Genomic DNA, 144,179 nt, shown 5'->3' on the forward strand with positions numbered 1-144,179 from the left:
TTACTGAATCTCTTCGCACAGTTTTCGTTCTTCCGGTGAATAAGTTCCTGATAATTTGAAATTATTTTTAAAAATAGCTATTAATTCCGAGGGTGGTGGGTAATCTCCCAGCTTGCCTAGAACGATTGGAGTGTGCTGAATGCGCAATTCTACAGGTTCTTTCAACACACGAAAATAGTACTGTTCCACATACTGTAAAATACGACTAAAATGTATCAAAATAGTATAATCATGTCCGGCCACTAGAAACATCCCACTTGTGATAGTGAATTTATATGTATCTCCAGGATTTATGGTGATTGGCCAAACATCCCGGTTAATCGGCATCAACTGTTTTGTGGTATGATATAAATAAACGCATTCTACATGTAAAGCCATGTGATATGTGTTTCGAATAGTGAATGGCGTAACTGGATTTAATGCATCGTAATGATGTGAAATATCTAGTTTTTGTCCAGTTTTAAAGCAATCTTCGTTCATCTCGATTCTAAAATTCACTCCATGTACCGAATCAAAATGTTTTGAATAATCTTCGGCACATCGAAAGCTCTTACGGCACACAAAACAATCACTTGACGATGGTTCGAAATTGTGTTTCATTAACCGTTCGAAGGTTGTCACATGACTGATCGAAGCTAGTGAGCAATTTGCTTCAATCAAATCACGAATATCCTGTAAAGCTTTTTCGTTATGACATACAACTCCCTGTGGAGTAACCTCGTTTTTCTTATTTGTTGTCAATAGCACTGGAAACGATATATTAGAATTCACCATTTTAAACTTTTTAATAAAATTTACCGTCTTGTTCGTGCTTCTCCATTAGCTCCCTTAGTCGTTCCATGTTAAACTTGAATTGACTATTTTGCCCTTCGACGTGCTTTTCAGGTTGTCGGTTTCGCGTAATTAAATCGTGATTCATAAGCACCCATCCCAGTTCGTCCATTTTTATACGTGTAATTCGGCGCAACTTAATTTCTTCAAACAATTTCTCCCGTAATTTGCGTTTGATAATACCACCATCTTTTATTAAATTATGTCGATATATACGAACCACAAAAGACTCGATCTCATGTTTTTGTCCTGCCACGATAAGTTTAATTCTTAATTGAGTTCATTTATTTTTTTCGATGCAACTTACGATTAAACCGTTGCTGCATGAAATTATTCCTAGAGGATTCCATTTTGCGATAGATAGTGATACTAGAGCCGAAATATAAATATATTGAGGATCGCACTTCAATAACGGGGTGTGAAATAAAATTCAATAGAAGCTTATTATCACTGACTATCCGTAATCTTAGCATACTTACCCAAAACAATTTGTACAATTTTACTACAATCTTAAAACAAAAAATAAAATAAAATAAAATAAACTACTCAAAACTGTTGGCAACCAGAGAAGCCAGGTAAAAATTTCGAAAATTTTAAATTCTCGGGTAATTTTTCAAAAGGACGTATAAGCAATATCTTCAGACCAGGGTTGCCACATTTAAATCTGCATTTCTCAGAAGAAAAATCTGTAAATCTGTATCGGGAGCTCAAAAACCTGTATTGAAAATCTGTATATGAATCTGTATAATGAGTGATGAGAAATGAAAGCACAACGGAATGAAAAAGTCTTTAGAACCCAAATTTAAAGAAACCAAAACTTTTCTTAGTCTGAATTTTATGATGTTGTAGTTGAACGCTGGAAGTTGTTTTTGCGTTTGAGTCTCTCGAAATAATGATTTGACGAATAACTTTTAAAATCCAATCAGAAAGTGAGAACTCAATCTGATTATTTTCACTTTCGTTCATTAGGTATAATGCAATTTGCAATCTTTCTTCTTTATTACCTTACGTTATGGCCGAGATCATCATCTTTCCACCTTATCAGAAGCAATTTTTGAAAGTATAAGCAATTACGCTGCACTAGTTGTAAATAAAAGTAAACATAAACAAATCTTTATTAGCAGATAGAACATCTGTGTTTACTGTCCTTAACATACTCTTTTTTATAAGTTCTATTCTCTATTTAGAATTAACACACAATCCGGATAATATTTTCATTTTGAAAAAACAATCAATACCGTTATTTAAAAGATTTTAACTTGATCATTATTCAATTTTTAATCCACGCTATCGAAAATCTGTACAAAACTGTATTTTTTTAGAAAAATCTGTAATCTGCATATACAGAATCTTGGTCACAAATTTATCTGAAAAATCTGTAAAATGCAGATTAATCTGTATATGTGGCAACCCTGCTTCAGACCATAGAAAATTTCAAATCAGCTGTTTTTCAAAGAACGGCGAATCTAACATTGACAGCAAATGGAGAAAATCATCGATGAATGTTTCGACTTTGGTTTCAAATCGTGTTTAGAAATTATCGTATATTCTCTGATCAATTTATGATTAGTCGATGAATTGTTAGTTTATCTTCAAAAGGCACGCAAATGTTACCACTTTCCTTCTATATCCACTGAATAAATCAACATAAAAAGAGTTTCGCCCTTTTTCGATTTGTTTACTTTTATACTTGCTGTGTGAATTATAAAGATACGCCCTTGCGCATTTTTCATGAAATTGGCTGGTTTTCGCTACTAAGACAAATCTGTGAGTAGTTTTATTGTCTCTTTTACTATTTCCAGTAATAAAAGGTTCGGTAACCATCTAAAATAAAGAAAATAAATAGTTTCGCCCTTCCTTACTAGCAATTGAAGTATCGCCCTGTTTGTTGGCATGGAACACGGAGGGCGAAACTTGCGATGGAATGACAGTTTCGCCTTTTATAGTTCTTTGTATTACTAAGATTGGGATTTTTGTAGAATACGAGTTTTTAGACAAAATTGTAGGATTTTGAAGCATTTATTGGTAGGAGAGAGAACCTCGATTTGTTTACTTTTGTAAGATACGTCCTTCTTTGAAAAACAGCTGAAATAACTTCAGACAGGGTTGCAAAAGCTTGTATTATAATATTATTAGCGGCCCATACACGATCATTAAAAGTGTCATTACTAAAAAGTAATGGCACTTTTAATGATCGTGTAAGGTCTACGAGTTCAGTAATGACACGAGTAATGATGGAATTCCGGATTTTCCATCATTACCAACATTATTTCTTCTTCTTATTTTTTTGTGGAAGTGCTGAACATCTTTAGAACTATACGCGAAAAAATGACAAAGTGTAGATTTAAATTGTTAATATTTCATTAACCTTAACGTTTCAATGGCAAATCAAATTTATTTTCAGCTAAACAAAAATAAAAATATTGCTATTGCTATTGCTGGAGTAGTTACAAATTCTCATCATTAATAATGAACGTGTAATGCTAAAAAGTAATTATGTACAGTAATGCAGTAATGACGAGCGTTTGAGCAGAAGTGTCATTACTTAGTAATGACACTTTTAATGATCGTGTAAGGGCCGCTATTGTCCATACAAGGAGTATTGACAATACATTTGATCGTGTAATGGAAACTTCATTGGATTGACGAAAATATCGTCAAAAAAATCAAAACTGCTCATCAATCCAACAATACTTTCTCTCCAGAGAGAAACTGTTAAATATGTGCAATAATCTCTTCTCTCTATATTTTAATATTCATTTGCAATATTTGAAGCTCCAAACGCTTGATTTTCTCGAAAAATGCGGACTCAAGTTACCAAGTCAATTGGATTGACGGTATTGACAATACTTTGGATTGACAATAATATTGTCACGTGTAAGGATTGCTTATGATCGAAATCTGCAGATTTACAGACAAATCTGCAGATCTGGCATCTCTGCTACAGACAGGGTTGTAAAAGTCTGTAAATTTCGGTTGATTTTTCATTAGGGTGTATGAGCAAGTGACAGTCTCTCTTTGTTTACTTTCTCTTCTATTAATCACCAAGCGGTTTCCACGTTTATCACTCAACTCTTTGCATAAAATCATACCCGAAACTTTCGACTATCAAACAGAGTGATGAAATAAAAAAAATCGTTTTAATCACATCACAATAATGGAAAGAGAGAGTGATTAAAGAGAAACTGTCACTTGCTTATACGCTCTAATAAAAAATCAACCGAGAAATCTGAAAAAAATCTGCAGTCAGCAAGTATGTCTTACTGGCAGCAATTTTTCTATAAAATATATCTCGCGTTTTTGTCGTGAATACGACTTACTTTACTATGGGGCGCCTTTTCAAAATTAGCCATATGGAAGAATGGGCAGAACTTAATCGTGAATATCTCGACTTGTATTAATGGTAGCAACATAATTCTTTCACCATTTCATCAAAAATATGATCAGGAATTCAGGATAATATTTTGAACAGTGTGCGATAACCACAAACAACTCAAAAATTAAGTTTTCTTGAAATTTGAAAACAACGCGGAAAACTCTTTACTTTCGCTTGGGTTTTTCGCGCAAGGACGACGATTTTGAGGCAGTCAGGCACATATCTTCAACTTAATGCGTATAAAAGGGGAACCGTGGTCGAAAATCGATCATTTCTTTTCGTGCGTTCGATGGAAGCAGACGTCGTGGGAGTGGAATCACAGACTAACAGACATGACAGTATGAGTAAATTCTTATAAAAAATAATTTTTCGTGATGCACTAGTTCCACCTATATTGTACTGCGCGAACTATTTACTATCTGTACACCCCTTGTGTTATGTAAAAGTTTTTTTACTAGTTGGTTTCCCCTCGTTTGTCAACACCGATCAGCTGCTTGCAGGGATGCCTGATTTCATCAAAATATTTGAAAATGAATCGTCACAATAAATTATTGGATTACGTTGATAATATATTTAACTTTTTCGCGATGTTGGAAGGTAACCATTTATTTGACTCAACGTTGTTCATCTAGACTATTTTTTATTGTGTCGGTAGTTTTCACCAGAAATTAAGTGGCGGCAGACCAGAAGCAAGTAAATATTGTAACAAAACGGGTTCGATTTTGTATTGCGTTGGAGGATGAGAAATAGGCACAATTATGTATATAGTTTTGGCCATATGTATTAAATCTGTATCCTGCATGAAATTCGCATGGACGTATACAAATCAATACATTACAGGTAATTCTGTATGAATGGCAACTCTGTTGGTAAATGAAAAAAATAAACACAGTCTAGATGACAGACAGGATGTTTTTGATAGGGTAACGAGGCGCCATCATGACACATGTGAGTACTGTCCCAAATAAAGGAATATTCGAAAAGACCGTTAAAATGATTGAAGAATCTAATTTGAGTGTCCTGTCTGTTAGTCTGTGGTGGAATCATCAACCAGCAGCGACGGAGAATGCACCTTCTGCGTGGTCGCAGGTCGCATCTCTCATTCGCTTGCTGGCCATCGAGGCGAGAGGACCTTAACCAGCAGCAGCAGCGGGAGTTAACTAGCGGCGACGGAGAATGCACCTTCTGCGTGGTTAAAAACCTCAAACGCTCAGGTCGCATCTCTCATTCGCTTGCTGGCCATCAAGGCGAGTACCAGCAGCGACTGAAACTGGATTCTGAGTCTGTTATTGGATCTAAATTTAGGTCTTGAACTCAGGGTCCAGTTCTCTATGCCAGACTTCTATTCGGTTCTTCTTAAAACCATAATAATACTCCTAAAGAATTATGCGGAATTTACTTTACTGTACCTCTACACAACCCATTTTTGTCGTGAATACGACTTACTTTACTATGGGGTGCCTTTTCAAAATTTACCCTCTGAGAGAGTGATAAGTTTCTGATCGTGAATATCTATTGTTGTATCTAATGAATCAACATAATACTTGCGACATGCCGACATGGAAATATGATCACAATTTTAAGATAAAATTTTCAGTTTTGTGACATAGTCTCAAATAATTCAAAATTAAACTTTTCTGAAATGTTTGGTATAAACGAGTATCAAAGAGGATAATTCATAAGGCGCGTTTGCCTTTCTCGTATTTTTAAAGCTCATAGCTCAGTGATCTGTGAAAGGATTTATATAATCTAACTACCAATAGAATCGAAATTTTTCAATTTAAACGTGTATAGCAAAAGCATTGAAGTATTTCAATAGTACACTATTGAAAAACCTGTCTCATTTGCTCCATGTCAACACCAGCCAATCAGAACGCGTTCTAAGGAAGAGAACAAAATATCTGCTGCTGTACAACAAATCGTCCGGGAAAAATGTTCCGAAAAGTGGTGAATATCGCAGTGAGTTCCTCAATTTGGTCCTTGTGAATGCTAGAAACGAATCCCTACAGCATATTGATAGTTTCTTTCAATAAATTATGCAAATCCGAAATGAAATAATCGACAATAAAATTCTGTATGCGGCTATTTTTATAGCCGTTCGGACCGCCCATTAGTGAAAAAGCTACAAACGAAATCACATAAAAGGAAATCTCTTAACAAAAATTCAATCAGTTTGGATTCAATCGCCACTGCGAGCAGAAGTGTTTTGTGTCGTCTGCACGCTTTCGACAAGAGCGATTACGTCACAGCTGCCAGTCATTAGCATTGGGAAAAAACAACGGTGGAGAGCATTGCACAATATCAGCCGTTCTAATGGCTCTAAAAGTTTTCTAAAGAACTATTAGGATTTGTTGTTCGAAAATCGTAGGGAAATATCCTCAGTTTACTGCAAGTCAAGAACAGTTTGCTTAGATTTGTTCACTTTTCGCTGTGTGAAATTCACAGTAATCGAGATCAAGTGAAGCCTTTTTTTGCAAAAAATGATTTAGAGTTTAATGTCGTAGAGAATTACGCAATTTGACTCTTCTGAATGCTGGAAACGAATCCCTACAGCATATTGATAGTTTCTTTCAATAAATTATGCAAATCCGAAATGAAATAATCGACAATAAAATTCTGTATGCGGCTATTTTTATAGCCGTTAGGACCGCCCATTAGTGAAAAAGCTACAAACGGAATCACATAAAAGGAAATCTCTTAACAAAAATTCAATCAGTTTGGATTCCATCGCCCCTGCGAGCAGATGTGTTTTGTGTCGTCTGCACAGCTAGTTTCGCTTTCGACAAGAGCGATTACGTCACAGCTGTCAGTCATTAGCATTGGGAAAAAACAACGGTGGAGAGCATTGTACAATATCAGCCGTTCTAATGGCTCTAAAAGTTTTCTAAAGAACTATTAGGATTTGTTGTTCGAAAATCGTAGGGAAATATCCTCAGTTTACGGCAAATCAAGAACAGTTTGCTTAGATTTGTGCACTTTTCGCTGTGTGAAACTCACAGTAATCGAGATCAAGTGAAGCCTTCTTTGTTTTTGCGAAAAATGTTCCAGAGTTTAATGTCGTAGAGAATTACGCAATTTGACCTTTCTGAATGCTAGAAACGAGTCCCTCCAGCATATTGATAGTTTCTTTCAATAAATTATGCAAATCCGAAATGAAATAATCGACATTAAAATTCTATATGCGGCTATTTTTATAGCCGTTAGGACCGCCCATTAGTGAGAAAGCTACAAAAGAAATCACATAAAAGGAAATCTCTTAACAAAAATTCAATCAGTTTGGATTCTATCTCTAAAAGTTTTCTAAAGAACTATTAGGATTTGTTGTTCGAAAATCGTAGGGAAATATCCTCAGTTTACGGCAAATCAAGAACAGTTTGCTTAGATTTGTGCACTTTTCGCTGTGTGAAATTCACAGTAATCGAGATCAAGTGAAGCCTTTTTTGCAAAAAATGTTTTAGAGTTTAATGTCGTAGAGAATTACGCAATTTGACTCTTCTGAATGCTGGAAACGAATCCCTACAGTATATTGATAGTTTCTTTCAATAAATTATGCAAATCCGAAATGAAATAATCGACAATAAAATTCTGTATGCGGCTATTTTTATAGCCGTTAGGACCGCCCATTAGTGAAAAAGCTACAAACGAAATCACATAAAAGGAAATCTCTTAACAAAAATTCAATCAGTTTGGATTCTATCGCCCCTGCGAGCAGATGTGTTTTGTGTCGTCTGCACAGCTAGTTTCGCTTTCGACAAGAGCGATTACGTCACAGCTGCCAGTCATTAGCATTGGGAAAAAAACAACGGTGGAGAGCATTGCACAATATCAGCTGTTCTAATGGCTCTAAAAGTTTTCTAATGAACTATTAGGATTTGTTGTTTGCAAATGGTAGGGAAATATCCTCAGTTTACTGCAAATCAAGAACAGTTTGCTTAGATTTGTGCACTTTTCGCTGTGTGAAATTCACAGTAATCGAGATCAAGTGAAGCGTTCTTTGTTTTTGCGAAAAATGTGAAAAAGGGGAATGCGTACATACTTCATACAATTGATATTCGGAAGTGTTAAGGAACACGTCAGTTGTTTTCGTATTCACGACATCCAGTTATGTCTCTGACATTACCCACCCGCCTTTTTATTTTCGATGACGGCCAATAAGCCATCTGTCAACTCACAATTTGTGAAAAAAATTGCAGGCGAGCTATGAAAAATAGAGTATTAAATTCAACACCAGACGAAAGAGAAAACTTTTCTGTACCGTTTACTATTATGACTTACTCTCAGCGAGTGCCGAGTCATTCGAAATTACTCCTCAAAGTGAATGTTGATGGATGGCTTATTGGCCGTTATATAAAAAACGCGTAATATGATACACAAAACTGACTTGGCGAGCAAAAAACAATCATTTTGATCAGATGCTTGTTTTAAAGAAAACGTTTAGTTGAAGCAGTTTAATAAAATTTTTCTAAAACACAACACAACAATTTGAGAAAAATATTAACAAACAGAAGTATCCAAAGATTTGGTGTTATTCTCAAGTACAACCAACATAATCAATATTCTCTTCCATATGACACTTCGTGTTTTCAGACTTTGTCTTTGTATCATCCAGTGATTGTTAAATGTACTCATCGTGCCATTTGAGCCAATTTGTTCTGAGAGTGCCTATAACCAGTGTTGGTGATTGCCGAAAATTTGACAGAATCTGCTATATTGCTATCTATATTGTATACAACATTTTCAATCCGGTAGAAGATGCTATAAGAACTCGAGTCTCTCAATACATGAACCGCGAGAGAATTTTTCTACATTTCTTCGCTCCACTTCATACTCTGAGTATTTCACGGCCCATGAAAAAATATACAGTCTGATAATGATCGTTGCTGTGTGGAATTTCCCAAGAGAGGATCGCAAGTTAACAATCATCGCAGAAAATCGAATCGATGGTTCATCTTGATGTTTCTCATACTAGGTTGCAATATTTCAAAACCCTTGTGTGGAGCATTCACATACATTTTCATAGACACAACTTATACAAAGGTTATATGCACATAGTTAGAATAAGCGGCAATAGTGAAATGATTCTATCGCAATTATCAACTGCCTGTATAGAATCGGATCGCGAAACGAGAATAAGCGACCGTTTGTTGCTTCAGAGAGGATCTCCACAGCAGCGTGCTAACCTTTGATTCTCAGAAATGTCATCGAGAGAAATTCACTCTCGCACTGGTGTCTATTCTATGTTAAATGTGCCATGCCGGGTGTTTGTTGTTGCGATGTTTTCCATTTCTCTTTGATGGCACTGATTGAATCGTGTGAAGAGTGAAGATTGAACGTTCTTTGATACGATAAAAGCCATCCTTGCCTATAACCAGAGTGACGACATCTCATCCGTAATTTTGGCAGGTCGTTTGCTCGTTTGGAACTGGGAGCTGTCATTCCAAACGAACAGCTGTCGCCACTCTGATTATAGTCACTCTATATCAAACTACATTGTTACCGACGATACTGACAACACTTTTTCTACCACCCTTCAGTAATATTAATTTTAACAACTTGTTCTTGCTTATGTCAATTTCAACCAATCACGAGCTGTTCCGAAACTGGCTCTCGAAGTGGATTAACAATTGTCAGGTCCTGTCCTAGTGCCCGATGAAAAATGAACATTCCATTATTCAAATAATAATACTTGTCATATTAACAAAAATATCGTCGTATTTCGTGTAGTATTGAGTTATCCGAGGGGAAACACATCTGAATAATCATAGCTATCAATGCAAAATTGCATAAAAATTCATATATACGATCGAAACACCTTCTATACAAATTATCAGGATCGAATACTTGTTCATGCATTGTTTATACTCTACTATTCACGATCTATACTTCAACACATTTACGAATGCTAAATAAATCTAAATTGAGGTCATTATCAAACTGCATAATTTCAAAAACACTCCCCATTAATTCCAACAATTCAATGCACCGAAGTCTAATCAAATACAAATTATAATACGGAATACTTCGACAAATTTTCAAGGACACATTTTGCATCGTGCGATACACTGTCATGATACACTGTCAGAGTGACAATGTACTTTAACGAGTTTTCTATAAAACTAGCAACATTGAAGGGTAAGAACAAGCTCACCATAGTTACTGTTTATAATAGTGAAAAATAAATAAACAAACAGTTTTTATCTGATAATCAAGATCACAAGCGAAATGTAAGTTAAACAATAATCTAGAATGATTGAGCCACCATGAATATACTACTAGCTTTATTGATATTTGTAGATTCGTAGGTGTTTGTGTTCATTTTTCATCTTTTGTGCTAGTGCCGGTGATATTTAGACTGATTGTTGCAGTTTAATACAGCAACGATAAACATAAACAAACAAGTTTATTTTGCACCGTAGCAACTAGCATAAAGCGTTGCCAGAAACGATCTCCTTCCACATTTTCAAACTATCGCAATGAAAGGGAGTAATTTGCTAGGCTTACTTGTTCAGGCTGTGAACCAAACATTGGCGGTTCGTTTGTATGGGACTTAGGGGTATTATTATTTGTATTTGGTCTAATCCCGGGCCTAATGGAGATCCTGGTAAAATATGCTTTGAGCTCAGTATAGATTGACAGAACACATAGTACACATCGCGATGCTTGCTATGTTTGAAATACGGTACAATAAGTGTCTATCAATCTATTTATACGCGACAATACGTATCATATTTATACAGAGTACAATATCAAAAAAATATTTCGTTCAATCACGTGCGATACTTCTGTAAAGTGTTGTTACAGGGTCCGGCACTCGAAGTGTAACCAACTTCAGACCGATCGCGCAGCTGACGCACGGGCATTAGCTCTCTAGAAATTTGCTAAATGACAGTTCGGAGTTATATTGTTTACAAGCGCAAGAAAGCATTTTGCCAAAAGTGAACGCGAAAATAAAATCTTGACTTGAGAGAGCGAAGGAGTTGCTTCGTTTGGCCGAAAGCGGTCAATTTCCGAACATTGTATATTTTCTGACGAGAAAATTTTTCCAATTGAGCAATTCGTAAACTCTCAAAACGATAGGGTTTACTTGACCGACCGTTCATACGAGAATTTGAGTCATCGATTGGCCACCAGGAGGCAGCACCCGTAACAGATAATGGTTTGGGCCGCTGTAACCGCAGATGGGCGCTCTCCAATCGTTTTCATCGAGCCTAGTGTCAAGGTAAATGCGACATATTATCGGGAAAGTATTCTGGAGGTTGCTTTGAAGCCGTGGGCAGACAAACATTTCGGTGGCAGACCATGGACGTTTCAGCAGGACTCGGCACCGTCTCACAAAGCTCGAGTGAACCAAAAATGGCTGAAAAACAACGTTCCGAACTTCATCACGTCCACACAATGGCTCTCGAATTCATCAGATGCGAATCCAATGGATTATTCTCTTTGGGCCATTTTGGAGAGCAAAGTCCGAACTAAAAGATACACCAGTCTCGAGGCGCTGAAAAAAGTTATTGTCCGCGAGTGGGCCTAAATACCTGCAAGTCACATTCGGCAACTTGCGATTCGTTTTTTGACCGTCTCAAGGCCATAGTCAAGGCAAAAGGTGGTCATATCGAGCAAAAGTGAATTGATTCTGAATTTTGTATTATTTTTACACATTGTGTACTTTGAATTAAGTAAAAGTAATTTTCCAAACTTAATTTATGGCCTTTTTAATTGGTTACACTTCGAGTGCCGGACCCTGTATAATATCAATAACAGTTTTAACCAAACTCATTCTAACGCTCAATGCGTATGTGTCGTTCCCCTCGCATAAAAGTAAACAAATCGAAAAAGGGCGAAACTCTTTTTATGTTGATTCATTCAGCAGATATAGAAGGAAAGTGGTAAAACTTACATGCCTTTTAACGATCAACCAACAGTTCATCGACTTATCAAAAATTAATATGAGAATATACGATAAATTCAATTGCATCACGAACTAACTTTTTGCCCTCCTCTTCATCCATATCTGGTAGAAACAACTATCGGGACTGTTCGTCCAGTATTTAACCGGTGCAATTCTAAATTTGACGATATCATCTGAGTGGTCATTTCCGTGTCAGTAGCTGTTCCGGCACCACAGCAGTACATGATTTTAGCAAAGTAGTGAATTTTTTCGCAGTTTTTATCCGCCACGATTGGTCTTTCAGAAGCACGAGTTTTAATACTTCGGCGGAACAAATCGTTGGTTCAATAGTTGAGCATTTCTATAAAACATCAAGGTTATAAATTCAAGTCTTGCGTTTCCTCTGACGACACTAACCGCGACAGTTTTCAAAACTGAATCCGGGTGCTTCCAGATGTCGGTAGTCATATCGGTTCTGAGTCAAATTTTCCACGATCTCGAAAAATTAAAAATCTTTGTTTACACAGTCTCTATGGTGAATCATTTTTCAGTCATCAGAGTTGAAAGTTTTATATAAAATTCAATAAGGTAAACCGTCACTCTGACAGTGTATCATTACAGTGTACCGCACGATGCAAAATGTGTCCTTGAAAATTTGTCGAAGCATTCCGTATTATAATTTGTATTTGGTTTTGTTTCATTAGCTGTCAATATTAGATTCGCCCTTCTTTGAAAAACAGCTGAAATTACAACCGCACTCACTCATAGAAAAATCTGGCCATCTTTCCATTTGCCATCGTGATTTGTTACTGTTTCACCACATGGGTCACGTTTGACAGATAATCTTTACTGACGCTGATGGTGCAAAATCATCATTTTTTCAATTGCAGCGATTACACTCTGTGATTTCTTTTGGAGTACGGTAGAACTTTGGTTTATTATTGCGATAGTGCAGTGAAAAATTTATGAAAATATTCCTTTTGGTATCAAGAAAAAACCTACACTGATTATATGTGGTGCAAGCAAATACTGATGTGAAGCCATATTACGTTAGTTTCGTAAAAATCAAACTTTCTATACAGGATTTGTGAAAATGGATGCAAATTAGCAAAGCAATAGTGAGTTGTTTTCATTAATAATATTGGCCTACTTTTGAGTCATTGAGTTAATAATCTGTAACTAGCTGTAAATAAAATTAAATTTTGTATATCAAATAAGTGGAGCTACGAGCATTTGATCAGAAATTTGTCTTTGTTGTCTAGGCCAACGGGTCATTGAACAAGACAGCAAAGAAGAAGATACATTTACTAAACAATCGAAACAACTCATCAACAGAATCTGATTGTTGAGCCAAAATTATTAAAGGTAATATTATAAAGCATTATGACAAATTAGTTTAGAAAACGAAACTATGATGTTATTTGTAGGTCGGTCACTCTAAAAAAAGCAAGAAAATATTTTACCGTTTTATATCTTAGGTATAGAACCAGTAGACAGGATGGAATCTTGTGCTGCCGTGGAAAAGGAAGTGGACAAAGTTATTACAAAATTTTCTGCGATAAATGATCATTCTCAGCGAATCATTAGCGACGTCATTATTTTCATCGAAAAGCTGCGTTCGTCAATTGCAGAAGGTGAGTGGGTGTTTACATAAAAAATTGCGTATCTCCTATTTACGGCGTCTCTGAAAGTTTGAGGTTATTCATCTCAGCATAGTCAAGGGCAAACCATTTCTATTTTTGTTTTCATAATTCAGGTAAGTAACGGAAGAGATGAGGTTTCTAAATATTCACCTTAAAAGTGAAAATTTAGCAGAAATGTCACATTGATATCACTAGAAAATGAGTGAATATTGAAACTCATGTAAATTGTTATTGGCGTCGTTGCAGATAAAATGTTTCGTTCATCGTGTACGTTAAATGAATTTTCACTTCAGCAACATTCATGTTTCGGCCTTTTCGATGATGCAATTGCTAAGAGCATTGTTTTTATTATATTATTATTATTATTAGTTTTTTTACCCTAGTTTTGACCTTAATAGTCAATCGCAGGAGGTGTGTTGTTGAAGTTGAACACGTATAGAATGATTGTCTATAGAAAAATTGACTTGTAATTGAACCGTGTACAAAAACTTTTTATCTTCCCCAGCTCCTTCCGACGAGCAGCTAACACCGGGTCAAATAGAAGTGCTGCATGACGCAATGGCGAAAGCGAAAGATAAATTGCAGCGATTGACCACCGAACACCGGGACCTTCACGGCACCGTCAGCAAGGTGGGCAAAGCCATCGATCGCAACTTCGTTGCTGACTTCACTGCCACTTCGCGCACTGATGTATTCCAGTTGGATCACAATGTTACGCTGCTGAACAAAATTATGGCCCAGCATTTTTATCGACAAGGAATGGATGATGTGGCCGACACGTTGATCAATGAATCCGGTTTGCCGGCCGAGGAAATAACACCAGAGCCGTACGCAGAACTGCACCGGATATGGGAGGCTATTCATAGTCACAATCTAGTTCCGGCTCTTGAGTGGTCTACACGGTTTTCAACTGAATTGGATGCTCGAAACAGCACACTGGAGTTTAAACTGCATAGATTAGCATTCATGCAAATTTTGAATGGTGGAATCAACGCCCAGACAGAAGCTATATGCTATGCTCGCACAAATTTTTCTAAATTCGTCAAGCGTTTTGAAAAGGAAATTCAGATTCTAATGGGAACGCTAATATATCTTCCAGCGGGAATTCAAAATTCTCCGTACAAGTATCTGACTGCACCAGAAATGTGGATTGAAGCTGCCGATGTTTTCATTAAAGATGCCTGTTCTCTGTTGGGAATCAACAAGGATTCTCCACTGTCTGTGGTTTTCAATGCAGGCTGCACGGCGCTACCAGCGTTGCTGAACCTAAAGCAGGTTATGATGTCCCGACAAGTTACTGGTATCTGGAACGGAAGAGATGAACTGCCGGTAATTCGGAAGTACATATTGTGATCCGATATATCCATGAAATTGTTTTTTGTTTTCAGATTGAAATCGATCTTGACCCAGACAATCGTTTTCACTCGATCTTTGCATGTCCTATTCTAAGGCAACAGAGCTCCGAGGATAATCCACCAATGAAACTATTGTGCGGTCACGTCATTTCACGCGATGCTCTAAGTAAACTTAGTAATGGACCAATGTGAGTATTTCAATCATATTGTTTTGTTGAATTTTGGATATTGTTGGAATAATTTGGAATGTTAATATTTACTAACGTGTAATTATCCTTCATTCATGGTTTGAAGTAGGCAGTCGCTAAACAATAGTTATTTGATCTGAACTATTCCATATAAAAAGGCGGGTGGGTCATGCCAGGGATATAACTGGACTGAATACAATCATTTGAATATTCTAATACCTACTCAGGCAACTGCTCCCTTAATCATCTCAGCTCCACCATCCATCTCATTTAAAAAACCATTATTTGGAGTGAGATATGTCATCTTTATTCAATACATTGATTAAAAAGGATAAGATGAAAATAGGTGCAATCGCATCGAACTTTCGCGTCATTATAAGAAAAGTGTGGCATATTTTTTTCTTTTTGCAATAATATTGGAGCGACGCATCCTAAATTTAAACCCTTTTTGACAAAAAATGATCTTAAATGTAGTATTCAAAGTGTTGTCCAACGCTAGGCACTACTATTTCCTCTTTCTGTCTATTTAAGGATACCCTTTTTGAAAAATTGGACCGGTTTGGCCGCAATCCACGCATCGATACATTTTTTGATTTTATCATAATTGCAGATGTGCGGTCAGCCAGGTCATGCTGCATCGACCGCAACAAATAGTAATCGGAAGGAGGAATGTTTGGGATATACGGTGTGTGAGCTTGTTTACTTTCTAAATATGTTTTTACTTACTGTGCCATATGTGGGTGAAACTTTTCATGTTGCAAAATTACTTTGTCGTTCTATCGGTGTAGTATGGTCGTATTTCTTACAATGGTACGCTCAAACGCATTAATTATCATTGGTAGACCGTGATCATTTCACTCGGTTCAGACCCTGTCAGGTTGGAGCGAAATCAAACTTCAATTCAACAACGCCATCGCACGGCATCACATTCAACATATCATGTCAATTGTATGGATGCGCAGTGCTGCTATTTTGGCGCGCATGATTTTGACATTTCTCTCAACTACTATGTACAAGATTCGATGCGGACTCGCCTGAGAGCACCATGTTCGCAAAAAAAAGGATGTTGTTCGGAAAATGCGAGAGCTGGATATCTTGTTAATATGATGTCTTTATTTATTTATTTATTTCGTCAAGCAAATGTAGACTACATATAAATTGTTTACAATGTTCACTTACATACTACGCATTATTTCTACGACAAAGCTGAGATTTGATTTGATTTTTAGACATAGTAAGGTCAAGATGTTCGCAGTATTGATTGTAATGGCGCATTATTCGATTGACTGGACTGAATTTTGCATAATTTGTTCTAGCTTGTTTTTCTAAAAATAATTTCCTGGAACGTAATTGACGGCTAGGTGTATAAAAATTTAATTGCGATAATAATGGAGCTGATTGAATGCCCTCCCTTTGGTTGGTGGGCTTGACGGTATTGCAAACATCATCACATACAATCAATTAGCGTTACAATTTGATAAAGATATGCGTTACAGTTTTTAGTTTCATAATTGAATTAAATGAATAATATATGGAACGACTTGAATAAGATGTTGATTGCATTACGCTCCAACATCCGGGGTTGGAGAGGCCGGTAGGGCTTAACTGAGCTCTTTTTTATGTTTTATTTTCATACTACCGGCCCTTATTACCAGTGTGAAGTGAAAATTAAGTAGAGTAAACGTATCCCAATTGGGTTTCACACGATGACAATAAATGAACGGTAAATCGAATCCATCTTTGACGTTTATTGGTGGTTTGTGTACCATGGAATACTGTGGAATGAAATAGAATATTGTAGAATATAATAAAATAATAATGACCGAACCAATGAGCAAACCACTGATAGCTGTCAAACGATGTTCATCCAGTTTATATTGTGAGGATGTATCGTTTGGGACCTGATGGGTGAGATGATGTGTGAATGAAATGTAAGAGTGAGTGCATGCAAGAACGGTAATAAAGGCCACCGTTTCAGCTCAGGACTAACGATCGACCAATAGAAGAGATAGAAATTGGGTAACGGTACCCCCATTCATCTCAAATCCATTAGTCATTTCATGTACGAAAACCATTAGTTAGAGTGAGATCTGTTATCTCTGTTTGATAGATTAATTTCAAGAATAACATGAAATCTGGAGCATTTTTTTTTGTTCGTTAAAACAGCAGTATTGAATCATTTCTGACCTACTTTTATGTGTCATTGCTTCTTACAGACGAGGCAAAGATTTTGTATTCGATTTTATCTCAATAAATTTATTGAAAGTCGAGTAATCGGTAAAATAACATGGTGACTCTACTAATGAGATGACTATTGGCACACAAATTTTAGTTAGAATCTATTAGAATAGAAATAGTAACTCAATGTTGTGATGCTTGCTTGTGGAATACAAGTAGGTATGTATGCATGTGTGTATGCGTATGTGCCTGTGTGTATGTATGTGTTTTTGTGTGTACAACATACATTATACCGTTCCCTCGGGTGTGTTGTATAAAATTGGTTGTGACACATTTCGATTGCGAGTCAGTGTACCAGATGTTCAAAAGTGCCTGAGCGGATGGTAATATACTGTCAAGAATCAACCGAAGATAACGAAATGTGAACATGCTGTAGCAATACTATTAAACCCAAGTGTTATTATCATTTAAATAAAAACGCATGTCCTCAGTTCTTATCCGTCAAACCATGATGAGCTGCTCTACAAAGATCAATGAAACACTAATTTTTTTTTTTTTTTTGGAAACGGATGACTGGATGAGGAACAAGAAATACGAAAATGCTGAAAGAATTAGAAAGGAATATTGGTAAGAATATAAACACCATTGCATACAACTAACTTTTACATTTAAGGAAGCAACATAACATGCCAGCAAAAGTACGGAGTGAAAAATGACAACAAAAGACACGAATCACAGCTGAATAGAACACTGGAATTAAGGTAAAACAGAATACAAACTATGAACAAAGGTAAGAAAACCAACATGAAGAAATAATAGAAACTGCTGGGTAACAATGTAATTTCCTCATATTGAAAGAGGCGTTTATGTGGCGCGCATGCGCTAATTCGGCCTGATACAAATTAACGGGGAGGGCAATACATTTTGGACAGGGCTGTAAAAAGCTGATTGGAACCCTTTCCCCACCAAAATGTAATATAAGGAAATAAGGATAATAATGGAGCTGATTGAATGCGTTGAGAAATAATGTCGCTGATAAAATAAAGCATTGCAAAGTCGCGGCGTTCTTTAAGTGTATGTATATTGATGAGCATGCAGCGTGCTTCATATGATGGTAGAGGAAGTGCTGTCCAGTTTAATTTACGAAGTGCATATAAAAGAAATTGTTTTTGAATAGATTCGATGCGTTCTTCGTGAATAATATTGTATGGATTCCATACTAGGCTGCAATATTCCAAAATAGGTCTGACATATGTAGTGTATAATAATTTAATTGTGTATGGGTCCTGAAAGTTATGACTGAAGCGTTTAATAAAGCCCAGCATGCTATTAGCTCTATTGATTATGGTATTGTAGTGTTCCACAAAAGTGAGCTTGGAGTCTAAGATTACGCCTAAATCTCTTACAATTTTACATTTTTCTACAAGTTGATTTCCTAGATGTATGTTTATAGGTATAGTTTCATTTTTCCTACTGAAAGTTATTGAGTTACATTTTTTTACATTGAGTTGGAGTAGACTTTTGCAGCACCAAATGTGGAATAGATTGATTTCGTTCTGGAATATTACAGCGTCGTTAATATTTTTAATTTCCATGAAGAGTTTCATGTCGTCTGCATATATAAGCACTTTCAGATTTTTGAGTATGAAGGAAATGTCGTTTATATGTAAAATGAAAAGGAGAGGCCCTAAGTGAGAACCCTGAGGTACGCCAGAAGTTACATTAATTGGTTCAGACAGTATGTTTTGGAAGCGGACTACCTGTACACGATTCGTTAAGTATGATTTGAGCCATTCCAGAAGAGTATGTTTTATGCCATATTTTTGTAGTTTGTGTAGAAGTAATGGTATGTCAATACGGTCGAAGGCTTTGCTAAAGTCAGTGTAAAGAGTTTCTACGTAGTTTCCGGCGTCCATTGCATTCAGAGTGAATGTCATAAATTCTAAGAGATTTGTTGTAGTTGAGCGGCCTTTAAAAAAGCCATGTTGTTTGTTTGTTATTACATTTTTAAGTTGATGAAAAAGTTTTTCATTTACAATTTTTTCAAATAATTTTGGAATGCATGAGATAATGGCTATTCCACGGTAGTTCCGAATGTTAGATTTTGCACCAGATTTAAATATTGGTACAAGAAAGGAAGATTTCCATGCTTTAGGAAAAGTACATTTATTAAGTGATAAGTTAAAAAGTAGTTGTAGTGGTAGTGTAAGTTCTTCAGCAAGATTTTTTAAAAATATTGGTGGTATACTGTCAGGTCCAGGCCCTTTTGAGGCGTCTAAGTTTTTCAGTGCTGTCGAAATGTCATGTTCTGATAGATAGTTTACAGAGATGGAGTTGGAAAATGCAGGTATGAAAGAGAAGTATTCACGGTCACGGTCAGTTTCTGAATAAGATGTATATACTTCTTGGAAAAAATTTGCAAAGTGATTGCAGATTTCTGTAGTATTTTTCCCTACATGTTCGTCGAGGTGCATTTGAGATGGAAAATTGTTGCTTTTTAGCAGGGTTGCTGAAATTCGCCACACGCAACTCATTAACGTTCATCGCCTGCGAACGATTCAAGAACGGAGACAGCAAAGCATGTAATGCCGGACGAGGCAAAAGCTATGGTCAATATGTGACTGCCTGAGCGACTCGCAAGAGAGAAGAGATCTTGCTTTTTCATGCTTGTTGCTATTCCGCCGTGAGCCATTCTCTACCATTTCAAGAGCAGGTATCATCAGGCACGAGTAGCGCTTACATTGAGTAAATTTTTGACTCACTGCGAGTCAAAATGCCAGCAATCATGAATGCAAGTGTACGAAAAAAATCGAAGACAAAAATAAGCGATGCGATGGAAGCAATTTTTTATTTTGCTTAGTTTAATTGTCTCGTAGATATTGCCCTGATAAAAAGTGTGCGTTGAACATCACAAATTAGCTTGGAAAACTTTAAACGTAATATCATTACTTATTATTGGAAGATGGCGAAACGATTGGGTTGGATAAAAAATAAACTGATAAATAAAACTGATAGTCCACTTCAAAACGTCGTTTAAAATCGTATACTAATGTACATATAATGTACTTCCTACTGCAATAAAACTAATGAAACAGTTGATTCAGATTTCACCGAATACTATTCTCACGTTCGTACTCCGTGCTGTTGAAATTTTGCGGCAAGTAATGGCAGATAGATTTTAAAAAAGCTGGAGTTGAATCACCTGAGGGCAATCACTTTTGTAAAGTGAAAATTTTGCAGTTTATATGGCTTATATAAGAAATAAAATAAAAGGAATTATTCTCCACATATAACTGTAGCAACACTTTTGATAGTCTTTCGGGTTGGTTTGATATTTATTTTATTTATGATTTTGAAAATGGACTGAAATATCTACAGTGATATTTTTTAAAATCACATATGATTATGAATGATCAAGTCCAATACGCAATATCAATATGCAATGCAAATAGAGTGACAAAAATATATTCTGAATATTGATTATAGAGGCAAGTCTAATCTTTTAATTCCAGGGATGATTTATTTTCTCATGTTTTTCTTATATTAAACACAATTTAACGCTTCTTCGCATGGATTTGATTTATAGAAGTAATAGGAGTGCAGGGTTTTCCACAACGTTTGAACCTACTGAGACGCCATGTAACTGCTTGCTCTGCAAAAATCAAAGCAATTAAGAAGAATGGCAAACAAAGAAATAGTCATTACTAACTAAATACTCATTCAGCATCTTTTACCATATATCTACGCAAATTATCGATTAGAATAACTGTACTACGATCAGGAAATTAAGACTTTTAAATTGAGAATCACGGTTGTGGTTCCGGCCAACTGCCACAGGATGTCGAAGCATTTTGTAAAACGCAACATAAAATTGGAGGAATAGATGTTCCATTGAAATTTACTTTTGCATTTTTGTATCGCCTTATTAACTTAGTCCTATTTTAATGCATTCATTAAATTTTTGCATTTAATATTATCATTTTTGGAGTTTCACAAAACTATTGCCTCGTAAGTTTTTCTTCCAAAAGCAAACAGCAAAATAATAACGTAATGTGATTTTTTTTTCCATAAATACGTTTATTTCTTAAGGCAGTTTACATAAGTTTTTCTTCGCCGTAGCATCACTTTTACATAATATTCTTATCCTAATTTAATTCTAACATAGTCACAACGTTTTGAATTTATTAAAACATATTCTCTTATAGCTTAAATATCATCTTAAGTAACTCGTCATTAATTATGAAATCTACTCGGAAATATTATTTGAACCAAACGATTACCTTCTATAAATTATAAAATAAGCTGATTTTTTTGACATTTTGTTGATAATTTCATAAACTGTTTCGAGTTTGTTTGTATCATTACATAATTTTTATTCTAATTTAGCTATTGGTTGAACTCATGGACGCAGCTGGGATCAGAGCTAAGTCTTAAAAGGGGCCTTTATTAAATTGAAACTCCAATTTTCTTTATGAAATGATAAATAAGTTTCATGTATGAAAGGTCACGACAAGCAAGAATGTCTCGAACTGGGATATTGGATAGTCTACCTTGGGTACGCAAAGAATTTATTAGTTGAGATCTGACATCACGATACTCCACGCATGTCCAAACGACATGATCAATATCTCGATAACCTTCGCCACAAGCACAATGATTAGTCTCGGAGAGCCCAATTCGAAGGAGATGTGCATCTAACGTGTAGTGATTGGACATGAGTCTGGACATCACACGAATGAAATCCCTACTCACATCCAGTCCCCTGAACCATGACTTTGTCGATATATTCGGAATAATTGAGTGCATCCACCGACCCAGATCATCTCTATCCCAAGAAGCTTGCCAGCTGGCAAGTGTTCTTTGGCGAGACGAGCTATAGAATTCGTTGAAAGCAATCGGTCGCTCATAAATTTCACCCTCAATAGCACCACCTTTGGCTAAAATATCGGCTCTTTCATTGCCAGGAATGGAGCAATGAGCCGGGACCCAGACTATAGTGATTAGATAATTATTGTTCAATATGTCGTTCAGGCACTGTTTTATTTTGCCCAGGAAAAACGGTTCAGTCTTGCCAGTCATGTTTGAGCGAATGGCTACAATTACACTCAGACTATCTGTGAAGAGGAAATAATGGTTTGGAGATAATGTGACGATTACACTCAAACTATAATGAACTGCTGCTAGCTCTGCTATATAAACAGATGCAGGTTCTTGAAGCCTAAATGAGGCCGAAACATTATTGTTGAACATACCAAACCCTGTCGCTTCTTCAATTCGCGATCCGTCCGTGTAAAACATTTTCTCAGAGTCAATATGCCTGAACTTACTTGAAAATATTTTTGGGATTTCCGTCGAGCGTAGATGATCCGGGATTCCACGCACTTCGCGCTGCATGGATGTGTCGAAAAATAAAGTTGAGTCAGGGACATTTAGGAGGCTGACATGGATAGGAATATATCTTGAAGGGTTGATTTCCTGTGACATATGGTTAAAATATACTGTCATGAATTTTGTTTGAGATCGAAGCTTGACTAGTCGTTCGAAATTATTAATTACCATGGAATTCAGCACCTCACATCTTATTAGCAGGCGTGATGAAAGCTCCCAAAATCGATCTTTTAATGGAAGAACTCCCGCCAGAACTTCAAGACTCATTGTATGTGTTGAATGCATGCAGCCTAAGGCAATTCGCAAACAACGGTACTGAATTCGCTCAAGTTTGATAATATGAGAGTTTGCAGCGGAACGAAAACAAACGCATCCATATTCCATCACTGAAAGTATCGTTGTTTGATACAATTTTATTAGATCTTGCGGATGAGCACCCCACCAAGATCCTGTTATTGTTCGAAGAAAATTTACTCTTTGTTGGCATTTCGTTATCAGATACCTAATGTGTCCTCCCCACTTGCATTTGGAATCGAACCACACCCCGAGGTATTTAAAAGTTAAAACCTGTTGGATCATTCTTCCCATCATATGGAGCTGAAGCTGCGCGGGATCGTGCTTTCTTGAAAAGACGACTAACTCTGTTTTCTCCGCAGAGAATTCGATACCAAGATGAACAGCCCAAACGGACAAGTTATCTAAGGTATCTTGCAATGGTTTATGCAGATCAATAGCTTTGGGTCCAGTAACTGAAACCACGCCATCATCTGCCAATTGTCTTAGTGTACATGGGGTTACAAGACAGCTGTCAATGTCATTCACGTAAAAATTATAAAGGAGCGGACTGAGGCATGAGCCTTGCGGTAGACCCATGTAGCTAATTCTGAATGTTGTCAAATCGCCATATGAAAAATGCATGCGTTTCTCTGACAAAAGGTTGTGCAAATAATTATTTATAACCGCTGGGAGTCCATGTTGGTGGAGCTTGTCTGAAAGAACATCAATGGAAACTGAATCAAATGCTCCTTTAATGTCTAAAAATACAGATGCCATTTGTTGCTTTTGAGCGAAGGCAATTTGGATGTCAGACGAAAGTAATGCAAGGCAATCATTCGTCCCTTTATTTCTACGGAAGCCAAACTGAGTATCTGACAACAAACCGTTCGTCTCGACCCAAGTGTCGAGACGTCGTAGAATAATTTTTTCGAACAATTTTCTGATGCAGGACAACATCGCAATGGGTCTATATGAGTTGTGATTGGAAGCTGGTTTCCCCGGCTTTTGAATGGCGATAACTTTCACTTGTCTCCAGTCAGGTGGAACAATATTTTGCTCAAGAAACTTGTTGAACAATTCCAACAAACGTCTTTTTGCGAGGTCGGGCAGATTCTTCACCAAGTTGAATTTAATTCTGTCCAACCCAGGAGCGTTATTGTTACAAGACAAGAGTGCTATAGAAAATTCCATCATTGAAAATGGGTTATTAATAAACCCATTATTTGGAGGAGATTCCCTTATAATACTCTGCGTAGGAACAGAATCTGGGCAAACTTTCCTAGCAAAGTCAAATATCCATCGGTTCGAGTATTCATCACTCTCATTGCCCACGTTACGATTCCTCATTCGTCTGGCCGTGTTCCAAAGAGTGCTCATTGAGGTTTCTCTTGACAAACCTTCGACAAAATGTCTCCAATAGCTACATTTTTTGGCTCGAAGTATGCTCTTGTACTTGGTTTCTAAAGCCATAAGTTTTTCAAAATTCTGAGGAGTTCCTCCTCCCCGTTTTAGAAACGTCTTGCAAGCATTTTGTTTTGCGAGTTTAGCCTCTGAGCACTCTTTGTCCCACCAGGGGTTGGGAGGCCTTCTGTTAGTCGTTGGCCCAGGAAAGCGTTTAGTTTGGGATTGTTCTGCTGCCTCCAGAATCGAACAAATGAGGAAGTCATATTCTTCAAGTGGAGGGAGCTCTTCCATTGAATTCAAAATACTAGAGATACTACTTTGGTATTTAATCCAGTCGATATTTTTTGTCAAATCATATGGAATACTAGCTGAAGTAGCAATGCAATTGCTATTGCTAATTGAGATGATGATTGGTAAATGATCGCTACCGTGTAAATCAGGCAATATTTTCCAGGTGCAATCTAGTCGAATTGATGTTGAGCAAAGAGATAGATCTAATGCACTTGGGCGTGCAGGAGGTCTTGGGATCCGTGTCATGCTACCCATATTTAATACCGTCATGCTAAAATTGTCACAAATGTTTTGTATTAAAGATGATCTGCTATCATTGTAAACGGAACCCCACATCATTCCGTGCGAATTTAAATCCCCCAGAATCAATCGTGGAGCAGGAAGGGCTTCAACCATTTCATTAAGCTGTCGCTGTCCAACTTGTGCTTTTGGAGGAATATAAACCGAAGCTATGCAAATATCTTTGCCTTTAATGTTTATTTGGCAAGCAACAACTTCTATACTAGAAGTTGAAGGGATGTTTAATCTATAAAAGGAATAGCATTTCTTAATTCCCAAAAGCACTCCACCATACGGAGAGTCTCTATCGAGACGTATAATGTTAAAATCATTAAAATTTAAAGCTATGTTTGAAGTAAGCCATGTTTCGCATAAAGCAAATACATAACATTTTTGGCTATGCAATAAAATTTTAAATGAATCAAGTTTTGGCATGATACTTCGACAATTCCACTGCAGGACAGTGATTGTATCATTTGCGGCGGGTGATAAATTATCCATCAAAAGATACAAAACCTGAGACAATTGGCCATTGAGCTGATAACTGCTTCAAAAAATTTCTAGCTATTGGAAGGAATGCCATTATGAGGGTCTTTAAGGGTTCAGATATATTGAATGCTGAGAAAATCCATTCAACAATTTCCGAAAACTTCAGTAATCCTGTTGGTGGCTGTGAAATAGAGCCCACAGGATTATTACCTTTTTCTGTGCTAGATCCTGGATTGGTTTGTGAATTTGACAAACCAGGAGGCACAGTCTTTGGTTTTGACTTTTTTTGTTTAACACGGGGATCTTTTTTTGAAGATGAAATTTTAGGTGCCTTTTTTGGTAATTTGGAAGAAGACTTCTTTCTCTTAACTGACCCTTGGGTAGTGATAAACGAATTACCTTCACTATTTTCGTCAGAGTCCTCTGGTTCCTCTAGATTTGAAAACCCGTTTTCGGTTTCCAAAGGGGGGACATCAATGACCGTTTTAAGCATTTCTGCATATGTGCGCTTAGACCGTGCTTTTAAAGAAAGCTTAATTTTGTCTTTGTGTACTTTAAATGCAGTGCATACTGAAATATCCTCATGAGGACTTTCTCCACAATAAATACATTTTTCAATTTCCTTGTTGCAATCATTATCTTTATGAGGCCCTTCACACTTAATACATTTTGGTTTATTACTACAGTAAGTAGCTGTGTGGCCGAATTTTTTGCAGTTCGTACAATTCATTACATTTGGAACAAAAAGCCGAACAGGGAGGCGAATTTTATCGACATAGACATGGGACGGCAACGCAGACCCGGCAAATGTCACTCGAAACGAGTCTGATGGGCGATAAACTTTCTTTCCCTCTTCATGAACTACTGAGTACAGTTGTTTGCACTCCAGTATTTTCACACCCTCAAGCATAGAGTTCTTGAAACGACCAACACCATGCTTGAGTAAATCATCTACCGAAAGACTCGCTTCGGTAACAACACCGTCAATTTCGACATCTTTGGAGGGTATGTAAACTTTATACTCTTTATTGAAATGTTCCGAAGAGACAATATCATTCGCTTGTTTCAAATTATTTACTACAACACGAATTTTATCATTATTTACTTTTATGATCTCTTTGATTGAAGAGTATCGTGATGTCAAACCTTTATTAATTTGTAAAATGTTTAATGGCTTTGATATACGTCTAAAAAAGACTATCCAAGGCCCAGAAGAGCTCTCCTGATATTTTTTCGTTCGTGGGGGTATAGGATTCATGCTAGGATTTACGTCCATGGATTCATCCATCACATTAAAATTTTTAATCAAACTTTAAAATAAAAAATGAAACCAACACTACACAGTACTCAATCAAAAGGAAAAGAAAAAACTTCTACCTTGAAATTGTTGTCTATCTCCGTTGCACTGCCGTGTAGATCCTCGTTGCTCTAGATGTTCTTGTTGGTTGCTGATTGTTGGATGTGATGCTACTGCTACCTGACATCAAGCACCACTCGATTTCCGATTTACTTTTGTCTTCGCCAGCTGTAACCAGCGCAGGTCACCGGTGTGTTGTATGGCAGTGGAAAGACCGAGTTGTCTTGTCTCCTTCTTCCTTGTGCTCCGCACCGATATGCTTCTGCACCGAAGTGCCTTCGCACCGGTGTGCCTTTGCACTCTCCTGCTTCTATGTGCCTTTGCACTCTCCTTCTTCGATGTGCCTTTGAACTCTCTTGCTCAGCACTTGTGGCTGTGTATTGTGGCCTGGGTAGAGCTTGGGAAACGCCCTTTGTTGTTTCCTTCACCAGCTTGGCCCAGCACTAGGGCTCTCTTATGCAGCACGACTATACTTTTTAACGGCTGCTGCCAACAGGTCTCTACCTGTAGTTCAACCGTTGTCGTATTTAACGCGTGTAAACTAACCAGCGTTGTTAAACTGTACGCTTCTATACACAACCTTCTCGGTTGAACGGCTATTACTGAATGACGTAATGTGATATCAGTTGAGAAATTGATGAGCTGAAATCAAATTAAGATTACAATCTGATATTGCTGTCAAAAATGTATTGAAAATAAAATGTTCTACAATTGACTCCCGAAGTGATCGGTTTAGCTTTTTTTTAAAAAAGAACATCCGCTAGAAGAAATTGTAAATTCAATTTCATAACATTTTACAATATTCATATTACAGAGGAAACGATTTCAATTTGAAAAATAACACAATCCGCGTGATTTATCGATTTGTCAGATAGTGCGATTTAGAATTTTTGTTACTCATATCACACATTCAGTTTTGAAACTACTCATTGTATTATTTACCTTAAAACTGTGTTGAGCAAAAAAATTTTTACGTGAATACTTCAAGGATCACATACAAAGAGTCCAAATGAAATATAATTCTGTTATCACATTATCAGGAGATAGTAGGAGAATATAGGATCTAGAAAAAAACGTGATTAATCCACCTAGCAGTGAGATGATACCTTTTTTTCTATCAATACGCATGTGTTTTTGCATGGATATTCTTAGGTGTTTTAGTTCTCATGACATTATTTTAATTATCGTCGTTTTAAACGGCAAATTGAGATTTTAATCACTCATTACCCTGTAATGCCGAAACTGCAAAACATATCGAATTTCAATCTTAGCGTGTGACAATCGATTGAACATTCCATGAGATGTCGAAGTAAGTTCCACTTTAGAGTTTTTCGTCATTATTTATGGTACTTCCAGAGCCGGTATTCAGGAATTAGCATAGCCCAAAATGATTCGAATGGCCATAAATTATTACACCAAACAATTTACATGAAATTTATTAACTCATCATCTGTAATTCCAGAATCGGATAAAATTCACCAATTTTGTATGGGACCTTAAGTCCTGTAATATTTGTTTTTGAAGTTCGATTTGGTCTTTTTTGAGAATCGATTCGATACTGGAACCGGAATTCTAAAATCGGTGTAGCCGAAATCAGTTAAATTCACCAGTGTGCATCTTTGAGAAATTGTAGTGCGAATTAAAATCTGGGGGTACATTCCGGATCGAAAACTGAATACCGCTTAAACTGAAATAAATTTATTTTGTTATCGACTATCCAAATCAGCAAACCCGATCAACCTGATTTTTTATGTGAAATGGACATTTTTATACTAATCACCCTGCATTTTCTAAACCAGAAGTCGGATCTGACTAAAAAGTAAGAGGTTTTATAGGATTTTAAGACCTCTCAGAAGTCGGATCCAAACGTAATTCAGGAACCTTGTTTGGGAGTATACGACTTTTCATATGAATCTGAGTTTGTAGAAAACGGTTTAACCATCTCCGAGAAAATTGAGTGAAATTATTTGTCACACACGCATTTGCTGATCTCGACGAACTGAGTCGTATGGTATATGGAAGTCATGTTCTTCCAGCATTTATTGCTGTAAATAGTTTAAATCAATATAATTATGGAATTACTTCCAACTCGATAATGCTGGTATCATCTGGTTTACATATGCCATATTCGAAAGATTATGTTGCCAAAAATGAACCGTGCTAAAATTGGTCCGAGGCAAATTGTCATAAAAAAGGATGCTGTACACAGTCTTTTTGGTACTTAGAAACAATTGTATGTAACAGTATAAAAAATCGTGTTTCATGTTGCTCTCAAGCATTGCTTTTTCATACAGCGCTCAAAATTCCTTCTACTGGAATAAGGCTTACACAAAAATATCGATATCTCCGTTAAAAATGGACGGATTTTAACAATCTATGACTTGTTGGATAGGTATTACCGAGCGAAATCTAAGCCTGGAAACATATTCTGTTTTCAAGGTCAAATGTGACAGATACTGTCAAAAAACTGAAAATTTTGACATAAAACTTCGTATAACTCAAAAAGTAAACATCCGATCTCAAATCCATTCAATAGCGTTCTGGGTGACGGGGAGACCTTTCATTTGCGACTAGTTTGATCAAAATCGGTCCAGCCATCTCTGAGATCTCGACCTCTTAGTTGACAACACACATACAGACACACACACATACAGACACACACACACATACAGACACACACACACATACACACACACACACACACACACACACACACACACACACACACACACAGACATTTGCTCAGTTCGTCGAGCTGAATCGATTGGTATATGACATATGGTATATGACTCCGGGCCTCGGAAAATTTTTCGAAAGTTTGAGCGAATTCTATACCTATTTTTTATATATATATATAAAAAAAGGTAAAAATATGCATTTAATTCCACTTTATTTAACGTCACTAATGTCACGAGACAGATAATTTTGTTGTGTTTGATTGTATGATACTTGATTTTTAGATATTTATTTCGTTATTGGAAACTGCGGAAGGTCTTCATTGCACGATTATCCATGGCACAGTTTCCAACAAGTAACTGTAGAGAGTTTGTTTGTTTTTGATAATAATAGAAATATCATTCTTCAGTAAAATCTTATGTTGGCCTCCAAATTAGTGCCTTATACAAAATTATAGAAGTTCTATTTCGGTTTTAGTTTCTATTATATTGTAGCTCTAACGCCCTGTATATTGAATGTGACGGAATTATTTGGTGTTTATGGTTCTTCTAGTATTTGTACGAACTGATAGTGTTTATCATCAAAGTTGGTCTCAACTTTTTTGGTAGTTGACTTGGTTCGACACAACTTGTCTCGAAGTCAATACAAATACTATTAGTTTATTATGAATGATTAACATGAAATTAAAAGCAATCATCACATATGTTTATAATTATTAAGGAAACGATCGTCGAATGGCTTTGTAATCGGTATATAAATAGTTTCACGATCATGAGAAACAATAATAATTGACAAAAACTTGGGACTATTACTTCTCAGGCATAATAAACAACCCTACATTCGACCGAATGAAAAATACCAATTTGGCATTTCGAATGAGGTATAATTTGTTTGGAAAAGTCGAACTCGATCGAAACACAAAATGAATTTATTATAGAACTACGGAATAGGAGTGAAAGTTACATATTTACGACACACAAAAACGCTCCATTAATAACCCTTTACAGTTTGATGATTAATCAATAACATATTCTGACAGGTATCAAAGTTGTCCCTAACGCTACAAATCACGATTGAAGTATAGCAAACACCGAAGAAATGTGCAGTGAAGACAATTCAAAAAGATTCGACATCTTTCTTATAAGCTTTATACAGGAATAAAATTTTATCCTGGGCGGTCATTCAGTTGTACCGCCATACGTCGCAGAGAACGAATCACCGTGAGTAGAAAATTCGACTCAACGCGAATCATCAGCACCACCGAATAGCTTTCTACCTAAATGCTTCGAAACGAACTCACTGCGAGCGAACAGAGTGCATATATGATGCTTGCTTGCTTTGCCAAGCGGTTCAATTCTCTGAGTGGAAGGAAAGAATGAATAAAGCAGACACGGAATATATACAAACTGCTCGCCGCACGGGTAGAGCATCGCCGGTGAAGAGAATAGTTCACGAGTAATGTTTCATTGATAGGATCAGCAACCTTGCTTTTTAGTTTAGTTTTTGGGTAGTTAAAAAAGTTCTTAGGGCAAGTCTTTATTTCGTTTTCAATTTTGCGGTTATATTCTTCATGTGCTGTGTTAATGGCTATTTTAAGTTGATTGCATAGATTTAAGTAATTTTGAAGATGAGCGTCACTTTTTTCTTGTTTGTAAGTTTTGTGTGCTTTTTGTTTCCTATTTTTCAAATGTTTTAGTTGTGAATTGAACCATACAGGTAATTTGCTGTTATGATTTTTTCTTCTTCTTTTCATAGGCAAAGTTTCGGCTAATATTTTGTTTATAATGTGATAAAATTTGTTTACTTCGACGTCGACATTTCCTTCTGTACTCAGTATGTTCCGCCAATTTATTATACTTAGTCTACACTTGACTACTTCAAAGTCAATTTTATTGTATTCCGGCACTTCCTCATATTCCAAGTCGTAGGGAAGGGATGCATTGTGTGTAAATAATGAATATTCAATTGCGGTGTGAAATGCTTCATTTTTCCATAATGGCAGGTTTGATGCATTCACACAAAAGTCTTCTGTGCAATTAGTGAAAAGAAGGTCTAAATATGCGTTTTGTTGATTTTTTACGGAGTTTACTTGATGTAGGCCAAAATTAGAAATTTTGTCGAAAAAGTAGTGCAATGTTTCGTTTTCTCCTACGACTGGAAGTAAGATTGATTCATTTTCAATGTCAGAAATGAAGTCCGCATTACGTTGATTGAAGTCGCCAAAAATATGAAGCTTTACTTCAGGTTCCATATTCGAAATAATTGTGTCTAAAGATTGAAAGAATAATTCAAAAGAGAATTTGTTCGCATTTTCGGGTGGGAAGTAGACAGAGCAGTAAATATGTTCTTCTCCCAATATTGAGACTTTGGCCCATACATGCTCAAATTCTTTACATTTAGGAGTAATAATTTCTTCAGAAGTAAAGCAAGAGTTAATGGCTATAAGGACTCCACCTCCAGATTTTTTCTGACAGAGAGATAAATTTCGGTCGTGCCGAAATACGTTAAAATTATTTCCAAATACTTCTTCGCTTCTTACACTTTCATCCCAGCTGCTTTCAGTTCCAAGGATTACGTCGAAAGAGGAGGTTATTAAATTTTGGTGAATTTCTTTCATTTTGGCCGGGCTTTTCATGCGGTTGAAATTTTGGCAATAGACCAAAATTTCAGTCACATTTTGTCTGTGAAGCGAAGAAGTTTTTGAGAATTCTGGAATACTTACATTACTAATTCCTGTTTCTATTCCTTCGTCAAAGGGCGTCGTTATTTCCGAAAATTCGGCCTTGTAAAATTGTGTTCGGCTTCCCGGATTAGTTGGAGTCGGCGGGTACGTTCACTTGTCAAAAATTTCCCATAAGAGTCCAGGTCGGGCAGCGCTTCCTTAGGTTTCATTCCATATTCCTGATGCACTTCGATGAAGATTCGTAGGAGGTGGTCAGGTGTTGTTGGAAGGCCTTCTGATGCTAATAGCATTTTTATACTAGTTGGTGTCATACCCTCGATGCATACTGTAGGTTGTTGATTTTTCATGTATGACAAATACAGACGGACGACGTGCATTATTTTCGGGTCACGAAGCCTTGCTTTTAAGAAGCGTTCGTCGCCATTTGCAGATTGTGAAGTAAGACGTACAATTGGAGGACGCATTGGATCAATTTCGAATTGGCTGTCTGTATTCATGTCCTGTGATATTGCAGACGTATTTATGTTCTGTGATATTGAAGATGTGTTCATATAGTTAGTGGATGGTGCAGCTTCGATGTCATTACTTCCTAAGACCGGAGTAGTGTTGTTTTGAATACTTCTTGTTCCTTTGTAAGGGTTGATTGTTTCACCTTTTTGAAAATTTATGAATTTTGAGGCAATATCTGCACCTGGATTCCCGGAGAATTGAACCCGCGCAGCTGCTAGTAAGTCTTTGTCCAAGGGTAAGGTATATTGTAATGACACATTATTGTTATTGTTGTGGCAGGTATTGTTACTATTAGTGTTCAAGTTGCTGTTGTAGTGCACATTATTGTCGTTGTTGTTGTTGTTGTTGTTGCTGCTGCTGCTGCTGTTGTTGTTGTTGCTGCTGTTGTTGTTGTTGTCGTGTTTGCTGTTGTTGGTGTAGTTGTTGTTTTTACTGCGTATACTGTAATTTGTATTATTTTGCTGTTTCCGCTTCCGATGTTTTCGTCTGAGGTTTGCTTTTTCTGCTTGTTTTTCTTGCAGTCGTCGAGTGCGCTGTTTTTTGTCATACTCGCTCCAGTCGCATTTCCATATTTTTTTGCTGCCGATGAAGCGCCAGCCTGACGTGACTTTCGAGTCAGCTTTTTCTTCCTAAGGTTTAGCATACTGGGCACTGATTCCCATTTCTTCAGCAATACATGGATGAGCTTGAGGGACTTGCTCTTTCTTCATTATTGCTTCATTGCACAGTGCTTTGATGTCGTCCAAAAATTCTTTCGATGATAAGCTGCATGGTGGGTCGATACTTTTTATTTCATTAATATTTGTTTGCACGCCGTCAATTTTGTTTTCGAAAAAAGTAAACACTTTTTCAAGGTTTACTTCTGTCTTAGTGGACAGTTGCTTGTTGGCGGTTTTTATGTCAGCTAAAAAAGTTTCGTCGCGTTCATTCAAAAGTGATGAAATGCGATTTATGACTTTACTGGCCGCGTTGCATGTATTAATGTTTACATTTTTTATGTCCGTTTCTAGCTTCAGCAAAAGAGATTCCATGCTGTCGAGAGCGTCATGTGATACTTTCATGCTTTTTATTTGTGCGAATAAAGCATGGTTTGCTTCAATTTGGGCACGGACTGTTTGGTTCAATTCCTGCTGTTGATGAATAAGTTTTTTCATTTGCAGTTCTTCGGCAAATTCCTGCTGACAGTCAATACAGAGAGGTACCATGAAGGTCCTTAATAATTCTTCGTGGTTTCTCTGTGTTCCCACGCAGGCTGCATGAAATTTTCGATTGCACTTTCCGTGACACTTCCAGAGATAGCGATTGTCGTAGACAGTACAATTGCTAATTCCGCACTTCTCCATGTTTACGCGACGGTATGTTAAAAAATGATTACTATTTAAAAAAGAGTGCCTACTTGCACGTTTGCGTCGAAATAAAAAAGTTTAAATATACGCGCGCGATATACTGCGACACGAGTCCCGTGAACACGTCCGTTCGGTTGGACGGATGGACAAAGACGGTTGCAACAGCTCAAAGTACACTACACCCAACTGGTCCCATCATGTACAGAGCATAACCTTCAGGCGATGAATATTCTGAACGGCCTTTGATGATGATGCGTGACCGAGTGATCCTTACGTTGTTCGACGTTGTGGAATATCGTAATGGATCCATTTTTCATCGCCAGTAACCATTCGATACAAAAAAAATCTTTTCTTTTATCCAATCCAAGAAGTTGTTCGCACGTGAAGATTCGGAGTTTGACGTCCCTTAGTTTCAATTCATACTGCACCCAATTGCCTACCTTTCGGATATTTCCCATTGTTTTTAAACGTTGTTAAACGGCTGACTGAGTAACTCCGAATGATTTCTAGCGTTTTCAACAGGTCTTGACCGAGCAATTCCTCCAATTCTTCGCGGTGCTCCGGCTCGTTCTTCGTTTTCCAAATCGAAATTGCCATTTCAATACCGTGCACACCACGTCCGACGCGTTCGCTCAGCTAAAGCATCCTCATCATACAATTCCACCAAAATACGATGACTTTCAGCAGCTGTTTTCCTCATATTGAACGTATTGAAGTCCACGCAAAAACATTTTAACTGCCCCAAAATTTGACATTTTCAGAGGAAAAAAAATTTGTTTACGCTTCAGCTTAATGACACATACTGATTCTGAAACTGTATGACAGTACATTCAGAAAAAAATGATGATAACAGTTACCATATGAGAGATCTTTTTAATCATACGAGTATACTGATTTTCAGCACACAATAAAATCAGGTGATGTTAGCAATATGCAAGTTCACTTTTACTATGAATGGTTTTGGCTTTAGAATAATAATATTGAACTGTATATTGTATGAATATCTACTACAATTGGAATGTTTAGCATAACCATGATAGCATGTTATTTTTACATTGTACGTATTGTTTTAACTAGTGACATGGTGTTTTTGACATTGCAATTGCACGATGCCGGATCCAGCCAAAATAGAGTGTTACCTTCGTGGGATCAAAGGAAAAGAAACATGCGCTTCTGGAGGCTTTCTTTATATATTTGGTCGTTGATGGTGCCCACAGATCGCTCACCACAACAAATACTTCTTGGCAAATTATTCGGCTCCCTTCTTCTTTTCAAATTTCTGTTAGTGTCTGTTCTTTGTCCACTTTGGGGGGTTAGCTAGTGTGACGGGTCTATTTTGGGGATTTTTTAAATGTTTTTCTGACAAACCGTTGAAACAAAATAATTGATTTATTTCATATCTTTTATGAAGGTGCTACATGCTGCCATGATTCCGATTGTTCTGTTTACAAGGTGGCAACTGACCGGGAAAAAATCAGGGATTCGGTTCCACCGGGAAAATGTCGGGAATTTTGATGAAAACCCGGGAAAAAATTTTCTAGCCTAGCTACTAGCTCAAACAAGTGAAAAGTAGGAGACAATACCCAATTTTGCATTTGAGCGAGTTATTCAATAAAAATGGTGAACATTCCATTGGAAATTGGGCCAACACCCCATATCTCGTCCATTCATTTTTAAGGTTTTAACAGCAGTTTTAAATCAATCAGAAAGCATCAGAGCTTTCTTAGTTGTTACCATAACAGCACAATGAGAATTTTGACAAATAAGGATAATTTGGAAGCTTCTGTTGGATTTTTATTAAGTTTTAGAATAAATATTCACACTTGCAAAATTGATGGCAAAGTCTCAATCGGGAAAATTTTTAATAAAAATTAATAAAATTTCAGGGTTAACATTGCTTCCGATATGAGATCTGTACCCTAGCCGATTAGTTCTAAGGCTGTAGTATATATAACTAATTGAAATAATCATTGCTTAATTTGAAACCCTGAATGTTATTGGTAAATGATCTGAATCAAAGTCAGTTCACTACAAACGTTACATTGATCTGCAAGAATCAGATCAATTGTAGAAGGATTTTTCATAGAAGATAAATCGTTTTTTTCTGATTACTCCACGAAAGATGCCTAGCATTTAGAATTCTATTAGGAAAAAATAGTTCGATATCTTGTGCGTTTTTACAGCTATCAGTTGATTTATTTTCTCATCAACGCAATGCAATCGTAAACATGCTGCATTTCAAAAATGGGATGACATAAAGAATGTACCTATTGTTTAATGACTAACAGATACATTAGAAAAAATGGTGTTTTAGAAGAGCTAGTCGGTGCAGGCGAACGATTTTGCTGAGTCTCAGGTATATGTACATCTAATGATTTTAAATTATATTTTATTACACTGCCGATACTTTGCATATACGTCCTATATTGAAAATAGACAAGTTGAGAAAAAGATGAATACATATTTCGGTAATAATTTGCTTTTTTCCGATACTGTGATGATTGATCAGTGATACTATTGAATCACATACATTATAAACTTTTCATCTGGATTGAAATATTACATTTTTTGTCATTCGCTTATATAAAATCTGATACGCAACAAGATGGGACCCACATGCGAGTGCTTTTATTAACGAATGAAAAGATACTCGCATACCGGTCCCATCTTAGCATGCTATGCTTCTCTCGCACGTGTCAAAATTTCATGTTTGATTTTCCATTCTTGTGAAATGTTTAATCCTTCGATATATAGCGATATATAGCTTAGCGGTCGTGTTGTGTTTTTTTCTGACTGAAGAGCTGCTGAAAATTGGAACGCTCGGAAATGCATACCTCTGCTTGTTCATCGAATATCTCGGCTTTGAAGGTTTGTATCATAAATCTACCGTGACAAAGTCTAGATAATTTAGTTTAGATGCGACTAGTACATAAAAACATATATGTTATCGCGATAAAAATAAAGTCTTGTATTTTTCTGTGAAACAAAGTCAGTTTAAATGTATCCGCCATTTTTTTCGCTTTGATTTCCTGATAGCATTCTGAAAAAGGAGGCTCGACAAGGCACAGACATTCAATCTTTGTGAAAGTTGAATATTTTTTCATTGTTCATTGGATTCCATGTAATGTCCAACCCATACGATAGATTAATGTGATAAAACTTCTCATCAAAATAATAAAATGTATGCTGGCAACCCGGTACACTTTGCTCATATACGAGAGAGTACAAGAGAAATGCGATGCGCAAAGGGAATTGAGCGAGCCACGTGGTCGATTTAAAACTCAACACGTGGCCCTCTGTCCTCAGACCTTAAACAGTGACTTTGTAGGATTCAATGCCACCAACACCCGAGAGAAATATTCTGAAATCTCTCGTTCAGCACAGTACGTTCGAGATAATCCCAATTTGTAATATTCGCATATGCCTACATCTGCTTTTGGTCAAAGTCATGGAAAAAGCGCTGAATATTTTCCTAAAGTTGCTGCTTCGGATGATGAAATTGCGAATATAAATGGGAGCAATACGTTTAATTCTGAAAGAAGCTAACACATGGATCAATAAGTCCCGAGACTAACAATGGAAACAACATTTTTTTGCCAATTTTTTTTTTATTCATCACCATAATCACCTTTTAGGGTGATACAATGGTTTCAACGTTTTTCCAATTTTTCAATACCATGTTTATAAAAAAAATTATCTTTTGGTTCAAAATAAGCTTCAGTTTCAGCGATGACCTCCTCATTTAAGCCAAATCTTTTTCACTGGAGCATTTTTTTAAGATCAGCAAAGAGTCAGTAGTCACTGGGGGCTAAATCTGGCGAATATGGGGGGTGGGGAAGCAGATCAAAGCCCAACTCGTTCAATTTCGCCATTGTTTTCATCGACTTGTGGCAGGGTGCATTGTCTTTATGAAAAAGGATTTTTTTCTCTGCATGTGTGGTCGTTTTTTTTGCGGTTTCCTCCTTCAAACGCACCAGTAAGTCAATATAATAATCACTGTTGATCGATTTACCTTTTTCGAGGTAGTCAATGAAAATCACGCCATGCGTATCCTAAAAAACTGACGCCATGACTTTGCCAGCTGACTGCTGCGTTTTCGGACGCTTCGGACGGCTTTCGCCAGCTGTGCGCCACTCAGATGACTGCCGCTTCGACTCTGGAGTGTAGTGATGTATCCATGTTTCGTCCATGGTTACGTAACGACGCAAGAAATCTTTTTTGTTGCGAGTAAATAGCGATAAACTGCTTTCTGAATCATCGACTCGATGCTGTTTTTGTTGCATCGAAAGCAATCGCGGCACCCACTTGGAAAAAACCTTTTTCATGCTCAATTTTTCATGAAGGATAGTAAATACACTTCCATATGATATCTGTGTCATCTCAGCAATCTCACGGAGCTTCCCGGTGTAACGGCTTCCACAGGTCTACCCGAGCGTTCCGCGTCATTTGTGTCGGTACGACCACGTTTAAACTCGGCGAACCACCGACGAATCGTTGCTTTTGATGGACAAGAGTCCGGATAACATTTTTCAATCCATTGTTTCGCTTGCACGGTGTTTTTACCCATTAAAAACAATGTTTTATCAAAACACGAAACTCGATTTTTTCCATTTTTTAAACAAACTACAAAACTACTTTACTCCAACCTCGATAACTCAGCTGTTTCTGGTCGGATCGACTTAAAATTTTGACCCGTTTCAAGCAAAGGTTAGTACTCTAGAAAGACGTGGTTACTGGTTTACTACGAGCGCCATCTCTGCTATAGTCTCGGGACTTATTGATCCATGTGTTACCTTGGCGAGGAATTGAAATCGAAATGTAAAATATCCAAGAAGACTTATCGTACTGGCTATATCCAAAGATCGATTCAATGATAGTTTATCTTACATTAATTTTTTGCATGCATTGCCAGCGCTAAATATCGATAAAGTGATCAGAAAAAAAATTAATGCAACCTTTTCATTTTTTAGTTACTGAAACATGATTTCTAATGCGAGTACTTTCCATATAGGACAAACCTGACTTGATTTTTTTCAAATTTTAGTGGACTAACCCCAAATTATTTTTGAAATTTCTGAAAGTAGGATAAAAATAGACGTTATCCGTCGGGCCAACTAAAAAGTGGCCAAAACTCATATGGGACTGATGTGCGAGTATGGGCAGTACATGAGAATTTAAATTTTTTGTCTGATAGGACATTGTTAATAATTGAACTCTCCCCGGCGAATGACCAATTATGATTAAAACCGGGGTGAAATTAAAAAAAATTAATAATAATAATAATTGAACAGCCTTGTTTGCAAGCGCATTACTATAATTAAAGCAGCGTATGTTCGTATGACAATTTGTTGTACCATGGCCGAAGTCCTGGTAATGACGATTTTGTGTTAGGTTCGCTGTATTTATAATTTTACCGTCGTACTGAGATTTTCACTTCCACTTCCGGAAGGAACAGAGAAAGCTCTGTACAAAATGCTTTGAAATTCCAGGCATAGATTGTTGTTGGTATTCCATAAAAGCAGGCAAGCGTCCATTTCAGGGATTATTGTTCATTATTGATTTATTTTCCTTGTAGATTTATCATATTTAGTTATCATATGTATACCAAAAAATAATAAAAACAGTCATGTGCACTCGGAAGAAATCGGTTACGTATAACCAAAACCCCTAGATGACTAGAAAAATGGTTCTTATATGCACTAGTAATAATGGATATTTCATATTTATACATCGACATCCGAAAAGTAATTCAATTCTCAATTAAAGGGGCTATTATAATATTATTTTTGGACATGGAATATCTGTTTTAAGCTTGACTTAAAGGAATATTAAAAAAACTAAACAAAGGTGATTTGAGCCTATTTCGAAAACCGGGAATTTTTATCTCTCAAACCGGGAAACCCCGAGAAATTGAAATCGGAAATTCACTTGTCACCCTGTATTTATCGGAAATCAATAAACCACACACCGTTTTATTCGTGGTGCTTGATACCGTGTTTTGAACGAAAACAAAGAAAAAAAATTGAGTAAATAATTGTTTTGGAAAATTTTTAAATAAAAAAAACATTTTTTTCCTCTTTTGGCCTTATATATGTTTTAAAATAACTAACGAAGCCATCTTAACTCTTTTAGTTCAATTTGACACTGCACGTGCACTAAAGAAACATTTAAATTGGGTGTTCAGCCACAAGTGGTGACTTTTCAGGCCTATTATATATATGATTTGGTTGTTACCATGAGGACATCATTTGCTTCCGCAATTCTGAGATTTTTGTGTAGGGAAAATTCTAAACCTACTTGTATTGTGTAATGGGGAAAACGAACTTATATACTAACTTACTAACTAATACAGAGAGCGAATCGATTCAATTGAAGATTGCATCGATTTTTGTCGGAACCCTTCGTTACCTTGATGACATCAAGTCCAGCCTGTTGGTTAAACCAGACGGATGAATTGACCTTTTTGTCCTCTTTCCGAATCAAAAGGTTCGAACTGTACTTGAAGTAATCCCTCATCGTCCTTGCAATCACAGGGTTGGATTTTTTCCCCTTTTGTAACGCTGCTAGTTCACCGCAGCGTTGTCGTACCATATCGGTATAAAAATCTCTTCTATATAAGTACCAGGAAAATGTCAAAGGCTCATTAAGGTAACCAAAAAAAAGGTCCCACGGCAACCTTTTCTCAGTCTATTGCACCTAAAAACCAAAATCGGTATTTATCTGTATGATATGTGAATTATCGGTATTTTGGGAGTGCATATCTGTATTACGGTATAGATGTCAAAAATCTGTATAAATACCGAGAAATTGTTATACCTGGCAACGTTGGGTTACCGTGGGGTCATATGGGTCTTCTTGAACGATTTTACCACAAGGGATCAGGTCGAATTGTCGATTCTGAACTGTTTCACAATCGATCTATGGGATACAGTTTAAACTAGGTTTTCTCAAGATTTTCTCAATTTTTACCCATCCAACAAAATGTTATACATACCTAAAAGAAGTGTTGTGTTATTTTCTTCGTATACAGTCTTTAGTAATATTCGGCATTCTGCGACCTGCAAAATCATGTAGTTTGACATGTTTCAAGCTAGATTGAAGAATGAATGCGATTATTCTAGATTTATATTCGCAAATAGTGTGAGTAATAATTTATTCATTCAAAATAAAATAGCTGTGGTACATGTGATTTTTGAAAATAAGAAACGCCTTGAAAATTCTATATTTCTACACATAGTTCTAAAATCTGAGATATAATACTTAGTAGAGTTGCGCGTGTTGGCGGTTCAAAACATCTGGCACTGGTCTTACAAGCCAGTTGTCGTATATTCGAGCCCCGACCTGAAGAATTCTCAGTGTCAGTGGGATCGTAGCACCAGCCATGCAACGGCTACGAAGTCTGTTGAAACAGATGGTCAAATTCCACAAAAGGAATGTAATACAAAGGCTTTACTTTTTCGGTCAAAAGTTACGATAGTACAGTTCTATTATTTTCTTGAGTTTAGTTTTAACTATTAGGTCTGTAATTAAGACTTGAAATGCTGAATAAGTACGTAACTATGACAACCCTCCTGTGTGCTGAGAATCTGCTACGATATCTGTTAGATTACGTATTGCAGGGAATTTAGTGTATTTTCATCAGGGATAAACATTATTCCCGAGTATTTCAGACTATACTGAGTCCATCAAATGCTTATAACTCACATCAAACAGTTTACAAACATGGAATAGTTCGGATTGAATAACTGGGCTTGAGGAATTTTTAAAATCTAATAAGGGTGGAATTAATCGGGTTAAATTGAATCTTGCTACGTCATTCATTACTAATCTTGTAGATGCCTATCTAACCATCAAGTGTTATATCCACTATATGTATAGTATGTATAGAACAGTTGAAAGATAAAAATAATTCTTTTTATTCGAATACAGAGTATATATGACACTTGATGGATTCTTCAACGGTTAGGGCTCATTTCATAGATAATAGTTTTTATTACATAAGTCGTCATAGCGCCATGGAAAAACATTCAACCGCACCCAACTCAACATCGTTCAATAGCGCTCTGTCTAATGTTTGGCCTTTGTTTCTTTATTTTCTTTCTCGTTTTTCTTATCTCTGTTTTTTCCGCATGCTGCAACAAAACACACGACCACATTGATATCTGCGCTTCCGTACTTGCAAACAAACAAACACACAATCGTTCAAACAACGGTTCTGGGTCCGATCTGTGTGTATGTGGGTGTTGCAACGCGTGTACACGTCTGTGCGTGCGCACTCTAACGTTCAGACTCAACAATACTTTCAGATTGAAGTGCCCCTATTGCCCGATGGAGCAGTGTCCATCCGATGCGAAGCTGATTTACTTCTAGAATCAAAATCGTCGCGAGCTTGGTTGTCCAGAACAATTGCCCCCGAAACAAGAACTGAATTAGTCGGGGCGTCGAAGGTTCGAGTTATTAGCAGTAATATTCGTTGATCGTTGACAACTGCCCCGAAAATGTCTTCAAACGGTTACATATTCCAGTGTAATTTTTTTTTTGTTAGGAATGATACAACAGTTAAGCGAATATTGCGTCCTGCCTGAAAATCCCTTTCTAGTGACATTTAGCAAAATTAATGTGGTTTCACTTGCGTATTCAGAATTTCAGACGATGAGTTTAAAACTTTAATCAGGAAGCTGTATATGGAATAAGAACCGTTAAAGATGGAATACGGTAAGGCATAACGAGTAGCTAAGGCATAATGAGTAGCTCAGTGTTGTCTGGTTCAAGAAACAAATCGTTGAAACTTGTGTGTATCGTTTATGATTTTAAACAATTATGTTACTAATCTACAGATAATAGATTTTATAAGTGCTCATTTGATACATCATCTGCTGCGACTGGAATAAATGTATGCCTTGAATAGAATATATTTTTTGTATGTATCTTTTTTCTAATGATAAATTCTAAGACAAGATAGAATGTCAAATCAGGAGTTTTTGTTTTTCTTATCAGACAATGGTTATGTTATGAATGAGTATGCTTGATTTTAAGGAATGATAGGGATGGTGTGGGAGAATTGAAAGTTATATAACTCAATGTGTTGAATAAAAAAATACACAATCAACCGTATAATGGATTCACTTGTGCGAAATAAAAAATTAAATCATGCGTTTTCAAATATACACATATTGAGCATAACTGATTAATCGTGCTTTATGTATCGCCACTTCTGAATACTGACAATGATTCTGAATCATTGTTCGACATGCATATTGAGGAATAAAAGTGTACATAAATCTCTTGATAATATAATAAAATTTGAAAAAAAAAAATTAACCAAATTTAAATATTTCATTCCGAAAGCATTTTCGTGTTGCCGCCCTGTACGATTTGTACGGAAATAAGGGTGATTTTTTTAGAGATATAGGATTTGATTTAAAAAAAAATACAACAAATTTGACACCGATTGATGGCACAGCAACTTAGGTTATATTGCCAGTTAATTTTAGTATAGTCCCAAGTCCAAAGGACTTTGTTTTCACTGTACTACAAGTGAAAACCTCGCTGCGTGACAAGGTGGAGTCGTCAAAGTACGGATGAAAATCCTGTTTTTTCTCGCGAAATACTCCAATTTTCACCACACTAACTCGATACAACGTGTTCACTGGTTAAGGGTTTCACCGGAAGAGTTCTTCACTCCAGATGCGGCAATTTTGCTTGTTGACATATACGTGTAACCAGAAATGAGCTTCGCCGCCAAACACAATTTCCTCGATAAAAAGTGAATTTTCCTCCAGCTTTACCAGCTAATGATTAAATTATAGACTAAACGACGATTCAAGATTAAATTATAGACCAAACAGAACAAGTGCCAAAAATACCAGCAAAAAATCTCCCTTTAGATGATGGTTTCGTTGATGAGTGTGTTTCATTTTCACCTAAGAAGGTATATCTTCTGGGGATACAGAGGAGTAAAGTAATCTACTTTTTTAATGTGGAACACATTTTTGTTTTCTATATAGTAGTGCAAACTAGAAACTCAAGAAAAATACACGTAGAAATGTGGTCAGGTTTTGAACAATTACAGCACAGTCAATTTTGTATCAATTATTAATATCATGTCACCATTTGATTGGAAATATTTCTACGTATTGATTTTAATGTTCATAGCCATGTATTTTTAATTGTATATCATTAAAATGTTGATTATTAGCTAGCAGTGTCCTATTTCGTCTGCAAAAAATCTCCGGCAAACCGGATTTCCCTGCCATAGTCGACGGTTTTGAAGGAGTAAGCGATATATCAAAGGGAAAGCAGCGCTCTGATTGGTCAATCGATGCAAAAGCGAAGCTGTTGGAAGCACGCGAAGCTATAAATATAACCAAAATTATAGCTAACGTTTCAGTCCTACACGTAGCTTGCTAGAGGTAGGTTGTTGCTAAACAGCCATAAAACGATTTAAAGCTTTAATTGCTATGCTCTGATCTTGTGTCATGCAAGATTGGATGAAATCCCATGTTATGTCGTTTCGCCTGAGAAATTGACAACTACCCCAGGGTAAATTTTGAGTGCATAAGATTAATTTCTTATTTATATAAGATGAACTCGATTGATAATGAGAAAAAGTTTATCGCTTCAACCGAAATCACAGATTGGTAGTAATGGTAAAGGAACGCTATAAAAATAACTACTTGCATACAAAACTTGAACACAAGTTTGCCGAAAAAAAGCTTAAATATCGATATCAGTATCGCAAGCTTGTATAAACATATAATTGCATACGTTTGGGCTATTGATGTAATTTCGTTGGCTAAAAAACAAACACAAATCACGACAAATATAGTCTGGGTTCGCGTGTTCTGTGTTGGTTCATAATAAAGACTAAGCAGACTCTCGTGCATTTGCGCATTCAAAAGTGTGACGATTGATTGAAAATGTCGATCATTAGAAATTTTGGTTGCCTTGTTCCACATCAATGGCTCGAACAACCCCATGGGGCTGATCCTTGTAGTTTTTATTTTATTGGAAAGAATCTCCTCGTACTGCAACATGGTTCTACGAATGAATTCGTCGATAGTGGTTGAAGGATGCACACGTACATATATGGGTTGATTCTTCATGTGCACTAGAGATGGTCAATTCGTTCGCGAACGGTTCAAAAGAACTAGTTTTGAGAACGGTAGTTTTTCACTTCAAAGCCGTGGACGACCTTTTTTATGTTTTTTTTTTTTGTTCGCGCAATCCTTTTTGAATCTACGAAACCTCAGTTCTAATTGAGATCTCGGTTAGTCATTCAACAGGCAAATTAACTATGAAAAGAACGAACGAACGGCTCTCGAGAACTAGTTCTTTTAACAGAACTCTGCATCACTGAACGGTTCTTTGGAATGAACTGTTTTGTCCATCTCTAATGTGCGCTGATATGTTGTAATTGATGATTTCATGCTCCATGTCGTGCTTGTTGTTACCTTCAGCAAATTCAATTGCTTTGCACTCCTCAAAGAATTGAATGTAGATTGTGTTATTTGTCTTATTGAGCTGCAGTAAATGGAAATGAATTCAAGACTCCTTCGTTCCTTAAGCAATTAATGAACCCGTTTAAAGCCAACAACGACTCAACTAACCAAAAGTTTGGACAAAAGAAACTGATTTGACTTAAGCAGCTTACGAAGTTCATGAATAGTATTCTAAGCAGTCCAGTAGTAATTTTCCTCACTTGAAAGTTCGCGCGACGTAACCAACGATTTTCTAAGCTGCTTCTCGGATACATTGGCCCTTATTATCCGTATCACTACACGGTGAAAACCAAGTGAAGTGATTGTAACCCTTATTATCGGTATCACTTCACGGTGAAAATCGAGTGAAGTGAATTTAGGTCCTTAGTACGGAAGTCACTTCAAAGACAAAAGTAATTATTTGGATGAACTTGATGTCATTATGCACATCATGCCACCAACATTTCGTTGAAAATGAGTTTTTTCCACTACAGTGATCACTTCACTATGCGTGATACTGGTAATAGGTAAAATCAAGTGAAGTGACATGTAAGTGAAGTGAATGTGAAAGTGGAAGTGAGAACGGTAATAAGGGCCATTGTTCAGCTTCTACGCAGCGAGAAAGTTCACACGGAACTTGTTCTGTATTTCCATCTTGTCGAAAGTTTCACGCGTAGTTTTAAGCAGTGAGAAAGTAAAAAATTACCACATGTTTTCTTAAGCAGCGAGAAAGTTCACACGGAATTTGTTCTGTACTTTCAAGTTCTCAAAAGTTCCACGTGTACTTTTGAGCAGGAAGAATGTGGATGTTTTAAGTACTTCTGGTTGCTTTGGGACGGTATTTTTTGTATTGGAGCGGGAACCAGCAGTTCGTATGATTTAGATCTGCAACCTTCACTTGAACCGTTAGAGATAACAAGTAGGCTGGTTCTCGAATGTTCTAACTAGTATCTGGTTTTCAATCATACCGCTCTTCCTGAAGCCTACGGCACGTGATACGTTTGTTTCAGTTTCAGTTATATTATAGATATCCCATATAAAACATCCAGCTGCTACCCGCTTGTGAGGAATTCTAGCAACAGTCAGAAGGCTGACTGCATTCCCGCTGCTGTCAAAATTGTCCTGGCGAAATTGCGTCATTATCTCGCCGTACGTGTCTTGTTTATTTTCCTCCTTTTTTTTATTCGAATTCATTTGATATTCGTCAAGCCCGCATGCACAAAAAAAAACGAATCTTGAGACGAGGTAAATGAGATTGAAATATGGGTATGTTTGGTAGTGAGAAAGCAATGTTATTGACAATAAAATTTTCCATAATTAGTATATATGAAGGGCAATAACTTATTGCTTTTCATATGTATCTTTTATTGAAAAAATAACACCAAGACGCTCAAAATGTAGAACCGATTCAAAACGGTTCTGCCAATCTTGTATGGCAAGAATCCGAAAGAAAAGAACCGTTAATAACCGCTAGGCGAAATTCTCTGCCGGAAACGGTTGTTGCATTGTTGCCAGACTTTTGCCGGAATTCCGGCAAAAACGGCTGGCAGACATAGCCAGCCGTCCGGGGGGAAATCTGCCCGCCGCGTACAAGTGGGTAAGGTGGGTAAGGGCATATTCAGTTGTTTTGTAGTTCCAGATGCATAATTTGTGAGTTTTAATATATATATCTGAACATTTAAGGGTTTTTGATTTGTACAAAAACTACATATTTGGTTTCGATTTCCTTGCGTTACGCCTTCGGCTCATCAGTGCTTAAAGCAGTACAAATTATGTAACCCTTCAAGGATATTTCACTAGGTGCCATATCCTATTTGACGTCTCGGGCGAAAACAAGTGACGTCCGACTACTGGCCGCCACGAAATTTGAACATTTAGGGGTTTTTGGTTTGTACAAAAAGTACATATTTAGTTTCGATTTCCTCGCGTTTCGTCTTCGGCTTATCAGTGCTTTAAAAATATAAATCTGGACATTATAACAAGAAAAAGTGGAAGCCCCCGCAGTGTTTTACTCGTGTTTTAAATATAGAAAAAATAGAACGGTAGCGTATGCCATTTTCAAATTTCACAGAACTGTTTCAAGTAAACGGCTTGTTGGGGATACGTTTGTTCCAGTTTCAGTTCTATTATAGATCTCCCATATAAAACTTTCAGTTGCTCAAGTTGCTCCAAATTTTCGGGATCGGATGTCGGTCAAGAAAAATAATCAAAAAAGTTTATTAATCAAAATTTATGTAAAAATCAATCCGGATCAAATTTCTCAATGAGTTACTTAAAATTTTATTGAACTCTAACCCATTCTCTATCCATACATGATACTTTTTTTATCACTACATCAGTCTCCTGACCTTCGGCTACTGAATAAGGGAACTCCGTTATACCATGACATGCTGCCCCGTACTCACCTTGCGCTGTTGCGACTACAATACCTCCGACAAAGCTAGGATAGTACTTTACAATACGTTGCAAAGCAGCTTCTCCTGCAGACTGTGGAGTCAGTCCCTGTCTCAGTCCTTCAACTGCCAGCAAAGATGGCATGAATCGCATCATCACGTCGCCATCGCCCGTGGCCGCCGCAGCGCCGACCAAGGAATCGGCATAAGCTCCTGCTCCTGGAATGGGTGAATCACCGACACGGCCCGGTATTTTGTTACGGGCACCGTTTGTTGATGTCCCGGCGACAACGTGACCGTCAGTATCGATTACTATCATGCCTATGGTATCGTGATTATAACGGCCAAACTGTGACTCTTCTGATTGCTGATGGTCTAATTGGTTCGACAAAACCGATTTGAATTGATTGGAGATCAAATTAGCCGAAATCGGTTCGTACGGACCACAGGACATGGACGGTGACGGTATAACATTCTAGAAAATAGATTTCTCACACACAAATATATACACCATATCTAAAGGTACCTCCCAAAAGTTAGGCTGGCAGTGATTGTTCTTCCACTCTAGCCACATGTTTTTCGATTGATCTGTCTGCAGTGTCTCCCTGTGAAAACCCATCATAACAGCGAACTCGGTTGCCTGGTTTCCCACCAAAAGTGTGTGTTTCGTGTTTTCCAATACATGCCTTGCTACAGCAATGGCATGTTTCACTTCTCTTAGAGCAGCCACCGCACCAACGTTCATCGTCGTACCATCCATAACCATGGCATCCAACGTGGTCTCTCCATTTTCGTCTGGACTTCCACCATAACCGACCGTACCATCGCACTGCTCACGTTCACAAACGCTACATCCTTCAACTAGAGCATCCAGTGCACTGAATTCTCCCACCGTTAATGATTGATGAGCTGTAACAGATTACATTGGCATGATCTATTAGTGTAGTAACTCGGTACCCACCTCGTAGAGTTGCATTCGTAAAAGCCCAGGTGTTGATGACCAATGGAAGCGTTTGTTCACTGCGGTTCACTTCTAGCATAACCAAAAATATCACAATGCACATGCTAGTTAATTGTTTCAGCGACGCCATCCTATTCTATACTGCATTGGTTTTTTCACTGTTATTGAACGCTGGCTGATAACATATATCTATGACAACAGCTTCGCAAGAATGAATATTTTTGTTTGGTTTTACTATACATTGTTACAGAAGATAGTAGCATCAGCCTATCAATTATGATTGTCATATAGATGTTTGACAGTAACGTTAGGCTGAACTAGGGCTGAACAGTAGATTTAATTTCACTCTCGGTGAAACCTTCAACGAATGAACGCGTTGTATCGTGTTAGTGCGGTGAAAATTTTAGTATTTCGCGAGAAAGAAAGGATTTTCATCCGAACTTTGGCGACTCCACGTTGTCACACAGCGAGGTTTTTAGTCCAGTGAAAAGAACGTCCATTGGACTATAAACGAAAATTAACTGGTGGTATAGCCTAAGTTGCTGTGCCATCAATCGGTGTCATCTCAAGTGAGGTGACACAACCCCGAAGTGAAGAAGAAGAAGAAGAAGATTTAATTTTAGAAACTCGCATTGTGTACTCGATGTCTCAAGATAATGTTGTACCAAATACAATTTATTTTAACAGTTCGGCTGAAAAGTTCGTATCGTTTTTTTTGCCAAAATTCGTTTTTATTATTCAACATAATTGCCATCAGAGGCGATACAGCGATTATTGCGATCTTCCAACTTTTCGATACCATTTTTGTAGTACGATTTGTCCTTTGCCTCAAAATAGGCCACAGTTTCAGCGATTACCTCTTCATTGCTTCTGAATTTTTTACCAGCGAGCATTCTCTTGAGGTCTACGAACAGGAAAAAGTCACTGGGGTCCAAATCTGGAGAATACGGTGGATGAGAGAGCAATTCGAAGCCCAATTCGTTCAATTTCAGCATGGTTTTTCGTTGTTGTTTTTGATCGATTGTGAGCTCACGCGGCACCCATTTTGCACAAAGCTTTCTCATATCCAAATATTCGTGAATAATATGTCCAACACGTTCCTTTGATATCTTTAGGGTGTCAGCTATCTCGATTAACTTCACTTTACGGTCATTGAAAATCATTTTGTGGATTTTTTCACGTTTTCATCGGTAACAGCCTCTTTTGGACGTCCACTGCGTTCATCGTCTTCGGTGCTCATATCACAGACTAACAGACAGGACACTCAAATTAGATTCTTCAATCATTTTAACGGTCATTTCGATTATTTCTTCATTTGGGACAGTACTCACATGTGTCATGATGGCGTCAGGTTACCCTACACGGAACCGCAAATCAACCTAATTTTAAGTACATTCCACCCAATTTGGGGGTTTCGTTCAATAACCTAATTTTAGGTAAAGTGGCTCTAGGTAGTTTTCGTAAGACACGTGCAAAAAAATACTCAAAGATGAGTTATATTTACTCTATAGTTGAGTCATATTGACTCAATTTCAAGTTAATACGGTTTACTTAATTTTAGCTTATTGAACGAAACTCTCGCTGTTGGGTGGTTTTGCTCTTTGTATTTTGACAACAATTGAAGGAGTGAATGAAAGGAAGTACTCAAAATTAAGTAAAAAGTAGTCAAATAATAGGTAGTTTTTATTTTCCGTGTATCAAAAACATCCTGTCTGTCATCTAGACTGTGTTTATTTTTTTCATTTACCAACAGAGTTGCCATTCATACAGAATTACCTGTAATGTATTGATTTGTATACGTCCATGCGAATTTCATGCAGGATACAGATTTAATACATATTGCCAAAACTATATACATAATTGTGCCTACTTCTCATCCTCCAACGCAAGACAAAATCGAACCCGTTTTGTTACAATATTTACTTGCTTCTGGTCTGCCGCCACTTAATTTCGGGTGAAAACTACCAACACAATGAAAAATAGTCTAGATGAACAACGTTGAGTCAAATAAATGGTTACCTTCCAACATCGCGAAAAAGTTAAATATATTATCAACGTAATCCAATAATTTATTGTGACGATTCATTTTTAAATGTTTTGATGAAATCAGGCATCCCTGCAAGCAGCTGATCGGTGTTGACAAACGAGGGGAAACCAACTAGTAAAAGAACTTTTACATAACACAAGGGGTGTACAGATAGTAAATAGTTCGCGCAGTACAATATAGGTGGAGCTAGTGCATCACGAAAAATTATTTTTTATAAGAATTTACTCATACTGTCATGTCTGTTAGTCTGTGCTCATATGACCAGTACGAAATTTTGCAAACCACTTACGAATTGTTGCTTCGCCAGGTTCAGAGTCTGGATAACACTCATCAAGCCATTTTTTGGTATCGGCGGCACTTTTTTTCATCAAAAAGTTGTGTTTCATTAACACAGAAATTCCTTTTTTCCATTTTTTAACAATAACAAAAGTAGCTTCACTCAAAATGCAATATCTCACAAACTAATAATCAGACAGCTGTCAAATTTATACACGTATCTTTTGAAGGTTGGTACTAACTGAAAATGGTATGGATTTAATTCTAATGGCGCCCTCTCATAGAAACGATACGAACTTTTCAGCCGATCTGTTACTGTACTACATTTATAAGAGTCACTGTAGTGTGTATCATACCGTATTCACATTAGCGCTTATATCACTTGATATACCGAGATGATATGCATATCACGTGGAAGTGTTTACATATGATCGAAATGATATCGTTTGAAAATCAAGTTCGACGTGAACATTTCAAAAGGGGCTTAAAACAATTGACAGATTCTCTTTGTTTACTTTCTATTTTGATTATATCTGCGTTTTTACGCAATTGTTCGTTACATATATGATACTATTACAAAGCTGGAGATATTTTCTTCCATTCTATATGCAAATTTGGTAAGTGAACGTGAAAATTTAGGTGTTATTAACAGAAGAGAAAGTAAACAAAGAGAATCACTCATTGGTTTATGTGCCCTTCTGAAATGTTCACGTCGAGTTGTCATATTGAATGTTCCCATTAGGAGTAAGATCAATAATATTGCTTTCCTCTCCTACAATTCAATCAATAATTGAAGTCTTGCATTTAATGGTCTCCGAACGCCAGCATTCGTTGAAAAATTCGAAATTATAATGATGGTTTATTGTCACTCTCAAAGTGACGTTCATAAATAAGTGCGTAATAATAATAAGTAAACAATGGCATCATCCGTGTTGCTAGTTGTGATTTTTTACAACTCGACATGATATCCCGGATATCATGCCAAAATGGTGATACGCGTTGACATCAAATTGTATGGGATATCAAGTGATATCGCACATGATATCATTGCATATCAAGTATATCCGTATATCACTTGATATCAGCGCTAATGTAAACATACTATCAGAAGTGATTCAAGAACAGTTTCCAGAGAAAGATGTTTTGTGCGACCGAAACGAATCGCAAAGGACACGACAGTCACAAGCATGATGTATGATGATATTATGTGCTACAATATTTGACTATACAAATTTAAGCATCGTGCACAGACACCAACTCAATTTCATTTATCATAGCTCTGCGATGGAAGCATATTCCAGCCAAATCGTAGAAATAAAACCAGGTGTAAGGTCTCATGGTCCCATACGGAATTCCTGAATTTCATCCGGATCCGACTTCCGGTTCCGGAATTATAGGGTAAAGAGTGTTCAATATTGTACACCATCACTTAAACCGGCGAAACAAAAAACGTGGTCTCAAAACTACACAAATCGATAGTCATTATCAGTAGGCAACTAAACAAACCGATTCCGGCTATCCTGGTTCCCGGTATCCGGTTCCGGAAATACCGGAAATAGTGGTCATATATATCAAAATGGATCTCACTCACTTTTCTCAGCGATGGTTTGACCGATTTGCACAAGCTTAGATTCAAATGAAAGGTCTCCCGGTCCCATACGGAATTCCTGAATTTCATCCGGATCCGACTTCCGGTTCCGGAGTTATAGGGTAAAGTGTGTTCAATATTGTACACCGTCACTTAAACCGGCGAAACGAAAAACGTAAAAATTTTCTAAACTGGTCTCAAAACAACACAAATCGATAGTCATTATCAGTAGGCAACTAAACAAACCGATTCCGGCTATTCTGGTTCCTGGTTTCCAGTTCCGGAAGTACCAGAAATAGTGGTCATATATACCAAAATGGATCTCACTCACTTTTCTCAGCGATGGTTTGGCCGATTTCCACAAACTTAGATTCAAATGAAAGGTCTTCTGGTCCCATACGGAATTCCTGAATTTTATCGGGATACGACTTCTGGTCCCGGAGTTATAGGGTAAAGTGTGTTCAATATTGTACACCGTCACTTAACTAAACTGGTCTCAAAACTACACAAATCGATAGTCATTATCAGTGGGCAACTAAACAAACCGATCCCGGCTATCCTGGTTCCCGGTATCCGGTTCCGGAAGTACCGGAAATAGTGGTCATATATATCAAAATGGATCTCACTCACTTTTCTCAGCGATGGTTTGACCGATTTCCACAAGCTTAGATTCAAATGAAAGGTCTCCCGGTCCCATACGGAATTCCTGAATTTCATCCGGATCCGACTTCCAGTTCCGGAGTTATAGGGTAAAGTGTGTTCAATATTGTACACCGTCACTTAAACCGGCGAAACAAAAAACGTAAAGATTTTCTAAACTGGTCTCAAAACAACACAAATCGATAGTCATTATCAGTAGGCAACTAAACAAACCGATTCCGGCTATTCTGGTTCCTGATATCCAGTTCCGGAAGTACCGGAAATAGTGGTCATATATACCAAAATGGATCTCACTCACTTTTCTCAGCGATGGTATGGCCGATTTCCACAAACTTAGATTCAAATGAAAGGTCTTCTGGTCCCATACGGAATTCCTGAATTTTATCCGGATACGACCTCCGGTTCCGGAGTTATAGGGTAAAGTGTGTTCAATATTGTACACCGTCACTTAACTAAACTGGTCTCAAAACTACACAAATCGATAGTCATTATCAGTGGGCAACTAAACAAACCGATCCCGGCTATCCTGGTTCCCGGTATCCGGTTCCGGAAGAACCGGAAATAGTGGTCATATATACCAAAATGGATCTCACTCACTTTTCTCAGCGATGGTTTGACCGATTTTCTCAAACTTAGATTCAAATGAAAGGTCTTCCGGTCCCATACGTAATTAATTCCTGAATTTTATCCGGATACGACTTCCGGTTCCGAAGTTATAGGGTAAAGTGTGTTCAATATTGTACACCGTCACTTAAACTGGCGGAACAAAAACCGTAAAAAATTTTGTAAACAGGACTCAAAACCGTTATTCCCAATCTTAGGATCAAATGAAAGGTCTTATGGTCTGGTCTTAATTTGCTTGCTTCGAAGACAGCACGAACGATCATCGCGAATTCAGTTTTGACGATTATCACTGCATGAATATTCGTTCGTCATTCACTTATAGTCATTCGGGGGTTTGTTCTATGCGAATATCAACTTTAAAAAACAGGCCTTCGTGCAAGCAGCGAAGCAACGTCGGCTTCGTTCGCACCTGAATGTACGAACAATATCGATTACTTAATTTGCTATCGTTTTGGTCGTTTTAACGGTTAAAAGATCAAAATTGAAAGCAAAAAAAATGCTGTGTGACATCAAACTGGAAACTAGTTTTGCTCTTAGTGAAAGTACATTGAAAACTTAATATGATGTGGATTTTCTCGAAATGACACGTCACGAGCATAATCTAAAAATAGAACAGCCAAAAAAGGTTCGGGATAGTATACATTTAGGTGATATTACTCGCAAGCAAGAAAAAAGATTTTATGCAATCTCCATATTAGTCGTAAGCAAGAAAAAAGATTTCATACAATGTCCACACTACCGCGGAGAGAATCCGGTTTCGAACTTAGGTGTTTTGGAATGTGAACTTTTGGCGATTGCTATGGACTGTAAGCGCTAGCTATCAGGAGATGGAAAATGTTCGATTATATGACAAGCAGTGTTGTTTCACAAAGTTGTATGTAGGTAGTTTCTGTCAGTGCACACTCGTTGCGTCGCTTCCATCCCGCATCCACCATGAATAGCAGTGAGGCTATTTGAGCACAGCATAAAAATGTTCTCTTTGTCCTTCTCATATCCAAAGCTGTAGCATTCAAACATTATAACATCAAATTGAGTTATCTACTTGATCGCATATAACTCGCACATGTAATCACTTTGAAATACGAATTTAGAGGCTCTGAATCGTTTCTTCGCGGTTATGGTTGCGGTCAAGTGCAGGATCTCGGCAAGATGTCAAAGCATTTTTGTAAAAGACAACAAAGGATTGAAGAAATAATTCTTCCATTAAATCTTAACTTTGCATTTTTGTGCTGCCATTTGAAATTTGCTCAATTTCAATGGATTCACTAAGTTGTTGATATTATTATTTTCATTTTTTGAGTTTCACAAAGCTTTTGCCTTTAAACAGCAAAATGATAGCACAATGTGATATTAATTGGAAATTTGATGAGTCGATATCATATTAGGATTTCAATCTGATGTTGCTATCATAATCAAATATCAATTTGTTCTAATTTTGATGTTAGACTTTACTCGGGTACTGCGTGCTAAACAGCATGAATCAACAGCATGAAACATGTAGTAGGATTGTTATTATTATTATTGACATCACTACACAACGTGTACGAAATAGAACAAAGCACGCCTTGTTCGTTTTGTGTTTTCTTCTTCTTTCGGTGTTGTACATATTGTCACTTTATATGGCGATTAGAAAACTTTGACACTCATCGCCTTGTAACTGCGAAACCGGAAGTCGGATCCGGATGAAATTTCACAGTAGGTTTAAAGACAGTATGAACTTTAATTCAAATCAAGATCTGTGAAAATCGGTTCAAGCATCGCAGAGAAATCGAAGTGAATTTAGTTTTAGGAGTTTTTATTCTCCACTTTCGGTGCTCTCGGAACAGGAAAAGAGGGGACCAGTAGTACCGAATTAAGTTTTTATGCCCACAAACTAACAAGCTCTGCAAACTAGAAGAATTTATCAGACAGTTTTATGGGATTTGTACCTGTTTTTAACCATCGTTCGTGGAAAAATACTAATAAAATTGGTAATTTTCCACTTATCACGCTTTAGTTCCGGAACCGGAAGTCGGATCCAGATAAAATGTTCCACAATGTTTTTAGGATATTATAAGACCTTTCATTTGAATCTAAGTTTGCGAAAATCGGTTGAGTTGTTCCAGAGATAATTGAGTGTAATTTTTTTCTAAAATTTTCACATATTACCATATAACTCCGGAACCGGAAGTCACATTCAAACGAAAATCAATAGCAAGCTATGGGACCATAATATCTTTTATTTGAATCTTTGTTTGTGAAAATCGGTTCAGCCATCTCTGAAAAACAGTGAGCGCATTTTTTTTCACTTTTTTGGTATATATCATCCTATATCTCCGGAACCGGAAGTCGGATCGGAATGAAATTCTATAGTAGGCTATGGAACTATGAGACCTTTCATTTGAATCTTTGTTTGTGAAAATCGGTTTGGCCCTCTCTGAGAAAAGTGAGTGCATATTTTTATTACATACACACACACACAGACAGACATTTGCTCAGTTCGTCGAGCTGAGTCGAATGGTATATGACATTCGGCCCTCCGGGCCTCGGTTAAAAAGTCGATTTTCACAGTGATTGCATAGCCTTTCTATATGAGAAAGGCAAAAATACTCATTTTTTGCAAAACTAACTGCAGATTTCGACTCAGCGTTAAAAAATGACTCTAGTTTTATGTATTTTAGTTAATTCAGGTAATCCTGTGCATGGAAATTAATAATTGTTTATCTGTAAGATCTATAACAACAACACAAAAAAATGGACGTGTCATCTATTGAGCACCATGTCTCTGATTGAAGACGACTTTCCACAAATTTAACAATTTATTTCCGTAACCATTAAAAAGAAAAACAATAAACGAGTAGAATTCAGCACTTTTTGAACAAGTCAACCAATGTGATGCTTACACTTCTCTAGCTTATTCAATTCTTTTTTTTCCGCTGATGTTCTTCGAGTTGATGTAACAATCCAGCTATTTGTACCTCGCGAATCTTGTTCAATTTGGCAAAAAATGGTATTTCGATCGTTTCCATAGCTAGATAGGATAGGCGAAATAAATAGATACATCTTATAATACCATTCCCATACAATCTAGCTCCCACTGATCGATCTTGCTTTCGTACTACAATTTTATTTTAGGTATGAATTTTTAACTGCTATTACTGGTAGTTATATTATATAATTTCTAGTTTAAAATAACTCTCTAAAGCTAAGCTCGTACCTCCCAGCCAAAATCTTTTTTTCCGATTATGCAATAAAACTCTGGTTTTGTATTTATGTTGATTTTTATGTGTCGGAATTGGATGGATTAACATTTCATACACGAATTTGGTGTGTGTAAATCTACACTATAATTTATCTCATGATTAGCATTCAAAGGCTTGTTTCAATTTTGTTTTCGGAACGGAAAGTTTCGTTGCAATTCTAACGTGTTTTTTCAACAGATGATACATTGTCCTATTTTTCATAAATCTTTCCGTCGGATTATTAGTCTAAGAAATTAAAAATCACATTAAATGGGTACAACCGCAATGTTCTCTGTTTTGATTCGGTATGGTGTTTTATTGACATTTTACGTAGAGTTGAGGGAGATTTTTCACTGATATTTTGGCTTGGAACGTATTGTTACGATCATCGAAAGGTTGTTAGCTTTATGGAAAAAGTCCGAATTCTTTCGTCTTAAAACGCAAAAGAAAAAAATGCTTTATTATCTGTTAGTTGGAACTAAAGCTAGTATAAATATAAGTGATGCTATTTGCTTACATTTTTTAACAAAAGTTTACCTACGTATGATTGTACGTAACTTAGTCAAGTGTATTAAAAACAATGCTAAAAATATTACAACTGTTGAATCGTGACAATGAGAAGCCTACATTGACTACCTGAACTCATTAATGTTTAATGACAGCCCTAGTACATACCTTTAGTTTTTTCTTTATTCTTTTTATGGTAATCTACGTCACATATGATTCCCGATTCCACAAATCATATAGTTTTCATTTGTTTTTTGATTGTTTTACGATAGCTAAAAATGTTTGAACTCTCCCTGGTTTTGTTCGAAGCGCATTCTGCGCGAATCGTTCTATAGTAAATTTGCTCATTACTCAATCATCTAAATAGAATGGTCTAACTCTATACATTAATTTCCGCTGCCAGTCAGCGTTTCGTCGATTTAGAACTTTGATTATATCATCGAAGCAGTTGTGTGGAAAGAATGTACCGCCGAACATCCACTTTTCTTCTACTTCAGCTAGTGTCTTCTATGTGCCAATAAAGTGCCACCGTGGGGACACTTTTTACCTTGGCCGTTATTATGGTTGGTTATCGTTGGAAATGTTGAACAAGTAGTAATGGTTTTTCATCAACTCATCAGCTTGTGACCGGGTAGAAGAAATAAAACCGTCTAGTCTTTCATTTTATCCTCGCCCCGTTTTCTTCGTTTGTTGAGCAGAGCATTGTTCGAACTATCCAAGGTTTTTATGTGCATCTACAAATACAAACATGGTTCGCTTGGATCTATTGTTTTCCTGTGACAAACAAACATTAGTACCTGATCATAATCTACACGCATATTGGCAAGCGATCGTGTCATTTCCTCCTGTACCTCTGGCCATGTTTCCTCGCCTTCCTTCAGAACACGTCCTGTATGCAGCGGAGTTTGTGGAACTTCCGTATAAAGCTAAATTACATTGAAGCTTTAGTAACCAAACAATTCCGATTGGAATTAAAACTATATATGACCTACCCGAACCCACGGATTTCTCATGACCTGATCGATTGTAAGACGTTTCTCCGGTTCGACACTGAGCATACCCCTAATGAGATCTTTGGCCGCTTGACTTACGTTTTGCCATTCTGGGTTGGGGAAGTCATACTGACCGGTCCGAATGCGTGTTTTCATTCCGGGCGAGATAGCCAGCCCGTGGTTACTGTAGAACGGAGGAAACCCGCAAAGCCTTCGAATGATGACAGGGGTTGAATTAGTTCAATTTACATCCGTATGCACAATTGTACTTACAGAATGTACATAATTACTCCCAGTGACCAGATATCACAGCTCTTGTCGTACTTTTCAGGTCCGAGCACTTCCGGTGCGACGTAGTACGGCGTATAGCAAGGAGTTTGGAGTGTGTCCTTGATGAATGTTTCCTTCGAGAAGCCAAAATCGGTCAATTTCAGTATCGCGTTCGGGTTGGGTGAGGTGTACAGCAGATTCTCCGGCTTGAGATCCCGGTGTGCAATATTCGAATCATGCAAATACTTAACGGCGACACAGATTTCATGCATGATCTGAGCAGCTTCTGTTGTGATCGAAAGGAGTACGGGTATCGAACGGTTTCAAGGTAATTAGGAAAACGAGTAGTGACGATTCAAATATGTTGACACATATTGGATGAGAGTAGGAGTTGAAGGGGAAAGAAAGAAAGAAAGAAAAGAAACAATGATGAGAAAAAATATGGGGCAAGCACTCATAGGTGAGGAGATAATTTTGGAATGTAAACAATTTGTAATAGCTGCAACATGGGAAGAACGATTGAGGTTGAGAGTAACGATTTTACAACAAACATTCGACTGTTTGGCAGCGGTTATACACGGAACAGTTGAGCTTGGATTGATAACATTGATAACAGTTGTCGAGCAATACCTTGTTAGTAGTATCGTGCATGTGTCGAACACATTAGCACTTCTATGCATGGAACGAAGGAAATTATTGTTACAAATAGAATTATAAAGAAATTAACATTATCAGCGAGTTTAGAAACGATACGTCATAGATATTTATGATAATGTTTGAAAAATTATTATTCCGAAATTACACTTGAATGGATGAACCAGGAAAAATTATTTCTAGATCGATTCGACTGACGAAACCTTCCAACATCGATGGTAATGTTTATATTTACCTCTTTCCGTAAAGGGCCCATCCTGTCGTTCCTGGATACGCTGAAAAAGTTCTCCACCTAGCATGCTGAAAAAAATACGCGGAATATATTTAAAAAAATCTTTTCATGCGGTATGTTGGTATTAACTTGAAAAAATAACTCTGGAACTTAGAAAACATTGATGAGATTAGATTCGTCGAAATAACACTCAATTTATGGTGAAACCTTGTATTTCTCCAAGCGCAACAAATCTTGAACAACTGTTTTAAATTGCATGTTTTGAATTATTATTATTATTTTTTTTACGTTTCGTCTTTGACTCACCAGTGCAGAGCAGTTTAAATTGAACTGCTTAGTGCTAAACTCGGCAATTCAATTTGAACCGCTAAGCAGACGTAAAGTTTCTGCTATTTACAGAACACTTTTTGTTTTGCAATGGAGTGCAATGTCTTTTCTGACATGCCGAACGAAAACGTATATTTGAGTTAATTCAAAAGCTAATATTTTGAATTCTAATATATCATATTGCTCCATATACGTATTTGAATATAATAAATTCTTAGCTGTTTCAAAATAATTTTTTAATAGATTCAATGTCAAAACATATTTAATTCAAGTGTACCGAAACAGAAATTCGACTAAAATCTGTTTTTTTTATTTGGATCTTAAAAAATTATCAATTTGAATCCAAATATCAATATATTTAAATCTATCATGCATTAACGTACCAAATTTAATTCAAAGATAGTTTTGTTTACACAAATTTCAATTCAAAAATCCAATATATTCTATTTCTCTGCGTGTGTAGTTTCTTCCTACTTCTATAACTGCTAGTGCAACAAAGACCAGTTGATGGTTTGCTTCACAATTGTTCTCGATCAAGGGTTCCCAAACTATTTTGGGTCATGGACCCCTCTACTAAAATTAACTAGGGCCTTCCTAAATTCCTTTGAAAAATCAATTTCTTGCTTTTTAATATTGATGTAAAATACTTACCAATTTCTGCGGATGGTCAAATAAACACAACTTTTCTAGCGAAAATATTTCAAATAACAACTTATATCAAACAATAGGGTCGATCCCCGCAAAAAGGATATCGACCCCAAGGGGTCTATATTGACCACTTTGGGAACCCCTGTTCTAGATGTACTCAAAATCTTTCTACAATATTTTTTTATTTTTAAACCGGACCGATCCACAGTGGTTCAAAAGCGCAATTTCACGCTCTTAATTGATAACTCATAGGATCGTGGTTTTTGAGGTACAGTATCTTCAGCAAAGTTGCTCAGAATGATAGACGCCATCTTTTGGCAAATTTTATTTGTGTGATTAATCCCCCTAAAAGTAAGATAAACATTTTATTTTAGCTCAGGGCCAACATAGGGGCTAAGTTACTTTGACAAAGTTGTCCAGAAAGTTATTTCAAACAAGTTTGCTGAAGGTACTATTCCCGTAACTTGAGTGTAATTCAAGATATAATGTATTTTCTGAAAAGGGTGTCCAAAAACCAGTTTTTGTAAGAAAACATATATATTTTTAATTGATGAGTTTTTCATGTTATACAAAGTTTTTCATCTTTAAAAACTACACAACTTTCTCGAACATGCTGCTATCATTTCAGTTTAATGAAATATAGCAATTTTTCATGTTTTTTTTAAATAAAATTCTAACTTGTCTATTATCAAAAGGCGCAGGAAGGTGCACACTACTTACATATTAAACTACTTCAAAAGTTCTTTCATACCGTGGTTGAATTACTCGTCTGCGATCGTCTGCAGGTGAGATATGTTCTTTTCAAATATCCTTGTCCTTGACATTTTCAATGATAAGGTTCATTGTATTTCAGATCAGATTTCAGTATATATTCGTTACCATGGAAACTCTTACAATAAAAGGTTTTCATGGACATCGAAGTCTACAAATAGAAAAGTTTAGTAATAATTACAGACGGTTTTTTGAAAGTAACTATCCGACGTTTTTTAAAAGAGAGATAAGAAGCCACGACTTTAAAAAAAGTCATTTTTTGTTAAGTTTTTTCTATAGAAAAGCTCTGTGGATAAATATCTTCTATTCATCAATTGAAGTGGAGATCGATAAACGCTTGCTATATTGTACTGTTCATAATGATTAAGAAGTTTCTTTTATACAGCTGTCGGGAGTATTATACACGCGAGCAATCCAGATCACTTACGAATCGGGATCCCATGAATTGGTAATTAGTTCCATTGGATCCTTTGGTTACAAATATTCGTGAATGGCCAAAACAGTCCAAGAAGAATCTGTCGAACGATGTTAAGAGTCTTTTAGCTGTTTAAGAACATTGCCAGCTATCATAAAATAAATACAAATAACTAAAAAATGAGTTTTGATCATACTTCTCTTTACCAGAAGATGACATAACTTAATTCGATTTGATGATGACTTTTTTAAAAGTCGTGACAAAACAGTTACTAAACTATTCAATTTATAGACTTCAATGTGCACAAAAAAATAATATTTTGTGGCAAGTACCATAGTAATGAATATATACTGAAATCTGATCTGAAATACAATGAACCTTATCATTGAAAATGTCAAGGACAAGGATATTTGAAAAGAACATATCTCGCCTGCAGACGATCGCAGACGAGTAATTCAACCACGGTATGAAAGCTCTTTTGAAGTACTTTAAGATGTAAGTAGTCTCATCTGCACCTTCCTGCGCCTTTTGATAATAGACAAGTTAGAATTTTATTTAAAAAAAACATGAAAAATTGCTATATTTCATTAAACTGAAATGATAGCAGCATAGTATGTTCGAGAAAGTTGTGTAGTTTTTAAAGATGTAAACCTTTGTATAACATGAAAAACTCATATAAATTGAAAATATATATGTTTTCTTACAAAAACTGGTTTTTGGACACTCTTTTTAGAAAATACATTATATCTTGAATTACACTCAAGTTACGGGAATAGTATCTTCAGCAAACTTGTTTGAAATAACTTTCTGCACAACTTTGTCGAAGTAACTTAGCCCCTATGTTGGCCCTGAGCTAAAATAAAATGTTTATCTCACTTTTAGGGGGATTAATCACATAAATAAAATTTGCCAAAAGATGGCGTCTATCATTCTGAGCAACTTTGCTGAAGATACTGTACCTCAAAAACCACGATCCTATGAGTTATCAATTAAGAGCGTGAAATTGCGCTTTTGAACCACTGTGCGATGCATGAATGTACAACTTTTCATGCCAGATATTTTCATAGAAAATCTGTATTACTCAGAATGAAAAATCTGTATTTATCTGTATCTACTATAAAATCGAAATATTTATAATGAAAATTTGTTGAGGTAATGTTATTCCAAAAATGTATGGTTTTATAATGAGAAATTGAATGAGTGCTCAATATTCATATCATTCTACAACGACGACATTAAATGCTTTCATTCTACAACACCGACATTAAATGCTTCGACATTAAATGCTTTCAAATTTTCATCACCAATCGGAATCAACAGAACATAATTTTAATTTCATATACTTTCAAAATGTTGGCTTGGTGAGTTGATGTAGGATCTCAGCGCTCAACTTAAACTATCAACACCATTTAAAGATTTTTAGATCAATTTGTGATTCGTCGATTGATTACAAAACTCTCATCTCGTCACTACTAGAAAAAAGAGCTCAGACGAACAAAATTATTTTATTCTTTCCTTTTTTTTGAAAAATCTGTACAAATCTGTATTGAATTTGAAAACCTGTACAAAATCTGTATTCTGTATGAAATCTGTATGTGCATGTAAAAATCTGTATAATACAGATGAATCTGTATTACTGGCATCTCTGTGCAGTAGTGATATAAATGACAACGGACAAGGTGCAAAATTTTTGACTCAACTTTATTTTTCGACACATCCATGCAGCGCGAAGTGCGTGGAATTCCGGAACACCTACGCTCGTTGGAAATCCCAAAAATATTTACAAGTAAGTTCAGGCATATCGACTCTGAGAAAATGTTTTACACGGACGGATCGCGAATTGAAGAAGCGACAGGGTTTGGTATGTTCAACAATAATGTTTCGGTCTCCTTTAGGCTTCAAGAACCTGCATCTGTTTATATAGCAGAGTTAGCAGCAGTTCATTATAGTTTGAGTATAATCGTCACATTATCTCCAAACCATTATTTTCTTTTCACAGATAGTCTGAGTGCAATTGAAGCCATTCGCTCAAAGGCTGCTGGCAAAAATGAACCTTTTTTCTTGGGCAAAATAAAACAGTGCCTGAACGTCATATTGAATAATAATTATCAAATCACAATAGTTTGGGTTCCGGCTCATTGCTCCATTCCAGGCAATGAAAGAGCCGATATTTTAGCCAAACGTGGTGCTATTGAGGGTGAAATTTATGAGAGACCAATTGCTTTCAATGAATTCTATAGCGCGTCTCGCCAAAGAACACTTGCCAGCTGGCAAGCTTCTTGGGATAAAGATGATCTGGGTCGGTGGATGCACTCAATTATTCCTAAAATATCGACAAAGGCATGGTTCAGGGGACTGGATGTGAGTAGAGATTTCATTCGTGTGATGTCCAGACTCATGTCCAATCACTACACGTTAGATGCACATCTCCTTCGAATTGGACTTTCCGAGACTAATCATTGTGCTTGTGGCGAAGGTTACCGCGATATTGACCATGTTGTTTGGACATGCGTGGAGTATCGTGATGTCAGATCTCAACTAATAAATTCCTTGCGTACCCAAGGTAGACTATCCAATGTCCCAGTTCGCGACATTCTTGCTTGTCGTGACGTTCCTTACATGAAACTTCTCTATTATTTCATTAAGTCCATTGGAGTTCCAATTTAAATTTTATTTTATGTTAGATTGTTTTCTCTTCCATGAGCTCAACCAATAGCCAGCTATCTTATATTAAATAAAAGTGATGAACTGATACAAACAAACCTGAAATAGTTATAAGATCATGTACAAAATAAATGTATTTCATTTAATGTAATTTATAATAGCAACTCGCTTGATAAAAACAGTGTTTAGATTAACTAATGAATACCAACATACTAATAGGATATTCGAAATGTATTCGGTTTAAAGTACTATGTATTGTAGATGCCACGGCGAAGAAAAACTTATGTATATTGCCTATGAAATAAACGTATTTATGAAAAAAAAAAAAAAGGTGCAAAATTTGAAATTTGTGGATCTTATTAACCCATTATAACCCAGGGGTTCCCAAATTTGAACCAAATGAGGAGATATCATCAATACCATCATATTTTGTGTTGAAGATGTTGGGAAACGCCAAATCACTATTAGAAATCTTTTCCAAACGAAATTATCCTATGTATGATATATCACACGCTGGGACAATACAGTAGCAACAAAATTATAAAAGATATATCAATATTTTGGGAGTGATTTGGCATGAATTGAAAACACATTCGAACATGTAGTTAATGCTATTTCCGAATTTAAGCATTCGAATTTAAGAATTTAAGAATTCGTTCATGAACTATCACATACTGAAGCTAGCAAGTGTGCAACAGGGTCTATTTAAAGATTCAGTTGATTTTTATGGGTTGTGGTTGGACCTATTTTTTCACTATTTAAACAACGCTTCCGTAATAAACCCCGGGTTGGTGGTTCAATGTATAGGACGCTGGTCTTACAAGTCAGTTGTCGTATGTTCGAGCCCCGACCTGGAAGGATTCTTAGCGTCAGTAGGATCCATAGTACTAGCCATGCAATGATTCTGTACGCTATATGTTGAAACAGAAAGGCCAAATTCCACAAAAGGAATGTAATGCCAAGACTTTGCTTTGCTTTTCCGTAATAAACGATATATATATTGACAACGATTTTCCATTCGTTTGATGAATTGAAAAAAAAGTTATTAGGAAATCAAATCTGGAAAAAAATCATGACGCTCTCGAAGTGTGAAATATTGAAATTACACCCAGGTGAGTATTGAAAAAAAACGTAGTCCTACGTCAAACAGTGTTCAATGGTCACAGATACGCTCGATCTTTTAACAATTCAGAAAAACTGTTTTCATCACTGGCAGTTAGAAACAGACCGAATTTATTACGGAACCCTGCGACCAACTTATAACTTTAGTCAAACGGTTTTGAAGCTATGATGTGAAAAATATAATACCGTGCGATGGGGTTGCTGAACTGAGGACTGATTTCACATTTTCACTGGATGATCTGTAAAATTGATCCAATTCACAGTCATCTGCAAATGGACTACCGTATTTTGGTAAATTGAATAAAAATGTTTCGCTAATATTCACTTTTATTTTACTGACATGATCTGTTAACTTTTAACTGTCATTCCTTTTGACTAATTATGTAAAAAAATTACCAAATTTCAGTGAATCAATTATTAATAATGATGAACTCCAATAAACATTACTGACTACTTTGGCGAGAATCATGTTTGCCAAATTGATTTATTTTCGGAAGTGAAAAAGTAAAAACTTAGTCTGGCATCGAGAAAATTGTACGCGAAACGCTCAATTCGTTATGATTCCTGTAATTTCCTAATAGTAAGCAAGATATTCAGTACATAAACTTTTAATGCAACATTTCAGCTCTCTATCAAAATGGCTGGTGATCACATACTTAACGCTACCGTCAACGATTATTAACGATATGAATCGTAATTAAAATATTAGTATAAATCATTATTGAATAGTAAGTACCTAACCTAAGAATAATGAAACAATTAACTTGTTGGAAGAAAATTTTATATGAGTTATTTTTTAATTCATGTGTTCCATTAATTTCACGGGTTTCAGTGAAATTTATCGGAAAACAGTAATAGTTCACAACGATCATTTATTATTATTTAAAAATTGCATCAAACGTCGGAATGACGAACAAGTCAGTATAATTTTTACATGATGATGTTTAGAGAAACGTTATATTCAGCTGTTTGAAAGTCAGTAAAACTTTACCAACATCCGTAAATATGTTTTGGTGTGAAGTTGTGTAATGGTACAACAAGAAATAAACAAAACTTTCACTTTTCGATAGGACCGAATGGAGAAATATTTATTTGGGAAAGGATGGTCATTCAAATCAATGCGAATTGGTATTTGCAAAGAATTGATTCCGAAGACACTAAGTATCTACTTGAAACCATCTAAGCATGAAGCATTTCTACTTCCCTCCCAAAACATAAACTTTTACACCAATAAAACACGTTACCATTCCATGACCACCAACAGACATCGGTTGCCGCTGTAGCTATTCTCGTACACATCGATGATGTTTACAATATTCCGGCAACCGCTAGCGCGCCAGTGCAATTCTACCTCTCGTCGGGCCTTGGCATTGTCGTGCAGCACCTGTGTAGCGGGAGAAAAAAATGAAAACGAAGATGAAAAGAAGGAACATATATTACGTATATCGATGCTAACTGAGTGTTGGAGAGAAGTCGTATGTGTCAGTTAGCTTACTGACGAAGACAGGAGCATAACATATCGTAATTATAGCTTAAATTGTTAAACAATGTGGTGCGCGAATGTGTAATAAACTATGGTAGCCAGATAAGAATAGTCTGTATGATTATTTTTTGTGTGCTGGTTATTTGTAGTTTACCAGATGAGAAGATAATATTCGAAGTGATCGATATGGAAAATGAAATTAATTCATTATCGGAAGTATTCAACAGAAAACTTGAACTTAGCTTTCAGCAATTCTTCCTAAATTTAGATAATAGAAGCAGATAGAACCTATGTTAATTCACCTAGTATTGTAATGATGCCTTATATTACAGCGGGAATCATGAAAACACTACAAATTAAAAAAAAAGCGGGTGGGTAATGTCATTGACATAACTGGAGGATGTGAATACGAAAAAAACAAACATTCTTCTTTCACACCTCCGAATATCAATAATCATTTTGAATTAGTTGATGGACTGTGTGAATTTTTTCGCTTCTAGAATTTTAACGGAGCATCTATATTGAAGTATGATTGGAACTGAACTCGGAACATTGGACTAACTCCGAAATTAAATTGCAAAATTCAGGTTCGGAATCCAGATCAAGAATTCAGTTCATTAATTTAGATTTAGAATTCTGGAACTGACCTCGTTTTCACAATTCAGGATCCAAATTTAATTCTAGAACTGAATACAGACCTCGAATTCCGAACCTGACTTGAAGCACTGAATTCCTGCATGCTTAATCTGTATAAGAATAATGAACTCAGAAACTGGAATCAGGAGATTTAGATTCTGAAGTCAGTTTCAACATTCATTCAGATCTAAATTTTTGATCTAAACTTTTGAACCCATATTCTGGAACTAAATTCTGCCGCGGCGAAATACATGAAATAGTCGAAACAGTTTGTGAATAAGTAGGTGAATCGTTTTAAAGAGGTGAAAAATGTCGACGACTAATATAGCGAGTATAGTGTAATACAAAATTTCGCAGTTGTTTGGGAATATTATTAATGGTTCTAAACAGAACCGATTTGAAGAATTCAGGAATTAGGAACTGGACCTAAGGTCAAGAACTAAATTCAGAACTTAGAACAGACACCGAATTCAGTGGCAGTTTAGTTCTAGTACTATAGTTTCGAAACTGAATTCAAATCTAGTTCCAGAATCCAGTTCCAGCATGTAGGCTCTGAATTCTAAACCTGTATTATGGAACTAAGATATGAAACTAAATTCTAAACCTGAAATCCAGATCCAGAACTCAATCCAAAATTTAGTTCTCAAATTCAGATCCACCAATAAGAATCCGAATGCGATTATCAACAATCTGATGCTGATGTGAGTTGAAGGCGACTGCTCCTCCTGACGACCGACTTCATACCAGGTTTGTTATTAGATTTTGCTGGGAAAACCTCCCCGCAACATCTAGTTCCGTCTAACGCAATAGAAGAAATGAACGATTTTCGAGAAAGTTTATTCACAAATTCTTGTTCATATTTCTGATAGCTCGTAGCAAAATTACGTAGTTGAGTTAAGTACAAGAGATATTATTCACGATTAAGTTGTACCCATTCCTATTCGGTGTAAATTTTAACGACAAAAGCTTAGGAACCAGTTTAAGATTTCTTTTGCACAACACCATAACAGTGCGCTTTATTTTACAGATTTTCACCATTGTTGCGTGGTACAAAACTTGAAACTCTCAGGTCGTGCTCTCATTTGTACTTCGATCGTCGGAAGGAGGAACTTAGTTCCAGAATATAGGTTCAGAATTCAGAACGTGCATGTTGAAACTGTATTTCAGAACTGGATTCAGTTAAGGTTACGTGTCACAATATCAATATCGTCAGGGAAGCCAAAAAGTTGTACGGACTTTCGAAAGATCGTGCCACTCGTGTCGATCCTCGCTCTTCGAATCACACCTTCGAAAGCAATGTTGAACAAGATACAGGAAAGTCTATCATCTTGACGTAGCCCTCTCCGAGATTCGAAAGGACTCGAGAGCGTCCTAGATACTCAGACGTAGCACATTACTCTATCCATCGTTGCTTTGACCAATCGCGTCAGTTTATCCGGAAAACCGTATTCGTGCATGATCTGCCAAAGCTGTTCTCGACGTTGTATTCACGATACTTCTAGAGTATTTTATGAGAGTACCTTGTAGGCAGCGTTCAGCAATGTGATTGCGCGGTAATTGCAACAATATAGCTTATCACCCTTTTTTGTAGACGGGGGACACCACTCCTTCCATCCATTCCTGCGGTAGACTCTTCCTCCCAAAACTTAGAAATCATCCAGTGCAGCGCTCTAGCCAGTGCCTCTCCTCCATGTTTGAGCAGCTCGCCTGGTAACTGCACATTGCCCGCGGCTTTGTTGTTCCTCAGTTTGCCGATATCCTCTACGTGAGCGGTTCACAGAACTTCCGTGTGTCATTTGCGCGGTACAGCTGTTCCATCGCTTCGCGATTTTGGTCTTCCTGGTGGCGCTTCTTCTTAGGAAAAACCGTGTTCTGTCTCTTCCTCGCCTGTCTGTATCCTTCCTCGTTCGCTTTCGTGCGGTGTTGCAGCATCCTCGCCCTTGCTGAATTCTTCTCTTTGACCAACCGCTGACATTAGTCGTCAAACCAATCATTTCCTCGATTCGAAAACCTCGTACCTAGTACGGTTACAGCAGTGCTACTCACGGCGGACCTTATATTCCTCCAGCCGTCTTCAAGAGTCGCCGCGCCAAGCTGCTCTTCCGTTGGTAGTACTAGTTCCAGTTGCTGCGCGTATTCCTCTGTAGTACGTACGCTAGTTCATGCATCGTTGGTCGTTGTCGTTTGTTGCCGCGTGCAGGTTTTCCAGCCCGATCACTGGCCTGTACATTGGCTCCTGGCCTACCTGTACATTTATGTCGTCGATGACGAGTTTTACATCCCGCTTTGGACAGCTGTCGTAGGTTCGTTCCAGCTGCGCGTAAAAAGCTTCCTTCTCGTCATCGGGTATCGTCTCATGTGGGCAGTGCACGTTGATGATACTGTAATTGAAGAAACGGTCCTTTGATCTTCAGTACGCACATCGTATCACTGATTGACTGCCACCCAATCACGCGCTGGCGCATCTTGGGATTTAAAGCTCATCGTGCAGCATTCGGTCGTATTCTGGGAAGCCAAACGATTTACAGTTCCATGTGCCAAGCTTCCAATCGTAGTCCTTAGTTCGTCACGTAGGTCTTTGCCGATTATTCCGAGTCGTATTTCTTTAGGTATGGATAGAGGTTACTGGACAAGAGGCTGGCTTAATTAATACAAGTGATCAACTAATTGATATTATAAAGTAAGAAGAAAGCGTTTCAGCTATATTCGTATTCACGACATCCAGTTATGTCTGTGACGTTACACGCCCATACTTTTTTCGCACTACTGTTTTAAATGACGACTTTGTATTGGACTTTTTGAGTATTATTTCTGAACCGGAATCCTGCGACCAGTATAACCAAAAACGGTTCGTATGGCCGTCAACTAACATGGCCAAAATTGGAATACTTATGAGCCCACTTTACGATGCGTTGTGAAGAGATGGCATTTCACCAGAGTGATACACGCTGGCGTCTGATTCTTGTCCACACCGAGGATGCAAAAAACGAAGCATCGCACAAAGAGGAAAGCGCACTTCTTCTCAGTGTCGAATAGACAGCATTTGAGTGTGTGCTTGTGGTTAAAGCAGCTGGCGCGAGTGAAACACATTCTCTTCGCATGAATCGCTCTCTCGCGCTCTCGTCTAAATACACCCAAGTGACCACTGGCGCGTGATGGCGAGCGAACACTTCTGTGAACTTCAATTAATAGAGAGTAGATCTGGCCTTGCTATGAAAAATTTGCAAGGAAAACCGAAAATTTTACGATAAATTGTTTTATTTTGCTGATTTTGCGTGTCCACGCTTCTTCTACGCAAACCATACAGCCGAGTGCTCACCGGCGTGTACACCTCTGTGAAAGTATCTGCATCCACCTCAGAGAATTTATTAGCTAATGCTCTAGCACTTTGGTGCGATTCAGTGGAGGAGATAAAAGGAAATCTTGCTCTTCGTCACACAGAGGAGATGGACATCTCTGGCGTTGTGACGATGGTCCTGGTGGATTGCACACTGATATCATCATCTTTTCTGCTGATTGACAAAAAAGAGTTGGTTAGGAAATAGTAACCATTTCGACTCAAACTGAACATCTCAACTACATGATAGCCACCATTGCCGGCTGCCCACATCTCTATCGTTTACAGGGAGGGATAAAGGATAAGGAGGATATCGATGCTCTACCTACTTCCCGAAAGGACGACGATTCATCATTCTCTTCTATAGATATCGCGGTGTTTTGTTTTTTCCTTGGAATCAACTGTCTTCACACGAACAATAAACAAAAACTCACTTAACACAGAATTACAATCATAAGGACTTCATTTCAAACATTTTCAATTGGCACAAGCTACTTTTCAAAAACAAATTGACGAAAGCGAAAATTTTGTACGTCCAACGCGAAACGGAATAATTTTTAGTTCAATTTGAACGATTTATATTGCCTATCATATAGAAAGGCTATGCAATCACTGTGAAAACCGACTTTTTAACGGAGTGGTGTCATATACCATTCGACTCAGTTCGTCGAGATCAAAAAATGTCAGTGTGTGTATGACAAATAATGTCACTCGTTTTTCTCAGAGATGGCGGCTTCGATTTTCACAAACTCAGATTCAAAACTGCTATTAAATTTTATCCCAATCCGGCTTCCTGTTCCGGAATTACAGGGTGATGAAAACCAAAAAAATGAAAAATTGTCACTTACTTTTCTCAGAGATGGCTGAACCGGTTTTCACAAACTTAGATTCAAATGAATGCTACAAACTTTCAATCAAATGAAATAGCATTAGTATTAGATTTAGAGATCGTCCGTGTGATGCTACTCCGTTATTGACCGGGATTAAGAACCGGGCTATCGAGAATGTTCTAAAACTTTGTGTTATTTGTTATTATTAACTTTTTGCCAGGATATATTGCCCAAAACGATTACCATCAGAAACTCGTAAAACTCCATACAATCGGCTGTATGGAGTGCTGCTACTCATTCACATAATTAATGTTTAACCTTTGTTTTTCTATAGATATCTGCGATATTCGCAAAATACAACCTCGCCTGACGCAACACGAGCTTTCGCCGAAGTCTACTCCCTAACCAAAAGCCAAAATAGGGGTAGATGGGGTAAAACGCACCCCCTAAAGAAATGTAACTATATCTTAATTATAGAGAAAAACACGGAAGAGTTTCATGCATGACGATCTTCCGTAATCATTATTTCTCAAAAGTACGTCCAAATACTCGCTGCAATTTTAAAATTGTTCAAGGAACGATCTCATTACAAGTTTACCCAGTTTGCGAGAAAAAATTCCCGGTTTTTGCAATAGGCTCAAATCGCCTCTTTTTAGTTTTTGTTTTAAATATTCCTTTAATTCAAGCTTTAAACAGATATCACATGTCCAAAAAAGAACATTAAAATAGGGTCACTAATTAAGGATTGAAGTATTTTTTTGGGCATCTCGATGTAAAAATAGCATAGAGCCTTTTTCTAGTCATCTTGGGGTTTTGGATACACGTAGCCGATTTATTCCGAGCACATATGAAAGTCTACGAGGGAGGAGGGGGGGTGGGGGGGTCTATTTAGTCTCATAATGATTTGTAAAATTTTTCAAGCCATTTAGATTAGCTTAGTTAACCTTCCTTCGATTGATTAAAAAAAAATTAATAAACAGTTGAACCAAATGCACGATACGTACGATACGATACGTGGTGTGAAGCCGTTATCAGTGTAGTTTTACCAAACGCTATTTCCACCCGTAAAATTGTTATTTTAATCACTGTACAAAAAAATTAATTTTCTTTCTTATCGTTCATCCAGTTAAGCCGTTTGAAACTTATTGTATATCTTCACCTATTAAATAACTGCGACTTTATGACAACGCTTTATAATAGTGAGATTATCATTACTTGAAAACAGATACCGGTAAGGTATTGAAATTCCCCAAAATTAATTAAAATTGAAGTTCGTCATTTCAAATCCATGTAACTCTTAGTTGACTTTATTACAGGACTGCACAGAACCAGCTGAATCGAGTCGATGGATAAATTTAATATCCTTTTCTCAATTCTCAATAGAACATAATCTTTTATTAAATGATCAATTTGCTCTTATTTTCAAACAGTCTATTGCTGCGTTCGCTGTATATCATGTAGTGTCTTCTTGTAGGAACAAACCTTTAGTAAATATTTCCGCTAACACAAATTGCCCAACCGCCTTTGATTATCTCACTGGGTCTGGGTATATTTCTTTTGAATGCCATGAACGGACTATTCGGACTCTAAAAAATTAAGTCTCTCTGTTGGACGCAGTATTGCCACAATATGTTTGTCGATATTCACGATAGATCAACACGACTAACCGATTATGTTTAATATAAATTGACACTATGCCGAAGTGTTCTCGGGGTGTATACTTGGTTAAAACTTTACTTTGTTCAACCTTATTTTAAATTTGATCAACTCTGTTATAGTTTGAAAAAAGTCTACGTAGACTATTAATGGTGGGGAGGGGGTTTATTTGAAAAGTCTACGAGTAAGTGAGGGGCGGTGGGTTAAAAAGTACCAGATTTCGGTCTACGTGGTTTATGAACGGTCCCTACGCTATATTTAAATAGTTGTAATACGCTTGCAAACACGTCTGTTCAATGAACGATACTCTCAGACTGAGAGTATCGTTCATTGAACAGCAGGGCTTGCAAATTGAAGCAACGAATATTAACAAAAGGGTTTCATCATCTATGTTATTCACACACATTCGTATGTCAGGTAGAATTCACAGCGCAACCCAAGCAAGGAGAGAAGCTTCGTTCGTTTATTAGTTCATGAATATGCCCGCTATCTGAGACCTATGCTTCACGAGGTTAGCATTTGATGAATGGTTCTCATATTGTAGATACCTATGAAGAAACTAGATTCATAACTTTTAGTTCCGATGAATATTAATTTAAAGAACATTGCTTTTAATGTTTCCAGGATATGTACACAATGTAAACTCCCAAGAAACAAATTGATCGTTCTGAAAATGGGCTCCAATGCAAAATTTCTGCTATAAAATGTTTAAAGTATGTTTGAAATGTGATCAAATTTAGTCTTAGAATGCGAACATTATGTTCAAAAATGATTTCTGTAAACCTACACTGTGAAAACACCGTAAACATTGCCTATTTGACTTTGCTTCGCGTCACGTAGCACGTCGTGAATCAAGGCCTTCTTTCTCATACAATACTAACGAGAGCGAATCCTACATTTCATTACATTGCCATGGATTGCTTAGTTCATGTGTTAATTGAGATTGAGAGCACAGGCAATTTACTATAGGAAAGGGAATTGATCTGCTCAGTAGCATATACTCTCACGCATTCAGTTTCTCTCTAATATAGGTATCTCATTCAGCTAAGTCAAGCAAAGTGTTCACAGCAGATGTTTTTTGTTGCTTCGTTGGTTTGAGGATTCACAATACAAGCCTTGCTCTCAGATGATGGAACCCCTAAAACCAATTATTAACAATGACCCATTAGACAACAATACTTAACTTAATACAAATCCAACAGAAGCATCCCAATTATCCTTATTTTTCGAAATGAGCTTTCGTTGTGTTGGTATTAATAACAACTAGAAAAACTCTTATGCTTTTTTTTTAAATAATTATTTTTTGGAATATGAGTAAAAATTAAATTATTAAGATTCAAATTGGGTATTCAACAACAATTGAAGGGGTTTTTGAAAATTGTGAATATTTTTTTTTGAACAATTTTGTGATGAAAAATGCGGTTTTATTTTCAAAGGGCTGCCATTTTACAGAAAATCAATTAATTAAAAAAAACCCTTACGTACCTCTGTGGAGATAACTATCGAGAATATTCTGTAAAATTTTTTGATCGATTGGTCAAAATTTACTTGACTTATGTTTTCGGCCGTCAAAATGCAGCACTTTCGCGGAAATGCCGCCAAGCTGCCATTTTGTTTTGCAACTTTTAAAACTGATCATTTTTTTGTACTTAAATATACATATTAAAAAGTGCTTTATACAAAATTTAGATTCTGCATTTTTTGGATCCCAAAATAATTCCCCAAAAAAGTCCTTCCTTTTTTTTTTTCTACGGTGGTGTAACCCCTTAATTTATTTATAACTTTGTTTTAAAATTTTTGGTTGCGAAATAAAAAAACCTTTTGAAAATTAATTTTCGAGCATTTTGACTAGATTTGCTTGACAGCAACGAGCTTCTATACCCAATGTAACGATATAAATATGAGTCTGCACTACATGCTACCATCTGACTCATGCAGACGTTTGGTCACGCGTCAACAGCCATACAACGGAACTCGAGGTATGTAGTGCGTAGTAATCACATGAACACTGTAATCGTATTGGTGCAAATGACAGCAAGTCTGTCATTAGAAAAAAAATTGGTTTGGGCTTGCCGACGAAGATCGGAGATTTCTTATACCATTAATCAGCTAAATTTAAGAAAAAAACTGTATTTTTGAGTAATACCTTTCTTCAATTCTTTGGCAGAAACAAAACGAAGCAAATGATTACTGATTATCTCTTATGGGTAAATCACTTGGTCATTCATTGCATCGTCAAAACTGCATATTGGCAATACACATTGTTTTGCCTTGTTTCTCCTACGACAAATGATTGACACTTACCTTTAAGGCATACTTGCTGCCTGTTTTTTTGTTGGTGCACTGAACAACCTTTCCATTGATGCCGAGCCCCAGGACGGTGTTTGATATTTCGTAATCGTCGGTAATAGGAGTCGCCTTGGGCTGGCGCCCGTTTGGTCCTCCACCGCCCTGGGGGAGATGTTGCTGTGTCTGCATGGGGATTGGTTTGATCTCGGGCATCTTGTACATGTCTAACTTTCGTTTGCGATTTCCGCCACCTTCACCACCACTTTTGCTAGCGCTGACGATATTACTACTGCCACCGATTCTGTTGTCTTGATCCGTTTTGATAACACTTTTTTAAACAATTACTGCGTTTGTATGTTTCGAAGCGGAACAAAAAATAAAACAAAAACGGTTGGTTTTAGAAGTCGATAGCAATATTTTTTTTGTATTTTCATGAGAAGTGTACATAACACGGTACAATAATATAATACACAGTCAAAAGATCTTTATCTCAGAGACTCATTCTGCGGAGGACTCCTCCGGGAAGAAATTCAATTATATAATAGCACACTGTATGATACGCATCCTGCCTCGTACTTAGATCTTTCTATGTTTTAACGCACTGTATAAGCAAACGATACAAACGCAACAGCCGTCCTACGCTTTTTACATCATTAATTTTTGCTCATCCGAATCACGCGACAGTTGTTCACTTACTAAACATTGCCTTCTTTAAGTAATGTTTGTTTCCTATACAACTTTTGATTTCTCCCGTCAATCCTTGTTTGCTGTATAAGCTCTGTAGTAACATACCGATTAAATCCCAGACACATGTGTCATCCTCCCAAATAAAAGGTAACAATCCGAATACACTGCTGCATATTGAAAACGTGTTGTTAGAAATAATGTTTTGAATCGAGAAAAAAGGGAGGAGGCGCCGATTGCTTTTGAATTCAATTAATAATTTGATTTCAATTGAATTTCAAGTCAACACTATAAATTTTGCAGCTGCCTACAACTGTATGAAAATATAGTGATGAAAAGAATCTGTAGGACCACCATAGCTGAGGACACACTTTTTTTCAAATCGGTCTGGGGAAGATTCGCACTTTAGCTTGGCAAATGAATTATGAAAACCAAAACAGTCTTTCCTCTTGATTAGCATCTAGCAATTTTCATGAATCGTAAAAGACAAAACTTATTCACCGTAATAATACAGAATACCTTTAACACTTGTGAATAATTTGAAACTATCGAGTTTCTGTCGCAAATTAAAACTTTTTCGTAAAATACCGGCAAACTTTCATTGCGTTTTCGTTCACAAAACTATGCCACACACAAAACTTGCTGTTTCCATCGCACTTTTACTTTTTTCACGAATAATTCTTATTTACGTGAGAAAATATGATAGAATTCCCGTGACATACGGAAACAATGCAGATTTTTCTGGTGTTTCCTGGGTAAACAGACACAACGCACCGAGTGTGACAGCGAAGTATAGTGATTTTCACTGTCGGCTAGAAAAGATTGCGATGCGATAAGATAGCGACAAAATGCCGCAAAGATAGCGAAACTGTCATTCGCATCGATTCAACCCCTTCGAGACCACAAGCCAGAAAAAAATATTTTTTAAATTGACCGTTACAACAACTAATTATTAAGAAAACTGCAGTTATAATTAATTCATATAGCTGCCCTTACACGAGACAATATTATTGTCAATACAAGGAGTATTGACAATACTTTTGATCGTGTAATGGAAACTTCATTGGATTGACGAAAATATTGTCAAAAAATCAAAACTGCTCATCAATCCAACAATACTTTCTCTCCAGAGAGGAAACTGCCAAATATGTGCAATGAACTCATCTCTCAATATTTCAATGTTCATTTGCAATATTTGAAGCTCCAAACGCTTGATTTTCTCGAAAAATGCGGACTCAAGTTACCAAGTCAATTGGATTGACGGTATTGCCAATACTTTGGATTGACAATAATATTGTCACGTGTAAGGGCTGCTTATTGATAATGCGTATGATTATGGCTTTAACTTGCACGGATTTTTTAAGCGTGTGCTATTTATTTGACATAATGTACGATTCAGACGATCCGCCTCCTTCCGTCACCGTCACCGAAACGTCAGCTTCCGTCAAAATTAGTTTAATACTTTCTTTACCGGAACGTTCACACGCTCCGTCCGTCAAGACGTTCCGTGACGGTGACGTTACATGTGAATGGCTCCATAAGAATGCATGTAATTAATGTTGACGGTGCCAGTGACGGAGATTGACTGTGACAAAAGAAGACGGATCGTCTGAATCGTACGTAATTATTATTTTGTGCTTAGTATGTACCCTTTTCATTTATATTTTGTATTAATCGACGCCTTGGTTTTCAAAACCTCGTGCTTTAATCGATTGTGCTATTTGTCTACTCTAAAAGGTTGGTCGTCTTTGACAGATATACATTTGTTGATGCTTTCGATGAAATAACAATTGTCGCTAAGGAATTTTACCAGTTGAAAATGCAATTGGCCTCAATCCAACAGCCGATTAATTTTTCTTTTGGCTCTAATGCTAGTTAATTTCAATACAACAGACAGCGAAGGGGTTAAAAAAACTGTCCAATTTTCTGGCAGCGATGCCAGGTGAAATTTTAGGCGTCTGCGTATTAGAAATGGTCCTATGCGACCTCAATGTTTAGAAGTATGACGAAAAAACCAAACGAAAACCCTACAGTAATAGCAAAAGTCATTAAAATGGATGATTGTTTATAAAAATTTCGAAAATCTGCAAAAAAGTCGGCTTAATTGCAAAGTCTGCTAACAAACGAAATTTCAAATTTACATATCAATCCGCAAACCTGGCATCAGTGGTTCTGACGCTCATTATTTCGCAATCCTGCGACGATTCCGTCGCATTCTATGTCAAGCTGAAAACCACTATAACACACGTAATATAAATCGATGTGAACAGGGATGCCAAATCCTTTTTAAAAATCTGTGGTCAAGCCAAAAACCTGTCTGTGAAAATCTGTGCACGTTTCCCGTCGAATATTTGCTAATCGGAATCATTTTGGTGAGCAAAAAGAAAGGTCTTACTACCAACCGCTCTGTACCTTTTTCTCAATCGCTCTGTACTTTTTGGTGCTAAACTGTGATCGATTTCCAAAATCTGTGATTAATTTCAGAATCTGTGAAAATCTGTGATCATTTTCAGAAATCTGTGCAGAAAATTGAAAATCTGTTAAACTCAGATTAATCTGTGAAATCCCTGGACGTACACATTTCAAAAAGGCCAAAAACAATTGACAGAGTCTCTTAGTTTTCTTTCTCTTTCGACTATATCTATATATACAGTGTGACGATGTGATATAAACAGAATAAGATTTTCTCTGTTTACCTTCTCTTCTGTTAATAACACCTGAATTTTCACGTTTACTTACAAAATTTGCATGTAGAATGAAAGAAAATATCTCAAGATTTGTAGCATCCGTAAAAAAATAAACCATTGATTTTACATCATAAACAATTGATTTCCAATTAAATCTATTGGTTACAATATATATTATTGTATCTTGACAAGATAGTTGTCATTTCCAACCATTCAATATATTGTTTCGACGATTCTACAATTGAATTTATTGTATACGTGGTGTTTCAAAAATATGCAAACTGTACATTTGATTGTTTTCCAAGAAAACATGTATGAGACATTTCTCTGCCGTTTACTATTATGACTTACTCTCAGCTAGTGCCGAGTCATTCGAAATTACACTTCAAAGTGAATGTTGATGGATGGCTTATTGGCCGCCCGTAAAAGAATAAACCATTCATTGTACAGCATAAACAATTGATTCATAATTAGATATATGGGTTACAATACATTTTATTGTATCTTGACAAGATATTTTTCATTTCCAACGATTTAATATATTGTTTCTACGATTTTACAATTGAGTTTATTGTACACGTGCTGTTTCAAACAATATGCAAACTACATTTTATTGTTTTCCAAGAAAACACATATGAGAAAACTTTATGATTTGAATTGTTACGATACTTAACAACCTATACATTCTATTGTAAAAAGCATTTTCACAATTATTTGAATAGTGTATAACCGACGACACGACCTGCCACTCGTCTACCAAAACTGTATCGCAAATTTAACTACCCCTCAGTAACTGGTAATGTCAAAACGAAATTGATGGAAACTATTTTGAAACTGGCAACACAAGTTGATAAATTATTGATTTTAAATAACAGTTACCATAACCTTGGTTACTGCTTAGTGAAGACTTGAGAATTGTAAACAAAACAAATGGGAAAACGGGTATTTCTAAGGAAAAATTAAAATTCCTCGAGTGAATAATCTCTTTGTGCAGTAAGTTGCAAGTACTAACGATAAATGATGATAGATTAATAGAAATCTATTTGTAGGAATGTCCAACTGATCTAGAAATTATCGGATATACTATCCTGCAAAATCGTTTTGTTTTGATTGGTCACTATAAACATCGTTCTCCCCCAGATAGTTTAATGTATGTATTTGTATGAAATAAACGTTTACTTTATATTCCCTTCTATTCATTGTTTAGAAATACAATGTACAATGTTACAAATTAACGTTCGTGCACCGAGTCGTATACGAACTTTGACTTCACCGGATATTTCAGCGAAGCGCTATCGATTAGGGTTGTGTTGCAGCAAGGTAATGACGTCATAATTTTGAAAAAAAAAACAGCTGCACGATTTTAAATAAGCAACACTTTCAAACTCATGGAATGACCATCGTTCAAACTCATGGAATGCCCATCAGAATCGCCAGGCCACTTTGAACTTTTATGGGAAGAAGTTGACCAAAATATTGTAAGCCCAGGAGGGTAATTTTACGCACAGATGGGAACAACCTTCTATTTTGAAGTATTACCCTAATCTAACGGAACTGGCAATTAAATACGACATAACAGTTTTTGAACGATAACATTTTTTATTCCGGAGTAGAAAAAAATTATCGTTATTATAAATAATATTGCCAATATTATTATTGTTTCCGCTCAAAATTTCAGGTGGGTAATTACCATCCTTCGAAATTTTCGGATGGATAATACTACTCACCGTACCCACCTTTTTGAGGCCCCCTCCCGAGAGGTGTGGAATTTGCGTCTAACCAGCGCCAGTGGTGGAAAGAATGTACAGAATTTATGGAACCATCGTCAAACCGAGACCTATTTTTGATGAGAATCGATATTAATTATTCGTTTTTATTTTACAAATATTTATTTTTACTCATTTATTTATTGGTAGGAGATCTGTGCTGGACTAAATTATACCTGGGAATGAATTCTGGCAAATGGTTTCCTAGGGAATAGTATATAGACCTTGTTGACTGTTCATGTCCAACTCTAGGAGCATTTATGAAGACGGCGAACTGCAAAGAATAAAATACGTGTTATCTGACAAATAAGATTTAGTCACTTACCTTAATTATTGCAAGCACCGATGATGGCGATTTGAATGTTCCACTTCCCTTATCTGCTCTTAAAAAGTGGGACTGAGGGCACGAAATTTGAATCACCGAACTGTTTCTTCAAATAATTTGTTTATTTATTCTGAATCCTTGGTTACTAGTTCGTAGCAAGTGAATCAGTGTTGCTCGAGAAGATTATTTTTATCGTTTTCAAGGGGCTGCTATATTTTTGGTGACTGACGGTAAATCCCTCACAGACACTTTTTATCTCAATTTTTCTTCGGAGTGTCTGGTCGTGTCGTCGGTATAACAATACATTAAAATATTTTTCAACGGACAAAAAGCATAGTTGTGGCAGGTTTGGTAACAGCAAATCGTATTGTTTTTTACAATATTTTTTATTCGGGTATAGTTTCATCAAACAAACACTTTTCACGGAACTCTGTTGATTTTGCACTTAGCAACGGGGGTTTTGCAAATCTGATATAAAAATCAGGTTCGAAACTGACTCGATTTTCAGTTCAACAACGTTAAAACTAGGTTCGAAACTAGCTTCAAACAAACGGTTTGACAGGGTGGAAACTGGGTTAGGTTTGGTATCAAGCGAAAACGACATAAGTAATCGCAACTCTAACCATGAGTTATACCATGTTCACATTAGCGCTGATATCACTTCATATACCGAGATGATATGCATATCATGTCGAAGTGTTCACATATGATCGAAATGATATCGTTTGACAATCAAGTTGTCATATTGAATGTTCTCATTAGAAATAAGATCAATAATATTATCTTTATCTATTAAAATTAAATCAATAATTGAAGTCTTGCATTTTATGGTCTCCGAACGCCAGTATTCGTTGAAAAATTCGAAATTATGATTGTTTATTGTCACTCTCGAAGTGACGTTCATAAATGAGTGCGTTCAATGCCATTATCCGTGTTGCTAGTTGCGATTTTTGATAACGCGACATGATATCGTACATGATATCCCGGATATCATGCCAAAATAATAATACGCGTTGACATCAATTTGTATGGGATATCAAGTGATATCGCACATGATATCATCGGATATCAAGTATATCCGTATGTCACTTGATATCAGCGCTAATGTGAACATACTATTATGTTCAAAGAGCGTGTGAAACACAGTTGCCAGGTATACCGATTTCTCGGTATTTATACAGATATTTGACCTCTATGCCGCAATACAGATATGTACACACTAAAAACCGTTTCTTGAGCTCGGCATAATAAAATGCTGAAACTGATCGACAACACCTAACTTTGCTGATTATGTTTCTGAACTTAGTTAAATGCATTCACTGATACTTCGATGAAATGCTTCATTTTGCCGAAATTTGGCATAATTGCTTGCTGAATTTATCAGGAAACAACAGATATGCCGACATCAGCATTTTCGTTTGCCGAGATTTCGGAATATGCGCTAGCTTTTGCCGAAATTCAGTACGCCAGCTGTCATTTCTTGCCGCGTTACATTTTCGCTTCGCATTGCGCGGTTATTTTCTGGTGAAATTTTGTAGTGAAAAAATGGATATTTTAGAAACTGTTAGTAAGGAAGACGTAAGATTCTACGATCTATTCAGTAAGTACGATTGCAACACTTTCTTTTTTATATAAAAAGCAAATTCTATTGCTAATTTCTATTGTGAAGTTATCATGGAATTTTTGGAAGTTAACTCAATATATAAAAACCTGTTTTTATTTTCATATTTTAGCTCGACTCAAAGTGGCCGCATCCGAAAGCGTCGCTATTAGTAGTGATGTCTGATGAATTTGGCGACTGCTCTCTAATTTGGAAAGATGTAGTAATTCCCGCGGAACCGGGAATACTGTCAACATTTAATGATCTTTGCATGGCTTATACAGTATTCGGTATTGAATGCGAACTTTCCGACATTTTTTTAAAAATATTTTATGCCACTTGTTTTCAGGTAGAGGCCTTTTAAGACTACCGACAACAAATTTGTAAGTCTCCTTTAAATGTAAATAAAATGAATTTTTGATCCCAAACGGCCTGTTTATAATGTTGACAAATAACGAACTAAATTAATCGGATAACTTTTTAATTACTGATGATTCAGTAATTTATTTTTTCGTTTTTCTTTTTTTTTCATTGCGTTACTGAATACTCAGTGAAAGTTTAACTGAACACACAGTAAATCTTCTGCTGACGATTTCGGCAATATTTGACGTTTGTCAAATTTGAGGGTGCCGAGAAGTTCAGTAATTTTAATTTTTGCTGAGATGATTACTGATTCCTCAGCTGTGCGAATCTCGGCATTTTTTTGCCGAGACTCAGCTTAAAAATTTAAGTGTGTACTCCCAAAATACCGATAATTCACGGATCGTACAGATTAATACCGATTTTCGTTTTATGCTTGGATAGACATGAGAAAAGGTTGCTGTGGAACCTTTTATGCTCACCAAAATGAGCTTTGGTGGCATTTTCCTGGTACTTATGTCACAGACTAACAGACATGACAGTATGAGTAAATTCTTATAAAAATAATTTTTCGTTATGCACTAGTTCCACCTATATTGTACTGCGCGAACTATTCACTATCTGTACACCCCTTGTGTTAAGTAAAAGTTTTTTTTACTAGTTGGTTTCCCCTCGTTTGTCAACACCGATCAGCTGCTTGCAGGGTTGCCTGATTTCATCGAAATATTTGAAAATGAATCGTCACAATAAATTTTTGGATTACGTTGATAATATATTTAACTTTTTTAGCGATGTTGGAAGGTAAACATTTATTTTACTCAACGTTGTTCATCTAGACTATTTTTGATTGTGTTGGTAATTTTCACCCAAAATTAAGTGACGGCAGACCAGAAGCAAGTAAATATTGTAACAAAACGGGTTCGATTTTGTATTGCCTTGTAGGATGAGAAGTAGGCACAATTCTGTATATAGTTTTGGAAATATGTAATAAATCTGTATCCTGCATGAAATTCGCATGGAGGTATACAAATCAATACATTACAGGTAATTCTGTATGAATGGCAACTCGGTTGGCAAATGAAAAAAATAAACACAGTCTAGATGACAGACATAATGTTTTTGATAGGGTAACGTGGTGCCATCATGACATATGTGAGTACTGTCCCAAATAAAGGAATATTCGAAATGACCGTTTATATGGTTAAAGAATCTAATTTGAGTGTCCTGTCTGTTAGTCTGTGCTTATGTTACGGGATTCTGATACCGATATGATACAGATAGATTTTTGCGCCGAATACAATTTTTTTTGAAAATGACCTGGCAACGCTGGTGTGAAAGAAGAGACCGGTAAAGTTTGACCAGCGCTGCCAACTATACCGATTTCTCGGTATTTTACCGATTTTTTGACTCGATACAGGAATACAGATATGCTCTCTCAAAATACCGATATTTCAATTTTCATACAGATAAATACCGATTTTCAGTTTTCGTGTTGGATTCCATAGACGTAAACCAGGTCGAGCGCCCTTTTTTTTGGTCGCGAAAACAGTTTCCACACTAAATCGATGTTTGATTTTTCGAGAAAGATATTGTACAGATAGATTTTTCCGCCAAATACAGATTTTTGGAAAAAACAGTTGACAGCACTGAGTTTGACATCGATAATATTCTCGATTGATTTTTCATTAGAGCGTATAAGCAAGTGACAGTTTTTTTTTTAATCACTCTCTCTTTTTCATTTTTGTGCGATTTAAAAGATTTTCTTTGATTTCACTACTCTGTTTGAAAAACGATTGTTTCGGGTATCATTTTATGCAAAGAGTTGAGTGATAATCATGGAAACCGCTTGGTAATTGATAGCAGAGAAAGTAAACAATGAGAAACTGTCACTTGCTTATACGCCCTAATGAAAAATCAACCGAGAATTATTGTTTAATTTTTGTCGATAAGGCGCTAAATTATTTTAGTAAAACACATGAAATATGCCGCAAAGCATGGATTCTTCGAACAGCTCACCACCGACTCATTCGATAACGTTTCCAGATAAAATTACTACATTTGAGTTGTCTAGTTATGAGTGGTCTCAGAACTTATTATGCGTTGCTCTCCCCGATAAACTGATGTTAGGAGTGGTTCGATTTCCGGTAACATTCTTTTAACATATGATATGTGCTTTCTTTAACACATCTGTTTAAGGAGGAAAGCGAACTGGAGTGCTTTGAGTGGAATCAACTAAAGGAAGTTCACCATGAAAGTCGCTGTCATGCCGTAGCATTCGCGCCTGAAACGTCGTTGGCGGTTCTACCCAAGGTGGTCGTTATTTGTACGGCAGGAGCCGACTACAATTTGCGCATATTCAACAGTGATCTAGAAGATGATAATACGATACAGGTACTGCAAGGTCATCGCGGCTATGTGAATCAGATCAGCTGGGATCCCGACGGGGAGTACCTGGCGTCTTGCGGAGACGATCACATGTGTATTATGTGGAAACGCAAGGAAAACTATTCGAAAGGGTCGACATTTTTCTTTGGCTCAGCGGTAGTGTCCGCCAAATGGCATCCTGATGAGTCCGGTAAGGTACTTATTGCCGAAAAGTCTGGAATTGTGCATCTTTACAATGTGGAATCGAAGCTAGCAATATTGTCAGTTGAGAGCAGTAAAAATCCACTCAACTACGCTGACTGGAGTCTAAATAATTCAGCCTTTGTGGTAGCACTAGCAGGCGGAGAGTTGATTTTCTGGGATTTGATGCGACCAAGTCGACCCATAGAGAACAAACGAATTCACGAGGATTGTGGTCATATCGTCAAGTTTTCGCCACATTCGGAAACCATTGTTGCCAGCGTGGGACGTCCGAGGAGTACCCTAAAAGTTATTCATACTAAAAATCAGATTCCTCAAATAGAAGCTAAGTTACTATTGTATGGCGGGCTGTGCTGGCACTACCAGCTTCCATATGTTGTAGCAGGTCAGGATAGAAAATTATGTTTTTGGAAAATTTCTCTTTGAACTGATTAAACGGTGGTGAACTTCAAATATTCATGTTTTCTCATTTTTGCTTCACTTTCAACTCGTTTCATCTAAATCAAATCTTGTCAGTCGCACGAAGCTTTAAGATCAGCTCTTAGTTTTCGATATATTTGCCACGCTTCGCTTAACTCTTTAAGTGGATAGTGATCGTCATGTCGCTCCAAATATTTTTCCAGTGCTCGTCGTTTTTGTTCGTCGTTCACTACAGAGTCGATAGTTTGAAGTTCACTTCTCAATATTTGATTATCTTGCACTGTATTCAATTGTGGATAGTCCAATACGCAGGCAAGGCACTGGCAAATAAAATTAAAATGTTTCTGTAGTAAACTTACTCGCTTATCCTTTGTCATAGATTCGAAAGTATTGTTTGAACTAAAAAATATTTACGTTAGTTTTTCAACAAAAAATCTGGTAATATAATAGGTATTTACATATAGCACAGCAAAATCTGCTCCCCTGCTTTAATTGGGCGTTTTACAACAAGAACTGATTGCTGGTTAATCCAGCAACGTTCCACATTTGGTGCACAAGTGTGATTAACCAATCGCAACAACGGATAGAGACACGTCATACCCTTAATACTTTGATCGCAGATGCTAATAGCAATCCAAAACAGTCGATAAAGTACTTCTAACAAAACTGATTCATATTCATTCAAAATTTGTCCAGTCGGAAAAGCAGTGTTTTCTTTAACTGCAATATGATACGCGAGGACAGTGAAGAATTGTGTGATACCTTTGTCAGTTTTGTCTTTGTTTTTGCGTGATGTGCTTTCGGATAGTATGTGAAAATGTAGCTTGCTAGGGTCCACATTCAATGGATTCCGATAATCATTCAAATTCTGTTTGTACTCCAGGCAGAATGCTTCTGCATTTTTCAAGAGATCACCCATCGCTATCCAGAATAGACGCAAAGCAATGTGAAAAACTCGTGTCGGTTTTGGTCCTTTGAAGAGACACTTCAAGTCTTCCGTTATTCCGCATTCGAATCGGTGGTACTGATTATAAGCATTTGCTCGACATTGTTCCGAGCAATACATTGCACTGCAGCATGTTCGGCATGGAATAAGATCTAGGTTGTTGCCAAAGCCACAGTGATTGCATCGGCTATAGGCTGATTCATGTTCAAGAACTAATAAAGAAAATTTCTCAATTAGAGCAAGATTGCCTACCTTCAAATCTTTTGTTGCAATAAATCCTCTGCCATAATCTGGGATACTTGCCATTTCCAAATTGGAGTTGTGCTGTTCATTGTCTGTCACAACAGGTTGTTTCCGTTCATTCGAACATTCTTGCATCATATTGAGACATTTTTGTTCCCGTTCTAACAATTTCTGCATTTTACTTGTCGGGTAGTTGTTTGCTTTGGCTAGTAGGATATTATCAAGGCAGTGATTATATTGTTTTTGATTGAAATAAACCGCTGATCTGTTGGCATATCCTATACCTAACTCTTCAGCTTTATCCGGTGCATGACAAATACTTTCGTTGTATAGTCTGAGCACTACTTCTTGTTCAACCGATTTATTCATGTAGGTCCCATTCGCTTTCACGCGTAGCGCATTGGCTAGTATTTCATCCTTTCGCGGATGTGTTTTCGGAAATGGCCAAAACTCTCGTTGAAAAAACCGCTGAACTTCATCTAACGAATCGGCTGGAACGCAGTTACGTGATAAAATCCAAGACGTTGCAAGTCCAAAAGCTGGAGATTCAAGTTGCTGAACCACCTCCGGACGAATCATGATATATGTAGAACAGCGAACAGGCAGCTAACAATCAAATTCAGAAAATATGGCTTAATTTGTTATACACAGAAATAAATAACGTTGATAGTTCCATGACAATTGGGCCTAACTGCAAATGAAAGCCTGCCTTAATTTACTAGCCATTACAGCAATTTCTTGGAAGTTTCCAATGTAGATCAAAAGCTTGTGGTTTTAACTTGAAAGTTTTGTGAAAAGTAAGAGCAAATTTAGCAGCTAGAAGTTCTATTGAATTTTTTATCGTGACGTCACGAATGAACAAAGATTCATCCTTGACAGTTCAGCGGTATTGTTTACAAACAAGCTTAAACAAAAATCGAAGAGCACATCTAAAACAATCACCTTTACACTTTGCAACTAGTCACTTTTATTTAATAAATATCAAAAACGAACCTTATTCAATCGTGAACAAATGTTTTAAAACTTTAACTAATTAGGTTTTTTACCGTCACTGCTAACCTCAATCGGATGAATACATTTTGACAGTTCAACAGTACTGTTTGTAAACAGAAATTTCTTTTGTTTGTTTATTGACAAATTGGATCAGACCATTTACGGTCCGTATCGCCTAAATAAAGTTTTAAAACATTTGTTCACGATTGAATACGGTTTGTTTTTGATATTTATTAAATAAAAGTGACTAGTTGCAAAGTGTAAAGATGATTGTTTTAGATGTGCTCTTCGATTTTTGTTTAAGCTTGTTTGTAAACAGTACCGCTGAACTGTCAAGGATGAATACTTGTTCATTTGTGTCGTCACGATAAAAAACCTAATTAGGTTTTGCACGAACATGCCATAACCTCACAAAATGAACTTTTTTTGACAGTCGACGTGTACTTGTTTACAGTTTATAAGTTCATCGTTGGAATGTAAAAATTGCAAGTCGGACTTCCGGTGAAGCTCTCAAAGTGTTAGCATATCGTTTCGCACTAGTGCGATAAAATTTTGTGTATTTCTGTTCGCGGAAGAAAAATTTTTTCTCGTCCTAGAGTGAATCCGTGTGGCGACGCCGCGAAACATCATCGGGAGTCAATGTAAAAGAATTTACAATCGAAAAATATAAAATACTCGAAAATAATAATACAACCAAACATAACCTACAAGAAAATAAATGAACAATACATGTGCAAAAAACACAATCGAATTAAAACACAAAATTAAATTATAATCTAACAATACAAAGGCAAGATGGGCCATCACTGGCCTTAGCCTGTCACGTTAGTGACACAGCAAATAAAAAAAAAAAAAAATTGCAAGTCGCTTCACACTCAACTGATTCATACATATATCACTCCTTGAAGCTGGAAACACCAGCCATCTGACACCGGTATGTGAGCACCAGCCATTTGAAAGTATACCGATTACGTTGAGCCCCTCGCGTTTCGAGCCCCAAACACTGCGATGTTTTGATACTCATCGCGACTCTCAAATTGTGAAAATTATATCCACTTAATGTCCCAAAACACTGTCTGCTGTATTTTAGGTAAACCGACAAGTTATTGTGAGAGAGTCGACACAAAATTCACTAATTTTCGTGCACTAAACAAGGTAAACGCGTTAAACAAATGCATTACTGTTTGTTTGTTTACGTTACAATCAGCTGATTTTGAAGTTCCGATTCTAATCTCATAGAAGATGGCGTCGTGACAGGGGGCCGGGAAACACATACAGGGCAATCACAGACTAACAGACAGGACACTCAAATTAGATTCTTCAATCATTTTAACGGTCATTTCGAATATTCCTTTATTTGGGACAGTACTCACATATGTCATGATGGCGCCACGTTACCCTATCAAAAATATCCTGTCTGTCATCTAGAATGTGTTTATTTTTTTCATTTACCAACAGAGTTGCCATTCATACAGAATTACCTGTAATTTATTGATTTGTATACTTCCATGTGAAATTCATGCAGGATACAGATTTAATACATATTGCCAAAACTATATACATAATTGTGCCTACTTCTCATCCTACAACGCAATACAAAATCGAACCCGTTTTGTTACAATATTTACTTGCTTCTGGTCTGCCACCACTTATTTTCGGATGAAAACTACCAACACAATAAAAAATAGTCTAGACGAACAACGTTGAGTCAAATAAATGGTTACCTTCCAACATCGCGAAAAAGTTAAATATATTATCAACGTAATCCAATAATTTATTGTGACGATTCATTTTCAAATATTTTGATGATATCAGGCATCACTGCAAGCAGCTGATCGGTGTTGACAAACGAGGGGAAACCAACTAGTAAAAAAACTTTTACATAACACAAGGGGTGTAGAGATGGTAAATAGTTCGCGCAGTACACTATAGGTGGAACTAGTGCATCACGAAAAATTAATTTTATAAGGATTCACTCATACTGTCATGTCTGTTAGTCTGTGGGGCAATCTTTTTATTTATTTTCTCTGTAGATTCCGTTTTTAACAGGCACTTTTTCGTCATTTTTCAATTTTTAACATGCAGTCGCAAAACAAAACAAGTACACTGCAACTGTCAAAGATGAACTTGATTCATCGGCAGTTCATTTGTGTCGTCATCGTGCAAAACCTAATTAGGTTTTGCACGAACATGACATAACCTCACAAAAATTAACAGAATGAACTTTTTTGACAGTCGACGTGTACTTGTTTACAGTTTAAAAGTTCATCAGAAGTTCATCGTTCGAATGTCAAAATTGCAAGTCGCCTCACACTCAACAGATTCATATATGTATCGCTCCGTCCTGCTGGAAACACATACAGGGCAATTTTTTTTAGTTATTTTCACTGTGGAATACGTTTTTAACAGGCACTTTTTCGTCATTTTTTCAATTTTTAACTTGCAGTCGCAAAACAAAACAAGTACACGGCAACTGTCAAAGATGAACTTGATTCATCTGCAGTTCATTTGTGTCGTCATCGTGCAAAACCTAATTAGGTTTTGCACGAACATGCCATAACCTCACAAAATGAACAGAATGAACTTATTTTGACAGTCGACGTGTACTTGTTTACAGTTTAAAAGTTCATCAGAAGTTAATCGTTCGAATGTAAAAATTGCAAGTCACCTCACACTCAACAGATTTATACATATATCGCTCCTTGATGCTGGAAACACATACAGGTCAATCTTTTTTAGTTATTTTCACTGTGGAATTCTTTTTTAACAGGAACTTTTTCGTCATTTTTCAATTTTTACCTTGCAGTCACAAAACAAAACAAGTACACGGCAACTGTCAAAGATGAACTTGATTCATCGGCAATTAGGTTTTGCACGAACATGACATAACCTCACAAAAATGAACAGAATGAACTTTTTTTGACAGTCGACGTGTACTTGTTTACAGTTTAAAAATTCATCAGAAGTTCATCGGTCGAATGTAAAAATTGCAAGTCGCCTCACACTCAACAGATTCATACATATATCGCTTCTAGATGCTGGAAACACATACAGGGCAATCTTTTTAGTTATTTTCACTGTGGAATACGTTTTCAACAGACACTTTTTCGTCATTTTTTCAATTTTTAACTTGCAGTCGCAAAACAAAACAAGTACACGGCAACTGTCAAAGATGAACTTGATTCATCGGCAATTCATTTATGTCGTCATCGTGCAAAACCTAATTCATTTGTGTCGTCATCGTGCAAAACCTAATAGTATGTGACTAGCGACATTAGGTTTTGCACGAACATGACATAACCTCACAAAAATTAACAGAATGAACTTTTTTTGACAGTCGACGTGTACTTGTTTACAGTTTAAAAGTTCATCAGAAGTTCATCGTTCGAATATAAAAATTGCAAGTCGCCTCACACTCAACAGATTCATAAATAAATCGCTCCTTGATGCTGGAAACACATACAGGGCAATCTTTTTAGTTATTTTCACTGTGGAATACGTTTTAACCAGGCACCTTTTCGTCATTTTTTCAATTTTTAATTTGCAGTCGCAAAACAAAACAAGTACACGGCAACTGTCAAAGATGAACTTGATTCATCGGCAGTTCATTTGTGTCGTCATCGTGCAAAACCTAATTGGCAGTGCAGTCAATTTCTTTTATATACATATTTACATGCATATATCAGCTGTTTTTCAAAGAACGGCGAATCTAACATTGACAGCAAATGGAGAAAATCATCGATGAATGTTTCGACTTTGGTTTCAAATCGTGTTTAGAAATTATCGTATAATCTCTGATCAATTTATGATTAGTCGATGAATTGTTAGTTTATCTTCAAAAGGTACGCAAATGTTACCACTTTCCTTCTATATCCACTGAATAAATCAACATAAAAAGAGTTTCGCCCTTTTTCGATTTGTTTACTTTTACACTTCCTGTGTGAATTATGAAGATACGCCCTTGCACATTTTTAATGAAATTGGCTGGTTTTCGCTACTAAGACAAATCTGTGAGTAGTTTTATTGTTTCTTCTACTATTTCCAGTAATAAAAGGTTCGGTAACCATCTAAAATAAAGAAAATAAATAGTTTCGCCCTTCCTTACTAGCAATTGAAGTATCGCCCTGTTTGTTGGCATGGAACACGGAGGGCGAAACTTGCGTAAACAAATGGAATGACAGTTTCGCCTTTTATAGTTCTTTGTATTACTAAGATTGAGATTTTTGTAGAATACGAATTTTCAGACAAAATTGTAGGATTTTGAAGCATTTATTGGTAGGAGAGAGAACCTCGATTTGTTTACTTTTGTAAGATACGTCCTTCTTTGAAAAACAGCTGATATGTCATATTTACAAAAATTTTTTGTTGCATTACACTATCCAATATTTGGAGATTTTATAAATATCTATTTAGAGTACTTACAATAACCGCAAAAAAATTTCGCAAGCTGTAGCTCGGAGCCAAGCCCGTAACGCGAGCTGTCCTGTCTTTGTGGTAGAATAGTCCAGCCACAAGAGAGAGCAGTTGATAAAAAATATATATATTATAGTAATTGAATTGCTTAGTAATCCAAACTCAAATACAACTCAAATTATTCAAATAAATGACACAAAGTAATCTTAGCATATTCATAGATTGTAGTCTAAATTCTATAAAACAACGGTAATAATTGTTATACAAACTTCAATCTTAGTAATCTGAAAGCAGAAAGACAAAATTGACTCGAATTCCATGAAGAACGGGTGCATTTTCCTCCTGCAGATTGAAAGGATGAACAAAGATAGCAGAAATCCAAGAAAAAATCACGACAGTCTTGTCTTAGTTTGAAATTTAAAACTGGCATACGATGCCGTTCTATTTTGTTCTATATTCGAAACACGAGTAAAACACTACTGGGGCTGCCAGTTTTTCTTGTTATCAAATCCAGATATAAAGATATAAAACCGACATAAATTATGCATCTTGAACTAGAACACTACTGAACATGGCCTTAGGTTTCAAATGAGATGAGCGGAAATTACTTACTTTTTCTCTAAGACAAGACCTGACAACTGGGGCGGCTGCTTTTGTTCCAAAATGGACCAGTTTCTGATTGGCTGATTTTGATGTTGCTACCCGCACATTGTGAAAAGAAAAAACTTTTGCAGGGTACGCGAGCAATGATGCCAAGTATGAAGAAAATCAGAAAACAAGTTTATTAAAATGTATAATTTTAGCTCACCAATGAAAATGAAAATTTTCAGAGAATGTTTAACTTTTTTCCAATCTCATTTGTAATAAATGTTTATAGTGGAAGCATCAAGCCGTTTTTCTTTTTAGTGAATTAAAGTGTAACCAAAAGAGATTTGTTAAATTAGTGTAAACTCGAAAGTGTGTTTATTTTACGAGAAGAATGAACTGTTGTGTTCCACACTGTGGTCACACTAAGCATTTCTATCCAAACTTGACTTTTTCCGGTTTCCAAAAGATCCGGTAATACGTCAACAATGGATTCGATTTTGGGTTCAACATGAGATATTTCTTGTTTTGACATCAAAGCTCAATTAATTTATTATTTTTACGTTTCGTCTTTGACTCATCAGTGCAGAGCAGTTCAAATTGAACTGCTTAGTGCTAAACTCGGCAGTTCAATTTGAACCGCTAAGCAGACGTAAAGTTTCTGCTACTTACAGAACACTTTTTGTTTTGCAACGGAGTGCAATGTCTATTCTGACGTGCCGAACGAAAACGTGTTTTCGACTATTTCTGGCCGATGCAGGTATGGTCATTTAGGGGTTAGCCAAATTTTGTGCTAGGGCACATAACCGTTTTTATTATTTTTACGTTTCGTCTTTGACTCATCAGTGCAGAGCAGTTCAAATTGAACTGCTTAGTGCTAAACTCGGCTAACCCCTAAATGACCATACCTGCATCGGCCAGAAATAGTCGAAAACACGTTTTCGTTCGGCACGTCAGAATAGACATTGCACTCCGTTGCAAAACAAAAAGTGTTCTGTAAGTAGCAGAAACTTTACGTCTGCTTAGCGGTTCAAATTGAACTGCCGAGTTTAGCACTAAGCAGTTCAATTTGAACTGCTCTGCACTGATGAGTCAAAGACGAAACGTAAAAATAATAAAAACGGTTATGTGCCCTAGCACAAAATTTGGCTATCCCCTGAATGACTCAATTAATTGTTTTTAAGCATTTTTATATAATAATAAAATGCATTCACCAACACATTTTTCATGTTTATTTCGAATCAAAAACCGAGTCAAAAAATTTAAATTTAATAAATAGTTTTTTCTTAGCATAAAGTTAATAAAAAAAATCTGTAAATATGGCTACACTGTAGCCGATACGTTGGTATTTATTCCACAGGGCGCAAATGACGAGAAGGATGATTCGGAAGGAAGAATAAGAAGCCAGTTGTCAGGTCTTGTCTTATCTTTTTCTATTAAACAGTGTCACAAACACATGCATTCGATTCTGTTGCGTGTTTATTATCATTTTTTATAATTTCCTATTATTGTTTTGTTCTGTATAGACGTTTCTCTTGTTCAGAAGAGTTCAAAACACGACTCTGGTGTAGTGTGTGAATCGACTCTATATGGTGATTGCATTTAATTCCGCTCATACAGGCAATATGTTAATCCAGCGGTTTAAATTTCAACATTACAAGTTATTGGTTGTCAGTGTGGTAACACTAAGGCACACAACGATTGCCCAGAGTTTGAGGATATTTCAGACGCGAACGCGTAAATCTTATATTTCCAGATTCTTAAAAACAAAGAAAGTGAGTAATTGGGAAATTAGTTTTATCCACAATTGTAGAAAGTTTTCGCTTTCAGAGAAATTTATAGATAAAAGCTACGTGTCGTGTAACTTTTATCAGTCGCTGAACATTTTTTCGTGGAACCTAGAATAAGCCTAATGGGAATAGAGATAAAAATATTCGACTTGATAAAACGATAGTCGGGAATCAATTTGGATAGTTAGCGTGAACTTGTTTGAAATTTGAATAGATGAAAAGTGTGAATATTGAAATCAGCTAAATCATTTATTATTGTTACATCGTTTTAGAAACAAGAAACCAGTAATTCTCAACTGACGAGTAGCACATCAGTAGAAGCAAAAGTGATTCCAATAGCATTTCTAGCTTCTTTTTCGTTGTTTTCCTCGAATTCAAAGAAAACAGTTGCCGATAAGATCAATAACACAAAAATGGCCGATGAGTCTGCTAAAACAATTGCTGATACGATCCAACATTCTGATCAACTGTTCGATGAGAATAATTTTCAAGAAGCGTACGATTTACTACTGAAGTGTTCTGTAAGTGATTCAATTGCCATGTGTTGATATCATGATTCAGATCAAGTATAACATTTATTCCTCATTTAAGGAACCCGAATCGTGGGAGATCAAGTGGCGCATTGGTCGCGCTCTGTACAATTTATCGAAAACGATTCCTAGCCCAAAAAAGGAACAATTGGTACGGGAAAGTTTCCAGTATGCCACCGACGCCTTGGCAATGAACGACAGCGATTATGCCACTCACAAGTGGTACTCGATTTTATTGGATGCTAAAAGTGGCTTAGACGGAATAAAGGAACGCGTCACCCAGCTAGAAAACGTTAAAAAGCACATGCTAAGGGCTGTTGAATTAAACCCTCACGATGCTACCAGTTGGTTCATATTAGGTCAATTTTACTACGGGTTGGCTGAGCTCCCTTGGTATCAGCGGAAAATTGTTTCGACTATTTTCGCAACACCGCCGACGGGAACCTATGAAGAGGCCTTGGAGTGTTTCGAGAAAGCCGAAAACACAAAGCCTAATTTTTATTCCATGAATCACCTGATGTTGGGTAAAACCTATCACGCGTTGAAGAACTCTGACAAAGCGAAGGAGTATCTTACATTGGCGGCTAACGTTACTGTGTTGAACGAAGATGACAAGCAAGCGAAAGAAGATGCAGCCAAACTATTGAAAAAGTTGTAAAAATGGAAAGATTTTGAAAATCATTTTTTAATGCATATTCATTAATAAAAAAGAGGGATGTTACTAGTTTTACTGTTAGGTTGAGGCATATGATTGTGACTGTATTTTTCAATATCAAATTTATCAAATAGAAGTATATTTTGCAAAACTTTGTGACGGTTAAAATAGTGATTTTTTTTATTGACGTGAATTTCTTGAGCCGTTGTTTGATTCATTTTAATATTTTAACAAATAGTCCCCACTGGTTGTCGACTAGTTCTATTTGGTTTCTATCTAAGTGTATTTTATCTTTTGCTGTAACATATTTAGGCCGTGGACCATTTCGCGAATTATTTAAACTTTTAGTTAAAATTAGACAGCCGAGCATTTATTTTTTATTGAGTAGTTATATTGCACCAAAAATACGGCTCAATTCAAAGTTTGATGGGGAAAATGAATGAAAAGTTATTTGGGTTTATTTTGCACTGAAAATGAAATGATTTCAAGTGGTATAATAATTGCAATACAGCGAACGTAAGAAGAACTACGAGATAAACCTACTTCGTTTGGCAATGTATCGAAACTTTTTATTTGGGTATTTTCTTTGACTCAAAATACAAAAAGCAATTACACAGAAGAAATTTTACCTAAGGTTCTGACATTAAAATTTTTTTTGTAAGATTTTTTTTCTGTGTCGGAAAATAACTATTTAACGGTCATAAAGCAGCTTTATTTTTGATAGCGACAAAATAACTACTGTCACATTTGATCAGAGTGGAGTAAGTATCAAAGACATTATATTAACAAGATATCCAACTCTCACATTGGTTCGATCAAAATACCAAATGATGATACAGAATCAGGGTGAATGCCGAATGTATCACTCATTTGTGATAGTCCAGTACTGCTACTTTCACACGCTTTATCTCGGCATTATTCTCACATGCACGAGTCTCGATGCGGACTCGACTGGGGGCGTTATGTTCACAATAAAGTGTGCCCCTTTAACATTGCGAGCTGAATATTTTTGTAATATGCTATCTTTGAAGTAAATTTTGATCTCTTGATATTTTCGAACCGCGATCTGTTTCGGTTAACGTTATAGACGATCCATTTTTACGTTCAGTGACAACTCGTGAATAATAATCGATGGCGTTTTGTTAAAATTGCGTAATTGTTGGGAAAATCATGATCAGTTCATTTTATTATCACTCGAGAAAAAATAAGTTCAAGAGAAATTCAATGACTGATAAATATCATTTCCGAGATTTTCATTCATGAAACAAGCATCACAAAACTCTGTATATCGTCCACAAGTGATTTTTTTATCAGCAAAATATGATGACGAATTTTCACCCATACACAGTTCCAGCTGATTGATTACGCTGCACTATTTAGAATAAATAAAATGAAACGCTTTCTAGCATGAATTTGATTTATAGAAGTAACAGGAGTGCAGCATGTCTCATACACACAGGAGGCGCAGCGTTTGAATGGCGCATTTAAGTTGGCGTAGCACACAAATTGGATTCTTTAATAATTTTGACGGTCATTTCGAAAATTCCTTTAGTTGGGACAGCCACGTTACCCTATCAAAAACATGCAGTCTATCATCTATACTGTGTTTATTTTTTTTCATTTACCAACAGAGTGACCTACGTTGTGACTAGTAGAAACTACTAGGGGGGTACTTAAATTTACGATACAGTTTTTATAGGCGAGGGGCAGGTCGTGTAGTCGGAGTTACCATTCATACAGAAATATCTGTAATTAATTTATTAATTAATTTAATTAGTATACAAAATAATTCTATGCCGGTTACAGATTTTATACATATTGTCAAACACAGAAAGAAAAGATGAAACTTACACGACATGTAAACCGATAGGACTATGAAATAGACATCAGTTGAAACGGAAATCTCATTTAAAACCACGATTGATGTATAATTACATTAAAATTCACTTAGTTTTTCATTGAACAAGACTGTATATTTACAAACCGCTTCGTTTTGTTATGTAAGTTTCCATTCAATTCCCTGCTCCAAAAATGTGCATGAAAATAAATGTAAAATCACAAAATATTTTTATCTGTGTTAAACTAAATACAGAATTGTGCACACTTAAAACTTAATTTTTATCTCGGCACAAAAAAAAAATGCTGAAAAGGAACGGCAAAGCGATATTTTACTGAAATTTCGGCTAAGATAGCAAAACATCCATTTTCCTACCCGTTATTAGTTTTGAGTTATCGTTGGACAGCGATTGAAGAACGAAATCGCATAAGAAATGGCCTTACCTGAAGCATATAAGCATGCCATGATTAAAATCAACGGTTTAGGGTACCAATTACTTACCCATCCACATTGTCTACCTGTTTTTTCCTTATCGACCTATTATCTGTTCCCAAACCTCAAAATCATCTGAGAAATCGATGTGAGTTTCGTTTTGGAATTTTAAACCACTACTTCCGGAATTTGAAATCGAAACCAGTATAGCCAAGGTAAGTTTGTATGGTCATTACCTAATATAACCTACAAATTTAGAATCTCCACGAATCGGGGTAAAGGAGCTATCTCGAAACACCTTGCAAAATCTATCGCATCATCACAAGTCTTATGCTCTATAAATATACATTTAGGTCTTGGTTGAATCGTCTTCAATTGTCACGTTACGACAATTGCTATGCCCTCATCAATCTACCGACTTTGCATAAAAGACGAGTACTTCTTCAACTCGAATACAATAAAAAAACGTATATAACTGTTTGAGATTTTGAGCAGTGCCGTAGTGAGGGGCCTTGAGCACCAACATCCAGGGGGCGCCAAAAATGATGGAATTGGTAAATTAGGTGTACAATTATTTTGTGAAAACATTAATATTTTGCGTTTTTTTTCGTGAGAACTATTCAAATTTGATTAAGTTTCAGACTACATTACAGAGAAGACGTGAATAGTTTTGAACCGTGTAGGGTAACAGAGGTATTTTGGTCCACTTTGTAAAAATATCCATCAAATGTTGTAATATCTTTGAAAAACCCTTCCGCAATAGGTAATTTAATGTGATTAGCTTCAAATCGATGCAACATGGGGTACTTAACATCGGTTAAATCCATAAAATTTGTTAGGTGCAACTGGTTTGTGAGATCAGTGTCCTATGCATTGCGCCGCCAACATGGGTAAAGCGAAACCACACTTCGCACAATAAAACCAAACGTCACACTGGAGCAATCGAATAACCGAGTTTGTAGTTACACTGATCATCCCATTCACTGTAACGGACAAGTAGCGGTAAATGTCAATGTAGGATCTACCGTCTTTTCTCTTCTGTTAATTCTGTGCTATCTCTGACTTCGAGTGAGCCAAAGATGTCACGCAATCCGGAATTGCGTCTTGATCAACTGTGAAATCCCAGGAAAATTATTCGGCCCTCCAGCCAGGGTGCATTTTAAACCGGGAGTTTCTCCAATATTTGCAAAATCTCGAGATGTGCAATTCGTTCTCATTCTGAATACACCAACTAATGGTCTCATTCGTCCAACCCGAGCAGTGTATGAAGCAGCAAACATTCCTGCCATTTCGGCAACGACGTATGGAAAGTATTCTTCATGGTTAGCGAATGTAATAAATTTTCTCGATGATATCATTGTGTTCGTTGAGGGGTTCGACAATCTGTTATCCGCGTTACCTGCAAAGTTCGATTGATTGAATAATTATGGCCTTCGGCTTAATCGTTGCAAGTGCGTATTCGCCACTCCAGTTCTCAGTTGTTTGGGACACAAGATAGACTGCAATGGTTTGCATAAGTCGGACAGCACATTACAGCCGTGCGGGATGCTCCTCGACCTACAACTGCCGATGAGTTACAGCTGTTCTTGGGAAAAGCGACGTATTATAGTGCTTTTATCCCCGATCTTTCTACAAAAGCACTACCGCTACGAGACATGATCACAACAAATAATTTTGAATGGACATCCGAAGCAGTGGAATCTTATGAGAATCTGAAAAAGGAACTCATATCCTCACGAGTCCTAATACAGTACGATCCTTCACTTCCTCTCGTTTTAGCTGCAGAAGCTAGTAAAACAGGCTTGGGAGCGGTACTGTCATACAGAGTGATAGGCGGAGCAGAGCGTCCAATTGCATATGCGAATAGAACAATGTCGGCTTCAGAACAGCAATATCCACAAATAGACAAAGAAGCTCTCGCTATTGTATGGGCAGTTAAGAAGTGTTTTCATCTCATGTATGCCCGGAAAATCGTCTTGATTACGGATCATAAATCGCTCACTCAGATTCTGCATCCGCAGAAGACACTACCAGCCTTGTGTATCAGCCGCATGGCCATTACGCGAATTACTTGTCCCACTTCAATTACAGTATCGAATTCAAGCCCTATATTGTGCCTTTAAAAAACACGTGATATACTGTGAGCCTAAGTGTGCCACTCTGTGCCCCATGAAACAGTTAGCCCTTTGTGTGCCGCAACTGTGCAACTGTATGAAAACGAAAGTGCCAATGCTCCAACGCATTGTGTTAATGTGTGATTGGCACAGTTGCAGTTACCTGTTACCGTAGAACATATTGCTCGTGAGACTCAGAAGGATTCACATTTGGGCAGAATTGTCCGCGAGCTGGAAGCAGGTCGGCATTTGTGTAGCGCTGGTTACAAGAATCCGGAGGCAAGCTATAATTTGGCTGCATAATGCATGCTTTTTGAGCGTCGTGTGGTCGTACCCGCTTCACTTCGTCAAGCGATCTTAAACGATTTACACGCAGCACACATCGATATAGTCGAAGTGAAATGTTCGGCCCGCTCATTTGTCTATTGGGGCGGCATCGATCAGGATCTTGAATAAATCGCAAAGCAACCCCCCCCCCCCCCTCCTCGAAATTCGACAAGCATCATTGGGAATTTTCGAAAGGTCCATTGGAACGCATCCATTTGGACTATGCAGGTTGAGTATCCCGAATAAAAAATATTGTTGAAAAACAATACGATTTGCTGTTACAAAACCTGCCACAATTTTGCTTTGACCATTGAAAAATATTTTAATGTATTGTTATACACTATTCAATCAATTGTGGAAATGCTTTTTACAATAGAATGTATAGGTTGTTAAGTATCGTAACAATTCTAATCATGAAGTTTTCTCATACATGTTTTCTTAGAAAACAATAAAATGTACAGTTTGCATATTGTTTAAAACATCACGTGTACAATAAATTCAATTGTAGAATCGTAGTAACAATACATTGAATCGTTGGAAATGAAAAAAATCTTGTCTAGATACAATAAAATGTATTGTAACCCATATATCTAATTGCGAATCAATTGTTTATGCTGTAAAATCAATGGTTTATTTTTTTACGGGATAGCAGGTGGTTCGAAGTAAAAGTGACACATTCGACAACAGTTGAAAGTACAGTAAGAATACTTGATGAGCTATTTGCAACATTTGCAACGGATGTAACAACAGTTGAATCACCATCAAAGCTGTTCCTGGGGCGTATTTTACGAACCCGTTTGGATTTAGTCAGACCGGAAACCATTGGCAACAAGATGTCCCAAAAGCAACAGTCATCTTTTGAACAGTCATACCGCGAGTTTGGGGAGGAGCAAAAGGTCTACTTTCTTTCAGGAAACCCGCGTATGGATAAGTGGATTCCTGGAATAGTTACTGATCGACAAGGAGATCTGCACTGTGAAATTGATTTTCAAAGTAGAAAATTTAAACGTCACATTTATCAAATGCGATTGAAATCGGCATTCGAAATGACTGGAAATAGGCGGTGCGATGTAAAAGTATCAGTTAAGGATCTCCCATTGCGTGTTCGCTTCTACGAATCCGGTGAAAATGTCACCACGTTACAGCATCGAAGCAATCTCCCGATTGACGCACCACTCCAGTAAACCCACAGTTTACTCCAGGAAATTTGTAGAGTTTCGTTCCAATTTTTCAATGGATACGGTTCGGGTTCGAGTTTAAGAATTTGAATATAGAGGATCGTATACAGATTTTCAATTTATATCGGGTTCGGATTCGAGAAAAAAATTTCTGGTTCAGATCGGGTAGGAGCAAAAATTTGTATTTTTAATCAGCTACGGGTTGGGTTCGGGTACAAGAATTTGCATACCCGACCATCTATAGTTGAAAGATGGTTTTTCGACTGTTATAAAAAAGGCAACAGTTTTGAGAAAACTAAGTATGCAAAGTGGCTTTTTGTAACAAGGATGACATGTCCAGAAAGTTTCAATGATATCCGAAAGAGTGCTACCAACTCCGAATACGATTTGATGCGAGCTGCGTCATACAGCAGCAGCATTTTCAAAACAATAGATTGTGAAACCAGGAATATAAAAGCGCCCAGTCAGCATGATAAGTTAACGATAAGAATTGTTGATTTGTTATGTACACGTATACTATACATTTGTCATCATTTAAAGTGCTAATACGTTGAAAAACAAGCACTGTTGAACTCGTGAATCACAACCTACACTCAGACAAAATGATCCTCGAAATTCATAAGCACGAAGGATGACTTTCAGACATAAATTTGCCTTATGATATAGAGGATAATATTTCAGAAAAAGTTAAAATTTTATGCATTTCGGAATGCCTCGATTGTTTGTCCTGCATAGACGCGCACTGTTTGCGTTCCAGGAAATTAGTTTTTTTCAACTTATTATTCGAAAGAACGAAGGATTTGAATATTTTTTCATTATTGATTGTAGCACTTTTACCTTTGGTTCAATTGTTTAAAATATAACAATAGACAGACAGACAGATGGCGTCATTTTACGAACAAATCGTAAGTGACATACTTTTTTGCGAGCATGGCACCCTTAGGCGAGTCCGCATTGAATCTCGAACGTACAAGCAGCTGGGAGAAATGAGAATTTCGTGGGCGCCAAAATAGCAGCACTACTACCCATACAATTGTTATGGTTTGTTCAATGAGATGGAAGCGGGTCATTTCACCGAAAGTCATTTCGCCGAATAGGTCATTTCGCCGAAAGGGCATATCGCCGAAAGGGACATTTCACCGAAAAGGTAATTTCGAATACATCATATTATTTTTGTGTGTGTTATGCCTCCTGTATAACTGAGGTGGCGCAGCCATATAACCGAAGTCAAGATGCCGCCGAGGCGACACCTGCTGAGTTGACCACCGACCCGCAGTCGGAAGCGTCGGAAGCGGTGACCTGTTGCATACAAACCTGTAACCGCCTCGATTGCCCGGTCTACTCAAAGGTAGGTTACTTTGGTTTAGTTAGGACCGAACGACCGGTAGCGAGGTCGGACAGCACACGATTCAAATCGATGTGGCGCAGCATTTCAATTATAATATTAATACAATTGCAGGAATCGGCGAAATGACCCTTTCGGCGAAACGGCTTTCGGCGAAATGGCTTTCTGCGAAATGACCCTGATCCACAAGCAGCTGAGAGAAATGTGAATTTCATGGGCACCAAAATAGCAGCATAATGATACCGTGCGACAGCGTAGCTCAACTGAAGACTGATTTCTCTCTAAGCTCACAGGGTCTGGTTTCTTCTAGAAATCTCCTTCAGATGCCATCTGTCGAAATTTCATAACATTTGGTTCATTAGTGTATTAGTTATTGTGCTTTCAGTGGCACTACTTTTTTAAAATCAGAAACAATGGAGAAAAATATTTCGTATGTAAAACACTGTTTATCAATGAAAAAAATACTGTGCAAACCAAGAAATGGTAAGCATTATTCGGGCTCTGAATCAAGTAAATAAAAATGTTTTGACCGGTATGGGATGTCGATGAGTGAACTTACAGGAGATAGTTGACATCGGCCCTTATTACCGTTCTCACTACCACTTTCACATTCACTTCACTTACATGTCACTTCACTTGATTTTTCCTATTACCAGTATCACGCAAAGTGAAGTGATCACTGAGGTGAAAAAACCTATTTTTTTCAACAAAATGTTGGTGGCGTGATGTTCATAATGACATCAAGTTCATCCAAGTAATTACTTTTGTCTCTGAAGCGACTTCCGTGATAAGGACCTACATTCACTTCATTTGATTTCCATCGTGAAGTGATACCCATAATAAGAGTCACAGTCACTTCACTTTGTTTTCACCGTGTAGTGACACCGGTAATAAGGGCCATCGTAAAGATATCGTCTCGAGTATGTAAATATTTAGTAAAAATTTCTAAAGTGGTCGCCCGATTTTTCACAAGGTAACCGATTTTACAATAAGTGTTATTGTTTTGTAGTATTAGTACCTACTAACATATTCGTGAAATATATCGTCGATATTCGAATTTTTTATACTAATTTTAGTTACATTAACATTTATATACCTTTTCATTGTAATGATTCCTGAAACTCAAGTTCTCTTTCGAATTATACGAAACTTTGCAAATGCATAAACAACTATTTTTCTCATAGAATGAAGAAAAAATTGTTTAAAAATGTTCAATTTTACTAAAATTTCTACTTAAATTTTCCAAAGAAATCGATATTGAAATACCTTCTTCACGCGATTTTTGTTTCTGTTAAATGCTAAAATGTTGCGTATGTTATTGGTTTTCATAAACAACAAAAAAAATTCGTTATAGTGCGGCAGGGTTCGGTAGGGTGCGGTGTCGTCGGTGTGATTGAAGCGAGCTGAGACAGGTGTGGTCAAGTAGGCATAGAAAATGATGTTTTGCCTTTCTCATCTCAACTTTTTGAAATTGTAGTTTGATGAATGTTTGCTGTAATATATAAGAGAAAATGAATAATATTAAAAGGGCATCATTACAGTTTTAGGTAGCTTTTTCGTAGGTTTTTCGATTAAATGTACGTCAGGAAATTTATTGATCACATATTATTTTACAAGTTCGACTCTAGATTATTCTATATTTTCTGGTGGTTCGAACAGAACATTTACAACAATTTCTTTGTTTTCGGAAAAAATCTTACATTAGCGTGTAGTTTTAATAGTCATTACGTTTGCCGTTCTCTATCCTGAATGTCTGGTTTGTTTATCATGCAAAAATCAAAGTTTATATTTTTGAATGAATCCTTTACTCAATTGAATAGATTATGCGCAGTTGAAATTCGATTGGTTTTGATTTGATGCAAACTAACTTTATACGCGTGTCTTTTCACGGTTCTTCCAAAGAATTCCATTGGGTCCTAATTTTATAATCTTTCTCATGAAGTGCAGTAAATGCACTGAACTTGTATCGTTAATCTTTTTTGCTGGAATGATCACAAACTTTTGTGTTTTCCTTGACTATTTTCGCGTGCAAACCACACGAAAAAATGAAAAAGAATGTAAAATAATATGTGATGAATAAATTTCCTGACGTACATTTAATAGAAAATCCTGTTTAAATCTACCTAGTGCTGTAATGATGTCTTTTTCATATTATTCATTTTCTCTTATATATTACACCAAAAATTCATCGAAATACTAGAATTTAAAAAAGTTGAGATGAGAAAGGCAAAAAATCATTTTCTATGCCTACTTGTCCAAACCTGTCGCAGCTCGCTTCAGTCGCACAGACGACATCGCACCCTACCGAACCCTGCCGCACTATACCGAATTTTTTTTGTTGATTATGAAAACCAATAACATATGCAACATTTTAGCATTTAACAGAAACAAAAATCGCGCGAAGAAGGTACTTCAATATCGATTTCTTTGGAAAATTTAAGTAGAAATTTTAGTAAAATTGAACATTTTTAAACAATTTTTTCTTCATTCTATGACAAAAATAGTTGTTTATGCATTTGCAAAGTTTCGTATAATTCGAAAGAGAACTTGAGTTTCAGGAAGCATTACAATGAAAAGGTATATAAATGTTAATGTACTAAAATTAGTATAAAAAATTCGAATATCGACGAAATATTTCACGAATATGTTCGTAGGTACTAATACTACAAAACAATAACACTTATTGTAAAATCGGTTACCTTGTGAAAAATGGGGTGACCACTTCAGAAATTTTTACTCATTTGCAAAGTGGGTACCGCGATTACTCACAGCTAATCAAATTCAACTTATCGACACGATGACTAAATCCGTTGAATTGAAATTCGAATTTCTACCGCATCCACCATATTGAAGAAGGCCTGGCTGGACCAGAGATGCCATTTATACAGATTTATCTGTATTATACAGATTTTTACAACCTCATACAGATCTAACACAGAATACAGATTTTATACAGATTTCCTAAATTTAATACAGATTTCACAAGAAGTTATAAAGAAAAATTAAACTGTTTTCGTCTGAGCTATCTTTTAGTATTTGATTGCAGTGACGAGATGAAAGTTTATTAATCAACGGACAAATCACAAATTAAAGTAAAAATTTGTGTGCAGATCTTTGATGATCAACACAAAAAAAAACATTTAGACAGAGTGAGCACGAGAAAGCAGAGCCAAACTTGGTACTGACCAAAGCGAGTAATGCACTTACAGTAAATTAAAAGGACCTTTTCAGATGGAAAACTGAGCAAATTTATCGCTTGCACTCTAACAGGGCCCCTTTGACTGCTGAATTAGCAGGGCCCTTTGGCTTGCTGACATTAGCAGATCAAAAGATTCTTCTGCTGGTCTGGTATTTAATTATGGTTGAAAATACATTCATATTAAATTTTGTCTTTACATATTTTTGTAAACTACGAAGATATGAAAAATAAATGCTCATCGAACATCTTATTCTTTAACCATAATCTGTTGAGATAGCGTTCAACCAAATACAAATTATTTATTTATTATTTAATAATAAATACAAATAATAATTTAAATTATTATTTGTATTTGGTTCAACATCATTTCATTATAGAAATTACATTTTATTAGTGAATACAGATAAATACAGATTTTTTATACAGGGTAATACAGATTTTCTCTGAAAATATCTGGCATCTCTGGGCTGGACCCATCTGTTAGGCAGAGGGCAGGGTCGCCGAGAGAAAATTCGGGCTCGGGGACGCGGACTGCAATATTACGGCCCCCAAACATGAGAATTCAAAAACATAGTGATTGTGGGAATATCATCATATCAAGAGATTTTTAAATACATTATTTCAACAGAATAATTTGCCAGCCAAATTTGTTTCGATTTTTGATATTTTGCTTTGTTATGAACAGTGTTGGCATTATCATTCTCAAAATATCAAAAATCAGTTATTATCGCCGATAATAATTGTTGGTGATTATCACTTACAAAATCATCGCCGAACATCATGAAGAAAATCATTTGATATTCTGAGAATGATATTAGAAAACGATTATCACTTAATATCGGTGTGCGAAATTTTCAAAACATCAAATATCACCGCTGAGTATGGGGGAAATCATCACCCGTTCAATCTCACTTTAGCGATGTTTCGTAAACTCACACATGATTATCATTCAAAAGCATTATCACGATTATCACCCATGCGCGATTTTCACTACCACATGGTGATATTCCGTGAGGTGAGTGTGGTATTGAAAATCAATTTCAACCAAATCTTAACATGCAGTATGATTATTTTTGGAACGGGTGGTGTCGAAAATCATTGTCTGAAGTTATTTGAAATTGATGATAGTGAATTTCGGTTCGTAAAATTTTATCAAAACCCATGCAATATTGGTATTTTTGGAATGGGTATGATGAGTAGATGTTGATTATCGATGTCTGGAGTTATTTTGAAATCCAACATGGCGGCTCTCGGTTCATGAAAATTCAACTAAACCCATGCAATATGGGTATTTTTGGAACGGGTATGATGAGTAGGTGTTGAATATTGGTGTCTGGAGTCATTTTGAAATCCAAGATGGCGGCTCTCGGTTCATGAAAATTCAACGAAACCCATGCAATATGGGTGTTTTTAGAACGGGTATGATGAGTAGATGTTGAATATTGATGTCTGGAGTCATTTTGAAATCCAAGATGGCGGCTTTCGGTTCATGAAAATTCATCTAAACCCATGCAATATGGGTATTTTTGGAACGGGTATGATGAGTAGATGTTGAATATTGATGTCTGGAGTCATTTTGAAATCCAACATGGCGGCTCTCGGTTCATGAAAATTCAACTAAACCCATGCAATATGGGTATTTTTGGAACGGGTATGATGAGTAGATGTTGAATATTGATGTCTGGAGTCATTTTGAAATCCAAGATGGCGGCTTTCGGTTCATGAAAATTCATCTAAACCCATGCAATATGGGTATTTTTGGAACGGGTATGATGAGTAGATGTTGAATATTGATGTCTGGAGTCATTTTGAAATCCAACATGGCGGCTCTCGGTTCATGAAAATTCAACTAAACCCATGCAATATGGGTATTTTTGGAACGGGTATGATGAGTAGGTGTTGAATATTGGTGTCTGGAGTCATTTTGAAATCCAAGATGGCGGCTCTCGGTTCATGAAAATTCAACGAAACCCATGCAATATGGGTGTTTTTAGAACGGGTATGATGAGTAGATGTTGAATATTGATGTCTGGAGTCATTTTGAAATCCAAGATGGCGGCTTTCGGTTCATGAAAATTCATCTAAACCCATGCAATATGGGTATTTTTGGAACGGGTATGATGAGTAGATGTTGAATATTGATGTCTGGAGTCATTTTGAAATCCAACATGGCGGCTCTCGGTTCATGAAAATTCAACTAAACCCATGCAATATGGGTATTTTTGGAACGGGTATGATGAGTAGATGTTGAATATTGATGTCTGGAGTCATTTTGAAATCCAAGATGGCGGCTTTCGGTTCATGAAAATTCATCTAAACCCATGCAATATGGGTATTTTTGGAACGGGTATGATGAGTAGATGTTGAATATTGATGTCTGGAGTCATTTTGAAATCCAACATGGCGGCTCTCGGTTCATGAAAATTCAACTAAACCCATGCAATATGGGTATTTTTGGAACGGGTATGATGAGTAGGTGTTGAATATTGATGTCTGGAGTCATTTTGAAATCCAACATGGTGGCTCTCGGTCCATGAAAATTCAACTAAACCCATGCAATATGGGTATTTTTGGAACGGATATGATGAGTAGATGTTGAATATTGGTATCTGAAGTCATTTTGAAATAGAAGATGGCGGCTCTTGGTTCATGAAAATTCATCTGAAACCATGCAATATGGGTATTTTTGGAACGGATATGATGAGTAGATGTTGAATATTGGTATCTGAAGTCATTTTGAAATAGAAGATGGCGGCTTTCGGTTCATGAAAATTCATCTAAACCCATGCAATATGGGTATTTTTGGAACGGGTATGATGAGTAGGTGTTGAATATTGATGTCTGGAGTCATTTTGAAATCCAACATGGCGGCTCTCGGTTCATGAAAATTCAACTAAACCCATGCAATATGGGTATTTTTGGAACGGGTATGATGAGTAGATGTTGAATATTGATGTCTGGAGTCATTTTGAAATCCAAGATGGCGGCTTTCGGTTCATGAAAATTCATCTAAACCCATGCAATATGGGTATTTTTGGAACGGGTATGATGAGTAGATGTTGAATATTGATGTCTGGAGTCATTTTGAAATCCAACATGGCGGCTCTCGGTTCATGAAAATTCAACTAAACCCATGCAATATGGGTATTTTTGGAACGGGTATGATGAGTAGATGTTGAATATTGATGTCTGGAGTCATTTTGAAATCCAAGATGGCGGCTTTCGGTTCATGAAAATTCATCTAAACCCATGCAATATGGGTATTTTTGGAACGGGTATGATGAGTAGATGTTGAATATTGATGTCTGGAGTCATTTTGAAATCCAACATGGCGGCTCTCGGTTCATGAAAATTCAACTAAACCCATGCAATATGGATATTTTTGGAACGGGTATGATGAGTAGATGTTGAATATTGATGTCTGGAGTCATTTTGAAATCCAAGATGGCGGCTTTCGGTTCATGAAAATTCATCTAAACCCATGCAATATGGGTATTTTTGGAACGGGTATGATGAGTAGATGTTGAATATTGATGTCTGGAGTCATTTTGAAATCCAACATGGCGGCTCTCGGTTCATGAAAATTCAACTAAACCCATGCAATATGGGTATTTTTGGAACGGGTATGATGAGTAGGTGTTGAATATTGATGTCTGGAGTCATTTTGAAATCCAACATGGTGGCTCTCGGTCCATGAAAATTCAACTAAACCCATGCAATATGGGTATTTTTGGAACGGATATGATGAGTAGATGTTGAATATTGGTATCTGAAGTCATTTTGAAATAGAAGATGGCGGCTCTTGGTTCATGAAAATTCATCTGAAACCATGCAATATGGGTATTTTTGGAACGGGTATGATGAGTAGATGTTGAATATTGGTGTCTGAAGTGATTTTGAAATCCAACATGGTGGTTCTCGGTTCATGAAAATTCAACTAAACCCATGCAATATGGGTATTTTTGGAACGGGTATGATGAGTAGATGTTGAATATTGATGTCTGGAGTCATTTTGAAATCCAAGATGGCGGCTTTCGGTTCATGAAAATTCATCTAAACCCATGCAATATGGGTATTTTTGGAACGGGTATGATGAGTAGGTGTTGAATATTGATGTCTGGAGTCATTTTGAAATCCAACATGGCGGCTCTCGGTTCATGAAAATTCAACTAAACCCATGCAATATGGGTATTTTTGGAACGGGTATGATGAGTAGATGTTGAATATTGATGTCTGGAGTCATTTTGAAATCCAACATGGCGGCTCTCGGTTCATGAAAATTCAACTAAACCCATGCAATATGGGTATTTTTGGAACGGGTATGATGAGTAGGTGTTGAATATTGATGTCTGGAGTCATTTTGAAATCCAACATGGTGGCTCTCGGTCCATGAAAATTCAACTAAACCCATGCAATATGGGTATTTTTGGAACGGATATGATGAGTAGATGTTGAATATTGGTATCTGAAGTCATTTTGAAATAGAAGATGGCGGCTCTTGGTTCATGAAAATTCATCTGAAACCATGCAATATGGGTATTTTTGGAACGGATATGATGAGTAGATGTTGAATATTGGTGTCTGAAGTCATTTTGAAATAGAAGATGGCGGCTCTTGGTTCATGAAAATTCATCTGAAACCATGCAATATGGGTATTTTTGGAACGGGTATGATGAGTAGATGTTGAATATTGGTGTCTGAAGTGATTTTGAAATCCAACATGGTGGTTCTCGGTTCATGAAAATTCAACTAAACCCATGCAATATGGGTATTTTTGGAACGGGTATGATGAGTAGGTGTCGATTATCGATGTCTGGAGTCATTTTGATATCCAAAATGTGAACTTCTAGTTTATGAAAATTTTTCGAAAAATTTGAACTTAGTTTGTGTAGAACGCTCGTCGCGTGCGATTGTATTTCTTTGTTGCTCTGCGTTGTTTCGCTGTGTTTCGGTCGGATTTTTCTGCAGGTTCCAGTGTTGCATTCAATATTTTTGTTGTTAAAAACGGAGAAATGATGAATTTGAAAGAGGAAAGAAACTACAACTGATGCCAGAAGGGTGGACAGTGCATGGAAGTTCTTTTTTGGTGTTGGTATTTTATTCTCGTGAATGCAATCTATCACCGTGTTTTACCCACCAAAACTGAAGTGAAAACCACGGAGTTTTAACTTTTTCGGGAGTTGAGTGTCATCTAGCGGCAAGTAACACTCATCAATTAACCATTTACTATATATTAAATGGCATTAAGTGTGAATTGAAAATATTAAACGTCACCGTGATTGGTAGTATCTGCTACACAACCTTGTAATTTTGTCGCTATAATCTGCATCTCTAAATTCTAATTTCATAAGCTTGTAGGTCTACTAGAAGACAACTGTGCAGGCTATTGCGCATTAACGTCGATTTTGCAGTAATGTTTCCGACATTACTTACCGTTTGTTTATAGAGGTAATTTTTTTCAAATTTCGAATAAAAACGGACAATTTTCTTTGAAAAATTAGTGCAACACTTCGAGACGGTATTGTAGATTTGAATTCATTGTGCGAAAGCAGACATTTATTTAAGAATCACTATCAAAAATTTATCATCGACAGTTCTGCAAATATTGCACTTGAACCAATACTACTGTTCTAAAGCTTGGGAAAAGTAAGGAACTCGTTTGTTGAGCATTCTGGTAGTCGAATTGTTGACATCAAATTGGTTGCTGTCAACCAAATGATTGGCGATTGAAAACTAACACAATCCAATTATACATATTTTCGAAAATTTGCTATGTTTAATCTATCACTTCAAACAATTTTCTTACTTTCGTAGTATATTTTTATTGCTGATCTTGGATTTCAAAATGACTCCAGACATCAATATTCAACATCTACTCATCATACCCGTTCCAAAAATACCCATATTGCATGGGTTTAGTTGAATTTTCATGAACCGAGAGCCACCATGTTGGATTTCAAAATGACTCCAGACACCCATATTCAACATCTACTCATCATACCCGTTCCAAAAATACCCATATTGCATGGGTTTAGTTGAATTTTCATGAACCGAGAGCCACCATGTTGGATTTCAAAAGACTCCAGACACCCATATTCAACATCTACTCATCGTACCCGTTCCAAAAATACCCATATTGCATGGTTTCAGATGAATTTTCATGAACCGAAAGCCGCCATCTTGGATTTCAAAATCACTTCAGACACCAATATTCAACATCTACTCATCGTACCCGTTCCAAAAATACCCATATTGCATGGTTTCAGATGAATTTTCATGAACCGAAAGCCGCCATCTTGGATTTCAAAATCACTTCAGACACCAATATTCAACATCTACTCATCATACCCGTTCCAAAAATACCCATATTGCATGGGTTTAGTTGAATTTTCATGAACCGAGAGCCACCATGTTGGATTTCAAAATGACTCCAGACACCCATATTCAACATCTACTCATCATACCCGTTCCAAAAATACCCATATTGCATGGGTTTAGATGAATTTTCATGAACCGAAAGCCGCCATCTTGGATTTCAAAATGACTCCAGACATCAATATTCAACATCTACTCATCATACCCGTTCCAAAAATACCCATATTGCATGGGTTTAGATGAATTTTCATGAACCGAAAGCCGCCATCTTGGATTTCAAAATGACTCCAGACATCAATATTCAACATCTACTCATCATACCCGTTCCAAAAATACCCATATTGCATGGGTTTAGTTGAATTTTCATGAACCGAGAGCCACCATGTTGGATTTCAAAAGACTCCAGACACCCATATTCAACATCTACTCATCGTACCCGTTCCAAAAATACCCATATTGCATGGTTTCAGATGAATTTTCATGAACCGAAAGCCGCCATCTTGGATTTCAAAATCACTTCAGACACCAATATTCAACATCTACTCATCGTACCCGTTCCAAAAATACCCATATTGCATGGTTTCAGATGAATTTTCATGAACCGAAAGCCGCCATCTTGGATTTCAAAATCACTTCAGACACCAATATTCAACATCTACTCATCATACCCGTTCCAAAAATACCCATATTGCATGGGTTTAGATGAATTTTCATGAACCGAAAGCCGCCATCTTGGATTTCAAAATGACTCCAGACATCAATATTCAACATCTACTCATCATACCCGTTCCAAAAATACCCATATTGCATGGGTTTAGTTGAATTTTCATGAACCGAGAGCCACCATGTTGGATTTCAAAATGACTCCAGACACCCATATTCAACATCTACTCATCGTACCCGTTTCAAAAATACCCATATTGCATGGTTTCAGATGAATTTTCATGAACCGAAAGCCGCCATCTTGGATTTCAAAATCACTTCAGACACCAATATTCAACATCTACTCATCGTACCCGTTCCAAAAATACCCATATTGTATGGTTTCAGATGAATTTTCATGAACCGAAAGCCGCCATCTTGGATTTCAAAATCACTTCAGACACCAATATTCAACATCTACTCATCGTACCCGTTCCAAAAATACCCATATTGCATGGTTTCAGATGAATTTTCATGATCCGAGAGCCGCCATCTTGGATTTCAAAATGACTCCAGACATCGATATTTAACATCTACTCATCATACCCGTTTCAAAAATATTCATATTGCCATGGGTTTAGATGAATTTTTACGAACCGAATTTCACTATCAACAATTTCAAATTACTTCAGACATCGAGATTCGACACCACCCATTCCAAAAATAATCATACTGCATGATAAGATTTGGTTGAAATTGATTTTCAAAACTTCACTCACCTCATTGAATATCACCATGTGATAGTGAAAATCTTTGCATGGCTGATAATTGTGAGAATGATTTTCAATGATGATAATTTATAATCATGTGTGAGTTTACGAAACATCACTATGGTGATATTGGACGGGGTGTGATATTTTCCATACTCACTTCGAGTGATCACAATTATCATTGATATTGTAGATAGTGATAATCGCTGTCGAAAATCGCGCATGATTTTCTGCAGCGGTGAGATTTGATTATTTGATATTTTCGCAACACTGGTTATGAATAATGAAAAAACAATTTTGAATCTTCGAATTTCCGGGCCCCCTGAAATCGCTGAGACTGACGAACGAAAACTGTTTTGATCGACTTGTTAAATTGAAGGAATAAGTTTATGCGAACATCAACCGAAATGCAAAAAAATCTTGCTAAGATCGAATAAAACAAAAGATTGGTACTACAGTCTGTTACAAAAGAGCGTAATCACGATTACTCGCGATCGGTAAAGTGGAATGGTGTGATATTTTTTTTAACACAGAGGGCAGTAGTGTCCTTGATGCAATGCGAGAATAAATCAGCTGACTATTGTTTACAATTCGATTCAGCGATTCATATATCGTACAGAACTGTTCGCAGACATTTGATCGCAAATAATTTGAAATTTCGAAGCACTTTGCAAAAACTGGTGTGGAAAAACGTCTTGAATGGACAAAGGAGCTAAATGGTGTCGTGACCTTGGATTGGCCGTCTCAGTCGCCCAATGCCAATCCAATTTAGAACGTTTGGGATCAAATGAAGATGAAGCTTGGGAAAACCGACCACACAATTTGAAACAGTTTGCTCGCCGAATTCACAAATTTGAAGGTCGTTTTCAGGAGAATACGAGCAATATCTCGTTCAAACTGTGCCTCGAAGGTATCAAGCCATTATTAATGCTGAAGGGGATTGGATTTGCTATTAATGTATTTGTATGCAAGTTTTCGATCTAATAAAACAATATTCAAAAGTATTTTCATGTTGAGTCTTTTCATTTTCTCACAACAGTGACCACGATCTTATGTAACAGGCTGTACATCAAACAAGCAAGTTGATAAATTCAACTCTATTGCTCGAAATCACACCCTAGGTCAAACACGAATCTCTCTGGGTGATCTACAGTATCAATACAATTGAACGAAACAACGTGCAAACACGTATAACGTATATTTATCTAAACGGAAATATCTTTCAAATCAGCACCATAACACTAGCAACGCAAAGTCCATTTTCTGACTAATTATCGTGCACATTATGACTAAGAGGGTCTCGTAGCCGATCGATTTGCGTTCTTGTTTAGTACATCGATATATACGACGTTAGCGGAATTTCCTAGTAATAACCATGCACTGTTTAACTTTATCATAAACTGCATTCAACAAAAACAGCCACGCTGGCCTTTCAACTGTGACATTGCCTGGATTAATTCTTATTTTAGATAGAAATTATGCAAGCAGCGACAAAGAAACGCGAGGTCGATGGTGTGATATACTATTAAAGTTGTTTTAAAGCCTGACTAGCTTCTTCGAGGCAGATGCGATCATCTTCGTTGCGAACCTCAACCGTTGCTGCTTTTTCAAACCACTCGCGGGCCTTGTCCTTCTGTTTCATAGCGAGATACGTTTTACCAAGATATAGCCAATTCTGACTATAAAAGCCCGGCTTCAGCCTTTCGGCCTTCTCAAACCATTCCAATGCTTCCTCAAAAGATACTTTCGGGGGATTCGGGGCTACCGAGTTGATCAGCTTTCGGGTGACCCAGTTGACTTCCGACAACTTAAAATTGAACTGCCCGAGCATGTGTAGAATGCCCGGATCAGCTGGGTTGATGTCCTTGGCTATCGTAAAATGTTTCTTCACGTTTTCCAACTGTTTAATGCGTTCGGTCACTCCATCTAAGTTACTCTTCTCCGACAAGATGGCACCATACCATTTGTTAGCTCCGAAACTATTTGCATCCAATTCCACAGATTTCTGAGCATATTCGAAAGCTTCCCGGACATACTTCGCTTTCTCGTCATTGTTAGTGGTCTGTTTAGAAATAAAAAACATTGCACGTGCCAATCGCCACTGAACTTCCACGGCATCTTTATCCTAAAATATGATGATAATCAGTATCTGGTGAATATCAAGTTTACATTTTTAATTTACATTTAATTTATTCAACAGATCTAACGCCTCTTGATATTTAACATCTTCGAATAATTCGTCCGCCAAACTCAGCTCTTCTGTGGACATTTTCACGGCCTCTGTTTAACAAACAATTCGAAACACTTCTGACACACTTTCCGCTCTAGCACCGTATGAACTCTGATTGCCTTTACATACTCTGCTGTTACGAATGACTATCCTATCCAATGTGCCTATCAATCAGCAGATAACTTAAATTTACTGATTAGCAATAGAGTGAAAAAAAAAACGCCTGGCTTATCGTCGCAGACCGTGCTGCAACCACTCGAGTCTGTGATAAGAACAATCGGTTTACTGACTGACTGGCAGTCTGAGTTGTGTATGAACCATCCAAACTCTTTTATTTCACGCACAAAGAATTGTCTGTCGTCGCTCACGGAGGAACTAGTTTGCATTGGATGGGAAGTAAAGCACGACGAACGTCAGTGGCGCAAGTACGCAAGCGCAGGTTTTAGTCGTGTTCTATAGGTACATATCACATGTTGGGAAGTTGGGAACGCGTGTACTTACTAGTTTTACACCGCAGCTACGCGTTGTGCCATCATTCCATACCTGTCACATGCCTTATGTGGGTTTCCTTTGTTATTATTGGTGTTCTAGTCGTTGCCCGGAGTGCCAACAGGGATCTAATATGGTATGAAAAAATATTTCAAGCATATTTATTCATTGTGTGTCGTACCGGTATGGACGCTAGATATGCTCGTCATCGGAAGTAAATGTGAGGAATGGTGGAACTAGTTCCTAACGATTTTAATGTGATTAAATATGAAGTGCAGTAATAACTACTTCATTGACAATTTTTCAAATTTTGACTATTGTATTTTTAAATGATGCAGCCACCTTCACACTTCACGGGAAATAATTCACGAGAAAAAAAAATTTCTTTTTGGGATTTGTTTTTGAAAATCATTATAGCTAGAAGTATAAAGAAACTAACTGCAAATCTAAATATTTACAGAAAAAGTGTCATATATTGCTTTGTATTTTTTTTATCATATGTTGCTTTGTATTTTTTGGTCGAATTATGTGCTCATACTTATATCTCGTGACAAAACATTAGCAGAGACTCTAAAAAGGTTATATATACACCCAAACCTCCATTTACGTAACTTATATATGTATATACCTATGTATTAATATACTTACGCATGTGTTCAAAGTAGGATCAATAGTACTAGCCATGCAATGATTCTGTACGCTAAGAATCGGCTGCGAAGTCTGTTGAAACAGAAAGTTCCACGAAAGGAATGTAATGCCAAGACTTTGCTTATGTGTGCAAAAATTTCTTAAGGGGCGGGTAGGGTCTAACACTTTTGAAAAATCATTTATTATTTTCTTTATATTTTCTTTCAGTAAAACATTTCAAAAATTTTCTGTAAAATTTTCAAGCCTATTGGAACGAAACTCTGGAAGTTATGGACTTTTATCTATGGCTATCTCATACTACGAAGAAGAATGAGCTCGGTGCACAGGCCCAAGATTTCTACTTCGATTGACTTCAAAACTTGACAAAACATTCTTGAAATGTTTCATTATAATAAATTATAAAAGAAAAAATATGATTTTTTAAAAATGTTAGACCCTACGGGTAATTATTGTCTCCATCGATTTTATAAACAAACAACTTTGAACGAGTTTTTCTCGAAAGCAGGTTTTGAAAGTCCGTGTCCATCGTCACTCAAAATCTACTGCACCAATTTTTTTTCAAATTTTGTACACACTTTCTACACATTAAAACCAGACATCAACGTTTTCCTTTTCGTTGTTTGTTACTTTGGGGAGGTTTAACGGCTACGAAATGGCGAATATTTTCGTGAAAAATCGTAGTTTTCACTTTGAACAACCACCAAAAATTAAAAAAAAAATCATACAGAAACGTTGGGGTCTAGTGAAACTTCTTTTCTAACTTTGCTGCGTTCATTTGTTCACTTCTCTTGTCTTCACTTGTCTGCGCTGAGATACAGAGGATACCGCAAATCGTGATTTTTAATAAGCGTCCTCAAAAATACCTATTCATCGACTTATTTCTCAATATTTTTCCGCGAAAAAATTACAAAATGTTGTTCGAATGATGCTTTTTATTATGCAAAAAATTTGAATTTATTTTGTTGAACGATAATTCTGGAAAAAATCGCAAAAATGATAATTTTTTTCATCGTTCAGACCCTACTCAGTTTGGTTTTCGTAGAAATAGAGGGACGAATGATTGCCTTGCATTGCTTTCGTCTGACATCCAAATTGCCTTCTGTATTTTTGGACATAAAAGGAGAATTTGATTCAGTTTCCATTGATGTTCTTTCAAACAAGCTCCACCAACATGGTCTTCCAGCGGTTATAAATAATTATTTGCACAACCTTTTGTCAGAAAAGCACATGCACTTTTCATATGGCGACTTAGCATCATTCAGAATTAGCTACATTGGTCTCTCGCAAGGCTCATATCTTGGTCCGCTCCTCTATAACTTTTACGTGAATGACATTGACAGCTGTCTAGTAACCCCCTGCACACTAAGAAAATTAGCAAATGATGGCGTGGTTTCAGTTACTGGACCCAAAGTTGTTGAACTGCAAAAACCATTGCAAGATACCTTAGATAAATTGTTCGTTTGGGCTGTTCATCTGGGTATCGAATTCTCTACGGAGAAAACAGAGATGGTTATCTTTTCAAGAAAGCATGATCCCGCGCAGCTTCAGCTTCATATGATGGGAAGAATTATCGCGCAAGTTTTGACTTTTAAATACCTCGGAGTGTGGTTTGATTCCAAATGCACGTGGGGAGGACACATTAGGTATCTGATAATGAAATGCCAACAAAGAGTAAATTTGCTTCGAACAATAACAGGATCTTGGTGGAGTGCTCATCCACAAGATGTAATAAAATTGTATCAGACAACGATACTTTCAGTGATGGAATATGGATGCGTTTGTTTTCGTTCCGCTGCAAACTCTCATATTATCAAACTGGAGCGAATTCAGTACCGTTGTTTGAGAATTGCCTTAGGCTGCATGCATTCGACACATACAATGAGTCTTGTAGTTCTGGCGGGAGTTCTTCCATCAAAAGATCGATTTTGGGAGCTTTCATCAAGCCTGCTAATAAGATGTGAGGTGCTGAATCCCATGGTAATTAATAATTTCGAACGACTAGTCGAGCTTCGGTCTCAAACAAAATTCATGACAGTATATTTTAACCACATGTCACAGGAAATCAACCCATCAAGATATATTCCTATCCGTGACAGCATCCTGAATGCCCCTGACTCAACTTTATTATTCGATACATCCATGCAGCGCGAAGTGCGTGGAATCCCGGATCATCTACGCTCGGCGGAAATCCAAAAATATTTTCAAGTAAGTTCAGGCATATTCAGGCTCGAATTGAAGAAGCGACAGGGTTTGGTATATTCAACAATAATGTTTCGGCCTCCTTTAGGCTTCAAGAACCTGCATCTGTTTATGTAGCAGAGTTAGCAGCAGTTCATTATAGCTTGAGTGTAATCGTCACATTATCTCCAAACCATTATTGCCTCTTCACAGATAGTCTGAGTGCAATTAAAGCCATTCGCTCAAACGCTGCTGGCAAAAATGAATTGTTGTTCTTGGGCAAAATAAAACAGTGCTTGAACGACATATTTAACAATAACTATCTAATCACTATAGTCTGGGTCCCGCCTTATTGCTCCATTCCTGGCAATTAAATTTTAGTCAAATGTGGTGCTATTGAGGGCTGATATTTTAGCCAAATGTGGTGCTATTGAGGGTGAAATTTATGAGCGACCGATTGCTTTCAACGAATTATATAGCGCATCTCGCCAAATAACACTTTCCAGCTGGCAAGCTTCTTGGGATAGAGATGATCTGGGTCGGTGGATGCACTCAATTATTCCGAAAATATCGACAAAGGGATGGTTCAGGGGACTGGATGTGAGTAAGGATTTCATTCGTATGACGTCCAGCCTCATGTCCAATCACTACACGTTAGACGCACATCTCCTTCGAATTGGGTTCTCCGAGACTAATCATTGTGCTTGTGGAGATGGTTATCGGGATATTGATCATGTCGTTTAGACGTGCGTGGAGTATCGTAATGTCAAATCTCAACTAATAAATTTTTTGCGTACCCAAGGTAGACTATCCAATGTCCCACTTCGAGACATTCTTGCTTGTCGGGACCTTCCATACATGAAACTTCTTTATCATTTCATAAAGAAAATTGTAGTTTCACGAACCAATCACAGCGAGCCAATAATGTCATCCTCTTGATTTTTCGTGCACGGGCGACGATTTCGATCGCTGGTATACATGAATTTCATTTAGTAGCAGATCTGCTTCTGTTGCTATAGGGGGATTTCGCGTTTTGCAAAAAAAAAATCGCATAATTCTGCGTAGTAGGGGAAAGTCTTATAAAGCGCCCCTGCTAGCCAAAATGCCCCCTTTTCTTTCTTAAGCATTGAAGACTTTTCTGAACCAAAGTTTTATCACTAACACTATCTTTTCGTAGGATCTTTCTGCTATGCAAGTTTGTTGGTTGTCGTTTGCAGGAAAGTATGAAAAAAGTAAAAATTTCATTTGGCACCTTTTTGATGTAAGGTTTTGCTTCGACTAAATAGATGTTTTATCCGCCATTTCTTTGACATACTGATTATCTCAAAACAGTAACTTTATGGACATTTCAAGAAGCATAATGCATCATTGTTGTGGGATAAAATGTCTTTTGTTGTGTGTCATGCCACAGATTTGTTGTGAGACATATTTTACGGCTGCTGGGGCATTATGTCTGAGGCGAGCGAAAAAAACTAAGAATGTGGCCGCTTTGGAAAATGTGTTTATATCAATCAATTCTCATCTTTTCTATTGTAGTCATTGAAATTTATGTTCCTCATCCGTTCTGCAACGAAATACTTACATTCTCGAGGAAAATATATCAATACACTTGGAAATATCTCAATGTTTTCTTAAGGGGGGCATATTATAACACTTTACCCTATGAAGTTTCGCTCAAAGAGGAATCTATAAATATATGCTGTATAACATTTCTTTGCTTGGTAGATGCTTACCAGTGAACAAAGCAAGTAGCTCATTCAGAGAGTTTTTTATCTAAATATTTATTGGAATATGAGTTAAACTAAAAGTATTAAGATTTAAATTGGGTATTCAGTCACAAGTTATGACTTTTCAGCCATATTATATACATGATTTGGTTATTACTATTAAGACATCATTTTCTTCCGCAATTCTGTGATTTTTGTGTAGGGAAAATTGTAAACCAATGTGTATTATGTAATGGGGAAAACGAACTTATATACTAACTTACTAACTAATACAGAGAGCAAATCGATTCAATTGAAGATTGCATTGATTTTTGTCGGAATTTGCTTATAATATTATGTGACATTACATCTAATGGTTCTATATTTGTGAGTCTGTGTAACTCATTTGTACTAAACCAGGGAGGACGCTACAAAATCATTTTCAGAATTTTATTCTGAATCCTTTGAAGCGTTTTCTTCCTGGTGGAACAACAACTTGACCAAATAGGTACTGCATAAAGCATGGTTGGTCGGAAAATTTGTTTATAAATTAATAATTTGTTTTTTAGACTAAGCTTAGAATTTCTGTTTATAAGAGGATATAAACATTTAATATATTTATTACACTTTGTCTGGATTCCTGCAATGTGATCCTTGAAAGTGAGTTTTTTTGTCGTACTTCAAACCTAAGTATTTTTCCATGTCAATTCCAAGCCATTCAATTTTGTAATGTGATTTTGTTTGGTTTAAAAAAAGAAACTCTTGGCTTATGGGGAAAGTTAATTAATTGCGTTTTTGCAGCATTTGGTGCAATTTTCCATTTTGACAGATAATCACTGAAAATATTTAATTTTCATTTCTGACAACCAACGGGTAGATTTGAAAGATCAGAAGTGGAAATATTATACAAGATTGGAGCTACGCTCGAACCCTGCGGAACACCTGCTCGTACGGGTAGCAAATCAGATTTACAATTTTGATAGCTAACCTGAAGAGTACGATCAGTTAAATAATTTTGAATCATTTGAATCAAATAAACAGTGATGGCCTAGCACACGTTCACTACACGAGCCAGTTCTCATACAGCCCGTGTGCTGTGCTTTTTCGAACCATACTCTTTGAGCGTGTGCTAGGAAGAAAAGAGAGCCGTATCGATAGAGCTCGTGGCTCGCTGAAATACGAAGCACGTGAGCTGGCAGAAAACACGCACACGACTCACCGGCAATATTCCTGATATTACGAATAAACCTAAGAGGCAAAGTCTTGGCATTACATTCCTTTTGTGGAATTTGGCCTTTTTGTTTCAACAGATTTCGCAGCCGATTCTTAGTGTACAGAATCATTGCATGGCTAGTACTATGGATCCTACTGACACTAAGAATCCTTCCAGGTCGGGGCTCGAACATACGAACCCTGGCTTATAAGACCAACGTCCTATGCATTGAACCGCCAACCTGGGATATAAACCTGCCTTTCTCATATTATTTATATTTTCAAAAATATTACCAGAAGATGTTGAGAAGAATTTTTTTTCAATCTTGAGTAATATAAGAAACTTTCTTTGGGTATGAACTAACATAATCTTTTCAAATTGTAAATTATTTTGCATCGTCGCACTAAATGAATAAACATACTTTACCCTATAGTTCTGGAACCAGAAATCGGACCCGGATGAAATTAAACAGCAACCTATGAGACTATAGGAACTATTATTTGAGTCTGTTTGTGGAAACCGATCAAATCATCTCTGAGGAAATTTAGTGAGTCTCGTTTTAAACTTTTTGACCACTACTTCTTCTACAAGATTTTTTATTTTATGTGTGACATTATTTAATACATACTCACACACACATACACATACATTGTTTAGTTCGATGAACTGTGTCAATTTTTCAGGTGATTGTATAAACTTTCTATATGAGAGAGGCAATAACTGCACTTATATAGAAAAGAATCGTTATCATGCTCCTGTGATAACACTAACAAGTAGGTACAAATTGAATAAACGGATTATATAGATTTTAATGTGACTACCCTGCACCGACGACACGACCAGACACTCCGAACAAAAACGAAATAAAAATTGTTCCTAAGTGATTTACCACCAGTTACCCCAAATATAGCGACCCCTTGTGAAATATGAAAATAAAACTTTCAAACAACACTGTTCTAGTTGCTACAAAATAGTTACCAAGGTACCCTAGCAATATGAATAAACAAACAAATTGAAAAAGTTCTTCTGAATTTGAATATCGTTACGACTGCAATTTTTACTATAAATCTATTCAAAAATTAGACTAATGCCTTTTTCATTGAAAAACACTGGTGGCGTGGATTGTTTTGGTATTTTACCAACTTTGAACGGATAGATTAAATTAACTACATTTAGACCTCTGCTAAGCTATTACAAGAAGATGGGAAGAAGAACTTAAAGACGCAAAATGCCAAACAGGAATGCATACAAAATAAATGATTCATGAGTTCCCCAGATATTTCTGTCAATCTCGATTACATGCTACGACTCAAGAATGTTAAATATTAAAAAGAGCAGATACGAAATATGAATATTTGATATCTTTACTTTAGTCTATTTGGACTATCTTTACTTAAGAAAAACAAAAGAAAAAAAGAAAGATACAGATACCTATAATGTCTCGGCGAATGACCAAGGCTAAAATAAATAACTAACAACTAAAGACCGTACTATAGCACTTCACTTAGAATCTATTATAAATCTTCACTTAGAATCTCTTTTAGTGATGTTTATCGAAGTCGTATTGGTCGTTTTTATATTTTGTCTTATTTTTCTCGCACGAGTTTTTTTTAACAAACAATTACGTTAATTATATTCGATAGTATCGATTTCATGTTTCGTGATCTAAATTAACTTTCTTTGTTGTTTAATCGAATAGCATTTGTTTGATAGCCGTTTTAGTTTTATTTATTCGAACAGTTCTACTGTCAAATTTAAAACTGGTATAAACTGCCGTTTTATTTTTTCTATATTTGAAACACAGATAAAACGCTGCTGGGACTGCCAGTTTATTTTGTTATAATTTCTAGATTTAAATTTTAAAACTGACATAAATTATGCATCTAGAACTAGAACACTCCGGAACATGCCCTAACAGTTATTCTAAAAACAACAGTTTATGAACCTGGGTTGCCAGTATCAAATATATTTCCTAAGCTTTCATTTTGACATTACGAGTTACTGAGGGGTAGTTAAATTTACGATACAGTTTTAATAAGCGAGTGGCAGGTCGTGTCGTCGCCTGCACGCTATACGAAATCGAACAAAGCACGCTGCGAATGGAGAAAAACCGCACGTACCGTCGCGTACTGATTTTGCATCGTCATTTTGAATTTGAATGTTTGACACTCACCGCCCTATAATTTCGGAACCGGAAGTCGGATCAGGATGAAATTGCACAGAATGTGTAAAGGCAATGAGAGCTTTAATTTGAATCAATGATTCAAGAAAATCGGCTGTAAATTCGGTTTTCACAGCGATTTCATAGCCTTTCTATATGAGAAAGACAAAAAACTTTGAAATTGCTAGCCGTTAAACAAATCGCAATGTGATAAGAACACATATTACTTATTGCATTTATTGCTTGTTTGCCAAGTGTTTATGCAACACTGACCTCAAAAAGATGAATTCATACGTTGCGATATTTTGGCGTTTGAGATAAGCATTAAATTTCACCAAATAATAGAAGCCTACCGCTAGTCTGATGAAAAAAATTGAAACTCATTCAGAAACGGAGAGCTATGCCAGACACACAGGAAATTATCCGGAGAGCAGACGAACTGTTCGATGAATATAAGTATGAAGAAGTTATCAATTTTCTCAGGCAGCATCTCGTGAGTATTCTAAGTAATTAGTGCATTATATGAATGACACATAATTGTTGTGCACGGTGAATCAAATAGCAACCTTCGGAATATGAAATCCTGTGGCGCTTTGTTCGAGCTCTCTATTCACTGTACAAGGAGGACAAATCGGCCCACGAGTTAGTACTGGAAGGTTTCCAAACCGCATCCCGTCTTTTGGAAATAGCCCCAAAAGCATCCGCATCGCATAAGTATTATGCAATATTTTTCGGTGAAAAAGCAGGAATTGAGGGAACTAAACAGCAGATTCTATCGCTTACCGAAGTGCTCGCACACATCAAAATCGCCAAGGAGGAGAACGCACTTGATCCCTATGTGTGGCATCTGGAAGGAGCCTTCTACGAGAAGCTGGCCAGTTTGCAGTGGTATGAGAAGTTGTTTGTGTACGCTTTAAACAAAGATCTGGTTCAACCTAGCTATGATGACGCGTTACGATGCTTGCTGAAGGCGGAACTAATTCGGTCCGGGTTTCTGTCACTCAATCAATTTCTAATCGGAAAGATATATTTTCAACAGAAAAAGTACGAAAGTGCGAGACCGTACCTTACCCGCCTTGCCAATCGTGAAGTAGTTCGGTAAAGTCACTTAATTAGTTTTAGAGAAATTGAATAGCTTGCTGACTGTGTTGTTTGAAATCTTTCCAGAACTGCAGATGACAAATTCTCGAAGGAAGTGGCAATACAATTGTTGGGGAAAATGTGAAATCGACAAATGTTATTTCATTTTGAATTTCGGAATCCAAACAAATATAAGATTTCAATAGTTTTTGTATGTTTTATTTTAAATATATAGTTTCTAATCTTGTATAATAATTATTTCTTGTTTGTTTACCTTCTTTGTCACTGATTAAGAATCATTTTTTTTTTCTGAAATACAACTGCTCATCTCTTGCTACTTCTTATCTCTGTATGTAAGTGTATGTGATTTTTTGGTTCCACTTGGTAATTCGAGTTGTTGTATTTATCAGCAATATGATTTCTTTTTTATTGTTAAATTGTAATAATATGTTAAATATTAAAGTAATTGATATTTTCCATTTTTTTTCATTCTAAAGAATTTACCTTCATATGTTTACTGCTTCTTTCTGTTTTTTTCAACTTTGAGTTTTTTCATTCCAAGTATAAAATACTTTCGCCTTAAACAAATATTCGTTTTATTCTTTCTGTAACTTTTTACATTTTTAAAATAGTCACCACAAATTGAGGGTCAATTTTTTCAAATAGTTTTCAATTGCAATAATGAGATTCCTTCATGTTCAATAATAGGGCTTCATTTTAAACTTAACCACTAGAAACTGCTATTGCTATTCTTAGTTTTTTTTTATTTGTTTAGTCAAGGTTTCGCCACTTTCTGTTCCACGTAGTAGCTTACAGAAATCTTCAACAAATAAAGACAGTTTTTGTGCCCGCCGAATGCAGCACAAGTCTCCCTAGAAATAAAGGTTCGTACAAGAGTATGTTTTGTCTCAGACAAAAGTATTGAGATTGTGTGGGTTTGTCTGTCTATCATATAAAAGATGTTAACGTTGATTCCATGACTTGGTGGAATTCTCTGTATAAGGGTTTGTTTTCATTGCAACTACTATAAGAGAACTTTTCCAGTACAAGATACGATAACTAGTATCAATTAAGTTTTTACCTTCTTTGAAACCAAAAAATCGTGTTTTTGTTTGTTCTAAAAGATTTTTTTTAAAATACGTCTTTCGCTTAAAAGGTTTCCTACGAAGAATACTCTATTTCCACGGTTTTTTTGTATAGATTTTCTTTGTATCGTTTAACTCTATATTGTCAAAATTTGGTGGTGCGCTTCGTTTGGTTTATCCAACTTTCTTTTCCACGACAAAATGCTATTCATTATGGGGAGATGTCACGTTGGAGCTATTATGTTTACAGTTGGTTCCATTCGTAGGGTGTGATTCATTTATCGCTCAATTTTCAGCACAAGAAGGCACGATTTTTGATAAGATTTTTATTAACATTCTTTACTTATTTCGTTTGCCGGTTGCTTTTATCGAGTGGATGATTCTGTGGGGGCATGTTTCCTTTTTTCTGTATTTGGTTGTTTAGCTATTTGAGGTTAAGATTCTGTGTACTACTTGCATTTCTCTAAGGTTCTGAAAAAGTCTCTTCTTCTCGGTTAGAAAGTCAGGAGCTGAATCAATGAATGTTGAAAGAAAAACAAATAAATTGAAAGAAAGTATATGAAATGATGAAGATTGGGACTGTTGCGAATTCGCTTGATTTTACTAAATATGATCTATCAACAAAATAAATAATCCACACACAAAACATTTGACTAGATTTCGATTCATCTTGTTCTCGCCTCCCCTCCGTGTTTCGCTAGTAATTACTAAACAAAAAAGAACTTGTTGGTGACGGTTTGGTTTCACTTAAAGAACGTAGATTTTAATATATATGACGACGCACATGAAAAAAAGCTAAGAGGAAACATAAATGGACATTTTGGTATTCTTTTCAGTTATCTCACATGTTTTGTTTCGAAAAAGAAATCTTACGCTTGTCAGTTGATCGCTTCGAGTGATGTTAGTTAGCTATGACGATTTTACTTAGTTAACAGAACATGTCGTGGCTCTCTTGTTTGAAGTATCTCTCTGGTCGTGTATAAATAGTTAATTTTCATATATTAATAGTAGACTTCATAATTGATAAATATCACTAATGTTTAATTAATTATGTATGAAATCGTTCTTTTTTGTTCGATTCCAACGAACTGGGTGTTCGTCGAGTGAAATCAAAATATGATTTTAAATAGGTTCCGTTGGGTTGCTGGTTCAAATAATTGTTTTCTTTTTTCGAGCATGAAGCGCAAGGGTATTTAGTTGACAGTAGGTTAAGTAAACGTGCCACTTTGATAGTATTGATTACATTTCCGTTCCGTTTTACTATGAAATGTATTGCTTTTGTATATTGTGGATTTTTGTTGATTGACAAAAGGAAGAGTTAAAATATTGTATTGCAATGGTAGCTGCATTTTTTCGTGTATAATAGAATCATTTACAACTAATATTTAATGATAATAATAATAATAATAATAATAATAATAATAATTAAAGGATGTTTAATGTTAATATTCATATGTCTTAGAGTTGAGCTTTTGTTTTATTATTACTTAGTAAATAATAAGTTCCGGCCGTATAAAACTAGTTTATAATAAATAGGTTAATTTATGATTTCAATATCAATTTTAATAATAATCTTTTGATAGGTAAATAATTGGTTACTTAGGAGCTACTATTTGCATAAGTACTACATAATATCTATATTAAAAAAGAACTGCCTAGCTAAACTAGCTGCTGCTGCTCTCTGTCTGCTGCTCTACCATCGGTTGCCGTCGGACTTTTTTTTTCTTCAAAGTATCACTCTACTCCGCTAGAGTGTGTTGCGTTGCTCTATGTTTTATCGATACCACCTAGCAGTGTCAGTAGCGACAACGCAGAGGATGTTTTCGGTAAATATTATTGAAGTCGTGCCTCCTGCAGGGCAGCGTTGGCCGCGGCATTGGCCGCGTTTTGATATGGCGACAAACCCGGATATCCACCGGCTGCAGCAGCTCCTGCTTGCGGTAGCGTGGCATAGGTGTACGGTGCTGCCATGTACTGAGCAGCCGCAGCAGCAGCTCCAGCTGGCGGAATAGTATTACCATTAGAGCCATTAAACTTACCATTAGATTGACCATTGAATAGCCTACCTGTAGCACCGGCAGCGGCAGCGTACGGATACGCTTCGAACCCACTGTACTGGCCAGGGTAGGGTGCGGCAGCGGCGGCAGCTACAGCATTCTAAAATAAATATTTTATATATATATTCTGATGAACGTAAGTCCATTCGGACACGGAATTGTTATTCATACCTGATATTCGTAGAATTGGCTAGTTGCAGCTGCAATGGCAGCGGCATGCGACAATTGCGTGGCTGGAATCGGAACCAGCCCCGATGCGGCTGCAGCAGCTCCTGTCGATCCAGCCGCTGTTCCCAGATACGGTGCTCCATAGATGTATGACTGTGGTACTCTGTGGGTGCATACAAAAAATAAACATTCATTCTAACGTTGATTATAAACACTAGTACACTACAATCAAGGAAGAGCACTAAACTCGCACATCCAAAACGACAAACTTTGGATTAAGTTATGGAAATCAAAAAAAGAAGAAAAAAACGGAGAAAAATAACGCCCAAACAAAAATAAAACGGTACGAGAACTAAAATCATCTTTTCTCACTCTTTCGATCAGTAAGCCAGAGCTTTAAGTATGTTTGTATATCATCACGTGAGAAAAGTAAAAAAAAAATACTAGTGAAATCATCAGTGTCACGCAGAGCAGATACTTCTTGTGTATGATCTAGATTAGAACATCTAACAAATGGTTCACCAGAAAGTCAAACCCGCCAAGAATAAGGAACATAAAACACAAAAGAAAAACCAACTAAAACAATTATTAAAACAAACAATAGCATCAGCAACAAAGAAGAAAACCGAAATAAAACAAACAAAGTAAACAATAGAAAAAAGATACAAATTGATAACAAACACGCACACGAAATTTACTCCTCGCACAATTAATTGCGTTTCGTACGTTTTGGATCTGTCTGAAAGTGTGCGGGCTAGACATTGCACATGGTTGGTACAATTATTCGATTAGCTCCGAATACCGAAGTGTTTAGCAGGTAACAGTTAACTGAAAAGATGGTATTTCGAAATGTTTTAACCTCCAGGTGACTTATTCAATACTACGTACTAGTGCCGCACGAAAACAAAAATATTTTTATTTAATTATAGACAAACTCTTACAACAACCGGAAAAAACCATTTATTTTGGAAGAACCACACGGAACGACCGAAATTAGCTCTGCGCCTAATTCGTATTACTGTTTTTGAATTAGTTGATTTTAACAACAAAACTTCTAAAATAACTATAAAATTAGTTAAAATTGAGAATTTACTTTGCTGAAAAAAACTCTTATTTTTAGAGAATGTGTTTAGTTGGCGAATATTTTGGACACAAACCAGCAATATTTCAATCCAACACGAAATTCTCATTGACAACTAATTTCGTTATTAAAATCAGAAAATTTGTTTCTATTTATCTACCACCGTATTGAAATTGGTTTTATTAACAAGTTTATTAGCCAAAAACTCATGAGAAGTGTCAAAGCAAAACAATCCATTAAAAAGCTAAAAGGGACAGTCTTGTTGAAACTGCTTGCAAATTGTTTAGATGTTTTCCGCATGTGTTACGATATTTGTCCGCATTTGAAGCGATTGTGGGTAATAATGTTTTTACGCGGAACAGTGAAGTGAGTTTCGAATGTCGCACTCTAATTGTACACGTCAAATGATGTTTTTTGTATTTTCTAACATTCCGGGCTACGCCGTCCGGTGTACTACATGTATTCGGTTTTTGTTTTGCGAGTGCTCAAAGTTTTCAGTGAGAGAGTCGATTTCGCGAAGTCGAATGAAGAATACAGCGATTTAGAAGTAAAATTTTTAAAAAGAAGTTTATGCTTCGCTTATGTCTTTTTCTCCAATACAACATCGTATTTATACCTGCCAATATAGAAAAGATAACCGCGACTGAAATTTTTTTCGGTAGTAGTGTGCCATCTAGTGGCTAGTAGTCATTACGGTGTTAACGTTTTTTTCGGTGGCAGAGCGCCATATAGCTGCAGATTGCAGAAACAAATTCAACCATTTATGTTGGTTGAAAACAACGTTCTATTTCTCAAATTCAACTAAAAAATTAGTTGAATGGATATGAAGTGTGCCTTAGCTAAGAAATAACAGCACGTTTAATTGGTGAATTCAACTAAAAAAATAGCCATTTCAACAAATATTTTATTATTATTAAGGGAACTAGAAATAAAAAATCTAAATTAGCAAAAGTAAAATTTTTTTAGTTGTCTCAAAAAATAACTAACTAAAATTAGAAAAACAACTAATTTATTCGCCAAAATGCTGATTTCGGTCTTTCCGTGCATTAAATTAAGTTTTGTCCGGTTTTTGTATTCAAAGTTATTTTGGCCGATTCTGGCAAAAAATATATTTTAAAACGATTCTTGCAATGCAAATTCTGTGTCCGGCTCTTGCATTCAAAAATACTTAACGGGTTTTCAAACTAAGTTACACTTCTCCGACTTTTGCATTCAGCTGTTCATATTTACCCTGGCTCTCACTGTAAGAGACAATGACACTTTGTACATGTTTTCAGTATGAAAAGCCATTTATTTTGCTCAAATGTACACGGAATATAAAAACTACTTATTATTTGACTTCCTGGAAGGATTCGTAGTGTCAGTAGAATCGTAGCACCAGCCATGCAATGGTTCTGTACACTCTGAATCGGCTGCAAAGTCTGTTGAAACATAAGGTCAAATTCCACTACAGGAATGTAATACCAAGGCTTTGCTTTATTATTTGACTTCTTTGCACTTAATTTTGAGTTGTTATGAATCTTTTCTTTTATTTGTTCTCTCCATTGTTGTCCAAACACAAGAAGCAAAACAACCAAAAGAAAGAGTTTCGTTCAAAAGGCTAAAATTCAGTAAACCGCATTAAAACTGAAATTGCCTCAATACGACTCAACAGTTGAGTAAATATAACTTACTAATGAGTAGATACAACCTACTTTTCAGTATATTTTTGCAGAATCCCGTAGTTGTGTGGGAATTACTCATAATTAGGTAGTTTTGAGGCTTCGTGTATAACCCAATTCGAATCAAGATAGCCTTTTAAAAAGGGTGGATAAATTTTGCATGTGCTTCCTTTAAATCATTGTAAGCCAGAGATTGTAAATTGGAAATGTATTGCTCTTTTTCAGTAAAATCATATTCTAATGTTTTTCTAAAACTTTATGTTTTGAAAGGGCTTGTAGATTATTTCAGATGTAACTTTTTCGTTTTAAAATGAACACTAATGAAATTAACGTACAGCATTGGTTTTAACACATGGATCAGTAAGTCCCGGGACTGATAGATACCTCTCAAAACTTCATGACATTCTGATGTTTGCTCCACGTTTTACTATTACTTAAGGGGAACAACCTTTGAAACGGTAGAAACTATGGTCCATTTTCATTTTTTACTGTACGGAAAAACGAGAAAGCAGAAAAATACCTTTTAGAGTATCTGTAGATGTACGTTTGAGGATAAGATCCTGGTCGTGAAATGGTGAAATAACTAAGTCCTCACAAGTTCCTATCTCATGCCTTCCCGAGCGTCTATGATGACATTTGGTCAATAGAACGGCGTCGACTGGGTGCTATCGCCTTCTGCGTTAGAAGCAGAATGAGAGGGTGCAAAATGGCTTGTAGTTTGAAGCCCACCCTAAAGTGCAATATTTATCATAGTATATTGCAACATTTGGTTCTGTTGTTTGTTGCATTATTTGTTATATATTGAATTGAATTATATTACATTGTATTATATATTGTTCTTATTATAATTATTATTAATATTATCATTAATATTAATATTATTATTCTTATTATTACTATTATAATAATAATTATTAATATTAATAAAAAAAATTTCCTGCAGTACTGCGACGAAAGAAGAGATTAACTTACACTGCGACATCAATTATTACACATTGTATCATAGCATATTATTTCTATTATTATCTTTTGTTATGTTATATTATGTATAATACCATACATTATACTGCATTGCATTATATCATATTATATTGTATTATATTATATTATATTATATTATATTATATTATAAGTATATGTATTGTTTTATATTGTATTATGTTATAGTATATTGTTATATTATATTGTGCTATATTATATTAAATTATATCATACTGTGTTATATTTTGTTATATAATTTCATATTATGTTATATCACAGAGAACAGAAATCCAACAGACATTCATACGTGCAAAGTCGTGTGCAACGGTGATTTTTAACGGAGTTTCGCTTGTATGCTTTTGTACTAGCTTGGATGTCTGTTCTCTGTTATATATTATATTATATTGTATTATACTCAAGTATATCGACAACGGGGAGGGGCAAGGAGTGCATCAAGGTATCTTACAAGTGAATGACTGGATGATGGAGTGGATTGCCAACCTGAGTCACGCGGGGAAGCTTTGTGTTTCTCCCTGAAGGTCTGAAATGAGTAAGACGCACCCATCTAACAATCAAACCATCAGGCGGGTTTAAGCAGGTACAGCGAAATTCTTTATTATATGGCCCAATGTTCTTGCGGGAAGGGGCCGAGTCTTCAAAACCCATTTTGGCCTTCTTAACAGCAATTTTATGAAAGCTATCTGATAATCAAATTCGGATCTACTATAAGTCTATAAGTCACTGGTAATACCAGTGTATGGGGGTAGACTGATTTAGTTGACTAAATCATTTTTGAAAACCTTAAATCAAAATTTTCAAAGTATTTTTTTTCGTTAAAAATGTGTGTCATCCACTCTAGTGGAATGTACTCAATTGCGTTTGAAATCAAACCTACCTAAAAATATCTGACAATTATCGTTTAGCATTGAAGCACGTTGTGTATTTTATTATGAATATAATTTCTCTGAGGTTGCAGAACAGATTTCAATAAACAGATTTCAATAAGCCTCTAGGAATCAAATAGTTCCTAGAGGCTCAATTTATTTTTTACAATTTCGTCAGGATTCGACAACTGACTTCAGAATTAGATGGTGATGTGTATTGCTGGATTTCATAGTTGATAACTAAAACCGGTTTTCGTATTCCAGTTTTGGAAGCACCTAAAGTAATGGATCAAAAGACTTCGGATCAATTTTTCAGAGGTGCCTGATCCGATCTTCACAATTTTAGATTAATGAATAAAGAGCTACAATCTTTTTCACTACTGTTGAATTTTATCCACAAACGACTTCTGGTTCCGGAGTTCTAGACTCATCGTCCTGTAAAACTTAGCTATCGTATGAACGATGACACTAAAACAGTACAAAACGTTAAAAACTGGTCAAATTTGTACATCTTTTCAGCTGATTGCCAATAAAACTCTATCTAGTCATGTCGGCCCTCCAGTTCCGGCTTAGATATAATCGGAAGTAGTGGTCAAAAATCTTCTAATGTAAAATTGCATCGATTTAACATATACACGTTAATGAGAATTTACTTAACTATCAACATTTGAATTCTATATATTTCACCCATCTTTAAAAACATGGCTAAAATTCCAAAATATAAAAACTGTAGTTGGTTCAAAATTGCATATCATCTCATATGTCCTTTATCAGTTTGACGATATGAGCCGGTGCGTTGTCGTATTGCAAATTATTTTTGTCTTGTCTTCGGACGCATTCCGATTGCGATTGCTAGAAGCAAATAAAGCAATTAGCAATGATCCGAAGTACCTAAATCCCTTTACAAAAAGCTGTAGTGTATATGAAAGAATTGTTTTATTCTAAGCCAAAGTTCGGCGGAACAGGGCAGATGTGACAAGTGTTTTTAATGATTAGCTTCACTAACCTAAAAGAAAGTTCGGACAAAATTTTCTACCGGGGATTTGAAATCAGGAAACTTCTGAAATGACTTTAGTTAAAATCATTGCAGCATCTATGACCCTAATAAATTAATGATCATAAAAATAGAGCATAGGATTTACAGAATGATGGTAAACCAAAAACTCATATTTTGACTAATTTAAATAAACTTTTTCGGTTATTTACATGGTTTGATTACGTTTTTTGGCAGCTTACTACGCAGTGGGACTACAATGTAATCAAGTCCTTGCTCGGAGCAATGGAACTATCATTCTGTACACACCAAACACCCTCATTATGGCCAAATGTTCGAGTGCCTTGCTCTTTTAATACAACCGTACTTCTCTACTGACAAGACCAGAATGTGCTCATATATTTTCTAACTTGCAATCACCGACTACACAGCAAGATGTGAGCAACATGGAAGCAAATCACATTCGAATACTACGAAGGGGAACGTCTATCCCATCCAATCATACCACAGCGGCACTAGTTGTATGTATAGAGGTTCAACCTTCGCTAGTTCCCCACCCACAATATTGTGCTTCCGAGACAAAATATAGAGAAACAAATAGGAAAAAAATCATTGCCGTAACTGTACCGGCTTACTACACTCCGAACGGCGTAGTTAATCTAGTTGTTGTCGTCAATTATCACCACAGCCGTCATTTTGTCTCCCACCGCATTGTGCCTCATTGGTTGTCAAACGGGATGAAGCTTTCCCGCCCATCCTATCGTGCTTAGACTCGCATTGTGGTATATATTTTGTATTTATATTGTTAGCAAGGTATGTCTCCATGAGGATCCCCATGAGATGATCGATGAAAGAGTTTCGAAATCATATAATTTCTCGTGAGTGAAACATATAGCGGTTTTAAAAATGGCAAAGGAAAATACGAATTACTGGATTGAGAAACATTACAGAATTTAACAAAAATATTTTTTAAATGTAGTGATAGCTTTTGGTATAAGAAACGTTAAACCAAGTTAATCATCAAGTTAATATAACTGAAAAATTGTATTTGTAGTTCCCCCTGGTTTAGAAAGCTCGTAGTACAGGTCACCTTTTTGACCAAATGCACTGCATCGTTTTCATACCGAAGCGATTAGTTTTTCCAGTTGCTGTCGGTGGTTGGTCAGCGAACTATGATTTGCTGCGTTTGGAATTCTTAAATTAAATCTATTTTCCTTCTCCTGTCATAATCCGGTGCAGAAATCATTTTACCACATGCCGAGAAAATGCCGCGCACTGTTTTTCGCTCTTCCTGCTGTCTATCATAATCATGCTCATGAAGAACCCATTTTCCCACCTTCTGAATTCTTCCCATGACGTATAGACAATCAGTAATGGCCAATTTTGCTCGGATATCAAAAATGCTACGAACGCCAATGATCATCGTTCACTTCCCTTCGCCTTTGTTCGATAATCGCTCTGATATTCAGACTTGAACGTATATTCGGGTGCGAACGAAGCCGACGCTGCTTCGTTGCTCACATGAAGATCTATTCCTTGCAGTTGTTATTCGAATTGAACATACCCGCGAATGACTTAACACGAATATGGAACGAATATTCATGCAGCGATCATAGTCAAAACCTAATTCGCGACGATCGTTCGTGCTGTCTTTGAAACTAGCAAATTAGGACGTTTTCCCTGCATTAGTACCATAATCTTATGTGTATGTGATGAACCATATCCCAGCATTCTCCCATTGCTGCTATTTTATGAGATATGATGAATTTATTAGATGAAGAATGCTTCGCGAAAAATGGAATCCAACGATTCGAATCAATTCGAAGAGTAAAGTAAATGAACGAATGAAAAACGCATTTATAGAACGAACATGCACAATGTACCAACAGCGAAGAATGTATTAGTAGATTCGAATTCTCTACGATTATTGCTTATTCATTTTCACCCTTCTCTCGTTCGTGCAGTGAATAGTTGTTCGAGACAAGCATGGGTATAGACAGGATATTCGCAGCGAAGAAGGGTGAATGAATTAGTTACACGAAGAATATGTGCAACATTGGAAATGGCTTGACGATTCACGTTTAACCTATATTTTTTCCACACTGAGAAATCTTTAGTTTTAAATTTTTCAAATCAGCGTTCACAAGTTGCGACCAACAGAGTATGCTCCCTGTAGGCTTCAAAAAGAATTCGATGGGATTCAGAAGCACATTTTTTTAAAAACAAAGTGATGAATCAAAACTTCCTGCCAATACTTTTTACTTGGTAAATATTTCAACACTAACTTGCAATTGACTGCCAGAATTCCGGAAAGATTCTGGCAAGACTGGCAACAGAGCAACAACCGTTTCCGGCAGAGAATTCCGGTTATTAACGGTTATGTTTATGCCGGATTCTTTCCATACAAGACTGGCAGGACCACTTTTCTCTATTAGAAATATATAATAACATAGCTTTTGCACTACAAAACATGATATGCAAATCTTCTTAAAATACTCATATTTTCATCTCAGGTAAGGTCTCAAGACTCATTCTTATTTTTGTATGTAAATGCAGGATTGGCGAACATCAAATCGAATCGAATAGAAAAAAGTAGGAACACACATCCGGCGATAGAATGAGGTAATTCGGTCTGCAAAATTTTGACAGCAGTCAGAATTTTGCCAGGCTTCTGCCAGCTGTCAGAATTTCTAACAAGCGGGTAATACACTCTAAATAACATCAGACAGTAGAGTAGAGAATTTCCATTGTAGTTTAAAGTAAATGGATTAAATTTTAACAACTTTGAAACATTTAAATAAAATGGTAAACTCTGAAAAACCCTTAACTTGAAAATATATCCAGCAACTAATAGAAGTCAGAAGACAAAATTTAGTAGATGAACACGAAAAGACCCGAATAATTTCAACCCATCTCGAATAATAATACGCCAATTACTCAGTTTACAAATATCCTAGTCCTCCACTTTTGAAAAAGGTGCGAAGTTTTTATTACCGAAGAACTGGTCTTTCAGGAAAAAATGTTATATTTGGATTTCTACCTTTAAACCGTTTTTCTCACAATACTAAACAATGTTAAGAAGGGGAAAACTACAAACGATCTCATGATAAAACAGAATTTGAACAGAATCACATTTGAATATTTTTTTTCCTAAAACTTCTAAAATAATTCATGAATTTTCCAAAAAAAACTTATGCTTATAACATCGAAAAATGTGTATCATAACATACCAAAATTGTAATGATTGAGAGTTATATTCGGATGTTTTTCTGTCAGAGCTTAGGAAGATTTGTATCTGTATGGTAAAATATCGACTAATCGATTTGTTTTGGTTGTTACGGTGTAAGGTCGCATTGAATTCAATTTTATTTAACTCGTTATGGAGTAAAAATTTCTGAAGTGTCCCCCCCCCCATTTTTCACGAGGTAACCGATTTTTCAATAAGTGTTAATGTTTTGTAGTATTAGTATCTACGAAAATGTTCGTGAAATATTTCGTCAATATTCGTATTCTTTATACCATTTTAATTTACATAAATATTTATATACTTTTTCACTGTAATGCTTCCTGAGACTCAAGTTCTTTTTAGAATTACACGAAACTTTGCAAGTGGATAAACAACTATTTTTGTCATAGAATGAAGAAAAAATTGTTTAAAAATGTTCAATTTCACTAAACTTTTTACTTCAATTTTCCATAGAAATCGATATTAAGGGGTTACACCAATGTAGAAAAAAAGAGAAGGACTTTTTAGGGGAATTATTTTGGGATCCAAAAAATGGAGTAATCCGAATTTTGTATAAAGCACTTTTTAATATGTATATTTAAGTAAGGGAGAGTGTTCGGTTACCGGCACCCTTTCATTTGAGGCTCATAACTTCTGACTTAGTGCACATTATGCGGACAGCTATACATCAATGGAAAGCTAAAGTCCCTAGCTAAGAACTAATTGAGAAATTAAGTTTATTCATTCGATTGAAAAAAACTATATTAACAATTTAGTAAAGTGGTAAACTTTGGCCATTTCAAAAAAGGTGTTCGGTTACTGGTACCCCAAAAAATTTCGCTTAAAATAGAAAAAAATAAGCAAAAACTTTTATTCAAAGAAAAAAAGAATTTTTTTCTTTTCGGAGGCGTTTTGGACAAAAGTCTTCATTATCTGATGGTGACTTCGCCTAGGCTCTCTTGGCCGATGATTTGGATGGCGGCGCCTTTGGTGTTGATTTGGCCGGTCTTTCACGTTTTTTCTTAGAAAAAAAGGCGCTTGGAGTATAATAATCGGAGTCTCGCGGTAAAACTCGAAATTAAGACGTCTAGATCAGTCGGTGTTGAACAGTCGTTCGCACCGCACGCGTATAGCTCTTGGCTCCTGGAATTTTTTTCTGGCTACCTAGAGTTTCATTGATTCAAGGCTTCAGTCTTTTTCAAGGCTACCTGAATCACTAACTAAGTGACTAAGTGATACAAAGAGTGATATTAGAGTGACTAAGTGATACAAAGAGTGATATTAGAGTGACTAAGAAATTAATCAGCCTTTTTTAAGGCTAGCTAGGAGTCTAATCGAAGACTAATTTAGCCTAGTTAATTTAATTTAAAATTTCATTAATTTCAAAAATGCCTGCGTCCAACCGGAAAGGCAACAAGCCTAAGGCTAAAAATAATTCAATACGGAATAAATCACAATCCGTTATTCAACATTTTTCTAATAACATTCACGATCTTATAGAATCTGAATGTAAAAATAAAAGACAACGGACGGATTTCCCTTCCGTTGATCCTATGCCGTCTAACAATATTTACGAGATTCTTCCTGAATCCGATTGTAGCGACATAGAAGAAAATTCTTCAAAAATTCCCAAAATGGACGCTTGTCGTTCTGGGAAGAAACATCAATCTATGCCACCAGTGACGGTGATGATTTCCGACTTCAAAGCATTCCGTACTGAGCTTTCTACTTTTCTCCCGGAAGTAAAAGTCTCATTTCAAATCGGACGAAGAGGAGAATGTCGAGTCTTGGTGGATGGATTGGAAGATTACGAACGTCTTATTCGATATTTGTCCGAAAAACTTCATAAATTTTATTCATATGATATAAAATCAGACAGACCCTTCAAGGCTGTCTTGAAAGGATTATCAAATGATCAAAGTATTGATGAAATTAAAAATGAACTAAAAGAATTGCTTGGTTTTGCCCCTTCCCAAGTAATACTTATGAAAAAAAGAGCGAATGGTACTTCTAAACCACGCTCTGGAATTTCCCATGAACTTTACCTAATACACTTCAATCGAAGTGATGTAAACAATTTGCAAACTTTAGAAAAAGTACGTTTCATTTCCCACATTAAAATTCATTGGGAACATTATAAACGGCATAATCGTATTGCTAACTTAACGCAATGTCGTCGTTGCCAAGGCTTCGGTCATGGAACCAAAAATTGTCATATGGATATACGGTGTTTGAATTGTGGTAAATCGCATTCGAAAGACGTTTGTCCAATGAATGAAACCACTGATAAATTTTTATGTTCAAATTGCAATGGAAATCATAAATCCAATTATTTGAAATGTCCTGTCAGGGAAAAAATTTTAAACGCTCGTTCGCTTAGACAACAAGTCAAATCAACGACCTTAAATTTACAGAATATACCTGAAAATTCTTCTAAGGCACCTGCCAATTCGTCTTCTAACGAAAACAATTTATTGACAGGTAGATCGACCTCGTCATCATCTTCTTCTAATGTCAGTTATGCTGGTATATTAGGTAGAAATCTATCTCCTATTTCTTCTAATGTAAATAATCAAAACACAGGACCGCCTTGCAGTTCTCCTTCTAACGAAAACAATTTATTAATAGGTAGACCGGCCAAATCATCTTCTTCTAATGGCAGTCTACCTACAAATATTCCTTCAATGCCATTCGCTTCTTTAAATGAAGTCGATTTAGGCGATATAACTGAAAATAAAATGATCTACCTACAAGATCAACTTTTTCAAATGATCATCCAAATGAATTCGACTTCATCACTTTTTGAAGCATTTCAAATCGGATGGAAATTTGCAAATAATATTATAATGAATTTAAAATTTAACAGTGATGTTAAATAATTATTTGAATATTTTAAATTGGAATGCTCGATCTTTGAAATCGAGTGAAGATGAATTTTATAATTTTCTCAAAGTTCACAAAATTCATATTGCCATTGTGACAGAAACTTTTCTTAAACCAAATGTAAAATTGAAAAGTAATCCACATTATGTGGTTCATCGATTTGACAGGTTTACTGGAATTGGTGGTGGAGTTGCCATTTTTGTCCAACGGCAAATTAAACATCGAATTTTACCTCTTTCAATACTAAAGTTATTGAAAGCTTGGGAATCGAAGTTGAAACCATTCATGGAATTTATTTCATCGCTGGAGCATATTTGCCATTCCAATGCACCGGCGAACAATTAAATTTCTTTAAAGGCGATTTGCAAAAACTTACAAGATATCGATCGAAATTTTTCGTAATAGGGGACTTAAATGCTAAGCATGTCCAGTGGAATTGTAGGCAAAATAACAGTAATGGTAAAATACTTCATAATCAACTCTCAGCTGGTTACTTTACAGTTCTTCATCCCAGTAATCCTACTTGTTTCTCTTCCGTGGAAAACCCGTCTACAATTGATCTGGTTCTAACAGATCAAAGTCACATTTGTAGTGAACCGATTACTCATGCTGATTTTGACTCAGATCATCTTCCTGTAACATTCAGACTTTCCAACGAAGCTATAATTAATCCAATTAGTTCTATTTTCAACTATCATAGAGCTAATTGGTTGGATTACAGATCTCACATTGAAAATCATGTGGATCATGAAACTATTTTAGAAAATTCTGCGGACATCGACACAGCAATTGATAATTTGAATCATTATATTATCGAAGCTAGAAATCTTTCAGTTCCCAAAGCTCAAACTAAATTAAATTCTCCTATCATCGATGACAATCTTCAACTGCTCATTCGGTTGAAGAATGTTCGTCGACGACAATATCAACGTTCTCGTGATCCTGCTATGAAAAACATAGTTAAGGATTTACAAAAAGAAATTAAACATAGATTTACTCTTTTGCGAAATGAAAATTTCGCTAAAGAAGTTGAACAAATTAAACCATATTCTAAACCTTTCTGGAAACTTTCTAAGGTTCTTAAGAAACCTCAGAAACCAATTCCTGCTCTCAAGGAAGGAAATCAAATACTTCTTACAAATGGTGAAAAAGCTCAAAAACTTGCTCAGCAGTTCGAGAGTGTCCACAATTTTAATTTAAACGTTGTGAGTCCTATTGAAAATGAAGTCTCACTGAAGTATGATCATATTTCAACCCAAGTGTTATCACACGATGACATTATTGAGACGAATTTTGATGAAATTAAATCAATTATTAGGAAACTCAAAAACATGAAGGCTCCTGGTAATGATGGAATTTTTAATATTCTTATTAAAAATCTTCCCGATGTTGCCTTGAGACTCCTGGTTAAAATTTTCAACAAGTGTTTTTCATTAGCTTACTTCCCAAAAAGATGGAAAAACGCTAAAGTAATTCCTATCCTAAAACCTGATAAAAACCCAGCAGAAACATCAAGTTATCGCCCAATTAGTTTACTTTCTTCTATCAGTAAACTTTTTGAAAAAATTATCTTGTTAAGAATGATGACTCATATAAATGAGAATTCAATTTTTTTACCAGAGCAGTTTGGATTTCGTCATGAACATTCAACTACTCATCAACTTGTCAGAGTAACGAACATGATAAAATCAAATAAATCTTCTGGGTTATCCACTGGAGTTGCTTTTCTAGACATAGAAAAAGCATTCGACAGTGTTTGGCACAAAGGTTTAATAGCAAAAATGTCTGATTTCCAGTTTCCTATTTATTTGATCAAAATGATTCAAAATTATTTAACTGATCGTACTCTTCAGGTTAGCTATCAGAATTGTAAATCTGAATTGCTACCCGTACGAGCCGGTGTTCCGCAGGGTTCGAGTGTAGCTCCAATCTTGTATAATATTTTCACTTCTGATCTTCCAAATCTACCCGTTGGTTGTCAGAAATCGCTATTCTGTGACGACACAAGTCTGTTAGCCACAGGTAGAAATCTAAGAGTGATCTGCAGTCGCCTACAAAGAAGTTTAAATATTTTCAGTGATTATCTGTCAAAATGAAAAATTAAACCAAATGCAGCAAAAACGCAATTAATTATCTTTCCTCACAAGCCAAGAGCTTCTTTTCTAAAACCAAACAATAATCACATTCTCAAATTGAATGGCTTGGAATTGACATGGTCTGATCAAGCTAAATACTTAGGTTTAACGTATGACAAAAAACTCACTTTCAAGGATCACATTGAAGGAATCCAGGCAAAGTGTAATAAATATATTAAATGTTTATATCCTCTTATAAACAGAAATTCTAAGCTCTGTCTAAAAAACAAATTGTTAATTTATAAACAAATTTTCAGACCAGCCATGCTTTATGCGGTA

The 144,179-nt window shown here is 36.4% G+C and overlaps 10 protein-coding genes and 2 long non-coding RNA genes across 29 annotated transcripts in view; 5 read left to right on the top strand and 7 right to left on the bottom strand.

Moving 5' to 3' along the window:
- LOC131436783 (putative helicase MOV-10) overlaps positions 1 to 1,446 on the bottom strand; it is a 3,691-nt gene extending 2,245 nt beyond the window's left edge. Inside the window, exons 1-4 of one of the 2 annotated variants that reach the window (XM_058605690.1) lie at positions 1,311 to 1,446; positions 1,139 to 1,200; positions 799 to 1,080; positions 5 to 746 (exon numbers count right to left, since the gene is read on the bottom strand). In XM_058605690.1, coding sequence (XP_058461673.1) covers positions 5 to 746; positions 799 to 1,080; positions 1,139 to 1,181 — 1,067 coding nt within the window. In that variant the 5' untranslated portion in view covers positions 1,182 to 1,200; positions 1,311 to 1,446. Of the gene's footprint in view, positions 1 to 4; positions 747 to 798; positions 1,081 to 1,138; positions 1,235 to 1,310 lie in introns of both variants that reach the window. The other variant, XM_058605691.1, reaches the window with a different exon arrangement.
- An 11,489-nt stretch (positions 1,447 to 12,935) lies between these two features.
- On the top strand, positions 12,936 to 43,067 carry LOC131434423 (E3 ubiquitin-protein ligase RMND5A). 3 transcript variants are annotated; one of them, XM_058601116.1, is made up of 6 exons: positions 12,936 to 13,210; positions 13,355 to 13,457; positions 13,520 to 13,726; positions 14,241 to 15,064; positions 15,124 to 15,278; positions 42,462 to 43,067. In XM_058601116.1, the coding sequence occupies exons 3-6, from the start codon at positions 13,591 to 13,593 to the stop codon at positions 42,523 to 42,525; spliced, it is 1,179 nt and encodes a 392-aa protein (XP_058457099.1). In that variant the 5' UTR covers positions 12,936 to 13,210; positions 13,355 to 13,457; positions 13,520 to 13,590; the 3' UTR covers positions 42,526 to 43,067. The 3 variants fall into 3 exon arrangements, with proteins under 3 accessions (XP_058457099.1, XP_058457097.1, XP_058457098.1); XM_058601114.1 differs by having other exon boundaries at positions 12,938 to 13,210; positions 42,444 to 43,067; XM_058601115.1 differs by having other exon boundaries at positions 12,939 to 13,210; positions 13,571 to 13,726; positions 42,444 to 43,067.
- Positions 43,068 to 47,891: 4,824 nt separating this feature from the next.
- LOC131437541 (N(4)-(Beta-N-acetylglucosaminyl)-L-asparaginase) lies at positions 47,892 to 50,284 on the bottom strand. The gene is made up of 3 exons (XM_058606950.1): positions 48,990 to 50,284; positions 48,555 to 48,937; positions 47,892 to 48,503 (listed from the first exon to the last, which is right to left on the bottom strand). Exons 1-3 carry the CDS (start codon positions 49,117 to 49,119, stop codon positions 47,916 to 47,918), a joined length of 1,101 nt encoding a protein of 366 aa, XP_058462933.1. The 5' UTR covers positions 49,120 to 50,284; the 3' UTR covers positions 47,892 to 47,915.
- A 6,679-nt stretch (positions 50,285 to 56,963) lies between these two features.
- On the bottom strand, positions 56,964 to 77,712 carry LOC131435098 (MAP kinase-activated protein kinase 2). 7 transcript variants are annotated; one of them, XM_058602621.1, is made up of 9 exons: positions 77,442 to 77,712; positions 77,031 to 77,092; positions 76,254 to 76,582; positions 67,252 to 67,391; positions 60,064 to 60,128; positions 59,178 to 59,460; positions 58,905 to 59,115; positions 58,710 to 58,838; positions 56,964 to 58,646 (listed from the first exon to the last, which is right to left on the bottom strand). In XM_058602621.1, exons 3-9 carry the CDS (start codon positions 76,458 to 76,460, stop codon positions 58,563 to 58,565), a joined length of 1,119 nt encoding a protein of 372 aa, XP_058458604.1. In that variant the 5' UTR covers positions 76,461 to 76,582; positions 77,031 to 77,092; positions 77,442 to 77,712; the 3' UTR covers positions 56,964 to 58,562. The 7 variants fall into 7 exon arrangements, with proteins under 7 accessions (XP_058458604.1, XP_058458600.1, XP_058458603.1 ...); XM_058602617.1 differs by lacking the exon at positions 77,031 to 77,092; XM_058602620.1 differs by lacking the exon at positions 77,031 to 77,092 and having other exon boundaries at positions 76,254 to 77,016.
- A 2,776-nt stretch (positions 77,713 to 80,488) lies between these two features.
- Positions 80,489 to 81,038, top strand: LOC131437172 (uncharacterized). The gene is made up of 3 exons (XR_009230727.1): positions 80,489 to 80,602; positions 80,659 to 80,759; positions 80,817 to 81,038. It is a non-coding gene; the product is annotated as an uncharacterized LOC131437172 (long non-coding RNA).
- Positions 81,039 to 81,251: 213 nt separating this feature from the next.
- Positions 81,252 to 82,277, bottom strand: LOC131437171 (uncharacterized). Of its 2 annotated transcripts, none has more exons than XR_009230725.1 (3): positions 81,701 to 82,277; positions 81,508 to 81,649; positions 81,252 to 81,446 (listed from the first exon to the last, which is right to left on the bottom strand). It is a non-coding gene; the product is annotated as an uncharacterized LOC131437171 (long non-coding RNA). The 2 variants fall into 2 exon arrangements; XR_009230726.1 differs by having other exon boundaries at positions 81,253 to 81,446; positions 81,552 to 81,649; positions 81,701 to 82,276.
- Positions 82,278 to 85,344: 3,067 nt separating this feature from the next.
- On the top strand, positions 85,345 to 86,699 carry LOC131436532 (nucleoporin Nup37). Its single transcript, XM_058605285.1, has 2 exons — positions 85,345 to 85,804; positions 85,857 to 86,699. Exons 1-2 carry the CDS (start codon positions 85,643 to 85,645, stop codon positions 86,670 to 86,672), a joined length of 978 nt encoding a protein of 325 aa, XP_058461268.1. The 5' UTR covers positions 85,345 to 85,642; the 3' UTR covers positions 86,673 to 86,699.
- Positions 86,689 to 90,065, bottom strand: LOC131436531 (SET and MYND domain-containing protein 4-like). Of its 5 annotated transcripts, none has more exons than XM_058605279.1 (3): positions 89,739 to 90,065; positions 87,125 to 88,461; positions 86,689 to 87,065 (listed from the first exon to the last, which is right to left on the bottom strand). In XM_058605279.1, exons 1-3 carry the CDS (start codon positions 89,799 to 89,801, stop codon positions 86,759 to 86,761), a joined length of 1,707 nt encoding a protein of 568 aa, XP_058461262.1. In that variant the 5' UTR covers positions 89,802 to 90,065; the 3' UTR covers positions 86,689 to 86,758. The 5 variants fall into 5 exon arrangements, with proteins under 5 accessions (XP_058461262.1, XP_058461264.1, XP_058461263.1 ...); XM_058605281.1 differs by lacking the exon at positions 89,739 to 90,065 and adding an exon at positions 88,849 to 89,633; XM_058605280.1 differs by lacking the exon at positions 89,739 to 90,065 and adding an exon at positions 88,798 to 89,633.
- A 5,259-nt stretch (positions 90,066 to 95,324) lies between these two features.
- LOC131437565 (regulator of microtubule dynamics protein 1-like) lies at positions 95,325 to 96,989 on the top strand. The gene is made up of 3 exons (XM_058607012.1): positions 95,325 to 95,621; positions 95,909 to 96,157; positions 96,228 to 96,989. Exons 1-3 carry the CDS (start codon positions 95,436 to 95,438, stop codon positions 96,822 to 96,824), a joined length of 1,032 nt encoding a protein of 343 aa, XP_058462995.1. The 5' UTR covers positions 95,325 to 95,435; the 3' UTR covers positions 96,825 to 96,989.
- A 19,023-nt stretch (positions 96,990 to 116,012) lies between these two features.
- Positions 116,013 to 117,637, bottom strand: LOC131438657 (regulator of microtubule dynamics protein 1-like). The gene is made up of 2 exons (XM_058608814.1): positions 117,223 to 117,637; positions 116,013 to 117,165 (listed from the first exon to the last, which is right to left on the bottom strand). Exons 1-2 carry the CDS (start codon positions 117,307 to 117,309, stop codon positions 116,566 to 116,568), a joined length of 687 nt encoding a protein of 228 aa, XP_058464797.1. The 5' UTR covers positions 117,310 to 117,637; the 3' UTR covers positions 116,013 to 116,565.
- Positions 117,638 to 126,953, top strand: LOC131438655 (regulator of microtubule dynamics protein 1-like). 2 transcript variants are annotated; one of them, XM_058608813.1, is made up of 4 exons: positions 117,638 to 117,729; positions 126,054 to 126,158; positions 126,228 to 126,763; positions 126,833 to 126,953. In XM_058608813.1, exons 2-4 carry the CDS (start codon positions 126,066 to 126,068, stop codon positions 126,888 to 126,890), a joined length of 687 nt encoding a protein of 228 aa, XP_058464796.1. In that variant the 5' UTR covers positions 117,638 to 117,729; positions 126,054 to 126,065; the 3' UTR covers positions 126,891 to 126,953. The 2 variants fall into 2 exon arrangements, with proteins under 2 accessions (XP_058464796.1, XP_058464795.1); XM_058608812.1 differs by having other exon boundaries at positions 117,656 to 117,895.
- LOC131438654 (RNA-binding protein 24-B-like) overlaps positions 126,943 to 144,179 on the bottom strand; it is a 121,070-nt gene continuing 103,833 nt past the window's right edge. For all 3 annotated transcript variants that reach the window (XM_058608810.1, XM_058608809.1, XM_058608811.1), the window contains exons 5-7: positions 130,059 to 130,218; positions 129,897 to 129,987; positions 126,943 to 129,830 (exon numbers count right to left, since the gene is read on the bottom strand). In XM_058608810.1, coding sequence (XP_058464793.1) covers positions 129,664 to 129,830; positions 129,897 to 129,987; positions 130,059 to 130,218 — 418 coding nt within the window. In that variant the 3' untranslated portion in view covers positions 126,943 to 129,663. The remainder of the gene's footprint in view (positions 129,831 to 129,896; positions 129,988 to 130,058; positions 130,219 to 144,179) is intronic.

This window comes from Malaya genurostris, chromosome 3 (genome assembly GCF_030247185.1).
Source record: "Malaya genurostris strain Urasoe2022 chromosome 3, Malgen_1.1, whole genome shotgun sequence".
In the NCBI taxonomy this organism is placed as follows: domain Eukaryota; kingdom Metazoa; phylum Arthropoda; class Insecta; order Diptera; family Culicidae; genus Malaya; species Malaya genurostris.

Excerpts from the sequence above, each read along its gene's own strand:
- LOC131434423 (XM_058601114.1), top strand. The coding sequence starts at position 13,591 with ATGGAATCTTGTGCTGCCGTGGAAAAGGAAGTGGACAAAGTTATTACA. Across the intron at positions 13,727-14,240 it reads GCGTTCGTCAATTGCAGAAG|CTCCTTCCGACGAGCAGCTA; the intron begins GTGAGTGGGTGT and ends TATCTTCCCCAG. Across the intron at positions 15,065-15,123 it reads ACGGAAGAGATGAACTGCCG|ATTGAAATCGATCTTGACCC; the intron begins GTAATTCGGAAG and ends TTTTGTTTTCAG.
- LOC131437541 (XM_058606950.1), bottom strand. The coding sequence starts at position 49,119 with ATGGCGTCGCTGAAACAATTAACTAGCATGTGCATTGTGATATTTTTG. Across the intron at positions 48,938-48,989 it reads TACGAATGCAACTCTACGAG|CTCATCAATCATTAACGGTG; the intron begins GTGGGTACCGAG and ends AATCTGTTACAG. Across the intron at positions 48,504-48,554 it reads GCCAGCCTAACTTTTGGGAG|AATGTTATACCGTCACCGTC; the intron begins GTACCTTTAGAT and ends TCTATTTTCTAG.
- LOC131435098 (XM_058602617.1), bottom strand. The coding sequence starts at position 76,460 with ATGTACAAGATGCCCGAGATCAAACCAATCCCCATGCAGACACAGCAA. Across the intron at positions 59,461-60,063 it reads TGGGCCCTTTACGGAAAGAG|AAGCTGCTCAGATCATGCAT; the intron begins GTAAATATAAAC and ends CGATCACAACAG. Across the intron at positions 59,116-59,177 it reads GGAGTAATTATGTACATTCT|GCTTTGCGGGTTTCCTCCGT; the intron begins GTAAGTACAATT and ends CATCATTCGAAG.
- LOC131436532 (XM_058605285.1), top strand. The coding sequence starts at position 85,643 with ATGCCGCAAAGCATGGATTCTTCGAACAGCTCACCACCGACTCATTCG. Across the intron at positions 85,805-85,856 it reads TAGGAGTGGTTCGATTTCCG|GAGGAAAGCGAACTGGAGTG; the intron begins GTAACATTCTTT and ends CATCTGTTTAAG.
- LOC131436531 (XM_058605279.1), bottom strand. The coding sequence starts at position 89,801 with ATGGCTGGTGCTCACATACCGGTGTCAGATGGCTGGTGTTTCCAGCTT. Across the intron at positions 88,462-89,738 it reads AGCTTCAAGGAGTGATATAT|CTGCCTGTTCGCTGTTCTAC; the intron begins GTATGAATCAGT and ends TTTGATTGTTAG. Across the intron at positions 87,066-87,124 it reads CAGATTTTGCTGTGCTATAT|TTCAAACAATACTTTCGAAT; the intron begins GTAAATACCTAT and ends AATATTTTTTAG.
- LOC131437565 (XM_058607012.1), top strand. The coding sequence starts at position 95,436 with ATGGTGATTGCATTTAATTCCGCTCATACAGGCAATATGTTAATCCAG. Across the intron at positions 95,622-95,908 it reads GATTCTTAAAAACAAAGAAA|AAACAAGAAACCAGTAATTC; the intron begins GTGAGTAATTGG and ends ACATCGTTTTAG. Across the intron at positions 96,158-96,227 it reads ATTTACTACTGAAGTGTTCT|GAACCCGAATCGTGGGAGAT; the intron begins GTAAGTGATTCA and ends TCCTCATTTAAG.
- LOC131438657 (XM_058608814.1), bottom strand. The coding sequence starts at position 117,309 with ATGTCCACAGAAGAGCTGAGTTTGGCGGACGAATTATTCGAAGATGTT. Across the intron at positions 117,166-117,222 it reads ATCTGTTGAATAAATTAAAT|GATAAAGATGCCGTGGAAGT; the intron begins GTAAATTAAAAA and ends ATCATATTTTAG.
- LOC131438655 (XM_058608812.1), top strand. The coding sequence starts at position 117,821 with ATGCCTTATGTGGGTTTCCTTTGTTATTATTGGTGTTCTAGTCGTTGC. Across the intron at positions 117,896-126,053 it reads GCCAACAGGGATCTAATATG|AAACGGAGAGCTATGCCAGA; the intron begins GTATGAAAAAAT and ends AAACTCATTCAG. Across the intron at positions 126,764-126,832 it reads GCCAATCGTGAAGTAGTTCG|AACTGCAGATGACAAATTCT; the intron begins GTAAAGTCACTT and ends AAATCTTTCCAG.